General features: G+C 40.1%; 8 protein-coding genes across 8 annotated transcripts; 5 read left to right on the top strand and 3 right to left on the bottom strand.

Moving 5' to 3' along the window:
- Positions 1-3,034: 3,034 nt before the first annotated feature.
- Positions 3,035-25,318, top strand: LOC308139292 (GDNF family receptor alpha-4-like; the record flags this gene model as incomplete). Its single annotated transcript, XM_080508689.1, has 8 exons — positions 3,035-3,089; positions 13,698-13,964; positions 14,049-14,141; positions 14,231-14,600; positions 19,253-19,362; positions 19,825-19,959; positions 21,687-21,823; positions 24,809-25,318. 8 exons carry the CDS (start codon positions 3,035-3,037, stop codon positions 25,007-25,009), a joined length of 1,368 nt encoding a protein of 455 aa, XP_080364815.1. The 3' UTR covers positions 25,010-25,318.
- Positions 25,319-68,260: 42,942 nt separating this feature from the next.
- Positions 68,261-72,455, top strand: cdc23 (CDC23 (cell division cycle 23, yeast, homolog); the record flags this gene model as incomplete). Its single annotated transcript, XM_080509154.1, has 16 exons — positions 68,261-68,373; positions 68,716-68,788; positions 69,018-69,155; positions 69,236-69,278; positions 69,362-69,467; positions 69,569-69,701; positions 69,881-70,058; positions 70,178-70,275; positions 70,396-70,477; positions 70,707-70,860; positions 70,931-71,050; positions 71,140-71,215; positions 71,306-71,367; positions 71,449-71,527; positions 71,918-72,037; positions 72,122-72,455. 16 exons carry the CDS (start codon positions 68,261-68,263, stop codon positions 72,269-72,271), a joined length of 1,725 nt encoding a protein of 574 aa, XP_080365280.1. The 3' UTR covers positions 72,272-72,455.
- A 184-nt stretch (positions 72,456-72,639) lies between these two features.
- On the bottom strand, positions 72,640-79,045 carry kif20a (kinesin family member 20A; the record flags this gene model as incomplete). The annotated part of the gene is made up of 18 exons (XM_080508936.1): positions 72,640-73,266; positions 73,685-73,822; positions 73,908-73,999; positions 74,081-74,276; positions 74,455-74,557; positions 74,693-74,832; positions 74,990-75,142; positions 75,223-75,391; positions 75,582-75,722; positions 75,837-75,917; positions 75,997-76,108; positions 76,236-76,448; positions 76,632-76,731; positions 77,777-77,952; positions 78,062-78,200; positions 78,417-78,536; positions 78,630-78,740; positions 78,878-79,045. The coding sequence occupies 18 exons, from the start codon at positions 79,043-79,045 to the stop codon at positions 72,907-72,909; spliced, it is 2,712 nt and encodes a 903-aa protein (XP_080365062.1). The 3' UTR covers positions 72,640-72,906.
- Positions 79,046-81,058: 2,013 nt separating this feature from the next.
- On the bottom strand, positions 81,059-84,870 carry LOC308139543 (cationic amino acid transporter 2; the record flags this gene model as incomplete). The annotated part of the gene is made up of 11 exons (XM_080509003.1): positions 81,059-81,198; positions 81,282-81,390; positions 81,651-81,817; positions 81,912-82,045; positions 82,490-82,592; positions 82,787-82,923; positions 83,126-83,348; positions 83,552-83,685; positions 83,808-83,964; positions 84,172-84,327; positions 84,501-84,870. The coding sequence occupies 11 exons, from the start codon at positions 84,868-84,870 to the stop codon at positions 81,059-81,061; spliced, it is 1,830 nt and encodes a 609-aa protein (XP_080365129.1).
- A 3,695-nt stretch (positions 84,871-88,565) lies between these two features.
- On the top strand, positions 88,566-92,017 carry casr (calcium-sensing receptor; the record flags this gene model as incomplete). The annotated part of the gene is made up of 6 exons (XM_080508935.1): positions 88,566-88,750; positions 88,834-89,140; positions 89,224-90,063; positions 90,151-90,381; positions 90,665-90,788; positions 90,882-92,017. The coding sequence occupies 6 exons, from the start codon at positions 88,566-88,568 to the stop codon at positions 92,015-92,017; spliced, it is 2,823 nt and encodes a 940-aa protein (XP_080365061.1).
- A 3,240-nt stretch (positions 92,018-95,257) lies between these two features.
- Positions 95,258-101,633, top strand: b4galt4 (UDP-Gal:betaGlcNAc beta 1,4- galactosyltransferase, polypeptide 4). The gene is made up of 7 exons (XM_080508937.1): positions 95,258-95,313; positions 96,215-96,722; positions 97,042-97,274; positions 98,287-98,474; positions 98,943-99,065; positions 99,162-99,266; positions 99,352-101,633. The coding sequence occupies exons 2-7, from the start codon at positions 96,461-96,463 to the stop codon at positions 99,479-99,481; spliced, it is 1,041 nt and encodes a 346-aa protein (XP_080365063.1). The 5' UTR covers positions 95,258-95,313; positions 96,215-96,460; the 3' UTR covers positions 99,482-101,633.
- Positions 101,634-105,620: 3,987 nt separating this feature from the next.
- On the top strand, positions 105,621-117,363 carry arhgap31 (Rho GTPase activating protein 31). Its single transcript, XM_080508934.1, has 12 exons — positions 105,621-105,913; positions 108,345-108,447; positions 108,858-109,002; positions 110,486-110,568; positions 110,679-110,786; positions 110,932-111,074; positions 111,165-111,372; positions 111,451-111,569; positions 111,697-111,753; positions 111,924-112,568; positions 112,668-112,816; positions 113,036-117,363. The coding sequence occupies exons 1-12, from the start codon at positions 105,814-105,816 to the stop codon at positions 115,022-115,024; spliced, it is 3,849 nt and encodes a 1,282-aa protein (XP_080365060.1). The 5' UTR covers positions 105,621-105,813; the 3' UTR covers positions 115,025-117,363.
- A 5,365-nt stretch (positions 117,364-122,728) lies between these two features.
- On the bottom strand, positions 122,729-123,708 carry gsx1 (GS homeobox 1; the record flags this gene model as incomplete). Its single annotated transcript, XM_080509553.1, is given in 4 exon segments — positions 122,729-123,081; positions 123,180-123,597; positions 123,600-123,689; positions 123,691-123,708. Coding segments are annotated over 4 exon segments (879 nt in total).
- Between the last annotated feature and the right edge of the window lie 7,637 nt (positions 123,709-131,345).

Genomic DNA, 131,345 nt, shown 5'->3' with positions numbered 1-131,345 from the left:
AAAGCTTGATCTTTCTTTTACAGAGAATATTTGTGGTTTCATAATTTTACAGCCCATAACCTATAAACGATTAACAGGTGGACCTGTGAACCCCCACTTTGAATATGGCGTCCATTTACCTGTTTTATTTGGTGTTTAACGTCTGCATGCCTCTGGATGTGAGATTTGGCCTGTTCTATTCACAGCACACCAGTGGGGTTGCTCGTGCACCTGCTCTGCTTTCACGTTGAGTAACTTTCAAGCAAGCAGCAGAGGCTTGATCACAGATTTCCACCAGGGGGCAGCAAACGACTTATTGTCACCAACAAGCGCATTTGTATGGAAAGTAGTATGTCCATCTTTGATTATGCAACAACGGTTTCTATCTATCTATCTATCTATCTATCTATCTATCTATCTATCTATCTATCTATCATTGCATGGCAGCCATCTCCAGTAGTATCTGAATGTGATGAACAGTACAACTAGCTTTTTTTTTGGGGGGGGGGGGGGGGCTTCTCAAGCGTTGGAAAAGCACTATATAAGTGAAATCCATTTACCATTACCACTTTGAGCCTGACATGTCCTCACCTGCATAATACACATTTCAAGTACAGCTCAGCAGCTACTTCTCATAAAGCTGTCACTACATTTTAGTTTTACTTACAGGATCCAAAAGGTTGATGAGGCTTGACATCCACACTCAGTGGATGTTGTGCTTGGTGTGGTCCTGTGATTTGATGGATTTCAAACCTCATCAAATGGCAGTTTAAGGAAGCAAGAAGTTTGTTTTTTTCTTTTTTCTTTTTGCAAACAGATGATGCGAAGTGTTTAACATATATGTCTCCTGGGCCTGTGGACAGTCGTTTGTCTTGACTCAGAACTCACACGAGAGTATAAGCTGTTGAAAATGTTGAGTGTAAAGTAAACATTTCTCATAGTGGAAATAAACCCAACGCTCGTAGTAGTATGACGTTTTTACACCTGTGACCTTATCCGATGTGCAGTTCTGGCCACAGGGAGGAGCTGCTGTGATACCGTTAAGTAAGTGTCTCAACTGCCCTTAGACACTGGAGTAGATAACCGTGGATTTAAAATATGGCTTAATCAAGAGTACACTGGGAAATAAATTGTGAAAAAAATTATTTACTTTAATATTTGTATGTTTAATGTTGGAAGCAACTCAGTTTTGTTTAGTTTCGAAACACGTCTGATGCTGCCATGGTTACTTTTATCGACCCTTATTAAATATCTTGCTTTGTTGTTTGCGTTTGGTTGGATGTGCATTTTAATGACAACGTCCACTTGTCTTTCTTATTGCCACTTGAGCATCCAACGGGATGTGTAAATTAATCCACTAATCCCTCTGCTGTCTTTTAATTACAGTGAGGACAGCAGGTCAGTGGTGTGCACTTTGCAATTTTAAAATGCCTTTGTTCTCCGGTAGTGTGATGCAGCAGTGGGTTTGTTTAATGGGGGGTTTTGAGAGGACTATTTATTAATATACAGTTTTATTTGGTAGACTTCATTGAACCATAAGGGAATATTGTAAAAAGAAATGTGTTGTATCTTCAGTTGAGAAACATATACACACTAAAATAATCATTTACGGAGAGAAATCTAGTTGACAAGATCACTAAGGAGTTGCATTACCACAGTCTACCATAAGAGGGTGAAGTGAGTCACTGAATATACTTATTTAAAAAAAACAGTTACCTAGTTTGACATGCTGCACCGTTAAAGTAAGAAACACAGCGTTCAAAAACCCAATAATATCAAGGAGAACTGGTTGTTTTACCAAACAGAATCGAACAAAATGAACTTGAAAAGTGTATTTGTGTAAAGTTGAACTGCTCCACTTTCGCATTCTGATAAGATGGGCATAGGCACAATGGTAAAAAGAATAAATCCAAAAAAAAAAAAAGAAGAAGAAGAAGAAGGAGGAGGGAGCACCACAAGGTCACAGGAAAAGCACAAGACTATTCCTCACTCCCTTTGGACCAAATGTTTTCACCCACAGGTGCGACAGCACTGGAACAAGTAAAGATTTCACAGTCGCAGTTCTGCTGTGTGCTGATATGAATGGAAAAGACCAAGAGGCTGCAGCTTGGTCTCAAGGCAGAGCGGGGCACCTATTTAATTCAACATTTAAGCTCACCTCAGCAGAACGCACCTGTGGGGGAAAAGAGCCATGAAAATATGGTTCAAATGGAAACAGAGGACTGTCTTGTTCTGCTTCAGTTCAAAAGTAAATTGTCACTGAATACAGTTTGATACCGTATAAATACCTGCAGAAAAGGTTCAGTCTCAAACTCAAAGCCAGTCTGTTTATTCAGAGGATACTTCTTTGAAGACATGCAGCATTTACAACAAATAAGCACATTAAAAACACCCCAAAGTCGATTATCTAATTCGATGGATTATTAATGCAGTGAATATCTTGGTAATTTGCCACAGATACGATTCCCTTGAACTAATGGACTTTTGGTGTAATGCATTGGCTGCACCTTGTGCTGTCCATCAAACTGATGCCTGGACTTGGCTGTCACGACCCAGCTGGTCTCCCACAGGAAACATTTCAGCATCCCGGGGGCATATCCAGTCTTTTTTCAGGGTCCAATCACAGTGTGGCTCTATAACACAGTTGCGCCATGCAGTCTCCACAGTCTGATCTCTCCACTCCGGCTGGACAACTGTGGAGCTGCGCACGCAAATGCGACACAACTGGCGCGCCCGGAGTTTCAGTCTGACTGATGGGAAGCGCGCAGAGGCGCCGCAACTTTCTGGATAAGAGTTTGTCCATAGATCTGCCCGATGCCTCCGCGCCAGATCGAGATCACCGAGACATGCGTGGGACAACAAAAATCGCGATAAGTTGAATCGCTCCGGTTGAGTTTTGGCCAACTTTGAGCGTGAGTGCGCCGGCTCGCGCCTCAGTCCGTTGCGGGCGCAGCAGCAGAGGAGGAGCAGAGGAGCAGAGGAGGAGCACAGGGAGGCTGGATGTGGCAGGAGACGGGTCACTGAGCCGCAGCGTTTCTCAGTCCCCAACTCTCCAATGTCACCGGACAGGATGCTGATCATTGGACTCCTGCTCAATGTCTTCTCTCATGGTAAGGAGCAGCCTCCCCAGTTGGGTTTTCTCGTTTGTTTCTTGTCTCTTTTGTTAGAGATGCCTCCTTTTTGCAATACGCACAACTTGGGAACTAACTGGTGCATTCAATCTCGGTTCCTCATCCATATGGATGACATAAATTGTTGTAGTGATTCTAAATCCCAAAAGAGCAGATACACTGCATAACAACCTCAATATAAATCCTCCAAAAGTGGAACAAAGTCTTCTCTTTAACTCTCTTTAACTCAAATTAAAAGTGCTTTTAAAAGTATGAAACTTAGATGAAGACAAAAAAATGTGAATATACATTACTCATGTCCAGGTTTGTATTAAACCTGTGAGCCATAAAATATGTCCATGGAAGCAGTATAATATCCATTAGAGCAGCGGCAGTTTTATATTTTACATGTGGATGACATCATGGGTTCATGTCTGCTATTGCAGCCTTGGACTCATTCCAGAGAGAGCTGATCTGTTCTCCCAGGTATTGATATTGGTGTCCCAGATTATGGAAATATCTCACACCAACTGTTAAACTGAAAGGCTTTCTGCTCTACAGCATACATGAAAGGCACATTAAGAGTTGATGAAGGATTGAATTGAAGAGGCGACACTGATAACTTCATGACAGCAACATGAGGGAGCAGTTTCATGGTGTCAGTGTGTTATTAGTCTTTGCCGCACGTAAAATGAGAAAAGACCCATTTGTGAGATGAGTCTGGAGTCTTCTCCCACCATGAATGCACATATTAAGCTTCTGTCAAATGAATTCTGATGATTGAAGAGAATTTTCTGGCTGCAAGTAGATAAGACGCCTCCCTGTGGGGCATAAAGCTTGCTGGCTTGCTGGTCTGTGATTATTGGTATTGAGTTTTATCGGTCCTAATAATTTCTCATTTGAAGTGATCTCCAGTGTTGTGGTTGTTTACGGGTCATGTAACTTGAGCTATTGTTTACACAGGGCATATAAGATTGCCTTTACGCAATAAACAACTCCTTCACCCAAGGGTGGAAATTACACGTCATCGATGGGGGTGTACAATAAAAAGAAAAAAAATTACAGCACAGTTATTTTTGAGTCTGCCAGAGACTTGATCCCTCTACTTTATAAATATAGCTTTATAAGTCATATTGTGGATATTATGAGTACAAGTACTTTCATTAATTGTTGTTATTCAAATTGTAAAATTACATACTCTCCTTGAAATATATATTGATGGAACAGTTATTTGTTTTTCTAAGGATGAGGAAACCAACCAGACAATTTCTCACATGACATCTGGCCCCCACTACCCTCAACCTGATCATCACTGCAGAAATACATGCAAATACTGTAATTGTGATTGTGTCGGTGGTACAGAAGGTGTCGGCTCCTCCGCACCCAGGGGAATTCAGATGATAATGTCAGGTGAGGGCACCCATTAGAGATTAGTATCATGAAATGATTAACGCTTTCTTGTGAATGTCAAACCTTTCAAGCACTCAGTATAGAGGGAGGTGGGGTGGGGTGGGGGGGTGGGGGGTGGGGGTGAAACCCACCTGCCAAGCACTTTGGTGAAATCACACCAGGAAAAGCAGTTATTTTCCGGTGCTAATTAATCGAGATCTGAATCATTACACATGCAAATGAGATAGTCTGTCATGTTGTTGAGTTCTGCCATTACACCTGATTGCCAGAGAAAATATTGGGTTTAAATTTTGGTAAAGTGCATCATTAAAAAAAAAAAAAAGAAATCAGACCACGATCTGGATTTGCAGCATATTCTGGTTTTTATTCTTTTTGTTTATATAGTATTATTACCTGCCAAGGTGTATGGGTTCTGTATCAATGAAGTTGACCCCTGAACTGTATTCGACAATGTTTTTTCTACTTTGTAATATTTCTGACCTTGTACATCTCTATGACCTCCACAGTTGTGGCAGGATCGGTGGAAGTAAACAGCAGTCAGCCGAATGTGTTTTTTGTCGACGTATACAGACTACAGATGTGAAACAACGTTCCACATCTGCATCAGGACCTTCTATGTTTACACAAACTATCACGTACTATGACCTTGATAACGCATAATATTACTAAGCTGAGGAGCCATTTACCTAACCTAATATTTTGCAGGTTTATCTACATTTGTTTGTTTCCAAACTTAGAAAAATAATCTATGAAATAAGGCAATATATGTCTTTAACAGAGGAATGACAGTTTAACTCAGGTGATACATACATACATTTCAATCTGCTCTCATGGGGTCAGAGCAGAAGAGAGTATGATAGACTTAAGTAGCAGAGTGTGATAAAACCCTAGACCTTTAGTATTTATGTTTTCATCCTTTCTCCATACATTATGGATTTCATGCCAATTTATATTTCGTCAGTAACAATTCAGCAATCTTGTACTGCTCCTTACTTACCAGTCTGCCTTCTTTGTAATTAAAAAATGCATCGAATGAATTTTGGCTCATATGTTTGACAACAGCATTGTTCATTATTCACTGCTTCAAAATGTCACTGGACCATAACACAATCCCATTTTCACTTCATAAACAGTATTGAACACTACTACCGAACACAAAATGACAGCAATAAGAAGAAGCCGTAACTGTAGACCACCTTTCAGTTCAAAGTGCCCCATTAGAAATATGAATACCCAAATTAGAATGTAAGGGGAAAATTTATTAATTAAAAGGTAGAAAAAAAATCGAGAGACAACAAAATACTAAAATGAAAGAAAAAAAATGCATTGATTCCAAAAAAAGGACCATATATAAAAGCTTTTTGATACATTGGCTGGACGTATGCTTGATCTGTATGGTGCTTAGCCTCAAATATGTCACAGATCATTCATATTTTTCCCATATTTCCAAGGTAAATGCAATCTATTGAGTTGGGAGACGACGATATGCATTGCTAAAGCACAGAGGAGAAAAAAACGAACTGTTTAGGTTGCCTTGATCTGTGTCAAGCCGCGGTGCCATGCACTATTTTCCCTAATTCTAGAGATCCTGCAAAAACAGCACATATCTCAAAATGTACAACTGCTGTTTAATCATACAGCCTGTGAAATATGTGGATGTTGTAGCCACATGTCTTTTGAAGGGATCATTTGAGCATTCGGGAGTTGTTGCCAGTTATATCTATAGTAAGCAAGCTATTGCTGAATGACATTTCACCTCACTTTGACCCTTCGCTGCCAGGCCCCTGCAGATTACTGCTGAATTCCCAGTACAGACTGCAACCGCTGATTGAGTGCTGCTATTTCGGTACCTCATTTAGTGGATGTGATTGAGCCCTAAGAGTGTTGTCATAAATTTATTAGAGCTCATTTTCAGCCTGTGTGGTGCAACAGAGGGTCTTAGGAGGAGCAACATAGACATAGTTGAGCAGTTTCTGTTTGACTCTTTGACCTCACCTGCATCTCTCTCTCTCTCTCTCTCTCTCTCTCTCTCTCTCTCTCTCTCTCTCTCTCTCTCTCTCTCTCTCTCTCTCTCTCTCTCTCTCTCTCTCTCTCTCTCTCTCTCTCTCTCTCTCTCTCTCTCTCTCTCTCTCTCTCTCTCTCTCTCTCTCTCTCTCTCTCTCTCTCTCTCTCTCTCTCTCTCTCTCTCTCTCTCTCTCTCTCTCTCTCTCTCTCTCTCTCTCTCTCTCTCTCTCTCTCTCTCTCTCTCTCTCTCTCTCTCGTTTCGGAGAGTCACACACAAATACGAAATTGGAAGCACGCCCGCTGAATATTACTACAACACAAACACACTTTCTATTGAGTCATTTTATATCCAGAAAATCTTTTCATTAAAGTGATAACATCAAGAGCACTGTGGGCCCCAATGACACCTGAGTGCTCAATGTCAAGCTGAAAGTGTTCAAAAATGTTTCTTGAATGTGGATTTGCATCAGTTATGTGTCGATGCCGGTTATCCTCCTTCTGTTTGTGTGTGCTCTGCATCTTGATTGTCGCTCGCTCACTCTTGATGGCACAAACAAAAACCCGCAGCCTGATGGAAACTGTCGACACGCGTGTGTCGCTGTCTGGCCAAGAAATTATTTGAAATTGAAATTTAGGGCTGCATCGGGCAGCAGAAGGCAGAGGACCGAAAAATCCACACGGCTGTAGACACACGGACTGGCTGATGCAGCACCTGATGCGTTTTACCTGTAGTGCAGCGGAGGGATGTTGCCTGCGTGATGCGGCTGCACAATCCACAGGCACAGCTCATTAAATAAAACATCATCCCTGTACCAGAGGCGCCAAGCAAACATCGAACCAAGACATGAAGTGGTAATTCATGTACACATGTGCTGTGCTGACCTTTGGATTTGTGAAGCCTCACCACTTCCTTTTAAAACTTGTAGATTATATTCAACAATTACCTGACATGAAGCTCTGATGATGAGAACAGTTATCACCTCGGTTATTCCTGACTGTATCTCATTGGAGGCTGCCGAGCACCTGCACATCACCCGTGGCCCGACGCCGCCTGTAAGGGGTCTGCTCATAAAAGCTGTTGAAAGCAAGTGCTGCCGTGCTGGGCTTTCCAAACAACACACTCAAACAGAGATCCTATCTTGTTAGCGTGCACAACCAGCGGCTTAATCAATGACGCGACCTGCCTTGGCATGCCTGCCACTTTCGGTCAATTCTGTGAAAAGGTGCTTGAAAGTTTGATCTGCAATCAAATTTGCAGAAAGAAGTTTGCGGAGGATCAGATTTTTTTTTCTCCCTTTTTTTTTGAGATTGTGCAGTATGTGTTTTCCACACAGATGATGGTTGATGGTGTTATTGCTGCCATCTGTGTGAAAAGACCTGCGTGAGACTCTCCAAAAAGATGTGCGTACAGAGTGGAGAGTTTTGGTAAATATTGAAGGCAGAGGTTGAATAAAAAAAAAAAAAAATACATCACCAAGTGCAGCAATAAGGTGGGACTGAAGAAGACGAAGTGACAATAGTGGGAGCAGAACTGCATGAGGTTGTATAAACACGTGTAGACGAATGACAAATTCAATGGAAACCTGAATACATGAGTGGGAGTGTATTGAATGCAGATGCTTAAGCACACATGCCCCGCTCGATACCATCCAATCATACTCTGTGGCTTGTATAAAAATGTTGTTCGAACCCAGTTGAGTTTTGGATCAAGATCAAGAAAAACATGGTTCATTATTAGGAGAGAGATGTATGGCGCTTCAGTTATAAAAAATAAATGCCATCTGGCTCTTGAATCAATATTAACATAGACCAAAGTGAAATATTTTAGGCTGACGTCAATTGTTAGGGTCCGATATTGTGATTGCCTGCACACATGTCGTGCCCGTAATTATTGCTCTTGAGTGTGTGAGCCATAATTACAAACATAGGAGCCATTCCTCCTCTCCTGACTCAGATTTCAATGCATGTGAACTCGGGTGCTGTTTTCTGATCCAGGCCAAAGTTGTCACTTTTGCACAAAAATACAACAATGAGGATCACTTCTTGCACTGAGATCCAATTTTAAACCCACATCCCTGCAGATGCAAACACACACACAGACGCACATATGTTATATTCAATGTCACACATCAAGGAAACTGCTATTGTTCCTTAAAGAGTGTTTACAGCATGTAGGAAAGGCTTGCACTGTGGTGGGGCTCAGTCTGTTCTCTGAATGCCTCCAGGTGGTGCATTGAGTGAAAATCGTTGCTCGGGATTGAGTTCAGTTTCCTGAGCATCCCCCATATGCAAATTACACACAACTGAAAAATCAGTCCCCCATAAAATCCACCAGAATCAAAGTAGTACTGCTTCAACAAGAGTAACCCGCTTGACTCTGGTTGCCCAGACCTGTGCCAGCATTCTTCTCTCAATAAAGAGAATATGAACGAATTGTAAAGCACATTTCTAATCTCAATAGAAAGTTCAGTGTTAAAAGAAGGTGCACTGAGAGGTGAAACTGACAAAAATTAGAGTTCAGCAGAAATGACTGTGTCCACAAGCGGCCTTGTACACCTTAATCAGCACTGATAACTATCTCTGTCCTTCCTGTGGAAACACCTCCGTCTATTTTCACAGGAAGAGTCCTCAAATCACACTGTGGTCGGTCAAATTCAGGTGTACTCAGCAATAAGCCAGCTAGAAAAAAAAAAAAAAAAATCACTTTTTTGTTTTAAATGATTCAGTGCAATGTAATAGTACAAAATGATGCAGCTGTTGAATTGTTTTGTTTCTGTGTTTTCAGTTGCTCATTTTTGCTGGGTTATTGTTATTGTCTATTATGACTTAGAACAAGTTCTGTATTGTTCCCCATTTTCTCCCATTTAGTAGTCCCACATTTTTTTCTGGGTGGTCTCCTGAGGTTAATTAGCGTGTTAATCTTCATACTGACTCACTCACTCTGGCTGGTTTTTGTGACAATACAGACGTACTGTGTTCACATGTCATTGCTCTGTGGGAGAAAACATACAGGGAGAAGTTGCACACTTCACTCAGAATCAAAGTAGGGATATTCTCACCGAGTTGGGAGGCACAACCACCCCACCAATATGCACATTCCTGTAGGTTTGATGTGATTTTGAGTTGTTGGAAAAAATCCATTTGAACTTCACTTTATTCCATTAATTGTCTCTACCTGTTTGCTCCAAACCTCAATAGTCTGGAGGCTGGAGAGAGAAACACAAACAATGCAAGCAAGCATACAGAGAGTTCAGAGTCACAAATTAATAACCATTCCTTCTGATTATAGAAAGAAGATGGAGACTTGAAAGAAAATCTGATGACACAAAACTTAGTTTAATCACTCGTGTCATTGTTTCTGTTAATACACGTTTGCCCATTAGTGAACGAGCATGCGCACGCACGCACAGACACACACCATATTTAAGAGGGATACATCAGACCAGTATGTTCCCCATGTCCCCAAAGTCACATGTGGCGTGTGTGGTTTCATGTGCATGGCGTTAACCTTCATCAGTTTTGCCTCACAAATTCTATTAATCATCCCAGTGAGAAATCAATAGAGTGCATTATGCCTCACATATCACAGTAATTCATCTCAAATTCACTTTCCTTCCCTTTTTTTTCTCTTTAAAAACATATTCCCCATGCTCAGACCAACAACTCTCCTCACCAGGGCTTTTACTTCAGTAATTTGTTGCATAGCAAACTGCATAATGTGGGCCCAAAGCTTCTTTATCATCATGACATTAAATAATGTTCGAGTTATTTAAATATTTCTGAGCTGTCTGCTGGACAAGATTTAACAGAGCTGCTCTGTCCTGCATATAGGTTTTTGTTATCAGTGCAGGCGTAGACGCGTGTGTGGCTGTGTTTTGTGTCTGAGTGTGTGTGTATGTGTCTGTGTGTGTGTGTGCATGAGTTAGCATCGCAAAAGACTCTCGGAAACTAAAAACTGCTGATAGGCTCTCTTTATCAATGGTAGGCCTAAGGGAGCAAACACTGAGAAGAAATAATGAACAAACCGTTTGCTGCCCAAACAGGAGATTACATGATGCCTGTTTAAATTGCAGAAAAACACTGTGGGATTTAATACTTTGGTGTAATTATCAGGGTATCATGATGCACAGATAGGCAGACAGACAGGTAATCATCACCTTCATGGAGCTTGGGCGAGCTTCCACTGTGAATATGACTCATTGCCCTGTGTGTTACCATTTTTCCCAACGCTCCCCCCTGCAGAGTCCCTGCAGTGGCTTTGGAAGTATTCCTGCAGCAGCGATGAAGCGTAGCTTCTGTTTATGATATGTCTCATCCCAAAGTGAGACGCGGACCTCATGTGGCGCGTGAGATTGCAGAACATGCAGCAGCAGAATTGGATTGCAGCCGCACTTTGTGCCGCCAGTCAGCAGGGGCTTAATCGAAGTGCGAGACCATTCTAACACAATGCTGCTCGTATTTGTATACGAGCTTGTGTGATGAATAATGTACTGAAGCGTAAGTACACGTGAGAATACAATAGGTGCAGCTATTTGTTAACAGGCAGGCATTAAATTCGAACAAGAAAATCTGCTCAATTTATTCTCACCACTACTACACATTTTTTTTTTTTTTGCCTGCCCGCCTGCTGTTTTTAAAAGTAAAAAATGACAGGATATCAAAATTTAACTAGATGAAATGGGGAAAAGTGTTTATATATTGCCTACCCAAGCTATTTTCAGCATTTCTGTGGATAAAGTATAATTTGTGGGAACAATTATGAGGCACATTTGAGAAAATTAATTTTTCTGAAATGCTCCGGGGCTTTCAGTTTTCTTCTCCTCTCCCTCAGGCTGCCCCTGGCCTTCCTGCATTATATTTTTCACGGGACAGCAATCAGCAATATGAAATGATTTGTAGTTTTTCACATCCAGTTATTCCGGACCCCACGTTGACAATCAAATTTGCCTAAAAGTCTAATTATCATGGACCAACGTGGGTTGTTTTCTTGCTGTAATGTAATGTTGGGTGATGGGCGGAACATTTGGAAAGATGGAATTTTATTGGATTAATGTCTGTAGGCTGACAGCCGCTGTAAATCTTCAGTATCCTCCAGCTAGATATTTTGTAGGGGTACCATCTACTGAGGCTTTTGACAGATAAAAACTATTTTCCTTCAGACTGTATATCGAAGAGGGAAAACATCCTCACGGTGGACATTGGAGGTGACTCACTGTCTGAATTCGGTATCCAGGTTGAGTCTTTGTGTGAAAGAAATATTGGGTGCAGAAATATTGGTTGCTTCGCTGGGATGTGCCGAGTTGTGCTGAATAAATTGGTTTTTGTTTCTGGCATCACATGTGGAGACAGAGCCTGACGCTGGTGAAAAGCTTTTTTCCTAATGGAGGAGACTCTGCTGCAAAAGGTTTTGCCCCTAGCTGTTGATGTGTATTACAATAAAAACAACAGTGTTTTTATACAGGGCTTCCATGAGCATATATACATGCAGATGCTAAGTATATCTCATGGAAAAGCACCACATTTGCTTTTTTCTTTACATATTTTGTCATTCTTTTCAATAAGGTCTGCATGTTTGCTGGTTGCAATGGTTTTTGGTGTTTTGTAAAACCACAGTAGTCATGTAATGTCATGTGGTTTTTCATTCTGGAAGATTTCTCTTGCTTTCAGTTCATACACTTGTATAACCTCAGGTGTTAAACAGTATAATCTTTTGATGCATGAAAAAATAAAAAGACTGCTTGACTTTTTCTCGTCTCTTAGGCATAATGTGTTTCTCCGTTTTGTTCAGCAGCTTCTAATTGACCAATCTCCATATTTGGTGAAGCTTTTCTTCCTGCCTGGACTCTTTGCTTTTGGAAAACATCCCTTTCTCTCATTCAGATGAAAGCTATTTTGCTAATAATCTGTGAAATGGTGACCTCTTTATTCGAACATATGTTCACATACTGACAGTGTGTCCATTTCCAAACAGATTTTAACCAGGATGTAGCATAGCCTTCCATTCTCTTGTAAAACACATCTCACAACTGAACTTTGTTCTATTCAGAGAAGTTTTGACTGATCTGGATGAATATGTGGGATTTTGTTCTGTTTCACAACACATTTCATTACACATAACTGCCTCTATTGGTGTTTATTTGTTTGAAAAACAACTTCTTTTCAGCAAGGAGCTGTGAAAGCAATTTTGAGGTGTGACATTTCGTATGCGACAATCTAAAAAAGGTTTAATGTGTTCACTGTGATATTTTTGGAAAAATCTGACATTAATTAAACAGAAGACTCTGTCTTGAAATTACACATTGGAACAATGTCAGCAGTAATGTTGCCCTTAATTGTATGAATCTTGGTGTGTAGAAAGTTAATTAACGGGATGAACAATGGAAATAAATAGTCATGTCTTTCAAGTGGAAGTCCTACAGTGTAATCTTACAACATATATTAAAATGGATGTTAAAATGAAAAAAATGTTTTTATTTTTAATATTTTGTATAATGCTTTTACTTAAATGCTTAAGTGAAATCAACAATTAAACAGAGTGATTAACAACAACACCTGATTTGCAGACAAACCATGTTTGAAACGTGACAATTCGGCAACACAAAATCATAAAATGTCTCTAAAATTGTAGCAAAGCATGTGCGGAGCCAACTTACCCAGCAGCAGTGTGGTGAGCGATAAGAAAGATTAGGCCGATGGTTGGATCTGGCTCTCATTGTACCACATTGTGAGGTGATGCAGCTGGAGCATTTGTAGGAGCTGCGATGGACACGTACTGGAGCTCCCGGTGTCAGTATATACGCAGAGGCTGTGAAAAATTAAAATACAGTGCTCTGATAAAAAAATACACGCTGTCAGAGTGTGCATGAAAACATTAAGTAAAAGGTTAACTAGGACTCCCAAGGAGAAGATGAAGAAATAATTATGGAATAATCAGGACCACAGCACAACCCTGTGGTGTTGTTTAATTATTCTCGGGACTCGCTCCTTTCTTGTGGGAGCCCTGGGGTTTTGCCCACGTTGCCACTCTATTACACGCGTGTGTTTTCTATTTAATCTTCCTGGTTGGGTGTAAAAGTAACCCGCGCTGCAGCGGAGAGTCACTTTGCCCCGTTGGTTTAGTCAAAGCTTATTTATTTAGCCTGTTGAGTTGGTGGGATCATAAACGATTTACTATCCATTTGCCATTGCCTCCAGGTAGCATGCCAGCATCAGCATCCTTAGACTGCCTGGTGGCGGAGCAGGGCTGCATTCAGGAGCAGTCCTGCATGGTCATCTACCGTCTTCTGGAGTACTGCGCGGCCGAGGAGGCCGTGTCTCCGCTCGGCTCTGACGCCCGTATGGAGTGCCTGGAGGCCCAGCACTCCTTGCAGCATTATCGCCCACTTCAAGTTTGCAAATGTCAACGTGGCTCTCGCAGGGAGGAACACTGCCTCAGGGTCTACTGGACTGTACGGTTTGCAGGTAGGTTAAAGCAGAAGGATCTGTGTGTGCAGAGAGGCTTTGACTTCCCACCTTCCCAATGTGTTATTGTGCTTGTTGTTTCAGCCTACGATGAATATGACGTTTCTCCATATGAAGAACTGAAGCTCAATCTGGTCAGGAGCTTAGAAATGTCACATATGGCCTCCATCATGGCAGGTAAGCTTTAACGTCGTAAATGAAGGAAAGACCATATTTTGTGTGTTGTGGTAGACAGTACTGTTTTCATACCGAACTCTTCCACGCAGCTTCCTCGCTCTCCGTGGACGGCCAAAACCAGTGTCTGAAGGCTGCACAGGACTGTGGCCTGTATGAGAAATGTGGCTCCCTGCGGTCAGAATATGTTGTGGCCTGCACGAAGCGGGCGACAGTCTCTGACAACAGCTGTAACCGCCAGAAATGCCACAAAGCCCTGCGACGCTTCCTGGAGCGTGTGCCAGAGGAGTACAGCTTTGCTCTGCTCTTCTGTCCCTGCTCGGACACTCTGTGTGGAGAGCGCAGGAGGAAGACCATCGTCCCATCGTGCTCCTACGAAGAAAATGTGCGAGGAGAGGAAAAAGCGGGCAAGCCCAACTGCCTGAGCCTGCAGAACTACTGCTCCAGAGACGAGCTCTGTAGGTAAGGTGGCTGTTGGAGTGTATTATTGACAATTTCTGACATTTATTTATTTATTTACAATTTGTTGCTTGAATTTTAATTTACATGCAAAAGAGTGAAAGGTTCCAAGCCCACCCATCAGTACCATTTTAAATAGATAGACAGTCACACACATCGGCACCTACAAGCAATTCAGAAGCGCAAATGAACATTAAATAGGTGTTTGGGGCCTTTGTGCCTGGAGAAGTCCCATGCACAAGGAGAACATGCGACATGTCTCTTTGTAGCATAAATTCATGCTTTCATACTTTTTTTTTCTAAACAACAACGACAAACAAATATAAGTATGAAACAGGAATGCTTGCATTTAACCCTGTATATGCCGCTGGGAAATGGAGAAGTTCGACTCTGTTCAGTGTTTATTACTTTTCATGGTCAGTCTTTAAAAATACAATTAATGTTACTTATATACAATAAAAGTTATTTGTAAAACTGACCTAAATGACATTTTGATTCATAACTTACAGAAAATAAATAAATAAATATAATTTTCAATGTAATGAATATAGTAATGAATGTATTCCTATAAGCAGTAGTTGTAGTACTAGCATTAGTAGTAGTAGTAGAAAAAGGTATTTTTTTTCTGTACTTGTTATTAACCTTTAGCTGTTACTTTTAAAGAAGCAAAAAAAAAGTAGATGTGATCATTTATTGTCACTTTCCCCAAAGGAGGTTAAAAAAAAGCCCCATTGGCCCTAAAAATGCAGATTTATGTGAGTTGAAATTTTAAAGGATGAAAGTAGGTGAGTGAAATTCCAAACCTGAATACAAATTCAAAAAAGCACAAAGCCAACATTCAATTCCCTAAAAAAGTAGTAATTCCACTGTCAGTGTTTGCTACGTGTGAATTTCACCTCTGGTTAGTAATGACATCTTTCAAATAAAATGCAACTTGTTCCTTGGGATAATAACTTGCATTCGATTTAATGGGCTGTATTTGCAAAGCTTGTCACGCATTTAAAAATGTCCGCACTACTATAAAATACACTACTCACTATTTGAATGTACGCACTTCATCTAATTCATGAACTAATGATATTGAGAAGAAACAACAAATGAACAGAGATAAACAACTAACATGCATACGGGAGCAAACAGCTCTCACGAAGCTAATCTAATGTTTATTTAGGGCTGAGAATGCATCCCAGGCCTTTTGGATAATTGTAGCATTACAGGCAGTTGATTCAGTATTAATGAGGCGTTTGTGACACATGTTTCCTGCAGTGCTCATGAAGTAGGCCATGTCAACATGGCTTCCCCTACATTATCGATGAGTCCGGGATATTCGAATGATTTTAATCTGAGTATAGGATTGTACATATTCATACTTACACATTTTAAAAGCTTCAGATGTATCATAGTGTACTTTGCCATAGAATCACCTTTACTTTCATTGCTGGATCAAGTAATTCTAATCCTATTCCAGTAGTACAAAAAAGAAAGATGTGCTGGGGCGAGACTAATGAAATACATTTTCTAGTTGATTAGAGAACATTGGAAATGAACACTCGTGCTGTTCAACTGGTGGTGGTGGTGTTCCTCCTCACACTCATTGATAATGCAGCAATGCACCAGAAAAACAGTGAGGAGGACCACTCACTGATGTAAACAACTCAGATGTCAAAAATTATCATTGTAAATGAGTCATGAGCAAGGACATGTACTCAGTGCCTCCGTTAGATTTTCCAGTTTCTTTCTGCCTGATAGTGATATGTCTAAGCTCAATGATTCATCTCAGTGGAAGGACATCCAGTGAAATATAACATTCAACTTACTTGCATAACTTATGGCTTTTACTCATTTTGTTAGCTGAAAGGTCAAGTTTGGTTATAGCATGAATGTCTCCTTTCTCCAGCAAGAGTTGGGGGAATATGTTTCAAGGCTCGGTGTGGGTGAAATCTTCACATGGATAATGGATTTATGCCTGGAGTATTTTTCTTTTATTAGTTCAGAGCTGCAGCACATCTTTATAGCAGTAGCAGTTTTTTTTTTTTTAACTGGGAAGAGTTTTGTTTGTACTCCACTGATTGTTCAAAAATGTACAAAACAGTTCATCTGTAATAAAAAGAAAACATTATACATGTAATCTATGATCAACTGAAAAACACTTTAAAGAATTATTTTAAACTTACAGTAATTCAATACACACCCCAATGACTGCATTACTAGTTACAGGTTTAAAGCAACACCAGACAAATGTTTCTATTTTTCTGCATGCACGTGAACCATGCATGCAGAAGAGTGTGGGAACAGATTTAATGCATTGATTGTGTCAAAATGCACTGTTCCATGTATCTGCTTTGTGATTACAGATTAATCCTTGAATCAATTCAGCAGAAAATGAAAAAATACCTATTTTTTTTCTTCACTGAGAGGCACATGTTTAATAGATAAACACCTGAAGCTCCGGGCTATTTTTCCCAATGTAGACATGAAAAAGCAAACAGAAAAGTAGTCGGTTACAGCCCAACAGTTGAGAGAACAAATAGAACAACTCGAGGCTTTGTGGATGAGAAACACTTGAGAAAATGTTGACAAACAGCAGGTCTCTCTCTGCCCATGTCTGCAGGTTGGAGTGTGCTCTGAAAAACTATTTCAGATTGAAAATCAGCTTTAACACTTCTACGGCGAAGAGCGATTGTCGTCTAAAAACTGCCAACGACATCAAATTAAGCATTGTGTTCATACTTTTCAGACAAACTAGTAAAAGTATGAAACCTGTCCAGTTTTGATTCATCGGAGACTCAGTGTTTCAAAAAATAAAATCAGCTGAATGGGTCATTTTCCATGTGGAATTGGCATGAATTGCAGGTTTTGTTCCGATGACTCAGTTGTCAAGTCGAAAGCAGTTTAAAACTTGTGTGAGTTGGAATTTTTAGATGCCAACACCAAAGTAACTCGGGCTTCACCTCCTCCAATGCAGCGACAGTTAACAGACTGAGACAAACCACTATTTGTACTTCAGCACATTTCGTCTCAGATAAAGTTGACTAAAATGCTGTTAAGTTCCGAGTTCAAGAGGTAAATATCTTTGGATTACTTTACTAAAACAACTACTTTACAGTTGTTTTTCTTTGGACTTGGCAATACATTTAATCGATTAACAGACCTAGTTATTCGTAAAGACGTTATCCTTTTATAAACTTCATGGATTTAGAATTTTTTATGATTCAAATGGAAACGAGTCAAAGTGCTAAATAAAATTACATGTTTGGTGGCATTTTGCATTGCCTTAAATCCCATAAGTATTATATAATTGTATATGTTCAGCACTGCATATCCCATTCCCTGCTCACAACCTTTCGTATGTACTACCCTGACAACCAGGGCTATTTTTGTAGATTTAAAAAAAAAAAAAAAAAAACCTCCTGAACTAAATTTATACACTGGGTCCAGCGGTCAAAACAACTAAAGCTCCTACGATGGTTCTCGTATAAAAACTCTATAGTCAAAATGCATGTTAATTAGGACTAAGCAGATGAAAATATCTAAAAAAAAACAACATTTTGAGTCTGCCAAAGCAGTCGCTGCTTTAATGTCTGTGATGCCCTCCTAATAATGGCAGACATCCCGAATGGCTTCAAATATGGTCCGACAGTCAAGAGTTTAAACCAGGAACAATGAGTCAACTTCTCCTCAGTCATATCACGAGAAACACGGCAGCTTCGCTGAATAAATACTGATATTTGAGGAGGTAAAAGTGCTAAATCACCGCCAGAGGTTGAGGGGCAGAGGGGACGGTTCGAAGGGCCACCCCGAGTCAGATAAAAAGAACGAAGGACCCAGACAGCCATTAAAAATTCATAGTAAAAGAACCGAGAGGAAAAACTCCAGACACTGGATCTCTGTGATACCTTAAAATTTCATGCCTCTATGATTTTGCGTGTTGGAGGTTAGAGTTCCAGGGAGAGCGTTAACACCCCCCATGCTACAATGAATGGGGAGGTCTTGGAGTTTCGGTGCCACTTTATACAATTAGCTGCCAGTTCAAATAAAGCTGTGCATCGTAAACGTTCTGGATTATGCTGGAGAGGAAGAGGTTAGAGTGGCACACTAACAACCCATGCATACAAACGCAATATGAACTCAAAGGTCTCCTCAAAAGGTACATTTTTACAGCTATGGTAAATCTGTGAGAGAAATCGAAGCTCTGATCAAATCAAGTGAAGCAGTAAGTTTGAATGAAATTTCAGATTCAATGTGTTGCTGTCAATTTCTCGCTCAAAACAGACCTTAGTCATTCTTAGAGATGGTTTATTATTGTTTTTCAGTGGGAATTTTGTTGTAGGGTTTTCTAAGAAGTTGGTGAAAACCATTTGATGATTCACCCAATTTGTTGGTTTCAAAACTTCACCATATTGGCACAGTAATTATTGTTGATTAACAATTGTTATTGTTGAAACTGCATGGGCTGAAGTTCTGTAATAATACTTCTCGTTCCCTCCTTAGTGTTTTGTGCTCCTCCTACCTTGTTGTTTGTGTTGCTTTTGTTGTTTTGATTGAGTGGCAACCTGAAATGCTGTCTTAAAATTGTCAAATGAATTTATTTTCTCTTTGCTGACATGGTTTTCTCTCCTGTGCTTCCACCATGTGTGTGCATGTGTGTATTTCAGATCCCGATTTGCTGATTTTCAACACAACTGCCAGCCCTCCCCTCTGTCTGCCTCTGGCTGTATGCGCGAGAGCAGAGCCATGTGCCTGAAGGCCTACGCTGGACTCATAGGTGAGATGGAGGAAAACAAATTAAAGAGCTAAGAAAGGCTGAGGGCCACTCACAGGACCTGTTATCGGCAGGTGTCAAACAGCAAGATTCCAGCCTATACAAGGTCCATTTGGTGGTACAAAGTAACTCTGCGGGGTTTCACAAATGGTCCACTGGCAAAGTTGCCGCTCTGGGAATGTGCACAGGTACATATGACTCCGAGCCATGTTTGCAGTAGCTCCAAAAAAGAAAAAGAAAATAACACAGGGATATCGTTTAATATGATTTTCTTCAATTTCTCACACTGAAAAAGTAATTTTCCTTCACCTGTGAACTGGGGGATGGAGGATCCACAGGGCATCTGACATTGTTGGTAGAAGGACACTTTCTTGATGTCGATTTGTGTGATGAAATTAAAAACGTATTTACTTTAATGGAAGTTTCCATTTCTTTCTTTCTTTCTTTCTTTCTGTCTGTATCCAGGGACTATCATGACTCCCAACTATGTGAGCAACAGCAGTACAGAGGTGTCCCAGTGGTGCACGTGTGAGGGCAGCGGGAATGAGCTGCAGGGCTGCCAGCGCATCCTGCACATGTTTAGCACCAACACATGTCTGCGTGAGTACACTGGTGTCCAACGGTGACCACTTCAGAGCGGCTGGTTTTTTTCTTTTCTTCTTTGCACCATACAATCCACACTACTACTTCAAGTCACGACTTGAACAATTTCCATACAAAACCCTTTCATCTACATTTTTGTTCCAAAATCAATTCACTTATTTAACACACGTTAAAAGAGTCTGTCATTACATACATTTGTTCACAAAAATTTTCAGTGTTATTTTCATATTATGATCTGAAATGTAATGTAATGTCTCACACCTGTGCATCTAATGTAATGATTTCTTTCAGAAGTAAATCTTTTTGCAGTGCAGTGAAGTGCAGGTTGAAACTAACGAATGCAATTCCAGGACTATTTCAAAAAACTTGTTCTTTCTGTCTTTGTTTTTCTAAGTTAAAACGTCAGTAAATGTGTAATCAGTGCATGTGTTGTGGGGTCATTTATAGTGTATTCACTGGTGTTGAACATTTAAGTTGCAAAATAACCAAACAACATACAAATGTGTCCAAACGTTCTACCAAACTCCTCAAATTCACAGTAATTAACTTATACGCAAAAAATCTTCCTGTCAAAAAATGACAAAAGAAATATTACCTTTCGGCTGTGAAATGTGAGTATTCGCCAAAGTTACGTTGAGGTGTTGATCAAAGTGAGCATTTTATAATGTGCATTAATGCAGCATTCAAATGAGGAGAGCTGTATTGCATGATGGAGAGGGTGAAGCGTTGAACCGTAATGTTTTCTTATAAATAAATGAACGCGAGAGACATTTTCCCAGGTGTGCGGCTGGCTGCCAAATGTGAAGAGGATTTTCTAAGCTCCGCAGAGTCAATGAAATCAAATCTGATTGAAACTAAATTAATCTTGTCTTGTTAAATAAACAAGAAGGGGTGAAGGAGTCTCAAAAGCTCAATTGCTTCAATGCACAGTTACAACAAAGTGTTTTCACAAACCGATTTTTGTGTCGGAACTTTGCAGTTATTTGTCCTAATGGTTAAAGGATAATGATAAAGGGAAATTAACAGAGATTGCCTGAATAAAGCACACAAAAGTAGTAATAAATATCTGTACTTTGACTTCACTGGAAAATCATTGGTGAAGTTTTAATTCTTTTTTTCTTTTATATATAATTACCCCCCCTTAAATCTGAAAAGTAACTTAACAACATCTGGACAGGCAATCAGCCAGTTCCTGCAGCAGATGTGGTAAAAGTTTCCTCCATGTCTCAGGTGACATCCACAGCAGACTATTAACAAGCCGGATTTAACATGGATTTTACCCTTATCGCCCTGTAGTTCAGCAATATTTATTAAGTCGAAAAGACATCTTTACACTCATCCTCTGTAGCCACCAAACCCAAGTTAGAGTTGTAAATGAAAACCCCCGGCTTGATTCTAGGAATGGCTGTGGGTCCTCCTCTCCTAAGTCAGAAGATTTCAGGGGTTAATTACATTCCATCCTGTGGGAGTTAACAAAGTTTTGTTCAAATTCTATGTTCCTCCATCCAAAGTCAACCAAAGTGTGGATCAAGGTTGAAGATGTGACCTAAATACAAGTAGTGTTCTTACCAACATACTAAGACTTTCACATTTTGTCGATTCCTGCTCAGTCTCTGTGGAGTTGGTGGCTCCAGAAAGTCACAGAAAATACTTTTTGGTGAAGCTTCAAAAATGAATAATGATGTGAACCTAATGAACATGGCTCCCTGCCGTTTGTGTTTCAGGCAATGCCATCAGCTCCATGGGAGTCTCCGCACCTCCTCCGGTGGAAAACACTCCCGTGCCAGCTTCTCAGCCCACCCCGCGCGTCTTCCAGGAGAGGGTCCATGGCGCCGTTAACACGCTCCCCGAATTCAACAGTGTGAGTGTATTTGCCACTTCCACATGGTCTTACCATATGTTACATGCTTGGTACAGGTTCAGCTGAAGAAGTGGTGGACTGTGTATCAGGTTGTAACGCCTACGTTTCACCCGGGATAGCAGCAATGAGCTGTGCCCGGTAGCTCCCTGTATAACCTCAGAATATTGCCTCCCCCCCCGCCCCTCCCTGCTCCCACCACTACTTTCTCATTGTGGCTGAGGATTAGCCGTAGGTGTTTGCAACATTAAACTCAACCCTTACTGTTAATATTCATGTATGCACACCCATCTGCTCCATATTCCCCATTCTCTCACTTTAATCCCCCCTCATTTCACATTTCCTTCTTCATCCTACAGCAAAGAAGCCCTCCCAGGACATCCTCATACACAGTTAACAAACAGGATCCATCTGCACCGTGTTTGAATTATGTCAGAGAAACAGGCTTTCATGAGTAATTACCTGAACATGTAAAACAAAAACATCTATAGCTTTGCTCCGTTTGATTTTAAGTCTGAAAACTAATCCAACGTGCCAAAAAAAAAATACTGAAAAGCATTCAAAAGAAAACTGACGTACCAGGAGAAATAGGTTCTCCCTTAGTTATGATGTCAGTGAAAAGTTTGGATGGATTGCAGACAGATCTCAAATAAAGGCTACATTTGTTTTTTTCAATATGTCCTCACTGCCATCGAAGAATCAACTCGAAATATGTCCAATTTTAAACTATAGGGCAAAACTGAAAAGATTGCCTTATATTAAAGCTGGGGTGTAAACCTGTATGGAAAAATACAACTTATCATCATGTGTGGTTGAAGGTTTTAAATAGTGTTGCACCTCTGGTCACATGGTGTACGGTGGTATGATGGTGAGTGTGATTCCCTGTTTTGTTTTGTCAATATCCTCAACAATGGTGCACGAACACATCCTGCAGTGAGCTGCCCTGACCTGCTGCTGAAGGATGTACCAGTAGGAGCACGGCCACTGCTGAGACATTACTGCTTTTGGCTGTGCAAGCAATTAAAATGTTTCCCAGTCGCTCACACTGACTGGATTTTTACAGTTTTATTTTATGAGTTTTGGATGGATTTCAGCACAAACTGATAAACCCTGATCATTTGCCGTTAGGTGTTTCTTCTATGGTTCATAAATGATATATAATGAGTTGTCTGATCTGTCCCAAATTCACCCTCCTTCATGAGTAAGTGACCTCAAACATACGCCACAGTTTCAAACAACTACCCTCGGTGACAAAAGGAAGAAGGACATCAGTAAGAGTTGGTTTGGCATCCAAGAGCCTTGATCTTAACTCGAGTCAGTGTGGGACTGCAGCAGGAAGACACAGATGTCACTGATAAAAAAACAACTAAACAAACAGAGAAAAGGGTCTATAAGTTGACATGAACTACGTACCTGCCAAGTCCTGTGAAAACAGGAGTGAAAGTTTACCTCAGAGGACTGCTGCTGTTTGACTCTTTGTGGGTGTGTGAGTGTTTACTGCACTTTGCCACAACTTTCAAAGTCTGAGAGCGTCCCTTGTTCTTAAAACTTCTGCAGATTTTCCAGACACTGGTTCACCAGTTGGGTCAAAACAATTTTTTACAACCAGATACAGAAAGTTGTAGATTAATTAAGGCCCCCTTCAATATTGTTTTTTTTAAATGTCATGTTTATCTAGAATAAAAAAGCTGCTGCATTTTGGATCCGTCACAGAGCAAGTCTGTTATTATTCTCATAACCTTCACATAATATGTAATTAATGTTTCAAAGAAGAAGAATGGTTGTGTTATTGGCTTTTTTTAAAATTATTATTTAACCACTTGTAAAGTACTTACTGAGCCTTGATATATCTCAGTATTTCCATATATACAACAAAAAGTGGCTCCAGGTTTTGTTTTTGTATGTACTGGTATTTGGTTGCAGAGAAACTAATGCAACACGACATATGAACAGTTACTGAAGCTTAGTTCCCGATTATAGTTACTTGTTGCCTGAAAAGCAGACCAGTTGTTTCATTAGTTACTGAAAATGAAACTAATCTTTACTTGTGAAAGTCACAACCCCGAGTTCGGCCTGTCTCAATCAAGTTCACATTGCTGTACTAAGGTAATGCTGTGATGCATTAGCTGAGCTGTCAGCACGCTGTGGGTTGGACTAATGACCGATTCAGCTGAAGTTACATTAGTTAATGTTGTAGATGCTCTTTCAGCTGTGTTTTACTTAGAATTATAATTTTATGAATTAATAGGAATGGGAGGAAACGACAACAAAACAGCTGAGATAAACTAGCATGCCGACAGCTCTCTTGAATGTGAGTTAACGTTTCATATCGCTGCTATTATATCACAGATACTGTGGGTAGAGGCTAATATTAGAGGTTTTTTTTTTCACAGAGAGAGGTCAAACGTGTTGGTGAGCTGGGGAGTTAGTTTAGTATAAATAAATGAGGTTTTCCTCCTCCAGTGTCAGTGTCAGGTATACATAGCCTTTACACTGGATGTTTCAGCAGCATATATCTATTATTTCAGTTGAATGCATTCGTTTTGGGCCAAGCAACTATTAGATGGATGTTGGTATCGATTTGAACTTTAGCCAATGGATATTGTTCTGACAGTTACAGTTACTATAAATCCCTGTCAGTCATCACCTTCCTGTGTGGTGCTGCTATTTCCAAAGAGTTTTTTTCTATTCACCAACAATATTAAAGCCTTCATTGTATTGCATATAAGTCATTAAGAAGATTCACCTCTAAAAACGTTTTTTTTTTTCTTTTTGTCAACTTTTGATATAATCTGTGCTTTTCTTTCTGATATGAGCCTTCTGCTTGTTTTGGCTGTTGCTTCAGGATATTTTCACATGTACTTTAGAATCCTGTAGTAATGTGCACTTTCTCCCCTCTCCCTCCTGCGGATCACTCCTCCACGCTTCACCACTCCTGTTAATTGAAAGAATCACTCTTTCCATGTTTTTTTTTTCCTTCCCCTACAGATGGAGGACAGTGAGGAAGAGGAACCGGAGGAAGAAGCGAGCGACGAATTTAACGTCATCCCGCCGTATTCAGAGAAGGACTCTAACATTGAATCCGGCGCTCGGGGGAGTCAGCGGGGAGCAGCAGGCCGAGTGCTACCTGTGTTGCCATTACTGCTGCTGCCTGCATTAATTCTGGACTGGGCGTGTTGGAGTTACTGAAGCCCTCACCTCATTCTCCACTTACATTTTACACTCACCGGCGCTGTCAAATCCATCTCACTGCTCCGAACGCAACACAGAGGACAGCTGTAAAAAAAAAAAAAGTAAATGTAAATGCCCTTATTTTAAATGCTTTCATTTTTTTTTTTCCTTTTATATCCCGACTTTATTTTACCATTCTGTCTGTGCTCTCGAGCTTCAGCATGTCAGTATCCTGCACTATCGACTGTGTCTTTTGCTTGAGTCGTCTCTTATGAAAGGAGGCGAACAACGTGAGCAGATACACGAGTGCACGGGTGAATTGAGAAGTGCTGTCTGGGCAAATACTCTATCTGGAGACCGCTTCACGCTCAAAGTACACCCCCCCCCCCTTTTTAACAAGAAGCACATCGCCCAAGGCCACATACACTATACGTGCTCCCAAAAACCATAACCAGCCCACTCCACTGCAACCAGGCATGAGCACGGCTTTTGATTTCTATTTCATGACTCATGTCACATCCGTTTCTCTGCTGCCCCTTCGGCTCTTCCTCTCCTGCCTTCATTCTGTGGTCGAGTAAGATAATCCACTTTGCAACAAGCTAATAAGAAACCGCACCGCACGTAAGCTGCTTTCTGCCATTAACAAAAAAAAAAAAGAAAGAAAGAAAAGCACTGACGCTTTTTTGTTTAAGAAGTGATAAGATGCAAAGTTTTGTGTTGTCACATCATGTGTGGCTTGTTTCTCACTTTTTCTGTCCTCCCCTCGGAAAACAAGACAGCAAAAGTCATCCTGCTTATGTTAACATGCAACTTTGCATTATCCCGACCACCAGCAGCAGAAGCAGCGGAGGATTCCACCACGGGCAAAAGTAATAAGATAAAAAATTTTACAGTGCAAATGATGAGGAGAGAAAAGCAACATAAGCAATTACAGCACAATTCAAATTGCTCAGCACGCAGGGAAAAGTCTCGAGTAAGGCTCAGGGGAGGAAAAAGCCAATTTACTGCTGTCATACCCTCTCACTTTTTCCGTCCTTAGGAGATGTGTTTTTAGTGCTCCTTCCACGTCATGTACTTTAGATGTTGTGAGAGCGAGATGCAGCGATAGGGACGGACACAGGAGGCTGTAACGCCTGCTGGCTGCTCTGATCATTGAGCAACACATTGAGCCATTCTCTCTGCCTGAAATATCTTTTGCTGATGTTAATGATTTTTCCCCTCTTACGGCTCATTTTGCTGTGAAATTATACCGCTGCAGGGATGTAGGTAAAGAGAAGTATAGTCCAGTTTTTTTGTCGAGGGATTAACTCATATAATACAGTAAGATCTTGAGATCCCCACAAAAAGTTTTATACTGTTATGAAAGACAGAAAAAAAAAACCCACTATGGTGAAGGTCATTGTAAATATTATTGGTGATGCTAAATTTCAATATAACCTGGTGATGTTGTATGATCCCACAGCGTATATCCTTTGCCTCATTTCTGGACTTGTTTACATGCTGGTTTATATGATATGAAGGCTGAACTTTGGTTTTGGCTTGACACCACACAGGCAGAAATGTACTTGATGCTCTTTTCCCCTGAGCGCAGGCCCATCCTCACTTCAAAGTTTAAGAAAGTCAAACTTGGACTTTTTGACTGGATGTTGTAAGTCAACCTACAGTGACTGTTACCCACTTCAGGGTAAAATGACATCATGCAGAGTTTTTTTTTTTTTTTTTTTTTTTTATAACTACATTCTTGTTGAGAGAAGCCCAAGAAGAGGATGAGGAAAAAGGTCAGTTAGCGAAGCTGTGAAGTGTGACGACGAGCGCAGTCGGTGCAAAGAAAACATTCGGACGGAATAAGCGAAGTAACAAGTCCGAGTGGAGGACCATGTGGCATTCAGATTTATAAACCTAACCATGAAGGAGAAATGCCGGTGAATAAACACGCTAAAGAAACATGACCCATCATGGTGTGGGTGCTGTAATGGTGGTGCTGCTATTTCAAAGGTCTCAGCTGCTGTGAGGCATAAAGCATTAAATGCAGCGCGGCCGCGTGTCCAAGCGTCAACAACTGCATCCAGTGCACTCTGGCCTTAACGACGCCATGTGTGTTTTACATGTGTTTTCACATTATAGTACCTTTGTTTATATTTGTAAACTATGTAAAGAACATTTACATCAAACATGGCTTGTATTGAGGTGAAAAGTAAAAAATAACAACTGTTCTTTTATGGGTGAAAATATATGTGAATATTTCCCAGATTAGACAGTTTCGAGGTTGACCCAAGAAGGACTGAAGAGACTATGTACAGTACTGTTTCACATGCTGATGTTCTTGTAAAAACATATCAAACATGTCAATTTATTCTGACAACAATGTGTAATAACTGTGTAATTTTGTGACATAGCAGAGTGTGCCATTTTGGTAGAGGAATAAAAGTTACATGGGAAAAAGTCAAATGGAAAAATCTGTTTTTCAATGACCGGGAATTAACTGTTTTATGTGAATATATTAACATTTTCTTCTTCTTCATGCTCCTCCTTACACACAGGCAGAGCAGGAAAAGATCCTGATGGGACTGGGAGAGTTGACGGCAATTTTAATGATAATTTTAGTGCAAATTGGATAGTTAATAAGTCAAAATGTTAAAAACATGCTAAAATATACAGCTGTTTGGACCTTGATTTGGCTTTAATTAAAAATGAATGGTTTACAGACTATTAAGTGCCCCGGCTCATATATCGACTTTGGACTTACCGAGTTGGGACTCTTGTGTTTATATTTCACTTCTGAGTGACAGAGGTTATTACAGGGTCTTCAGGTTTCTACACTCAAAATGACACCGTGGTGGCATGAACAAGCAACAGTGGAGGGATTTTGAGAGGAGAAAGATTGCAACATGACCGAGCATCAGCCTGCAAGTTAATTATAAGAGTACAGGCTGAGGGGCTGTTTTTATGCCCACACTCAACCAACTGTCTGAAAAAGTTATGTTACAATCTATTCACATCAACATTTAATCAAACTAATTATTAGTACTGGGTGGCCCCTAAATGCTCAGATTCTGAGTGGTATTGCAAATAGAATAAAGCTTTATAACGCAATGTAATATAATGGAGCCATTATTTTTCTCAGTAACATGAAAGGAAGTTATTACTACTATAAAATTGGCAAAGCACTTATTGATAAGTTTCTTTATGCTTGTCATCATTCTCAAAAGTTCATAGATCAACTTTTTTTTTTTAAGAACAGCTCTTAAAAGTTCAATATTTTGCTGAAGATTGTACTCCTATTGTGGGAGTATCTGCACTTTTAAAATGCCAGACTTTGATAATGTCTGATTAACATAAACAGACCAGAATAACTACAAAAAAGGAGCTTGTAACTGTAATCAAGTATACATTTTCAGTTTCTTGCACAATAGCACGTATTGTTTTCAACCAAACCACTACAAATCAGTTCCACTATAAATCACATTATGGAAACGATTAGTGCCTCTGCAGGGGAGCTGTAGATCAGGTTAACCTTTTTAATATCTTCATCTGAAAGGACCACATAGGATTTCCGACTGTCCACAGTAACAGAAAGTTAGCATAATGATGATCAAACTGCATCTTATATAATGTGATAATTATAGCCTGGGAACACAGTTGAATTGAGGTAATTTCCCAACAAAGTTGAATTTAAAACATGACCTCGCTTCATTAAAACGAAACTTCTTCAGTGGCAGAGATAAAGCCACAGATTTCTACATGTTTTATTTAATGTCGTCTAGAAATGCGGCTCTACCATCTGACAGGGCGTACTATAGCTTCCTCAGCAAACTCACTTCCCACAGCACCGGTGATTATCCCACTATAACACTTTGGTAAACTTGACTACAATAAGACTTAATCGCCGTTTAACCTCAAGGTTACAATAATAATGTGCCAATTACAATTGTGAGGCATCAACTGGACATTTTGCTGATCTATTCATGAACCCCAACAACCTCTACACTGATTTTCTGGCCCCTTTAATGTTTGGCCTCATTTCTTCATTAATAATGATTAAAACCAATATGCAGAAATGATCTGTGCTATCATTTTTCTTTTTCTTATGCAATGTTTAAGTCTTGCAGCTCAATTTAATTCAGCCAACCATGGTTTATTAACCACAATACTTTTTTAATATATCAAATCTATGACACAGACTGGGAAATTACACCTACTCAAAGTAGATCGAAGTAATGAATTAGAAATACAGTAGTATTTTCTTGTTTTTTTTTTTAGTATATGAGTATATTTTGAAGTAGATAATAGCTCAAATAGGTCATCTATACCATGACTATTAAAACCATAAGAGACTATGATATCTGCTTTATATCTGCTTTTATTTACAATAGTGAAATGATCAATAGCTTTTAGCACATTCCTCAGACAATAAAATATAATAAAGAAATTAAATGTGGTCAAAGAGTAACTAATAGGCCACTTAAATACTTTTTTCAGGAGAGTACTTTCACAGTAGCATTACTATTACAACAAACAACAATAATTTAATAAAATTAAAGAAAATAGTATTTGTGCTTAAGTATAAAGTTTGTTGTGCTCTTCTCACTTCTGTTGATATGTAGCAATGCTATGTTGTTATTTTTATTTGGCACAACATAACATAAAAAGCTAAAAATAACTGGTAAAGTGAGATAATTATTTTGTGACCTCATCACATTTGAACTTCTGACTATTTCAGAAATCTTGCCTGGAGGAAAAAGCAGAGTGGACGTCACACATTTGGAAATCGTCAGCAAAAATGCACAGTACAAGTGATTTGTGGCTAAATTTGCAAACAGGGGTCGTCAGTTAGTGGTAACAGGAGCGCCACTTACATTTTTTTTCACAGCCGAGCCGCTGTGCTGTCCCACTTAAACAGCCTCATATCCCAGCAGTATGCTCTCGGTGTATACTGGCGATAAGCACTTATGGTAATGCCGGTATTAATTAGATAAATCAGTGCATTCATTTGCAGATAATCCTATGTCAACATACAGTACTTCTCTTTATATATTATATAAAAATGTATAAATGCAGACTCAGCCGTGAACCCGGAGTCCTAAGCCACTGAGGGAAAATTAGTTTTTATTATTAATATGATAATTTGTGCGGCAAGAAACTCGACAGCCGAATCAGATCACCCACTCAGTTTCTCTTTGGTTTTAAAGATCGCATGCTCTTATTGTGTTGGTGTTTAGTTGATTGCTTCCTCAGATTCCACTGTGTGGTGTTAATTATTACAAAATTGAAGTTGACAAAAGCACAACTTCTTGTGAAGCTAGGTTTAGTCATTTAAATCCATGAAGTACACTCAGGCTTCCTGATGAAGCCAAAATAGTGGACGGGGGGTGAGGGATCTGCTACTCCGAAGGCTCCGGCTGCTTGTTCATGAAAAGTTCAATTACCGGCTGAACTGCGATGGAGGAACAGAGGTGCTCAGATCAAATCTCACAAATGTGCTTTGATCAGCGTGACTTCTCCTGAGGTTTTAGCTTCACTCGACAAAATCGTTCTCGAACTAAGTTTGACACTGGAGGTCTGTTTTCAAACTGGTTTCACTGAACCTGACTTAAAGTCTCAACTTGGAAGTGAATGACAAGCAGCATGAAAGCCAATCTCAGTCAACCTACTCGTGTGTCTGGTGCAAATTTTTGAAGCTTTGAGAAAGGTCTTTTTATGGAGACGATCTTTTAATCGAGAAGTTTGAAAAGTAAAACATTGATGTGTTATAGATCTTGGATTATTTGACGGAAGGAGAAAGTACTGGCGTCCTGTGATGAATTGAAGCCAAACTTTCTCACACAAAGACAATTATTTTACCTCCATCTGAGCCATTTCAAACATGAGCAAGTCAGAGTGAAATGAGATTCCCGCTGCTGTCCACAACCTGTTAAATCCTCGAACAGCATAATTGCTCTCTATCAGCTTTCAGCTCGAGACAAATAGTTTTTAGTTCACAATGACTTTTTTTTTTTTTTCAACTTTGGTTGATCTCACTGTAAAAAGTTAGTTTTACCGGATATCACACCAACATCTGAACACAACACATGTGGATTTAACTTTTCTATTTTCGTATTTAGATAATAAACTGATCAGCATTCAGGAGTAGGTGCTCTGAGAGCTCCGTTAATTACCACGAGTAATTTTTACATCAAGTCATTAAGTCAATGTTTTGAATAGACAAAACTAGTTACGCACATGTCCAAGAAGGCAATCAAAATATTTAATTGACTTCACAAAAGAAAAAAAATTAAACAGGTTCTTTAAAAACCTCATGAAATTACAAATACGGTTAATTGTAAATCTGCAGGCTGACTCATTATGTATTTCTTTATTTTTGTCAAATCATTGTCAAAAGTTATCTTTGACATATTTTTTCACATCACCTGCTTTTCTTTTCCAGTAAAACTTTGATGACGTCTGATGACTCATCCTGCACATTACTGATTCTACTGAACTTAGGCTTGTTTTTAACATAACTTTTATGTTGCTCTATTCAAATGAAGTAATGAGCTTTAAAAGGTGTTGTGCATCAATAAAATAAAAACAATTTTTAACTTCACTTCTGTACTTTCACTAATAAGATTTTTTTTTTCCTTCTCCATCTGTCCAACTTCGGTAAACAACGCGAGTACTTCTGCTCTTCTCTTGAGATCTTACATCATGAAATACTCAAACTTTTCTCACGGCACTATTTTCACTACCTTCTGCAGGCGTGAAAAACAATCATCACACCTGTACACGTACAACTGAGTTTTGTCAGTAAAGACTAATGACAAGCAATCATTTTCCTAAGTGGGATGAAGATTTGATGGCAACGTGCTGTGACATTTTGTAGACAATAGGCCTGCTTACAGGTTGTTGTGATTGCGCGTGACACAGAGAGACGGTTTGCCACAGACCCGTGAGAGGAGATGAACGTGTGGGTGGAGAACAAAAAAGAAGCCTCCAAAACATCACCCATCACATACAGGTGTTATTACAGCGGGACTCTGCATATTTCAGGATAATCCTTAAATTGTGAGATATAAGCATCGAATTCTGCAGTTCATGGGGTTTCGGGTTTCGTTCAGGCTGGGGGCCGGAGACAGTAGACATAAGACGTGGGGGGGGGGGGGGGGACACTGGACAGATCAACACAGGGAGGGAAACACAACAACGCACTTTTATTTAGGTGCAACTTAGAGCTTAAATCGTCAAACAAATTCTGTAATAAACACTGATGCCGCTACTCTGTTATGACCTTTTTCCAGTAACTAGTAATCTAATGCGTTACCATTTCCAAACCAATAATCAGATTAAACTTACTTATTCAAGTCACTGTGCGTAATTAAAAGGTCGCATAGAGGTGGCGGTGCAAATAAATGAATAGACAAATAGTGCAACAGCAGACTATAACTAACACCAATACCAGTAGTAGTAAAAAATCTGATAATAAAAGCGTGAGTCAGATATAAATACAACCGAAACTGAAGGCCAAAGGTTAGACTATGTATCAGCAGGAGGCCAAGCGGGGATCAGAACTGAGTGTTTGGTCAAACTTGTTGTCATTTTTATGTTGAGATGAGTGGGGCATGCTGTTGGCAGCTGCTGGAAGTAACCAAAAAGTTACTTGTAATCTAACTGAGTTGCTTTTAATAGTTACGTTTTAAAGCAGTAACTAGTAATCCATAATGGAAATACTTTTTCAAGATAACTCTGGCAACACTGTTAATAAATCTCAAGAAAAGTTTCAGAATAACAAAATTGACACTGACAGAGTCATGAATACAGGATTTAGTGGTAATTATACTGCATATTTGGCTGCAACTACAGTAATTTAAAAACTATCTGGCTCGGATGATGTGAATGATTGTTTGATTGTATTGTCCACTTTGTAGGGTGGCAGAATAAAGAAAAATGGGCTTTCATGGTGACGGGCAGTTTCTTTGATATCCTCGGCTTTTGTAAAATAAGCAGACAGTAAACTCTCCTATTTGATAATGGCAGCATGTTGGTAGATTTTATGTTCATACAGATGTTTTAAATTAGACTTTTTTTTATTTTTATTTCATGATTTAGGAAATAAATTATAACTATGTTTTTACAATTTTTTTTTTTTTTTATGGTCTTGACTTTTAGTGCAGAGAACTTAGTTTGATGACAACGAGACTTCAGACGACCCCTGAAAAACAAAGCAGACACTAATTTTGTCACAGTAAAATCAGGTGAGAACATGAACCTTCAATTTAGATATAAAAGAAGCAAATCTTTCTTTGGTGTAAAATTCACATCAAATTATATAAAAAAGGGTCCATTTGCTGCCTTTATTCGTCTTTTCTTTTGTAGTCAGTAATTGTTCTTTGAAGATTCTTTGACAGGAAAATCTGCTTCATCTTCTTGTTTTAGATGACAGCATTTGATTCAGTGTTTGGAAAAGTGCGGTGAAATCCAAACACAATTGTCTAAAAGAAAACACAACTTTATATGGTTCCTTATCTTACTGATTGAAGAGCCACCATTTCTTCCACCTGACACGAACAAGACAGTGCCTGTAGGAACAGCTCTACCAATCAAATGCTTCAGCTCCTCACAGACTGTATTTTCCATTACGCTGTCATCCATACCAATAAAATGTGTTGATCTGATCCATTCTCTTCATTTTCTATGCTGTCCTACTGAGTTGTTGCACAACCCTTTATCTCATTACACCTGTGAATAAAGCATCTGAAGCGGTGAAGGAGCTGGACTATAATGACACGTTCAAATGATTTTTCTTGTCGGATGAAGTTATACTTGATGAGTTTAATATTGTTTGTTGGTATTGAGGCTTCCTTTATATCAGGTAGCATCTCGTGTTTACGTGACTCCTATTTTGAGTTTATTTGCTACGCTCACACACAGGAGGAGAAGCATTGATTCTAATCTGCTTTTCAGACAAAGTGTGGAAAAAAGATATCCTTCCATTGTTTAAGGTAGAGATAGTTTTCTTTGTTAAAGTAGCGTCTTTGTGAGGCCAGTTTGATTTACTACATAAGGGAAAAAAAGTTAGTTATTTTGTTGAATCTGGATTGTCTAAAACACAGACATTATTACACACTTTATATTATTTTTATGTATTTGCTCAGTCGGACTTCGAAAAGAGACCAATTACTTTGTTTATGTATTTTGATGTTCCTATCAGAAGTGTCATCATTTCCATCATGATTTATTTGAGTTATTTTGTGCCATTGATTATCACCGAGATATTATTTTACACGCAATAAAGCCTGTGTGAGTAACTTCTAAAACGCTTGTCTGTACTTATGTGGTTAAACAGAGATATTTGGCTTTTGTTATCAAACTGAATTTCATATCCATGTCGAGGAGGAATACTTTGAATACGTTAAAAGTTTATTCAAAGATACTTCATAATTTAAAGTATCTCGGTGTTGGACCAAGTGTCATCTCTTTTGTACATAAAAAATATTTCCGCTCTAAATAAATGATTTAAAATTCAGTCACAATTATTAAAGTTTCCACAAGTTCGCTTCTCGCTATTTTGTTTTGACGAAAAGTCTTTCTTGGTCCGCGTTGCACTTCCTGTTACCTTTATCTATTATCCCCGCAGTGGCTGTCCATCAATTCAACCTGCAGTTCAATGAACAATTCTTTGTATCATCCCTGCTGCATTGATTTTCTTGTATTGTGAGATGCACGGAGCTGTAGAGGTCAGCACTCTCATTTCACAACAAGAACATCCGAGCTTGGATGTCCTTATTTGCAGAGTTTGCATACATACCTTTTCTGCAGGGATTCCAGTTTCCTCCCGCACAACAAATATGAGGCTGATTTATGCCTCTATATGTCCTGTCCGTGGATATAGGAGTGAGCTTTTATGAGTATGTCAAGATCCTGGGTGCTATTTGCTTGGGGGATGTGGGGGTTCAACCACCTCATCGATATCATTATTGTTGTTGTTGTACTCCATCTTTTACAGCTTTAGTTTATAGGCTACTTCTAAACCTCCCCCCCCCCCAAAAAAAAAAATGCATGCATGAATATATGTTATATGTAAAATGTACCACACAGTTTACATTACAATTCCATACTGGTCTATGTAAATTTAGAGCTGCCGGTGTCTGGACTGTGCGTGGATTTGTGCTTGAACAACATATCCTCAGTATTTGCTTCTGTTTGAGAAATGAAATCAAGCAAACATCAAACGTAAACACATACAAACACTGGCAAACACTCGCTAAGTGAAACAGCTCAGACGGTCGCGTTAGAAAATACCTGAAGAAGTGTCACAGTTTGATTCATATAACACTTGAAGCGGTCGTTTTGAGGCAGGGCCCCACAGGAATATACATGCTTAAAGTCCAAACCATATTAAAAGACGAGTTTTCATGAACGCAGATTTTGTCTCAGAGACACAAATATGAGAACATCCAGTCCATGTGCCATTGGAGGATTATGTAACAATACCAATGAACTGGACTTTGTGATGATGATTCACTCACAAGCGAAATATTTATCATTTTATTGACCAGCAAGTTTTAGCTGCACTAACGCCGGTCACTGAGTGTGCTGGGTAGTTGATAGTTTTCAAAGATTTAAGCTTGAACTTGGCTGCTGTGTTTGGACAGCCTGGTGAAGGACCCAGGATGTTTTGGATATCTCTAAATCAAAAAATAACCGAAAGAACGGGATGACTTTCAGATCTGAGCTTCTGAGCAGATTTAAGCCTGGGAACAGTCTGATCTGGACAGCTTCTTCTCCACATCTCCATCCAGCAGAGTTTCCTCATGTGCTCCCAGGTCAGCCTGTGATCCTGCTTTTGCTGAAGAGCTCATGCTGACAAGCCTGGCTGCCTCCTCCTGTACTTGTTCCATAACCGTGTCTTTTCCCTGATGGCCCTGTGGCCCATGTTGCACCTGCCCTACAATATCCCATCACGTCTGAGCTCTGACCGTGCCTGTCAGCCTGGTTTCCTCAGATTCATTTGTATCCTGCTGAAACAGTCCTGCAGCACTGGAGGTTCAGTCTTTACACGGGGTTTCTTCTCACGTTTTACCTTCACACACTTAAAATTTTCAGTATGTTTAGGCGGACTTCATTTCCCCCAGCTGAGGTGAGTGGAAACAAATCAGAAAACAATTGCCTATTTTCTTTGAAATTTGCTCTTTTCCTGCTTTTTTATTTAATTTCAGATGCTCTTCGTTCATCTAATCATGGCACATACCACCACTACTGTCCAGAAAATGATGCCTTCAACATGCCTTTTTTTGTCCACATCACTTCAGTCATGCAAGGAGATTTATAGCCTTATGACTAAAGAAAAAAATATGGTTGAAAAGCAGTGAAGTATTCCTGTAATGAGAATTTGACTTTACATAGGTGGACCAGATCTGTCGTCTAGATATCTATCAAACCTGATATCTCAGGTGACATTTCAGACACCACAGACACTGATTTTGATGAGGGATGATGCATCGTTATATTCTGCAGTGCCCTTGTCAGGCCTAAATAATTAAAAGGTGTCCTGACACACACGCGAGTGTGCACACACCTTCTGTCATCATAATGTGTGAGCCACGCTCGTATATAATTATCGTGTCAATGTCGGGACATGATTCATTTTATTACACTTAACCCCAAACCTTGACTGTTCCAACTACGATGTTAACTGGATCGTAACATCAAAAATATATGACGTGATATGTGGTCTTGTATTTGGACACTGGAAACTTTCTAAAGAGAGACGAAAAGTTAAAACTGAAATTATATTTCTGTCTGTTTGCACAGTGACTTCATTATAGTAAATCCATCTTTATGATTATTTTTACAAAAAAATGGTCACACTTAATATGGGTAAAAATGAGGCAAAGTCATGTTTTCTTCTTTTTTATATATATAGAGCATCAAATATTGGCACACTCAGTGTCTGTGTCGTTTATTTCAAACCTTTTCGTACTTAAATGTTTCTAAAGATCACCATCAGAATTTTGAGAGAATTTACCTGTTGAAAATGTCATTTGTGTTCACAACAGATTCAAACAAATATAAACTTTAAGGTCAAACAATAATATTGTATTGGTCTTTCAGTAGCTGAAACCATTAGATGTTGGAAAAAGTGTGGTTATATTTGATACAGTTCAAAACTACTGCTAATAATGTTTCATTAGCCCTCTGCATATAGATGGGTTTTAACAGCCTACAGTATAAGACTGAGTAACAATCAGGATAGTTATCGCATATATTAATTTTGCTCTCCATAAAGCTAAAAAAAACAGCTCAAGTGTTGTAGCTTCAAGGCTGAACTGGACACGCAGTCCGTAATCACTGCTGATTTATGAGGTGATATGCATAATCATCCTTTATGAATAAAAAAACTTTAGGATGGGAATATTAATCACTCAAGCCAAAGTCAGCCAAGGTATTTGCACTGGATGGTAGAAACTTTGCATATGAAGGTATTAAAGTATTAAAAGTAAATCTAATCGAGTGTTGCCGGGAAAAAAGACATTTGGATGTGTGGTTTTTATAAAAAACACTTTAAATATTGACCTGTCGCTTCGGCTTCAGGATTGTAAACAATAGAAGCAGAAAAATGCAGCCACTCCTGCAAAACACAGCTGTTTACTGAAAAAGTGAAAGAATCTCAGAGGGCTTGAGTGATGAGAAGCAAGTCAGAGGAACAAATCCCACCGACTTCATCACAGACACAAAGCCTGAGAAAAATAACAAAAAAACAAAAACAATGCCACAACAGTGGCCTCCGCTTTTTCCTCCCGACAATACTTCATCACACAGACATCAAGAGTGAGAAGTCAATGCACACAGAGATATTGTAAAGTGCTATGTCTGAGAGGAAAAGCTCAAAGGACAAAGAGTAGCTCGTGTCTCAGTTTGTTCTCTGACAAATAACAGGCCGGCTTCAGGAGGAGGTTGTTGGTGCAGGGTGAAGGAAATGAATCTCAGAGAGAGAGAGAGAGAGAGAGAGAGAGAGAGAGAGAGAGAGAGACAGAGAGGGAGGGGGAGAGGGTGTAGTGAGAGACACGAGGCAACAGATGGAGGGGAAAGTGCCAGAGACGGCAGAGATACCTCAGAGGAGGGGCAGACCGGGTGAAGCATTACTAAATAACCACCAGGATTTATCAGTAAAAGCAAGGAGTGCTTTGAATGCAGTGAACTCTGTTGTCCCAAATAAGGTACATTTTGATTTAGTGATTTATAGTGTTTGCGAGTTTTTCATTCCGGGTGTTTTAAAGGGTGAGAGGATGAGACCCCCCCCCCCCCCCCTCACATGGCACATGCTTTGAATCACACCAAGTACTTGAGTGTCACATTCAAATATATTGGCATGCACCGGGAATCAAAATTTAAAGTTTTTCTATTACAAGTTAAAAGAACGAAGTTTCTAAATATCTAAGTGGCATTATTTTCTGTTAAAGTAATGCACTTGTAATTTTAAGTTGTCTCATTTACTCTCACAATAAGTTTTGTTCTGTATGACTCAAAAGTTAAGAAAAAAAAAAAGAAAAGAAGAAAAAAAAATCATGCTGTGAAAAGGCATCCCCCTTGACCCCCAATAATTCTTCTTCCACTGCGACCTCCAAAGCTCCGTCGTGCCCCCGGGGGAATCCCGCCCCCCACTTCGAAAACCACTGCTGTGGAGCCGTAATGTGTCTGCAGGAGGAGAGAGGAGACAGACACAGCCGCGGAGGAGGAAAATGAAGATGAAGTGTTTGATGTATGTCTTGAGAACAAGAGTGGCTTTAATGATAAAACACTGCCAATGAATAAGTCTGCCAGTGGACAGGGCAGGCCTGTCAGCGTAAGCATAAAAAGTGATGAGTGAGAGCTTTGCACTGTTAAACCTTCATGCTCCAGGATGCACAGTGTCGAAGTCACAAGACAAGGACTGTGAATATAAAACGCAGCTGTAATTAAGTATTGGTTTGAAAGTGGCGGCGCTCGCTCTGTTCAGCCACACATGAAAAAGATTTAACAAAAAGTAAAGGCTTGGAAGGATGGGAATCAGAAATTAAAAAATTAAAAAAAAAAAAAAATGTTTGCATAATTTGACGACAATCAAAGCCAGTTTCACTCAATGAAAGTCTTTCTGATATGCTCATTATCGTGCCAAACATGCATAAAAAGAGGTTTTTGTAAGCTGCCTTGAGAGGAAAAGAAATATGTTTTGAGTCTGATGAGTTGTTGTTTGTGGTTGTAATCTGTAATGTGGTTTTTCATTTCGCACAAGTCGTCCGTGATCAGCTTTATATGACGACGACATTTTCACCAACACTCATTAATAACATAATAGAGAATATTTATTAATATAAATCATATTAATCACTGTTAAGCAGTTCCCATTTCAACAGAACTTAAAAAAAAAAAATGGGTTCGATTTTAAAAAAGGAGTCATTTTCACATGGAGAGTAAAATGGTGTGTAAAATGCCACGTTACTCCAGTACAATGAAATCTGATGAAGTGCAACAAATTAGAGAGCGCTAGAAAGACATTTAGTGGCGTGCGGTTTGAAAGACGAGAGCTCACCAAAGCGCTGCAGGGCCCTCGTCATCTCTGCTTGTGACGAGCAGCTCAAGGCCGAATTAGTCACAGCCAGCTCGATTCACTCAAACTCCAGAACAAACTGGCCGTTGAATTGATTTTGCAATTCATTTGTTTCTTTTCGCCACAGTCCAAAAACTTGTAGTGGTGTCCAGGCTACGTGTGTTAAAGGTACTTTTACAGTTCAAGTAAATAAATAGTTACGGCTTAACAAAATACATAGCTTGTGCTGTACTTTTAACTGCATCTTTCAATTCGGATGTTTTAATAATGTGCATGTAGCTGTACTGTTGTTTTGCTGTGATACCGTTTTGCCGTCGGTACTGTGTGGGTCAGTCTCACTACTGGCACTGACATCTAGTTAGAGGAAGATGCACTATAATCTGGATGATAATGTTGCTAGAAAAATCTGAAGTGGGATTATAGCAGCTGAGATGAACCAAAAAACACACAAACAATTTAATAAAGATAAGATACTGTGGCTTATAATCGAAAATAATGCTATTTTCAGGATCAATGATGTTTCAATGAGATGTTAATATTGTGCCAAAGTGCTGAGTTGATTATCTCACTCGTGGCTGCCAACTTTGCTGCAGTGTGTTCAGAAAGCTGTCCAAAGTGTTGACGGAGAGCAATAAGTTATTATTAAGTGCACAGCAGCAATCTTACCTTGTGTATATGTTTATAGGTCACAATATTTTGTCACACTGAAATAAGAAGGCAGGACCTTAGTTGAGGAGCTCTGTTAGAGTTTACATGTCCAAAAAATAAAATAGACAAATGAACATTTGTCGAAGCTGCATCTTAAAATTAAATGATTCTCTAAGCAGTTTTTCTTTTTCTTTTCTTATCGCAAAGTTAAAAAAAAAAAGTTTTTGTGGTGTAAGAAGACAGGCAATAGTTGCAGTCCTGCTTGGTAAGGCTTCAGGGAGAGAATAAAAATCAATTTAATCGTCCTTACCATTAATAAAAGTGTTGGGGTTCAGTAATCTATAACAGTTTTCCTTGGCACAGAAAACTATTAACAGATCCATACTGTTCCAAGCTGCCCTGTCATAAACTGTTAAAATCACAAGCTGAACCAATGAAAATTAAGCAGCTTTAGCCTGTAATTTTATGGACCAACACAATATTTCACCCTCAAATGGTTTTTATTCTGAAGTGTTTCCTCCCATCTACAATTTATCAAAACAAGCTCAGGCAACAGGCAATTTTAGCAAATCTGAAAACCTTTTTTTTTTTTCCCTATTGGCTGATGTGCATAATGAAGTTATTGTTTCAGAAGACTAAATATGCTTTCTTGGGGAGCTTGAAGTTGCTATGCTGTGAGAACAAGAAAAACATACTTTAAAATCACTTTGAAAATGGAGATGATGAAAAGAAAAGTTTAAAGTTAATAGATTAATTTATGCTCTTTGTGTTAACGCTGCTCCATCTTTGTGCATCCTTCTTCCCTTCATCGCTCACGAGTGATTTGAAAGGCTCCTGGATTCATTAACAAAATAAGCCTTCAAAACCGGTGCCAGTGTCATCAAACAGCTTGGCGAGAAGATTTGTTTCCACTAAACCAAACACACGCTTTTAGTCGTGTTTGTATCATGCAGCCATGATAGTTTCTCTGTCTGTGATCTGCTTTATTTGATTGTCCAGCACACCGCTTAAGATGGAAACTGCTTCATACAGCTTTTTGGATGCATTCACATATCCATTTTCAATAGAAAGTATTTTTGTGTCCTGAGGTGGTTTCATGTCTCTCGCCAACGTATATTTAATATGTGTTAACTTGCCAACATTTCATGCACTGCCATCAGAAAGTTAAGGTTCTCTTCCAGAGACATCAGTGGATTCAAAAGGTTTTCCTTTGATATGAATAATTCATTATGGGCCTCTTTTGTCACTAAGGTGTAAAATACATATTGGTGGGAGAGACTATTTAAATCATGTTGGTATAATGAAGTCACTAATGTTTTCACTCGGGCTATGTATTGAAACCAGGATTGTAAATACTGTAAAACATTATGTCTTTCCATTTCCATTGTTACCATATTTCTAGTGACACACACACACACACACACACACACACACACACACACACACACACACACACACACACACACACACACACACACACACACACACACACACACACACACACACACACACACACACACACACACACACACACACACACACACACACACACACACGATATTAAAACTGATATAAAAAGTCACTTAGAAAAGCACTGGTGGACTCAAATAAGAGCTATTTGGAGATAAACCATGTTTTAATGAGTGTTACTTTTTGATTTTAAAATTAAATATTACAAGTCATCTTGAATCCTCATTGGCATTTTGAGCACAGCAGAGTCAGTGGTCAGACACTGAATGCTGCATACAGTCTGGTCGGTTGAGGTTTACAGAAAAAAAATAAAAAGCTCTTCCTTTCTATTGAAAGACACAATGGCCAGGGCTTTTTTTTTTTTTTTTCCCCAAGACGTTTGCTTTGCGGGTAAATTATGAAACCTAATGGATTCATGTCTGGTCCTCTCAGCTGTGCTATATGGGAAGGAGGGAACTCAGGAAAATGTCTGGGAATGTGGAGGATTATGGGGATGAAAGGATATAAGAAAGAAAGCAAAAGAGGGAATGGGGAAGGGGAGATGGGGTTTCTCTGAGGTGAAGATACAGCCACGGGCTTTAAAGCTGTAAATCCTTTTTTCAGAAAAAGATTTTTCTTTCAAATCAATCTCATTCACACACAAACAGAAATGCAGGAATACACTTGTCCAGACCTTCAGCTACAGTATCAATCAAATCAAGCCATTTGTTATAAGAAGTAGTCCGAATACTGAGGGAAATATCCTCTTACACTGATCACAAAGGTCTGAATGTACAGGGAATGACTTTAAATCAAGAACTTCCAGGAAATGCTTGAATTAGCAGTGAAAAAATAAATTTCTGCTGGTACACCACTCAGGTGCGACTTTAATGTGCTCCTATAGGGAAAATGTACAATAATGTAGAAATATATATACCGGTACTGTATTACCTCAAATTCAAATGAATGGAACAATTTCCATAGCTTTTAGTGTGCACTTTGGTTTCTTTATGTCATATAATTTATAAAATTATTATATGCTATGGTTTTGAGCTTTTAGAAGCAGATACCTGCAGGGTTTTCTGTACAGAACAGGCAAGAGGGGACTGGGTGTGTTTTTATCCTTCTTTGCCGTAAGAATATGTGAAAACACAAAATAAGCAAAAAACGTTGCAAATAATCCCTATTTGGTCTGTATTTAATAGCCTCTGTGTTAATTTCATTGAACTGCTAGAAGTATGTCCTTGGGCTTTCATCCATTCATCTTCCATAGCCAACCGGTGTAAAAATAAAAAAAGCCTGTAGTGCAAGTAGCAATGACTCGCTGTGGAGACCCCTGAAAGGACAGCAACCAAACTAAATCTAGAAATGAACATCGGAGAGGATGCAGTCATTTTTCGGCATGTTGCCGGGTGGACAAATTGGCAAGATTTAATCTGGCATAGACTTGGTTTGCAGTTTCTATCAAACGATGGTCATTGTCTGCAGTGATTCACTAAATTCTGTAAATCTCCAACCCACATGAATTCTCCATCTTATATTGTCCAGCAATAACTAAATATCTTGCTGCTTATTTTATTTTCACTTTCTTTATCCCAGTTTCTCATTGTCTTGTCCAAATGCATTCATAATTGTTATTGCCTCAGGAAAATAATTTCCAGTCATTCAAGTGAATTTTTTCGCTTCATAATTTGCATGCATGACATTCAAATTCCAATTCTATTCAGTACAGTATTGAAATTATGCTTCTTTTATTTAATGAAAATTTCAATATTTTTTTTCTGGTGCAAGCTGAGCAGCCATGCAACGACAACTTAATAATAAAAGCTAGTAATACAAAAAGGAAACGTGCATATTGTTATATGAAGAATGAAATGGAGACATAATACAGTAAATCGTGTATACGTTTTTTGGGGGGGTTTTTTCCCACAGCAGCGAAAAACATGTGCTTCAGGCGAATTAAGGATTCAAAATTTGCCTCCGAGTATGAAAGTGAGTGTTTGTGGTTGTGCATCTCTCTGTGTTTGATCTGTGAATGACTGGTGAGCTCTCCAGGACGTAACCTGCCTTTGCCTTTAGAAAAAGAAAAACAAAGAAATTGCAGGACAATAATATATGCGTGTGAAGAAGTAAACATCTGAAAAGAAAGTTTGTTAACACAAATTGAGTGGCTGTGTTTGTTAATAAAAATGCTGAGCGTGATGTCAACTGAACATCAGTCCTGATGAGTTGGGAGAGAAAAAAATCAAATATCTTTGATCGGAGATAAGCAATAAGGACGAGCAGCGATAGAAGACCGAGTCATCAACCGATCGTCTGTTTCTTCAAAAAAAAAAAAAGAAGAAAGAAAGGAGTATTAAATCAAGACCAAAGACGGTTAGTGAGTGCAAATAGAAGTAGTTAGAGAGGAGTGTGTACAGATTAAGAGTGGTATTAATTCTGACCCGTAATCTCGCTGACTCTGTAATTGAGGTCGCACACCAGGGGAGGCTGGGTTCGTAGGGAGACGGGCTCTCTGCTTTACTAAGCTCTGCAGAGGGAGCAAACACACACAGAAATTAACTAAGGGGACAGAATCCTCCACAGGCCTAATGACGATGGAGTTTGGAGACAAAGTGAGGGCCGAGAGATGGGGACAGACTGAGGACAGCTTCAGTAAAGTTGACTGCCAGCAACTTAAATTCATGAAAGTTAACCATCACAGGACACTCATGCAAACACTGATGAATATTCACTCTAGAGTGTTAATTAATTTCCATTATAAACATTGGAAGACTTTTTTTGTTGCTTAATGAAAATGTCATTATATTCCATTTATACATAAAATCAGCTGGAAAAAGTAACACTATCCATTATCTTTGTCATATTTCACAGCTTTACGATGAACTATGCCACAAGCATGGTGTGGGTGGAATGCGAGTAAACCTGACACCCCCCCCCAAACAAAGGCACTAGCATTAGATTAATTTGTCAAGAGCATATAAACAAATATAATCTTTTCATATAAACACGAATTCAGGTGCACTTGCAAAGGGGGAAATGTACACATAGAGGTGTCTATTATCATGATTTACGCTATTCTACAATGTCTCTGTTTAGCACAACTATTTCATTTTGTGGTTTTTATTGGAACTGCTTGTAACCAGAGGTTCATGAGTTTGAATCTCACTACTAAGGAAGCCCCCAAAAAACATAAACTGCTTAGGATTGTTCTGGAAGGGCACGTAAGATTAAAAAAAAAAAAAAGTTACTAAATGGTGCAGCAGAAATGCTCTCTCACTCTCCACTTTTGATGTATATGTGGCCAAAAGCCGACAGCTGCCAAACGCTGCAACCGATTCTTGATGTAACCTGAGATTTCCCCACAAAGTGTACGTTTCAAAACAAATTGTCGAAATCTCACGAACTGACAATCTCACGAACTGACCGTATCTAACGTCTAAATTCGATGAAGTAATGCACTGAAGTATTGCATCATACGATATATAATCGCTGGTGTTTGTGCTTGTTGAGAAAGAGGGGGGAAAAAAACAAAACGTCTTGCATAACTCAAATGTCACATCAAGGGGAATCTGAAGCTCAACTCACACAGGTGCAATGGAATGTTTTGTAAAGCAGCCATGAAATCAGAGAGCCCAGCTTAAACAAACCAAATTTGCTGTGCTTATGCAGCATTTTATACAATTTATGACGGAATTATTGAAACCTTTTCTGAATTCAAAAAGAGAAAACTACCAGTCAACATGGAGATTTTCTTCCGTTTTCCCTCCATTCCCTCTGTCATCTTCAAACTCTTCTGTTGTTTTATTTTGGTGACACTCCTGCGTCTGGGGATTGTGTCACCGCTGACTGACAGCGTTTTCATTTCAGCTCTCACTTTTTATTTTTAGCCACGTATTGTTTTACTAAATGAAGAAAAAATACTGTGCACATACGTTCATATCAACTCAAGAATGACAATAGACATCAGAAGCAATTTTTTTTTTAAATAGATTTTAGCCATTTGTCTGCAGGATAGTCAGCAGGTACATTCAATATAAGACCACAACATACAACTGACTTGAGAAGCTGTGTGACTTACAAACTATGGCAACAACAAGTAGGTGTTTCTCTTAAGTGTGACTCTTTGGAAAACTGCATATCGAGGATCCTCACTCATAAAATCCCCCCAAAATAACTCTTCTGATCAGTTGGGTGTATTTTTAACATTCTAAAAACACCCACAAGGAAGGGATCTTCTGTGACGCACACCTGCAATACAAGGACTCAAACATGGCAGTAGGTTGAGGATGATGCTCTGTATTGACGCAGTTCATAATTTAAGTAAAGAAGAGCATGAATGCCACACACGTACACTCACCATTAGTTAAGGAGCCGTAGAACGCAGCTTGATCTCGGTAAAAAACAAGTATGAGAACCTACAAATAACGACAACTCCAATTTTTGCTTTTCATATTAGTGCAAAGTAGTACAGGTACATTCTGAAAATGTTTGCATTCATTGCACTCGATTTACAAATCTGAAAATTTGAGAACTCTTCAATTCAATCCATAAACAGAGCATCTCTTTAGACTAATGTTGGTGAAGGCCTGCATCGGTTGCACGATTTCTGCAGCCTTTTGAGTGCATGCTTTTCACAAGCACACCTGCAGAGGTTGGCCATCATGCTAATGGTATTTGGCATTAACATTACTACAAGCACTCGTTCCATATGCTTCTCAATCCTGAGTCTGAGTGTTGCGTTACGACATACAATACCACCAAAACAAGTGCAAATCCCAGAGGACAAATTAGTAATCGGAGTAATGCCATTTTGACACTATGCAAGGTCGATCCTATTGTTAGCTGGGAAGATTTGACAATTAGAAGACAATCTGAGTAGAAAGAAGGGTCACATGCTTCCTGATTCTTAAAAAAAGAGCCTTTTCTTAACCTCCTGTCCCCTCCTCTGCATCTGCTCGCCACAAAGGGAAAGTCACATCAGGAGGGTTTGAAACTGAATGTTTATCTGTCAAATTATTAATTCTTTATCTGAATAAAGTTTGTGAGTGAGGATCAGCCTACTCAAGTTGTGTATTGATTAATCATATTGTATTGACAAATACCATGCATGGCTAAAAAAAAACAAACTAAACAACAAATCACCTATCAGCAGTTATGTCTTGGTGTGTTTATCAGATGTTATTGTCTTTAAATAGTTGATTTTCCATCAGTCTCATTTTTTTGTGTTTTACTGTGTAATCCAGTGTGATTTCACACTGTGTTTCAGTTTTACAGCAGATTTCATGAAAGCCTGCAGATGTCAAAAGAAGATGGATGTCTTCTGAGTTTTCATAGCATGGATTTTTTTTTTTTTTGTATCACCACAGTTTTGTTATTTTTTTGTGGGGGGGTGCCGTAAATTGAAAAAATTGCACAGCAGATGCTGTTCTCTCACAGAATATTGTTCATTCTCATGAAAGTGCAAAAAGAAAAATGTAGCTTGTATCGAAACTTTGGAACAAAAATTGAAAAGTCGGGCTGCAAATAAAGTGAGCTGGTATTAGATGGACTTGTGAGAAAGTTTGAGATCAAGAAACCAAAGAAAAACTTGAAGATAGATCTTCTTTGTTGTGTATCACCATCTCAAAAGGCTCAAAACTAAGTAAAGTAATGATAAAAAAGAAAACCCACAGAATACTTAAAGTGTTTAGATCTCTAATAGAAAAGCAGTACTTTAAGCCCGGTTTGCTCGTTTGTGTTCCCAGCACATCAATTCCTTTCACTGCCACTGCTCTTAGTTTCTCAGCCTTCAGATCTTCACTGCTCTGTTCGCTCTGTTCTTCTGCATGAGTCTGAGATCAATATTGTAATAACTGGAGAGGAGAAAGTCTCATCATAATCAATAAGAGCAATGTATGGGTAGGCCGAGGTAGACAGAGAGAAATCATTCTGCCCAACAGCGCAGCTGAATGTTTCTGGCACCTCATTCATTACACTATTGAATAATCCATTGGGATGTCATCGCCACAGAGGAACTGAATAAGCGCTGGTGCGAGCAGGTCTGCAGGTGCTCACAGCAGGAGGGGGACCTTCAGAGAGCTTCATATTTCCTTTGATTACACGGAAGTTTAAGAACGTATCAATCCTTCCACTGCAGCAAGTCTGAGCAACACTGGCAGAACGAAGTCTCCGGTCGTTCAACGCAGGTCAAGTCACAAGTTTAAACTCAAAAGCAGTGAAAAGTGCTGCTGTTGGTAAGAGCTATTCGATTCACATTTTGAATGTTATGAATACGAGTTTGCATGAATTCCTTTCAAATAGTACATACTGCTTTTTGTCTAAATGGAACTTTGAATCTAGGTTGGGGTAATCTGAATGGAATGCTGATGAAGCGTTGGAGCAATTCTGATCACAGAAGTGAAGAGAACACATTTAATGTAATTTTCCTTTATATACCCCTCAATCTCATACATTTTATCATTTTTTTAAGAGCTCTTTATAACTAAAAGCCTGATCTATAAGTATAAAAAGCGACACACACAAATATGTATGTGGAAGTTGAGCAACGACTGGGACATACTGAGGATTGTATCCAACAGATCTGAGAAATAACACACTGTGTGGAGCACATTTGGCTTCATAAATTTGGATGGTATTTGAAGGGAGGATTTTATGAGTGTCGATTAATGTGTTATTATTTGTTGATCACCCACAAATTGAGGGTACAATCTGAAAGCATGCAATCAAACATGATTGATACAGGGTCTTAATGATTCAGGCTCTAAGACTAAGGTGTGTTTCCAGAGTGTTAACATCAATTAAAGAAAAAAAAAAAAAAGACTTGGGAAAGCGAACGAGAACATCCACCATGCAGACATTTGCATTGAATATATTTCTACATTCTCCTCACAGCATGAGATGGTGACAACCTGCAGGGGTTTTGGAATTCGGGGTTTCAGGCCAGCCGTTTCATTCTTTCTGAGATTATCTATTCACAGCAACATCAGTTCACTTTAAACCTTGAGGGCTGCACAGAGCGAGAAAAAAAAAAATCCACGCACCTCTGTGGCTTATCACGCACCAACACACCATTAAAAGCTGGTTCGAGTTTCTGGGGACAAGTAGGACACTTACTGATGATGTTATCCAAAAGTGCTTTGGGAACATTTTTCCTTGATCTTCAGATCAAATTTGAGTGCGCTCGGGTCAAAAATGATTACAGCTGTTGTACACACAGTTGACATGCAGCTTCAATGAAATCATTACATTTCCAATGCAGACGCTGAGGCGGGAGGGGAAACAGACATGAGATGCAAAGTCATCAAGTCATGTTCACATGCGTCTGACAGACAGAATGAAACACTTCTTAAGAAATGCTCGTGCAGGGCCTGGAGGGTCTGTCACTTGGCTTTGGTGCGCTTTAAACTCAGGGGCTAATAAGGATGTGCTGTTGGGAATTTGTGTGCATGACAGTGAAGCAGAAAGAGAGGCTTTGATTATCTACGGGGGCCCGTGCAAAGGGAATCCTTGCACAGAAACCAACCATAAACCATTGCTGAAATGAAAAAATAAAAAGGTTCAAGTGCTGCAGAAGCCAGAGATAATTTGAGGATATGAGAGCACAGTATCGTCATGTTCTATCAGTTGACCGTGGATTCTAAGGTAAAATGCCTAAGTATCTTGTTAAACAATCATTGGCAAACAAAAAGCAGAAACGTTTTGCCATAGTGTAAATCACTCCTATTAGCAGTGCAGTCATGTCAAACACAGCTCACTGTGGACCTTTGTGACATTTCAGCCAATCACGACATGTGAAATTGATTCCTGGATGTCGAAGTGGATTGCGGCGGACGAGAAACAAGTGGTTGCTATTGTATTGTCATCTACAAACAAGCCCTGACAGTGTGGAGAAGATGTCCACACACATCAAACTGCCTCAATGTTAAATTTGAGTGTGAAGAATTAGAAAGCACTGAGTTTCCAGTGAAGAGCCAGCCTTATCTGGCGGGTGTTATTTTCACTCTATTTCACACCGAGATGAACTCATTATGATGTGCCGATTTATTTTGATTAAGAGCTGCTGAAATCACACTGTGACTACTTTGCCGAATCAACAACCAAAAAAAAAAAAATTGGAAAATGATCATTTTCAAAACAGCAACAGAATCTTGAGTTTGGAGCTGAAATCACTTCCATTAACGTCCTCTCAGACCCGCCGACCAACCGATTCAGGTAATGAACTGACAGACACCCTGTATCTGCCTCTTAAAAGGGAGCGTGTTTGTTTGTGCTCTTGTGGTAACATCTATAATTTGATTTCATGACTGAGTAAATATGTTCACATCATCTTTAATGTATGTCAAAGTGGCTAATGCAGCAATGAATGATCTCTGAAGGCTTGAAACTGTGTATGAAAGTGTGCATGGTCACTATTCATGTAGAGGAGGAGTGATATTTTCAAAATGCAGGTCATTACATTGCCAGTACGACCATGGCTTTTGGTTAAAAGCGATGCCTGTGGTTTGTTTCTTTGTCTTCCAGCTGAACTTGTTCTCCAGCCGGCAGGCCTCAGGGGAGACCGGACCACCAATCACAGTGAAGGAACTGCAGGATGGCCTCCATCATCTCACACTCGGAGGCAGGGAGTTGAGGGAGAGCAAGGCCCCGCAGGGAGGATGTGTTGACAACAACGTCTCCAGCTGGTTGCAGACCCTGCTTTCACACCAAAGGTCAGCATGCGACTGCATACCTGGATACAACAACATGGAAATCGTGTTTCCCGTACAATCAGCTAACTAATGTGAGCAACGCCGTTTGATTTGAGTACACATTTTTAAAAACACAGCAACCATTGCTGTTGGGTCGCCACATCAAGTACAACTTTTTTTCTTCTTCGTTTATCTATTAATTTTCTAATTAGTGTTGAAGGGGAAATAAATTGAACGTTATCAGAAAGTGTGTTTGAATAGCCCATTTAGGGTTTTACATTACTGCCACTTACTTGATTTCCATCTATAGTTGCAGAATTACTTTTTTCGTGTGTTAATTTGACTTACTCAAGTATGGTGGGAGAAAAAAAGACCCAAAACCACATTATTTATGGTTGGATTTTAAAAAGTCTTGTAAGGCAAAACAGCCACTATCCTTTGTGTATGGTACTTGTCATTTCATTCATTGATTCAGTTAAATTTCAACTACAAGGGTGTCCAACCAATCAGCAGTTTACTTATTGAGTGTTGAAATTGGTGAATAAGTATTTCCAAACTTTACCTTTGATTTATTTTAACTGGCAAATATCAAAGATATTTAAACACAACTTGGAGCTTTGTGCAGACACCTAAGATAAGATTAGATGCAAAAATCAATGATTTGTTGAATTCATTCATTTCCCAGTCACACCTAATTTATTACTCAGAAGCTACTCAAATTTGTCTGTTACAAACAGGTTTTTTTTTGTCCCACAATCCCACAAGAGGAAGAGAGAGAGAGAGAGAGAATTATGAAGGATGTGTTATTAAAGGGCACGGTTTGTGTTTTGATCAATAATTTGCACCTGGTTCATTGCTATTTTTTAATTCCTCCTCTTCCCGTGCCAATTAATCTTGTTAAAAGAAAAGTAATTTATTCTTTTTAAAAAATTTCTTTTTTTTTTGCCTTTTTGTGTATGCACGCTGGCTTGATTTAAGAGCTCCTGACAGACCAAGTGACAAGATGACAGTTTGAGGAAAGGGTGGAAAGGCAGTGAGAGATTCTTCTGGACAGCTCCATGTTACTTGTTATTGCTCTAATGCATAATGATTTCGAAGCTGTTTACTCCCCCCAGCTTTAATTGGCACAGCTCATGTAGCTGCGCAATGATTTACAATAAGGATCAAAAATGCAAATAAAATGAAAATGGGGACATGTTTCAAAAGCCTCCATGTTCCCCCGACTCCCCGTCACAGCTACCAACACTGAAATTTCATTACTACTAAAAGCATAGCAAGCAATTTTGAGCCTCACAGTGTTGCTTTTCTCACATAGCAGTAATACATAACTGTCTCTATTGACATGGAAATATAATGTTTTTAAGCAGCAGTCAATCACAAATTCTTTCAGCTATTCTGCTGGCCCGAGGTTTGTTACCCTTAAAATCAGCGGAGAAACTTCAACACGCCACAATGACGGAATAAGTGAGAGGAAAAGGAAAATAACAGCTGTGATTTAGCCCAACAAAAATTGTGAGATGTGCGGGGGAAAAAAACACACAAAAACAGCCAGGCCAGCACATGCAGGCTGAGGGAAGCGTCTCAAAGCCAAGCAAAAAGCAGGAAGAAATATGAGTGCAAGTACGCCAAAGAAAGATGATGCAATAAGGCACTGACACCACAGAGAAAGATGGAAGTGGAAGGAGATGGATGGATGGGGGGTGGGTGAAATAAACTGGAAATCAGTGGAAAAATTGTATTTATTTTTTTTTTAAATGCTGGATGTCATGCAGGGGCTCATAGCCACGCTTTTACAGAAGATGGAGGCAAGTGAAGAAGAAGGGTCGAGGCATACAGACGAGGGTGGGTGGCCATCAGTGCGCAAGCCGGGAGCGATGAAACATTACGGCAGGATAATGAAGATGGTTCTGCTCGGTCACACTCCACATTAGCCCAGAGTCAGACCGACCCCAAAGTGTCAACAAGTTAATAGACTGGGTATCAGTGACTCATTCACACCGCTGCTCTCCACTACAAACACCGATTATTTACAGGAATTTGGTGGATAAATAAACATAGATACCGCGACATGGAAATTAATAACATGGTCAGTCTGAGGTGCAGCCCGGGGTGTAGGCAATAATGAGTGTGTGGAATAGCATGGCATGTCAAATGATGCACCACTGGTGTGATGCTACTGGGGTATAATAGCATTTCTAATGCAGGTGAAACACAAAAATAGGGACATGATATAAGCTCTTGGGGAATTATGGTTCATTGCTGATCTTATTATTCCTTTTTAAGATGGTTCAAACACTACAACATACATTTAATATGACAATGTCAAACAAACAAAAATAAATCATCTTGTGCTTTGATTTTATCTGAAATGCCAATCAATAAATGGTGGAAATGTATTACCTCTGGGGTTTTCAAATAACAAAGATCACTGTGGTAAGAGGATTGGGTTCACCTTCTACTCCCGGTAGGAACCATTCATCCACAACAACTTTGTTTGGATGAATGGGGGCAAAAAAAAACAACCTCTCATGAGTATGAAGATCACTTTTTATGTCCACTTATCACAATCTAATTACAACCCCAGCTGCACATTTGTGAATAAACAGAAGCTGGGTAAATTATGGAGCTTTTGGCATTTCTCCTGCATTCTTTCTGGCTGAAGCAACAAAATGGTGATGTCCCTTTGCTGACTATCTGGGGTCTGCTGCTTCAACAACGGTTCACACAGTGAACGATTTCAGCCCATGTTTCCCATTCCTCAGGTTATTGTCATGTCCATAATGGTACGGAGCCCAAGCTGGCCCAACCGAGGGTCTGATCTGACGTATGGGGCAGCAATACATAGTGTCAAATTTACAAAGACGTTTCTCTGTCAAGGAATTGCATGTGGACCCAAACGCAGGCTCACAGAGCTCTATAAAACTAGGATTATTGAGGAAAAGTCCAGGGAACACAACACACAGGAGCAACATGATGACAAGAGGTGAGACATGTTGAAAAGATGAACCGAGGGAGAGGGGTTTAAATACACAGGTAAGGGAAGCACACAGGTGGAACTCAACGATGGGTTGACTCAGAGGGAGAAGGACATTGGTTAATAGGAAACACGAGGTGAGACACACAAGGGCAGACACAGAGACCTGATATTATAGGTAGATTCATCAATATTTACTTAATTGCAGTGTGTTAATAAGGTGTCACTTAACATGGAGACCATGATGTTATCAGTGATGCAGCATTGACAAGCATTAGCAATAAAATCATAACAAGGGGAGAATTTGTAATTGGGTTCTTGCTGAAGGCTGCGAAATGCTACAAATGGAACACTTTTTGTCTTGTATGAGGAGCTTCGACTAAATTGAGTTTGACACCCCTGGTTGAGAGGAATTATTTCATAGTTGTTGAAAAAGAAGAGAAGTGGATTGCTTGGTTGAGGGTTGGGCTGACAGTTCACGCAACATGAGCTCCAATCTGAGGTAAAGATTTTACAGGCTAAATCTTACTTGGATTTTTATTGATAAAAAAAAAACCCACAAAAAAAAAAAAACCGAAGTGGATATAATGTTTAGGTTTTTTATGTCAAACAACAAAACTATAATGTGATGAAAAAGGCATTTTCAGAGTTTTTGTGGTACTTCTCCCTTATTGATTTTTAGTTTCAATTTTCCAGCCTTCGATTCAGGCAGAGTGCTTCGCAATAAGCTGAAGGGCAGTGACAGACAAGAAAACCAATGTAAAACAGAGCAGACCACTCAGGAGCACACAGTGTAAAATTAACAAATACCATATTTGTTCATTCATTTCTAAACCTATGAAGGTCTTTCTTTTGACTTTAGGACTTCATTCACCCCCCAAAAAATACTAGTAGTTTACTTCCCAGTCTACTGAAAAATCACCATGAAAGGTTCCTACCGTGCAGATTTTTATTTTAATACCTTCCTACAGTCAACGAGCAGTACTTATGCACAGTGGGGTCTGAGTTTAATGCAAAGGTCACAATGTGAACAAACTGTTTAGCACATCATGATTGCTACCACCCTCTTAATGCAGAGCATTAGTTTGGACCCGACACAGAATGAGACCCAAAGTGAAAAATAATGAGATAAGATCTTTATTCATCCCACTCTGGAGAAATGTACTTTACTGCAGCTCAAACATTCATAAATACAAAACAATGTTTTAAAAATATAGAAAGATTGAGAGAAAGTGCGAGATTTTAACGACTATTTGCATTTACCTTCCCTTATCATGTGTGGCTAAGTTATCCGACAGTGCACAATATTATGCAGGCACATATCCTACATACTCATTTTAGCACTGTCATAGGTTTATTACCTGTTTTACATAGAAACATGGATTTCATTAACATGATTACAAGGCAAATGTCAACAAGAGAGAGAAAAAAGAAGCTAATCAAACAGGAGAGGTGCTGTTCCTGTTTACGTACAGGGAAAGAGCTTTGTAGACAAGCAGAGAGACTGTCCAGTTACTGTGCAGTCATATACAACAACATTACAGTATTGTCCAGTATTGTAATTGTATTTCAATTTCACCAGGTTATTCGTTTTATGCTATATTAGAGTAATTATGTCATTGTAAATTACATTGCGCGATAAATCAAAATATCAGAGGGGACAACTGTATGACCTGAGAGTGGTGCTGAGCACAAAGGCAAGAGTTATTATATATAGTTGATCTTAATGGCGCTTTTAAAATTCACAGGGCATTTCATTCAATCATTATCAATATTTTACTCTAAATGACAAACGTCAGCCTCATGGCCATGCATCAACAGATCACCAGCATTTTATAGTCTGATGGGAACAAAAAGGGAGAAAATGTCAAAGTAATCCATCCAATAGTTGCAAAGATCGTGCCATTTGGGACAAATCCAAGGACAAACATTGTCATCTTAAGGCAAGTATAATTTTTTTTTCTGTGTGATTTTTGACCTGGTGTGCAATTGTGACTAAATATCTTTTCTCGTGGCTTTATAAAAGGATGATCTGAGATCATATTCACACAATGCAGTCGACTCCAAGGCAGCTGTGGCTACATACGTAGCTTACCACCATCGAGTGAATGAATAATGCAATGTACAGCGGCTTTGAGTGTCCAGAAAACTGCAAAAAATACCTATGCATTATTATTACTATTACTATTGTTTTTGTTGTTGTTAAAATACAACTGTTGGTATGAACTGCAGCTAAAAATGGGCTAACCAGTGGAAACACAACAGAATCAAGTGTAGCACGGACTTACAGCTAAAACATGCGACCAGATCAACAAACTGTCAACTTCAATATCTTAAACTCAAAATTGTGTTAAAATGACCTAAAGGAGCGATGCTTCAGCCTCGGTAATACATACGTAAAAGTAACATTAAAAACTGCTTTCTCCATGTCCGACGCTTCACCCACTCCTTTATAGATCCTTTGATCTTTGAGTTATGGTCTCGATGAGCAGTGCTTTCCCACAAATTTCCCATGATTCCTCGTTGTTCACAAAGAGTGCCATTTTATCGTGAAACATTCCAGTGATGTCATGATTAAGACTTTAAAGCACATTCAACCCAAAACCTCAAAGCTGTGGATTTGAATTCAACTCCCTGATGAAACATGCCATTCCATCTCAGGAAACACGGGAGCAATGTGTCATCTTGAACAGAGATGGGAACTAAAAGCTGAATGGCTTATTATGAAATCTTGGAGTGATCAACTCGCTTGCTCCGGGTGTGTTTCTATGATAGCAACACGGTCCAATGGTGAGATATTGTATTCTGTCATGAAATGCTATAAAACATCTGACTTTCCTCAAACAAAAAGCTGCTTAGAAATCCAAGAGGCTGCAAACTCTGCTGTTTATTTTGATTCCGCCGCAATAAATATGCAAAGAAGGCAGCGATAAACAAACCAAGCATCTCAAACTTTTTATTGAGGCAAATCAGATAGAGTGGGAGCTCTTTAAGACAATTTGCAGCTCTCTATCTCAAGCAATTAGGTGAAGAGAGGATTGACAGCAGCAGAGAGCAGATGCAGAGATGTGACAGGCAGCCAGGCGCTCTCTGGTGTAAACCCGGTGCTCCTAATGCTCTGGCTTGTAGATAACTTTACAGATCAGCTATGATTATGTTGCTTATTAATTCAATCAGTCAGCTCTGGCTGGCTGCTCTTTTATTAGTGCAGTCTTTTACTAATTCACTCTACAAAGGAAGATGCGAGTGATGCAAGCAAAGGCAAAGAAAAGAAGCGGGAGACAGAGAGAAGACATAAGAGACCTTTGGCAAACTGCAGTAATTGCCTCGAGTCCTTTAAAAAAAAGAGAGAGTTTTGAGGATGAAAAATTGATCCATAGATCTATTTAATCAAGAGCCGACTCAAGAGTTGTCCTTCACCTTTGCTTGCAGACAAGACTGAAATAGAAAATGAGACTTTAAGGTTTTTCACTTTACACTTTTGACATTCAGCGTAGTGTCACATTAATTGACCACATCAGAGATCTCAGTCTCTCTTGGTGGGTTTCTAAGGATTCTGGATCACACTGTCTTGAGCAAACCAAAGGTAACATCTGAAAACTGCCAGAGAGAAAGCTCAGCATTCAAATTTAGACTTTGGTTTACCATTTTCAGAACAATATATATAATAAGTGAGCACCACATGGTGTTTATCGGAGCCTTATCAAACGTTGTGCCTTGCTGGCAGGGCCGTCAAACTCTTTTTTTTCATTCAAGGGCAATGTACAGTCAGATTTGATCTTGAGCCGACCAACCAATGAAATTATCTACATTTATATTAGCACGTTTAAACATTTGAACAAAGTATGATTTGTGACTCTCTCTTTCTTTTTATATTTTTTCATCAAAGATTCAACAATTTATTTTGAACTTTCTTGTGAAGATCTGCCTAAAGGTCATGAGTCATGTCCTCCGCAGTATTTCTCTTTATACTAACGTTTATGTTTTTCAAACATAATTTCTGAATCCTTCGTGCACATTTTACATATCTCTCTTCGCTTGCTGTCCAGCGAACGCAACTTCACTGGCAAATAGACGGGTAGCTGTCAATGTGGCATCAGATTGCACCGTTCTCATGTGCTCTGATTTAAGTGATCAAATTGATTGAGTCTGTATGCCCCAAGAATGTCATTTGATTAGACAGAGGATCAATACCCAGAATGCTTTGCACTGTTATACCATTGCGGACAACCAGTATTGGAGATGGATTAAAAACTAAAGAAATAGTTTCTCCTCCTTGAGTCTCTGATCAGGAAGAAACAATTGTTTCAGAGCCACGTTATCTTCTGAATCCACCAACTATGCTTTGCAACCACTATTTTTCAGAAGCATCATGTGGTGACGTTACATAACAGACTTGAGTATAGTCTGGATAATTTGACCCCAACTGGTGAAGCATGATCATAACAAGTGTGTAGAGCGAGTCTGTTCAGAGTAATGATCTGAATACTACTGATGAGTCTGCTTCTCTCGCTAAAACAGTGAAATTGCCAGAGAATATATATTATTAGCTTGCAGCTATTTTTATTCAAGCTTTTAATCCAATGTCTGTCACTTTTTACACTTTTCAATGTGATCCCAGGGTATTTTGTTTATTACCCACTCCTGGTTCAGGGGTTAAAACAAGCGTATAATATTCGTCTGCTGTAGTTGTGTCAAGTTTGCATCTGAGAAATGTAATGTAACCACTCAATGTGTCAAAAACCTTGCAGTACCATAATTATATCCTGTATAATAATGCATTGGGATGTGCTTCTGCTGTGAGAAACTTCACGGTGTTTGTCATCCGTAATAGTCCCCTCGTGTGTGATGAACTGAAAGTTTTTGATGTTTTAAATAATTTTCCTAACATCCTCTGTAGTGATGCCCAGGAACATCAACTCATTTAAACGACAGGCGCTATACAAATAGTGTTCAATTAAATTCAACACCCCCCCCCCCCCCCCCCCCGCCCCCCCCTCTTTTTCTCTGCACACACACAAGAGCCTGGAAGTCATTAATGTACAATAATTAAATCAGGATTTCAACAAAAGCTCAGTAGCATGCAGTCGATTTAGCTTCAATAACAATAACACATTGTGCAGCCACAAAAACCCTCCCAAAAAAACAGAAACATCAGATAACAAAATTCTTTCTCTGGTGGTTAAACGTGAGCATCTTTGTGTCAGAACTTAATAATTATAGGAGCTGTGGCTGTTGCTACTTTTAGCCTACCTAATATGTGTGGGATGTCAATCAAAATGATAACTTGATGTGCCGTGGTGGATCAAATGATTTCTGAAAACCAAAAACACTATGCAGTAGGTCTTCTTTTTTTTTCTTTTCTTTTTTACATCACCGGTCTAGTCATCTTAATGATTCTTTTGTCCTTATCCGCATCAGTTTTTAATTATTCTGCTCAGTTTTTAATTAATTTGTTTCAAGGCTACTGTGTGTTTTTGAGAGCATGAAATGAAGAGAGAGAGAGAGAGAGAGACAGAGAGAGAGAGAGAGAGAGAGAGAGAGAGAGAGAGAGAGAGAGAGAGGCCTCGGTTGTCTAAATGAATTGTGCTTCCTCAGCATTTAAGGGCTTCAAGTATTTTACCAAACCCACATTAAAGCAATCAGAATCAGGGACAGAATATTGGCATAATGAAGACTTGATGTCTCGTCTGTCAATGTTTCTTCTTTGTCTGACTCCAGCATGCAGCTTGTTCAAGAGCTTGACCTTCACTACATCTCCATCCAGGGGAGACATGGACATTGTGGAGGATTAGAGATATTTGGGGGTCCACATTAATAATAAACTGGACTGGGTGAGGAACACTGAAATCCTTTACAAGAAGGGTCAAAGCCGCCGCTATCTTTTGAGAAGACTGAGGTCCTTCAACATCTGCTGCACTATGCTGAAGGTGTTCTGTGAGTGGTGGCGAGCGCTATCCTCTATGCTGTTGCATGCTGCGGCAGCAGGCTGAGGGTGGCCGACACAACTCGGTTCAAGAACCTCAGAAAGGCCAGTGATGTGGTGGTGGTGGTGGTTGGAGATGAACTCTGCACACTTGGCCTCAGAGTGGAGGAACCCGTCCACACTGAGGTCCATGCTGAACAATTATTCTCACCGCTTCCAAAGTTAAGTTAAGCTCACTCTGCTCTGCAACTCCATCACTGCTGAGCTTAACTTTGTATAACTTTGAATATATGGGCAGTTAAATTCACATTTCTTAACTTTGCTTTGAATTAAATCAATGTTCCTTGTTCAACTTTACTTTAAAATATTTTCATTCTGTATGGAGCTATGTCAGAGAATCTCTGACAGGGATTAACAAAGTGATCTGATTCTGATTCTGATTCTGATTCTGATTCTGATTCTGATTCAGATTCAGACCAGTTCACGAGCAACATTTCCAGTGCTGCATATATTGATGGAACAACTGCAGCTGTCTTGTCAGGGAGTTCATCAAAGTGTCCAAAGCAAGCCGAAGTGAACATAATCCACTTAGAAACAGTCCCTGAGCTGAGCTGCGTGACATGGTCCAGCAGTCCCTACAGGGTCTGGACGAGCAGGCGCTGAGCATGAGTGAAACGTGAAGCTTTGCTCCAGTGTTTAGTCCACAGGGTCGTGTTATCCTCTGCTGGTCATTAAGGTCAATTGGTGTGGTTCATGTTGCCAAATATGGTGACAGTGCAAAGTGTGGGAACACCTCATTATGGATTTATTCAAAGAAAATGAGCCATCTGCGACAAGAAAATCGACTGTGTGTTGGTCTTTAGTGAGGTGAACAATGTTTTATTCTATGTCGCGATATGGCTGCAGCAGTGCATAACCATGAAGCAAATAATCTCACCTTTAAATTTAAAGGGCACTTCAGTTCATCTGGCAGCATGAGAAATGGTGTAGCCTACAGGGCTCATTTCCTGCACCAGTACAGGTGTTCTCAGCCTACATAGTTTGAGAGTTCATTTTAAACCCCTCTTAAGTAACCTTTAAAGAAGCTATACGTTTTTGCTCTCGTAATGTAATTAGACTAAAAGTATAGTGTAGACACACTATACTTCCTGTAACAACTCACCAACCTTACAACAAAAAAGCCCAAAAGGGGGGGGAAATCGTATGTATGTATGTATCAGACTTTTGCATGTTGATAATGACACAGAGGACCAGGTTATTGCAAACCCCGAAGACCCATGTTGTGTACTTTTGATGCATGACTGATTTCACATAGTTTTTCTTGCACAGCCATCATGTGTTTGCTAATTGATGCGCTGTGTGCCAAAATTGATTCACTACGTTTGACTGTCTGAATAGCCAGCAGATTGTGATTGATTTCTTTTTCTTTTTTTTAAATGACTGCTAATTGTAATGTAATTGTCCGAACTATTAAAACTAATGTCATCGCTTCAATCCATCCAATAACTTGCTGCGTTATTTCTGCAGTGGCAAGTTCCCAACTCTGTCCAAGGGTTTTCTGGTGTGTTTAAGTCGTGACTCATTGCTGGCTTTTTTGAAGCAGTCCAATTTAATAATAACTTTTTTTTTTTTATAAGATTTTTGACACATTCAGTATCTCCAGTACCTGAGGCAGCTCAGGGTCCCTTCAGCATGATGATACCTCCTCCATGTTTTACTGTAAACACATTGTACATGTCTTTCTTAGTTTCATATTTTCTGGCCTGCCAAAGAAATCTTTTCGTGTTTCATTTCATAACATTATCTCAGAAATATTGCGCTACATCTCACTTTTTTTGTCTTTTTTTTCTACTTGCAATGCCTTCGTTCAATCAGCAATGTCTTCATTTATTCATCAAGTCAAACTCGGTATATGTTGTAGACTGGGAGCAGCACTCCTCATCATCCCAGCTCAGCCTCAAGCTCTTTACATGTCCTGTGTGCCATTTTTAACCTTCGTACTCTAATCCCACTAATGTCTTCTCAGCTGCATGTCCAGGAAGAATTAACAGTTCACAACCACTGAAACATGGATTTAAGATATTTGCTGACTTGACTTACATCAGTTGTTTTCTTGGATGCATGCAAGCAAAAGTTAAGCAGGATTGTTAATCAACTCTCATGATTAATTAATTAATAGGGGGGGGGGGGGGGGGTTCCTTCTTCCAATTTATACATTTCCTGTTGCACTAATTCCACTTCCTGTTTGCCCACCTGCCACCAGAGGTTCAAAAAATTAGGTACTTTATGACAATTATAGCAGACGATAGAAATAATTATGGTGGACTTGGACTTCATTGACTTCATTATCTTGTCCAGTTTTGAAATAGTGATACTGATGTATTATTTTTTAAGTTGTCATATACATTTTTGCTGAAATATTGTTTGCTGAAGGTGTGTTTTGGGAGGATGTAACAGCTAAAGAATGTACACATTATTAAGTATTTTTAATGATTAAATGCACTCAGAGCACCATTCAGTGGAGGGTACAAAAAGTAAATTGTTTCATATAACTTACTTATATCTTTTTTTGGTTTAAAGGAGAAACAAGAACTTTTGTGAGGATTCATGTATGAAGCCATGAATCATGAAATATTAAATAATGTATTTACACAGCCTTGGGTGAAGCGACCCTTCATCTCCATCTAGGTTCTCTGCTGCCATTTTTGACCTGAGTTACATCTGAAGATAATTATATTTAAGTGGCTTATTACATGTCTATTTTCATCCGTGCAACATAACTCCTGTAGTTGACCAGGGACCCGGTGATATGAAATTATTAAAATATGAAAATGTAAAACCTCTACTCAGTGAAACCTGAGAGATGGCTCTTTTTCTGTCACTTAAAATGTGATGCAGTGTCTGTTAAATCCAGGGTGACTCACACTAACTTAGCGGAATTTGATGGTTGCATCAGTGCAACCCTCCAAAGTCCATGTTGTTCAAAGACCAGGAGTGCAAATTGTATCGTGTTACAGGATGTAATAACAGTGGTGCAAAAGCACACCGCTGACAGAAATTTTCCATATGAATGAGTTACATGGTCACAGTGTCCCGAAGACTTCTGACGGTCGGGGTTAGAAGGAGGTTTTGCATGTAACATTAGAGTTATTGTGTCTGCCCCCTCCTCCTCTCAGCACCTGTCCCAAAAGGGAAATTAATTCCAGGACCAAAACAAATCCCTGTCTCCCGCCTTCTGTGCACAGACATGACACATCTGTCTCAGTCATTATCCATGGCCCGATGTGCTACTGGGATTCATCACAATGCTCCTTGACATGGAGGAGGATGAAGGTACTGCAGCATTCGGCTGAACTGACGAGGAAAACACCTTATACAGTATGCGATGACTCCTATTATCCCTCCACCCACTCCATTCCTCTCATATAACCTCAGTCAAAACACATTTTCTTGGCAAGAAAATGTGAGAATACAACCTGTCTGTGCACTTTGAGGTGGAAATAAAAAAGGATTAAGACCTTGAATCTGGATTGGTATCTGATGAACTCGGGAGCTTCACATCTTCTGTTTGTATTTTCACTGTTTCATAATGATAAAAAAAAATTATAAATCAGCGGAAACCATTGCATGCCTATGTCCGTGAAAAAGGCAATGTGGTGCAGTGCCCAGTGCTCAGGTGGTGGCTGCCCTGATGAGACATGGCCGTTTGCTGTTTTCAGTCCAACTAAACAACATCATCAGTGGCCAATCACAAGGTCCTGCACAGGGCCCAGAAGATCAAAACCACAGGGACCGGGCCTGCCTGTGAAGCCTCTTTTCACGCTTACTTACACAAACAAAACAGATGTACATACTTTGCTTTGAGAGCAAAATATTCCCTTTTTTGCTCAAAAGTGTGGGTTCTTTTCCGTCAGACACTTTGGTTGATAGAATCTTCAAGTTCTTTGTTTCTGTTTCACGAGTTGTACCACTGGAGACATATCTCCTCCACCATCTAATGCTACTTTGATATGCAGCTACATAGAAGAGAACAAAAAGAACAAACTTTATGGTACTTTTCTGAGGCTAAGTAGGTTCTTTTTTGTTTGGAGAGCAAATCAAACACGTGTTTTAACTTTGAAGACATAAAGCGAGCCATGCTTCTTTTTTATGGTTTATAATTGTGGACAATCTTATATTTATCACCATTTTTTCATAAAACAACAAAATTTGGTTTGGGGTGGCGGAACATTATGTGATTAGCAGCCTTGTCGCACAAAGTTTTAGTCTCAGCTTGGCTGTACAGTTTGCATGTTAATCCCGATGCATGAGTGGGCATGTTTTGGGCATGTGTGTCCAGGTACTCCCACAGCCATAAAACATACGTTTGAGATAGATTGGTGACTCTAAAATGACCTCAGTGTGAATCTAAGCATGTCTGCCTTTCTGTGGCCTGTCAAGGGTTTACCTGCCTTTGCTTGTATTCAGCTGGGAGCAACATTAGTACCCTGCATCCCCAAGTCGGATAAAACAGCATCAGAAATGGATGCATCGATAGTCTCATGGTACAAATCAGGGGAATCGTGATTTTTTATTTTTTCTATTTGCTCAGTGGTCTCAAAACTTTCCTTTGACAACTCCATCTTACAATTCGCTGCGACATACCTGCAAGTGGACTGTGCAACGTTTAAGTGAAGTGTGTGTGTGTGTGTGTGTGTGTGTGTGTGTGTGTGTGTGTGTGTGTGTGTGTGTGTGTGTGTGTGTGTGTGTGTGTGTGTGTGTGTGTGTGTGTGTGTGTGTGTGTGTGTGTGTGTGTGTGTGTGTGTGTGTGTGTTGTATTGAAGGGCTGAGAGGAGGGATGGGCTGTACAGCCTGTCGCTGCACCTTTTTCAACCTGCTCAGTGAGCCATGTGCCTGGCCTTGTAAACCGCAGTGCAACTTGATTACTTTGTCAGTCTTCTTAAGTGGCTTTTGCTCTGCGGAGAATATCGGGAGACATGTCCGACAGAGGTTGTCCAACAAAGAAATGCAGGGAAATAACTGGGGAGGCCACAACTAAATGAAGGGAAATTATATTTTTGCTGTCTTGTGAGTGAATAATCTAGTGCAGTCAGTCATTTCAAGTTATTTTTGTAATATAATGGCAGTGTTATATCAAACCAAAGATCAGAATCTGACTATCAGGCAGGACCTTTATGGTGAACTTGGTCTCAGTTGACTTTCTACATACTTACATCAACCCATCAAACACTTAAGGACTCCTGTGGAACAAGAAACAATGTATTCCTCATACCGAATCCCAGTTCAGTACTTTGGATTGGATTCAAGCAATTACTGGAGACATTTCAAACACACTCATGCTGAAGTACCTTTCAAAAGATAGTGAAATACTGAGAAGACACTGGTCTTCTTTCATGTCTGTTTTGCAGAACAACTACACTGGTACTGGCAAGGTGCTTCAGTCCAGCATTTTCTGAGGCACACATGATCAAAATAAACAATCATTTGATCTCTACTGTGATCACAAAGAGTCAAGATTAGTTTTTCAGTCTGCTAATGCAACACTTAAGAAGCGATTAATCAGGGCAGACAGTGCCACCTCATGGTAAAATTAAGTATTCAGCATTCATACTACCCATCCAACTAAAAACAATTTCTCTTCACAGGGAAGTTATTCTCTGTTATAATGTGAAGTATATTATGCAGACATTTAAAATATAAGACTTCACATTCATATTCATGAAATCCACAGGTTTCTGGCACCATAATATCCTTTATGGCAGGGACACTGCCTGATTGCTCTCAACACTCACTGTATTTGAAGGAATGACACAGAGGAATGCATACAATTGTTTATTAATGATTGGTGTCTCATGCAAGAACAGAACAATTTGATCCGCATGGCACAAGTTTTATGCCTTCCTGATCCAATCTGTGTCGATGGAGATTGAGGGCCTTGCTCATGAGCCCGAAGGGGCAGGGCCATATGTTTTAATTATCAGGCATTTATTGTTAGACACTCAGCATTGTGGGTTATTAAAAAAAAAAATGTGTATATAAGACTCTTGTATGAAATATGCTGTCATTCATAATGCCCTCATTTATCTAATGTTTAGGTTATAGTAAAGGTTGAAGAGGTACACATGAAGATGGCAAGCCTGCTTTCCTCTCCACTGCTGCTGCATGATGTCTGCACACTCAATCTGTGATCATGTGTGTCGTGTGCGCTCTTTGTCGCAATTAGAATTTTCTTTTATTCAAAACTTCCCATGAAATTGTCTGTGCTAAACGATGCTTGAAGCACGAGCCTTCTCTGTGATCAAAGCGCATTTGAAGGTTGTCATGAGGGTTTAAGTAGCAGCTCAGACTGTGAACACCTGTTGGCCTACTGTTTCAAGAGCGCATGCTGATTGTGGATTTATTGATTGTGCTCAGCACTTTGCCGTTGAGTACATTTGACTCTCTGGAAGAGGTTGATTTAAAGGACCTCTCAATTCAGTAGAACTTTTGCATCAGTCAACGATTGTCACATCAGCCTTTATGTCACAGAACTTCAATTTCTTCACATTTTTCAGTATGTGTGACATAAGGGAAAATAAATCACTCAGCCGTACTCACTAACTACTTCAATGGGTCCACTTGTGTAAACCAATGTTATACAAACAGTAATATTTTAGCTTATCGTGTTTATATTGAATGAGGAAAGAAAATGAGGATTTGCATATTATTCTTAAAGCAGCTGTGCTTTCTACCACACTGCACACAAGTACCAAGTTGAGTGCAGTGGGGTGGAAATCACAAAGTCTGTGTGACTGCAGATTCTGACAGACAAGGACATGACAAACTATGTCAGCGCTGCACCAGTGAAGCAAACAGGGTCGAGTACAGAGGCTAATGACAGGACCTGGGCAGGCAATCAATTCAAACTCATTATTGGAACACGAAGAAGTTTGCTCAAAACTCACTATAAACTTTGATATTGTATTTGCTGCTGCTTTGGTGCAAGAAGCTGCAGGCAACCGTCTGAATTCAGCTTAGTAAAGAGGTTTACGCTTTATAATAATATCTCTATGGAAGCCTCCAAACCTGGAGCCGATTAAATTATGATAAACTGATTTAAATCTCCATTCATTAAAAACAGGATTCTCTTTTGACAGAGAAACCTCAGTATGTCCTTGAGTTATGCAACAAGGTTTGTTGTCTCAATACTCAACAGTATAGCATCTGCAAAGCTCCATTTCAAAATATGATTCAGGCTTGGATTTATGTATTTCGCAGGAATACAAAAGGAGACACTCGCAGGCACTTTAAAACTGAAGGTCATACAAGTGACATTAAGGGAAAACTGAAATGGGAAAGATCTTCAAGTTGGTGTATTTTTAGTACCTGCTCCAAAAATACCGAAGCAAAGAGTTTCCACTCTGGGACGAGCTTTACTGTACAGCTACAGCCTTTTCTAGTAAGCCCGAGTTTGTGCATTCATGTTTAAAAATCTGGGCACATTGTATACATCTTTCACACCGAGACACTGAACATTAGATTGCTTCGCTGTAACTTTGGTTCACATCAGTGACTTTAAACTTGATCCTATGAGCATACTACCCTCAAACACTCATGGTCATGGATAAGACAGATTTGCAGCAGGGTTAAACTGTGGCTGATGGAGCACATTTGTATTTATTTTAATTTTTTATTTGAAGCTCTGAGTGTGAAATGAAGGAAAGTCCTGGGCTCACAGAGCCATGAGCCCTGAGATAACAGGGATCTAATTCAAACGTTGAATATAGAGTGAATGATGTATATAAGTATATGATTGAAGAACCAATTTGTTGTTGTTGTTGATGTTGTTGTTGTGGTGGTGGTGATGGGGGTGTTTCAATTGACTCTTTTTTAGAAAAGAAAGGAGAATGAAGCTGATCTTAGTCTGTCTGCAAGAGTCAAACAGTGTGGGAGCTGCTAGATGTCAGAGAGCTGTAAAACACTGGTATGGGGACTACAAGTTCCTGTGTCAAAAATAAACAGCAGTGCTGCTCTGACATGTTGAGGTGACCTTGTGTGTAACACAATACACATATATGTTTTGTGTGAATCCGAACATGACTCTGGTTCATTGAGAGAACTGTGATGGTAGATTTATCATTTAGGTGGATTCAAACATTGTTGGAATACTTTGTGTATTAATCACTTATGATATTAATTTGATCAAACCTGAACTACGATGACAGTTGTTCACACAACTTTCAGTTCCAAGTCAATCTATTTCTGTTTCCTAGTAAACTTATCATTGTTTAATTTGCTTTTACAACCTATATTTTTGGTGTGACTTAATAAAGAATGACGCACCATCAACTTCATGAAGTATTGTAGGACGGGAACTGTTCTGCTTCATTAATATGGCAATTATTACCAACTACTACAAGACTGTAACTTTGGAGTTTTTCCCTCCAGGTGCTGGAGTTGATCCCAGATATGATTGATGGCAGGATTAACCCTTACCTTCCATCACTGGACAACCACACACACATACATACTCACATTCACATTTTGGGGTAATTTAGGGTCACCAGTCGACCTAAAATGTATGTTTTTGGACTCTGTGAGAAAACTAGAGTTCATGGAAGAAACCCATGTACACGTGGGCAGAACATGCAAACGCCACACAGAGCAGCCCAGTTGGTATTTGAACCCAGCCAGTCACTAACCACTGTTTCAATGATTTGGAAGTTATATTTAGACTAAATAGTAAATATTCTAAGCATCAGATATTCTATATGTGGTTTAGCTTTTGGAAAATAATGTTTGACTAGTTCAGGAGTATGACCCTCTGTCAAATATTCTTTATGGTGGCCTATTTCTAAAATACACAATTGTACATCAAACATTTATTGGTCTAAATGTTTAATTTTCGGATTAAACCTTAGCAGCGAAACATGTATATGAAGCTCAAGAATAAAATAAAATAAAACAATTAAAAAAACCTGGAAGAGTAACCGGAAGTTGTATATATCACTTCCACCAATGAGCGTCCTGCAGGTCAAATATGAAAATGGCGGCTCTGTGTGGAGAGTTTGGGGACCTGGTGCAGATCAAGAAACAGCTCATATCTGTGATTTCTCTCTCTAAAGAAAGAGGACTCCTGCACAGCGCCAAGTGGTGAGAGCTTCACTTCTCAACACCCCGTTAGCAGGAACACTTCACCGCTCCGGAAGCCTCCGGTAATGGCGGGTTAGCGCGGAGTTGCCTGCTAGCAACGTTAGCATCACTAACAACAAATAACGTGACAGTCGCACGTTTATTAGAAGGTCAATTTAGCGTTACACTTAATAACACGAAACTAATCCATAAACAGTAACGAGAGATACCGAATTTAACGAGGTTCATGAATGCCATGCCTCGTTTAAAAGTTGAGGATAACCCCCCGTTCAAGGAAGTTCAAGCTAGGCTATGAACAAAATCTGACTCAGAGTTTGTTTACTAAATATGTTTACGTTTCAGGGCTTCTGAACTCGCATTCGCTTTGGATCCTCTTCCCAAGGATGAGTTGCCACCATCACCGCCTTTCACAGAGGTCTGTAAAATTCATATAAGTGATCCAATCATAAAAACTGACAGTCAAGACAAGCAAAAATATAGTCACAGTACTTAAAACATTTGTTTGTTGTCTTTTGACACTGTGGCTATTTTTTTTCACATTGTCAGTTGTGTGTATGAGTGTAAAAACTATCACTGTAATGAAAGTGACTGGTTGTATGAAGTGAAGCCAGACGACATTTCTTATTTTCTTTCTCCAAACACAGGAGGATGCACACGATTTGGATGCACTTACATTGGCTAAATCCTACTTTGACTTGAAGGAGTACGACCGTGCCGCTTACTTTTTAAAAGGCTGCTGCAGTCAGAAGGCTTATTTCCTCTATATGTATTCACGCTATCTGGTAAGAGTTTAAGATGCCAGATCCGCCCACCTTCTCTCACATTCGCAAATATTTGGAAAAGTGTCCTTGTTTCTTTTCAGTCGGGTGAGAAGAAGAAGGATGACGAGACTGTGGACAGCCTGGGTGAGGACTTGTCTGACGAAGACGCACCAAAAAAAGTTTCATTACGATTTGCCACTGGATTTTCATGTTTCGTGTAATTGCAGGTCCTCTGGAGAAGGGGCAGGTTCGTAACGAGGCTTTGCGGGAACTGAGGGTGGAGCTCAGTAAGAAGCACATGGCAGGAGAGTTGGACGGCTTCACTCTTTACCTGTAAGAGCATTTCTCTCAGCGTGAACACACACTTGCATTTCTGTATCCGGAGGTATCGAATAAATCTTCAATCGTATCTTATTGGTGTGTGAAAAACACAGGTATGGAGTGGTTCTGCGAAAGCTGGATCTACTGAAGGAGGCGGTGGACGTGTTTGTTGAAGCAATTCATGCACTTCCTCTTCACTGGGGCGCTTGGCTGGAGCTCAGTAACCTTGTCACCAGTATTGAAATGGTAACAATCGTTCGATTACACAAAGAAGTGGTTGATATTGTTGAGCGAAGGTGATTTACAAGTACTCGACAGTCTATAAAATTCAGATTCAAGTTCATTTTTGTGTGTTTTGGAACAGATCTAAGAATGTCCGTGTGTTAAAACGTATTCTGTTGTTTTCTTCTTTTTTTTTTCCTCAGCTAAAGTCACTGTCTCTTCCAGACTGCTGGATTAAAGACTTCTTTAAGGCCCACATGTACACAGAGCTGCAGATGATCAAAGAAGCACTGCAGAAATATCAGAACCTCATCGAGGCCGGCTTTTCCAAGAGCACATACATCATTTCACAGATTGCTGTGGCTTACCACAATATCAGAGGTGCGTGTTTTTTATTTATTTAACATTTCCTAAAGTGTTCATATGTTGATTGGGTCTTATGTCAGCTTGATCAGGCTCATACCACCTCTTCTTCTTTTTTTTTTTTTAATGTATTTCAGATATTGACCAAGCACTAGCTTTGTTTAATGAACTGAGAGACCAGGATCCGTATCGTATCGACAACATGGACACGTTCTCAAACCTGTTGTATGTCAAAGTAAGTTTACCACATCCATACGAGTTCGGGGAGAAAAAAAAAAAGAATTGTTGATTTTACTTGTCTTTTTAAAAATATATATTTTTCATGAACTCTGCATTGTTGATTGTGTTTTTCCAGAGCATGAAACCAGAATTGAGCTACTTGGCCCACAACCTGGTAGAGATTGACAAATACAGAGTGGAGACCTGCTGTGTCATTGGTAAGGTTTGGCGAACCGCGTATAATTCGACTGTGCATAAAAGAAGTCAGTGATGTTTATATGTATAGAGTCACCTGGGGGGGCTTCCATACAAATTTTAGGGAAAAGCAGTCACCTATTTTAATCAGGGTTCATAATGTCTTCTGTGCCTCTTGTGTCTTTACTGATGGTCAGTGCCTTGGATATTGTGAACCAAACCTCTGGCCTAAATTTCTGTCCTCATCCACAGGCAACTATTACAGCTTACGCTCTCAACATGAGAAAGCAGCGCTGTACTTCCAGCGGGCTCTCAAACTGAACCCTCGTTGCCTCGGCGCCTGGACCCTCATGGGCCACGAGTACATGGAAATGAAAAACACTTCAGCTGCCATCCAGGCCTACAGGTCAGAGGTCTGTCCCCAGCTATTTCCTGCGTGTGTTTCTGTATGTTCTTATTCCTCTTCTGTCCTTCAGGCACGCCATCGAGGTGAACAAGCGAGACTACCGTGCCTGGTACGGTCTGGGTCAGACTTATGAAATCCTTAAGATGCCCTTTTACTGTTTGTACTATTATCGAAAGGCTCACCAGCTCAGGTATTGCTTTCACTTGTGAATTTTTATTTTTTTTTTTTAAGGGGGCGGGTCTTCTAAAGTTTTAATTGGTTATTTGTTTTTATTTCCAGACCCAATGACTCACGCATGTTAGTTGCACTGGGTGAAAGCTACGAAAAACTGTCACAGCAAGTCGAGGCCAAAAAGGTGCGCATGTTTACAGCATCTGTGATCACGTCTCAAAGATTTCTGGCTTGACTTTTGCTTTACACCTCCTCATATTGTATTTTCACGTAGTGTTACTGGAGGGCCTACTCGGTGGGAGATGTGGAAAAGATGGCCCTACTGAAACTGGCAAAGTGAGGATTCATCACAACACACTCACTTCGCCTTTTTCTTCTTCCCAGAAAGGTTAAAAGTGAAATGTTTTCCTTTGACAGGCTTCATGAGCAGCTGAATGAGTCTGATGATGCAGCGCAGTGTTACATGCTTTACATTCAAGACATTTTCTCCTGTGGGGTAAGATTTTACTGAGAACACACACAAAATATAGAGATGGGTTTAATGTTCGTAGATACTAAACACAACAAATGTTGAAACTTAGTAGTTGGTAACACAAAATGAGTTCTTGTCTTCAATTAAAGATCTGAATTGATGACAAAGTGGTTACTATATTGACTCACTGACTTTAATTGTCAAGTCACCCGACTTACTCTGCACAGAAGCTTTATAGTCATTGTCTGAGAATACAAGACTTTTGTGGATGTTTAATGCTCCTCCCTCTGCACACTTGCTGAGGACTCCCATTCACACAAACAGCAGCACTGGCTTCAAATACTGGCTCCAATTGGCACAAAAAAATTTTTTTAAATAATTTTGGGCATGCTTTGTTTGTCTTCTGCTTGTCAGGAACAACTGGAGCACGCCGAGGTGAGCACAGCCCTGCGGTACCTGGGTCAGTACTATTTCAAGAACAAACTGTACGACGAAGCGTCCCTCTGCGCTCAGCGCTGTTGTGACTACAACGACGTAAGCGTCTGTTTATTATTCAAACACTGTTCAAGCAGCTGTACTACTCACTGGAGGAACTAATTGGCGTCTGTCTCGCCGCAGGCTCGTGAGGAAGGAAAAGCTCTGCTGAGGCAGATCTCACAGGTCCGAGATCAGATTGAGACGCCTTCAGCCGACCTGTTCGCGCCGCTCTCCAACAACACACCAGTGAGGAGAGTTTCTCCGCTCAACCTCATCTCCTTCACACCCTGAATGTCTGCTCTCCCTGGCCTTAAAAAGGACAATTTCTATTGTGAAATTTCACATGTTGGGTGGATTTCCACTAAATGGTGAAAGATCAACATGACAAAATGTGGCATTAAGCCAAGTTCATTATTATGATAAGACAAGTTGTACGTTTCAAAGCTTTTGTAATAAAAGGGAAGTCTCATTTACATGCAGCAGTATAGCATTGGATTCATTTCACTCACTCAGTTTTGTGGGATCAGTGTAAAAAGCAAGCAAATGCGCAGGACACCTTTCACCATGAAGTCACTGATGTATAGATGTAAATACTTGTAATAAAACAAGTCTTTTTGAAGTTTTTGATATTGTGTGGCACAGTAATTACAAACAGAGAATTCAAGTTCAAACAGGCTGTATTTGGATAATCTCAGGTCAGACTTTGTGTGAAAAGCATTTACAGTAAAGGCCTGTAGAGGAATAGCAGATAGTTGATTACATACATGCAATAACTCAAACACACTTAACTGTTTCACTGGCTTAAACATAACTGGCACAGCAGCAAAGAAAAACAGGAAAAAATGTAGAAAAGATAAAAATACTATAAAGCTCCCAGCAGTGTAATCTTTGTCTTGCATAATATCACCGTCTCACTCAAGAGCAGCTCAGCGTTTCCCCCGGAGACTGCGAGGGGTGGTCACTGGCGTGCGAGGTGGAGACTGCTGCCGAGACCGTAAGATCCGCGAGTATGGCGTGAGATTGGCCTCTTTAGCGGCGCGCGTGCCGTATTTCTGTGTCGGGGTACGAGTCGTGAATAGGGACTGGAAAAAGGGGCGCTTGTTTGGGGGCCGGTTTTCAGTGTTGCACGACTTCACTGCCCCACAGTCCCTCTTCTTGCAGGAACCTGGTGCGGGAGAGTAGATTACCCCAGAGTGGCCCGGCGTCTGGGCCAGGGTCTCAGCTTTTCGCCGCAAGTCAGCTTTGACCAGCGCGAAGCCGTTCTGGAGCTCCATCAGGATCTGGTCCTGAGAAGAAGTGAGTGGACAGGGTTAGAACGGCAGAGCGTGGGGGTGAGGGATGAGCTGGAGAGAGTGAAGCCGAGTGCTCGAGCGGAAGTGATCACATTCGGTGGTTAGAAACCCGGATTGAGTTTAAAAGCTGGCTGTGCATCGAGAATGTTAAGAGCAGAGAGTTAAGGAGGAGAAAACAGAATTATTACACACAAGACTTATTTGAATTGATCAAATTTTATTAAATTTAGCAGCTAACGTTGCAGAAAGAATCTCTACATCACAGTAGACGAAACCCTCAGGGAGCCCTCACTCTAGGTTGGGAACTACTGCATTAAATAATTTAGGAAAGGGCCCAAGCTTTAAAAAAAAATATATATATATTTTGAAACCGGTTATAGTTTCCAGTGTATATACATATATATGACTGTACCTGTTTTGCGAGTGTCTCATCTGCAGTAGATAAAGCTTGACGCAGCCTCTCCGCTCCTGTGTTGCGACAGCAGGCCCGTTCACCGGACTGCAGGTCGACCCCGAGCCTCTGCAGGTCGAGACGCAGCTGACGCAGGTTCTGTTTGAAAAGCAGGAAATATCAGCGTGATTTTTGTGGAACGACTTGGACCCCGGCGCCTTGCTGGTAGTGCATGGTCACTGACCCGCTGACCCTCCTCCAGCTTGCGGTCGGCAGCACCGGCGATCGTGCCGGAGGAACCTGGGACCTCCAGCTGCACCTTCAGCTTCATCAGCTCTGCAGAACCAAACGGGAGAGGGTGAACTTCCAACTCGCGTGTACAGATTTTTGCGAGAAGTTCCCACGGTGAAACCGTACCCCGTGTCTTGGTGAACAACTCGGTACGGCACTCCTCCAAGTCGCCACGCAGTCTGCCGAGTTCAGTTTGAGAAGTGACACGTCGCGAGCGGCGAGGGGCCTCTGAGACGTCCAGTGGTGCGGTAAGAGGGGCGGCCTCGCCTTGCTTCCTTTTTTCGAGTTCGGCAGCTAAAGCCTCAATCTGCTGATCTCGCTCCTGAGCGAAAGTATAAAACGAGACCACTTTGAGAATTCGTAGCACATATATCTAAATGTCTCGGTACAAAATCAAGACCACTGTGGATACAGAACTTATTTTGGGATTGATGTGATTAAAACTGAGCAAGAGATGTGCCCCATCACTCTTTCAGTGAAAAAACTCGGCCGACTCTGACCTCCAGCTCCTCGCTGTAGAATTTCTTCAGATGCTTTTGCAGATTAGATATCTTGTCCTCGCACCGTTCTTCGATCAGAGCCCGCTCAGACTCCAAGGTCTCACTGCAGAGTGAGAAAACATCAGGGTTTAGGATCTGTACTCGAGTGCAGCAATGTAAGGTGAGCAGAACCTTTTCTCCTCGCTTCATTAAAAATACGCAAATCAAGTCGAGGATCGTAAACAAAACACATACACACCTGAAGTCATCTTGCATTCTATTGATGACCTCCATCATCTCGGAGACCACCTGCTCTCTCACATTCGCCTCAAGGACCTCTTTCTCTTCCCTCTGGCGCTGCACTTCTCTCTTCAGCACATCGATGGCCTGGAGCAAAGCCTGAAATCAAAGTATATTAGAACAAATGGTGCACAACTCATTAATTAATACTTTACCAGGTTTTGCTCATCCATCTGTTCATTTCAAATCTCATTGTAAATGTTATCTCTGACACTGTGACGTGGTTGAGATGTAAGAACAAACATACCTCAGCTACATCCTTGTTTAACATTGTGCCGTCTCCATCTTCAGCGTCACTCTCGTCCTCGTCTTCCTCCATCACTGTACTCTCATTACCGTGAGCTGCAGGCTCGTGGAGCAGAGACAGGATGTACGCCACTCTGGTCTTTGTGGACGGGCCGTGAACAAGCTTAAAGCGACAAATGATATTTTAAATTCTCCAAGTTGGCCTCTCTCAAACCTTATAAGCAGCACGTGATAGTCTCTTACTTGTGTCGCAATAGCAGAGAATTTGAGGGCCTGGAGGGTCTCGTCATAGATCGAGGCACAGGGATTGATGTTGACCACCATGCAGGAGATTCCTCGTCCACAGAAGAAGCCCTGCAGCACACGCGTCAATTTGCTGTCCCTGAAAGGCACCACCTGGCTGGGACGTGTTCTGTGGATTTATTGACAAAACTGTTTAATAGGTATGTTTGACAAAGTGCTCAGTTCTCTCGCCTAAAACTGAAACGTATGACGTCGTATAAATTCATTGCTTGTACACAGGGAAAAGATTTCAAAAGGAATTGAGCAAAATAAATTACTGATGTTGGAAACTGAAGAAAAAAAAAAAAGGTTAAACGCACTTGTTCTGGTTGTTCCTCAGAGCAGCAATACAGCGTCCCAGGGTGAGGAGGGAGGTGTTTATGTTGGTGGCCTCTCTCATCCTTTCACCACTGCGCTGCTCCTTACAGCGTTCAGATCCGGCCAGATCGCACACAGTCAGTCTGAGAAACAAAAACGGTGCCGTCATTTATCACTTTTGTGAAGTCGGGTTACTGCAATGCACTCCAAAACTGGCCAAGGAATAAGGGCCGTCATGACATAACGGAGGAACTTACTCGCTGATGTCCGCGCCTTGGGCTTTTCCCGAATTTGCATCGGGGCGAACGTGAAGGACGCGGATGGAGAATATGCTGTGGCTGAGTAGGAAACACATTCTCGATGAGTTTTTCATTCTCAATAAGGTTGAAAAGGAGAAAGACGTAACTGCCTCTATACCTGCGGCTGGAGTTTTGGTTGAGGTGGGTGCTGGCAAAGCTTTGGTTTCGATGTCCCACCCTCAGAATCCGCCAAGCTTCTTCTGCACTACGGACCTGGATCCAGCAGAGGTCTGTAAAAACAGACAAGAGCAAGAATGACACACAATAACATTTCAATGCTCCATATTCCAACATCATTACTCTCGAAATGACAATTACTGTACTGTGGCGATTCTGTCTTCAAACAATGAGAATTACCTTTCACATACGGGTTGCCCTGCTTGTCGTCACTAAGTCGCAGTGTGACTCTTTTGCGTGGCTGCAGGGAGGGCGAAGCATCGAGGAGGTCGTACAGGAACTCGTTGTAGATCTCGTAAAAAGACACCCAGATTGAAAACTGCACGCCCTCCTCCAGCTCGTCTCCTCGGCTGTGCGACAGGCTGTCCGGCTCCAAACAAACACTGTCGGCACCTACAGGTGGGCAAGACGTTCATGGTTAATGACATTTCACTGATACAGCGCTTTCCCACTAAAACTCCTTACTCCGTTAAGTCACATTCACATATGGATTGTGTGTGTGTGTGCATCAAGGCTCTCATTTATCAGGCAGTTGATTTGAACACAAAAATTTGGACAGTTTGCAAGATTCCTCACCTTCAAGCTGAGTGGCGGTGTGACTTGTAGTCGAGAGACCACCAACGCCACTGTCCCAGATCGAAGTGGCTCCTGCATGTCGAGAAGTCATACTTTCATCCTGTAACACACACACACACACACACACACACACACACACACACACACACACACACACACACACACACACACACACACACACACACACACACACACACACACACACACACACACACACACACACACACACACACACACACACACACACACACACACACACACACACACACACACACACACACACACACACACACCATCAGTTCAGCTTCTCGAATACCTGGACTTTTTGCTTAGTGTGGCTTGATTATTCAAATCCACACTTCAAAACACTTGCAATTGTTTTAACAGATTAGTAGTCAGTAAGGCTGCAAAACAGAGAGAGTATAATTGACGAAAAGTAGAAAAGTTATCCGTTAAATATTTACATATTTTACACTCATTGTTATTCGGGGCAAACTGAGCTTCTAGCGACCTTCTGGCAAGCGTTTAATATTCAGTCGCTCAGTTTTTCTTCTTCTTTAACTTAAACTCCAACCAACTTCAGCGAAATACTAAATCTTCAATCTGCAAAGTGTTGCTGCTGCCGTCAAGCAAATCCATTTCAGCGGGATTTCAAAAACTCATCATTGTCTGCTGCCACTGAAATAAGGCTACAAGAACAGTAACTTAGCATTTCGTGATGCAGTATAAATCGTCAATAAATGGGCTATAAGTACCTGTGCAAATTCAGGGATATTTTAAAGCTGCGTGCAAATGTAATTTCTAATCTTCAGAACTCAAGATGTAGTAATTTGTTAGATTAAGAAAATGTGTAAGTTTCACACTTTCAAATGTATCTAATGTTGCATCAAATCTGAGGATTCCATGTAACACTGAGACACGCAGTCACATCGTTTCCTCCTTCACCTCATCTGTATTGTAGGACTTGTCATGATTGTGTCTGCTGTGCTTTCATGTCTGTGATAAAAGTGCATTAAGATTAAATTACTCCCATTGTGTTTTTTTTTTTTTTTTTTTTTTTTACACATTTGCAAAAACATTGCAGTACTAAAAAAATGCACTTTTCAATGTCAAAAGAATTAATAAATACAAGTTGTTTTGTTTACCTCTTTGAGTAGAGAGTTTCTGCGGATTTCCTCTGCTTTGATCTCACCGGGCTGCAGATGCCTCACATCCCGATACAGGACGGGCTTCAGATCCAAAGCATCGTACAGACGACCCTGCAGTTTCCTAAACATCGACGACAAAGCCCGAGGAAGGAGCCCTGCCTCTCGACCACAGCCTGCAAATCAAAGTTTAAACAGTTTTTGTTTTTTCCCCCCTTTTCAAATAACAAAATCAAACCCAAGCTGATGCGTTCAAGTGTCACTGCTGGAGAAGGCAAACCTTACCTTGGATGGTGTAAGTCTTTCCAGAATTGGTGACACCGTAAGTGTAGAGGAGTCGGTTTTCTCCTTGAAGCACATCATTTACCATTTTCTTCATTGTGTTCTCATAAAACAATTGTTGTGTGGTTTCAGGTCCAAAAATCTATGAAAGATAAAAATGTTTTTTTTTTTTTCCCTAAGTCTCTCAGAGACTAAATGAATTGCAGAAAATAATAACAATACTTTGGTAAGTATTGGACAAAATATTAGACTAACCACATAGAATAACAAACAGTATTTCCCCCACAATAGCAGTGTAGTCTTAATTTGGCTACTACTTAAACATGTAAACTAACCAGTAAACAATAGACTCATGTACCTTTGAAAAACTGAACTTGTGAATGCTTTGGGTGATGCCTTTCTCTGCTGTCCTCATGTTCTGAGACTCTTTTGGAGCTTTGAGCAGCAGAGTCTCCTCATTTTGAACAGCCACACATCCCTAAAAAGAAAACAAGTGTTGATGTTCAGTACATATATGCTCAAACTATTGAAAACGCACACGATGGCTTCAGCATTGATCTCACTGGCCCACCTGCTCTTCTCCCTTCTCTCTCTCCGTGTCAGTAAGTGGACGGATCCGCAGAAAGACCATCACCTTCTCCATCGCTCCATCATCAGAGCTTCCAGATTTAACATCACGTTTCTACAGAAGAATTACAAGCGTCACAAACATCAGTGACACATGATGCTCTATGATTAAAAACTTCTTCTTTTTTCTAACAGTGAGAATGAACTCTAGAGGTGTACACAGCAGTGCAATAAAGTAATGTTTGCTCTCACTGGTTCAGTAACGGAGGGCTGCGTGTTCAGGCCAGGGGAAATAACAGAGATCTCTGGCAGACGTGGTCTGGTCATGAGTCCATACTCGGCTGCCGTGGACTCAAACACACCCATTTCCTCCTCTTCATCGTAAGGGCAGCCGCCGGGGGACAACAAAGACAGTGCCATGCTTACCTGTTTCAAAGAAGACAGGTTTTGATCAGTATGAAGCAATCACAGCATATTAAAAAAACGTTGTCAAGTTTGTCAAGTCAGAAAATACATGCGAATGCAATTTTGGTTTCAATATTTAAAAAAAAAAGTTTTAATGAAAACTGTCATCTCATTGTTAAAATTGGATTTGGTCAAATGAAGGTGTGTCTTAAGACAATCCAAGATAGGATAGAAACGGTCTGAGGAGTCAAACAGGAAAAACTGGACTGGGTTACCTGGCTGTCCAAATAAGTGGATATGATTGGGTCAGAACAGTTACATGATTTAAATCAATAAACGTTCAGATGTAATTCACTGCACTGGTCGCGTGTAGTAACTTTTGTAGCAAACACGGCAATTATTTTTTGACAATTATTTGAAATTCTTTAATTTTGAATGCTTTACACAATAAGTATATAAATGCGACCGATTTTTACTTATTTTATTACATTTAGCCTAAGAAAGAGTTTACTTTATGTAGTCTCTTTCTTATACTGTTTTAATCACTTTATTATAAAGTATTTCTTTGTAAAGCTGAAACTATTTGTGTGCCGCCCCGTCGAACATGTAAAAAAACAAGTGCTTCATTGATTCAAATAGCTTCGTAAAAACAATCAGTTTAATCGCGAATAAACCGAGTGACTTTATCTGTTGTGTTACGAGCTTTAATGGCGAACAGCTTTATCGTGAATAGCGAGTTCAGTTTCGAGTTGACCGACTAGAAAAAAGATTAAATTTAACTTACCTGTAAACTGCGAGGCGCTCACGGTCCACTGGCTAATATTCACTGCAAGACACCAAAACAATAAACTGAGCAAACTCCAGTTGTTGTCCAGAATCCAGCGTGCAGTGAAGCAGCTCTGAACATCAGCTGATGTTTCCAACTACCTAGTCCCGACTTGATTTTTTGAACAATGCGCCTCTCCAGCAGAGCGAGCCGCTGATTGGTTGGAACACGCAGCTCTCTACGTCCTGATTGGCCAGTATGGTTCTACATGGTGCACCAAGTAAACTGAGCCGACTCAAACAACGGCGGCGTTGAGAGGTTCCTGTCTTATCACATCTTGTATTTGTCTTTGACAGTCAGTAGGGAAAGAGAGAAAGAAAGAAAGAAAGAAAGAAAGAAAGAAAGAAAGAAAGAAAGAAAGAAAGAAAGAAAGAAAGAAAGAAAGAAAGAAAGAAAGAAAGAAAGAAAACACATTTTCCAACTCAAAGTTATATTTATTCAAGGGGATGGCTGTCCAAATATTATTTACAGTTACTCTATTAAAAAAAAAAAAAACGAAACAGAAAAAACTACAGATGGGAATACAGCACAACAACAAGACAGTTGGGTAGACTGAAAAGCTCATATAAATACACTTAGCTAGACCCACTTGAAGGGTGATCAGAGAGTTGGCACAAAATTACAGCATCACAACATGCAGGGAATGATGGGAAAGAACAAAAACACACCACATGAACTGCAACAAAATATATCATATAAATATATAAGTCACATTGAATTCAACACTGAAATTGTCTTGACATGACAAGAAACAAGAACGATAAACAAATCTATATAACATGACTTACTGGAAACATAACGAACCGTGAAGGGAACCACATAAGGGAAATACAAATAACAAATGAGAAACATATAAAATACAATAAGGTGCTGCCCTCCAGGCCAGGCCTCCTTTGGAGGATTTGGCCTTTCGCGCTCAGCCCCTAATGAAGGTCCAAAAAGGAATACAAGTCTAGGGACAAAGGAAAACTAAAATTATGATTCACTGCTGCTGCAGTTGTGAAGATATACAAACAATGGCCATTTTGCCAGTCAACATGTGTAAAAGAAAACAACAATGACTGCAGTTTTAGACTGCAACATATGTCTTAATACTGTGAATTTATGAGAAATTAATGTTTTGAGCTCTTGAAACATATGTATTCAGTTAAAAATATTATGTTTACAAGGTTTGCATGATTCATTCAACTGCGTCACAGAACTTATCCATTCAAATCTTCAAGTTCATCTTTTTGATCCATAGTAGTATTGATGGTGTGAATGCTGACTCGATTGTTTGAATTTTCAAGTCTTTGTTTCTGCACACTGTGCTGGATACCATAGCCGAAATAGATGATTAAACCTGAAAGAATTGTTGGTGTTATATCACATCTTTTGTTGTTATCGCACATTTTCATCAACAATGCAGCAAAAATGCTCACATACCTACTGCCATCCACACTGCATAGCGGATCCAAGTGTCTGATCCAAGTTGAACCATAAGGTAGACGTTGACAAGGGTGCTGACAATCGGAAGCAAGGGCACAAATGGAACCTAACGATAAGAAGCAGAGTAAAAACATCTTGTCAGACATATTACATCAAAGGAAAAGTAAGCTTAATTTTAAAGTTGCATTTAATAGATGAAATACATCTTGGTGCTATGTCATGCTTTCCTACACTAAATATGATATGCAATTCATTCTGAATATGATCAAATCCATAATTTGTACATACATTGTCTTTACAAAACTAAAAAAAACATATATTGCACTTTCTCAGAGAAAATCAGCACATAAGACAGCTGTGAAGTACCATAAAAGCAGCCGTGGTCGTACTTTGGGGTTGTTTCCAGATGATCAGAGCAATGGCGACAAATGTCAGTGTTGTTACAGACACACAAAGCAAACTCCACCACTGAAGTGCCTGAAGAGAGTCTATGCCCTTAGATATGAAGAGACTTAGGAGGATCGCTACAAAGACTGGGGAGAAATCAAATAATAATTTTCAATAAACATTAACAATTATAAACATCTGTATAGATCACATTATATAGGGCTTGGACTAATCCCTTACTCATAGAAACAGTTAAAAGAGACACATTGTTAGTTGTCCTTATGGTGGCTTGGGATGGAGGAAATAATAATCCACCAACTGTGAAGGGTTCAGCTTTGCTTAAACTTGAATCATCACTCTGGTCAGCTTGGTATCTGTGGAAGCAAGAAAGCATGTACATGTATTTGTATAACAACCCTTTTTTTTTTTTTTTTTAATCTTTCTATGTTTTAATATATTTTTGACTCAGAACTGGAGATCACAAGTTCAATCCTTATCATTTTCCCAATATATCTATCCAACATTGCAGTCTTGTTCCTCAGATCAATTTACTGTGGTCTCAGTTGGAAACAGAATTAATTTTTAACGTTTCAATTTGGTCACTGCAATCATATTTGGTAATTATCTGCAGCTGAGTAAAGTACAAACAATTTACATTCTGAAATTGCAGAGCACAGGCGGTTGTTATATTCTCAACAGCTAATTTACAACAGAGCTGTGTAAATTGGTGATTCAGGGATTTTTATACAAACAACTACAGGGTCCCTAAATCCTTTTTTTAATAGATTTAAATGTTGTTGCATATTTATAACTCGTACCTTAATATGAGAATACATATGGCCACAAGTGTGTAGGCAAAGAGGGTTCCAATTGACATCATGTCCACCAGTGCTTTCAGGTCAAACAACAGGGCCATAATAGCTGCAAAGACAACATTCACATCATATCCTTGGTACATTGCTTTCGTGGATTTTACCTCGCAGTTGACACTGCCATGAAAAAGATCAAATATATTCTTTTAACAAAACCACAACTAAAACAGTATGAAATTATAAATTTGTACCAGGAATTTATGAAAAGGACACTGTTAATGTGACTGGCTTCCCTGGTTTTACCTGCCACAACTCCTGAAACCAGTGTAGCGATGACAGGACTCTGCCTGTCACTCATTTTACTGAGAGCTCTGAAGAGCAGTCCATCTCTGGCCATGGCAAAGAGAACACGAGGCATCGGGAACATTGATCCGAGCAGGCTGTGGGAAAAGTTTAAATAGCTCATCTCATCTCATACCATAGACGTTTCTCATCTCATACTATAGATGTTACATAAAGGCAATGAGAGGCATCTGCTTATAAAACAATACAACATTCCTAGTGATTTAAAGTATAATAAAGTAATTCTAAGTTAATTTGTAGGCTGTGTTGGATTCGTAAAAACTTTGCTGTGTTTCATACCTCGTTGAAAGTGCACACAGGGATCCCACAGCCACTACATACTTTGCAGGGCCCCAACCAATGTATGTAAAAGCCACAGGCAGTGGACTGTGAACACTGAGCAAATAGTAAGGCATCATAAGAGTGAGAGCAGCAGAAACACCAAAATAAGCCAGGAAGCAGATGAGTAGTGATGCCACAATCCCAAGTGGGATCGACTTCTGGGGGTTCTGAACCTCTTCTCCTGAAAAAGGATATAACACACTGTGGTGTTTGCATTGTGCAGTACTATGTGTACAGAAACAGACATATACAGTCATACATTATAGAAATCATTAAAAAAATTATAGGATACTTGGTAATATTCATGATCTGTCTAAACATAATGAGTCACTCAGAGTCACTTTTTCTCTGTCCTTTTGCAAACTTTCCAGATCGATAACTTACCTGTTGTGGCAATACAGTCAAATCCAACAAATGCATAAAAGCACGTAGCTGCTCCAGCTAATGTTCCCTCGAGGCCGAAGGGGAAAAATCCCCCGGTTCCATATTGGTTGGTGCCATTCAAAGATGTAAAGTTTCTGTTGTAAAAATAAAACAAAAACAAACAAAAGAACAATGCACTCTGTGTTTATCTTAAATAGCTTGAAAAACACAAAAATTGCATAAAAAACAAAAACAAAGAACAAATAGGAATCCATACTCATATTCATTTTGTAGAGTGTCTTCATCTATGTGCCAGTTGTTAATGTCCCCTTTTATGAAGCCAGAGAGAACAACAAAGAGCAATACCAGGATGTTAACAGCTGTAAAAACCTTGTTTACTATGGCCGACTCTTTAGCGCCAAATGCAAGAATCCCTGTGAAGAAATACAGAAAAGATGATGTTTAGCGTGACAATACATCCACAGTTAACTGAATTTATTTATTTATTTATTTTTACAATTGATTAGACATTTGTGACGTTTATCAACTTTTATCTTCAGGGAAACATTGTGATCTTTGACATTTTGACCCAAATGAAAGTAATGCAACCCATTCATTGATGTTAAAGTCATAAAACGTGCCTGCCAATAGCATTATGAGGCCAGCTGCAAAGAAGTCTGGGTAGGGAGCTAATCCAGGTAAATCCATGGCAGCCTGTTTGCCCAAAGAGTTGGCAATGACATTTCCAATCAGATCATCGAAGGTCCCACTCCATGCTCGGGCCACACTTGATGTCCCTTTAAAACAGAGACATGTAGCAAAAGCATCGTCAAAATCAAAACGCTGAAGTTACAGCTGAAGATAAGAAATGTACAGGGTAAGATGACATTATCAGCTGTCCTGTTACTTAGTAAAACATTCCATGGACAGAAAGAGGAAGTGCATGCATGCAGAGTGACAGTATTATCACCTATAACATAAGACAGCAGCAGGTTCCAGCCAGTGATGAAAGCCCATATCTCCCCCACGGTCACATAGCTGTAGAGATAGGCAGAGCCAGTTTTGGGAACACGAGCTCCAAATTCAGCATAGCACAGTCCTGCAAAGATGGAGGCCACGGCTGCTATCAGGAAAGAGATTATGATGCTCGGCCCGGCCACAGCTCGAGCCACTTCTCCCGAGAGCACATACACGCCGGCCCCCAGCGTGCTGCCCACCCCAAGAGCCACCAGGTCCAGGGTAGTCAGGCATCGCCGAAAGTTTGACACTTCGCCTTCAGGCTCCAGAGGTTTCCTCCGAGACAGGCTCTGCAGGAGCAGCAGTACTTTTGCACCAGACATCTGTTGATGGAGAAATCGTCTGTCAATTTTGTGGATCATACATGACAAAGCTGCATAAGGTCAAAAACCAACAGAAGTAATTAAATAGAAGCTTTCACTATTCCAATACATGACACAATCTGTTATTGAAAAAAATCTTGATGGTTGAAAAATATCTTATATGTTAGGAACACTATTAAATCAGAATAAGAAAAGAAGTTAAGATAACTTATCTAAAGTTCTTGCTTGTAATTGCAAATAACAAACCATGAAATAATCTGTCTTTTTTCTGTTAAGTAACGCTGAAACATTAATTCCATTTTTACAGTTTAAATGTTTATCATTTAACAGTTTGTACCATAATTCTTTGAATCTTTGACGCTGTCGGCACTAAACTGGAAACAATCCCATATGTGATATGACATAGGATCAGCTAAAATATATAGCCTCACACACACACACACACTGGCTCTCCATATATTCATTATCTATTTCATAAAGTGTACTTCTTTTTACGCCTTGATAACTACATACATAACTCAAAAATGTACTGCACGTACAAGTACAATATATTCATCATTTTGCTTTATTCGTTGTTTATAATACTCTATTGACTCAGACCATGTTGTTCATTTTAAGATTATGAGCACAAGAATTTGTATCCTAACTAAGATTATACATGAAATATCTTACAAATCCTTACCTTTTTAGTGGAATACTGCAGAGCGTGTCGCTGTGTTTTGATCCGTCCCGGTGGACACGATGTGTGAGTATAAATCCATTCGCTGTGAACTCCTCGCTGCCCAACATTTTTGACACTTTATGTTACATTTCAGACGTATGTGCCATTTCTGAAAAAGGCCGTATCAGAATGATTTGTTCGAAGACACTTTTGACACGGCAAACCATAAATTGCACTTATCTGAATTCATTTATGAGGGGGATGTGGATCAATGTTTTCCAATCTTAAGGTTAGTGGTTTGATCCTCCTTACATTTTCCATATCAGAGTGTATTTGGGAAAGACACTTAACCCTAAATTTCTCCCAATGGAGATTGACCACCTTGCATTGCGTCCATCACCATTGTGAGAATCTGAGTGAAATTCCTTTGTAATTCACAATAGAGGGTATACCAGTTTAGATTTGATAAGTTTGCCTTTAAAATCTTGGTGATTTCTGATGAATGGCTTCTGCCTGACTTTTCACAAGGATATGAAAAATACTAGGCAATTCATAATTTACAGAAAACAAAATATTGTGATTGATTTTCTATAAAGTATAAAGCATTATATATTTTAATGGTATTTAAAGGACAGAACGGTGAGAATGCTTACTTGATCCTGCACATGAGGGCAGTGTTAATGTTGAGAAACAGGGTTAGGGTTAGGTCGATCGAGGCCAAAAATATGAAAACATTCCACATTGTTTCTGTGGCGTCTGTCCTCCCTGTGGATCTCTTACAGGTATACTAATGTGTCCTCATGCAGTCCAGAGACATGTGAGGTTAATTGTTGACCCCAATTGGCCCATCGGTGTGACTGGGAGTATGTGTGTTTGTCTCTTTGTGAATGCCGTTTGATGGACTGGCGACCCATCCAAGGTGTCCTCGACTTCACCCACAGTCCGCCTTGATCAGCTACGGGTTAGAGCGGTGTCAAACATGGATGAACAAATTACTGAACTAACAATATAGTCACATCTACATGCCACAATCATTTTGTGTCTTTTCATGTTAATGAGTTTACCGGAGTAAATAGCACATTGATATAAAACATTATATATGCTTTGTTGCCTTCGTCCTTCCAGGGTCTTCTTCGTGCCTGATGAAATGGTTGGTTGAGACACAGATAAGTCAACATGTTGTAAACTAAAATGGAGACATCTGCTCAGGTAACTCGTTCATTAGAGCATGAGGAGTTGTTGTTTGAGGAACATAATGGTGCAATCCATTGCTTCCAGGGGTTTCTGGTATCATGATGCAGCTGGAATTAAATGAAACTTTAAACCTGTCTGAAAACATTGAATGTTGAGTGTGAAGCACAAGCAAATATAAAGGTTTTTGAATAAAACACACATTATTGTGCAATTCTGGTTTTGTCATTGGAAAAATTATATAGCTTATGTTCATGATGCATTTGAAATTCAATTCCAGGTCCAGATTTGTTTTAAATTAGTTTTGGTTTTTTTACGGTTTTGTATAACAGCACTGGCTGAACTACCTCTAATATGAAAAAGTCCAATGGGAATAAGATTTTCTTTTATATATTTTACATTTTTATACACAGAAACATCCAGGTACATACACAACTCAATGAAGAACAGTGACCACCCTCATGACCTGAGTTTTCTACATTAGTTGTTAACTGAGTGTAGTTCACATTGCCTTTAATTAAAAAGTGTGAGGTTAATAACAAAAGAGAACTTCTCAGCTCTTTCCCTGCTCCTTTAGGTTATGGTCACTTCAGTTGGGAGGAGTGAACTGTGAGTAGACTTCATTAGCTGAAGGAAATGGACAATCCCTCCCTCTGTTAATGATTCATCTGCAGAAAACAGTTCGGAGACCAGCCGCATTGCCTTGTGAATTCATTCAGCAATCCGTTCAGGCTTTTAGAAAAAAGTCCTTAAAACCAGCATATAACAGCAAACTAAAACTTTCAGCTATATTTAGAAAACACTCTGGACTTCAAGTGGTAAGTTTGATTTTGTTACATTCCACAGTCTGGTGTTTTAATTAGATTAATTGGAAGTTTAAAAGGCATGTGATTGTTTTGTGTGTTATCGCTATTATTCTTTTGTGTTCGAGGTTTTCAGTGATTCAAAGCACCAGATAATTGTTGAAGCGCTTCTGTGTTGAATTTGCTTCACTTAAAGTCCTTGATGCATTTATAATCTATTTAAAATTTTTGTTCAAGAAAATAGCATTCTGCCAGTTAAAATACCATTTTTTGTCTTTCGCAATTGCTTTTCATATAAAAACATAAAGAGGAAAACGGGAGTGGACAAAGAATCAGTTCAAGGCTATTTTTCTTCTCCTTGTAATGAGTCAGTCTGCTTTACTCGAATGTGGCAATCAGTGGCAGCTCTTAAGGGCATTAGTTACTTCATTATCACAGCTCTGCTCCAGCATTTTTCCAGCAGTATTAGCCAAATACAGCAGCGCTGCTATGGCTTTTCTCCATGGTGACTTGGTTCGCTGGCCACAGCATGAAACCGAACATTTGCAGGAAGGTGGGTCATTAGAGGGTGACAACGCTGTCGGCTCATGTAAATCCTGTGTCTATTTTGGTTCAAATTAGTATTTCCAGCAGCACAATGACCCTGTTAGTGAAGTGTGAAATATCAAAATCTATCTTTTTTCGACAACTATTACTGACGAACTTATTTAAATGAATCCAAACTCTTTGAAAAAGAAATGGAGAAAAACTACCAGAGTAATTGTGCTGAAACGGACAATTACAGCATTAGGTTGAATAACCTCCTTCTGCCTCTCCTACATTGGGAATATGAACATATTGTTTCTTACTTTTAGCTAATGTATCTGCTGCTAAGGTGAGATATAATGTTTTCTTTCTTTTTCAACAGGTAGTTATTCCCAATAGCGCAAACATGAAAAACACAAAACATCACAGCATTCAGATGGATGGAACAGGCAAATATTGAAGATTTCTTTGCCTTGGGAAGTGACCAAATATATCCTACCAGATATCGATGAAACATGAAACTGTTTCTGTATTATTTGATGCTTTTGGGGTCCAGTTATGTGATTTCAACTTATGGGCCCCACCAGAGAGCACAGATGACTGGAGATATTTTACTTGGGGGTCTTTTCCCTATGCACTTTGGTGTTGCTTCCAAAGATCAAGACCTCGCAGCCCGACCAGAATCCACACAGTGTGTCAGGTACGATTTATGGCCAGTTTTACAAGTTGGCTTACAAAAGTGAATGTGTTTGAGTGAAATGCATATTTTTGTGGACTTTTCAGGTTCAATTTCCGTGGTTTCCGTTGGCTCCAGGCCATGATATTTGCCATTGATGAGATTAACAACAGCAGCACACTCCTGCCCAACATCACGCTGGGCTACAGGATCTTTGACACATGCAACACTGTGTCGAAAGCCTTGGAAGCGACCCTCAGTTTTGTGGCCCAAAATAAGATAGATTCCCTGAATTTAGATGAGTTTTGCAACTGCACTGATCACATCCCATCAACCATTGCTGTTGTCGGAGCTGCTGGATCTGCAGTCTCCACCGCAGTTGCAAACCTGCTGGGTCTTTTTTACATTCCTCAGGTGAGTCAGAACCACATCACTACAATAAGAATCTTAAAAATTGACAGAGCCATTATAAACGTCAAAATGATTTCTTGTTTCAGATCAGCTATGCTTCTTCTAGTCGCCTACTGAGCAACAAGAATCAGTACAAATCCTTCATGAGAACCATTCCTACAGATGAGTACCAGGCCACAGCCATGGCAGACATCATTGAGCACTTTGAGTGGAACTGGGTCATTGCAATTGCCTCTGACGACGACTATGGGCGCCCGGGGGTAGAAAAGTTTGAAAAGGAGACCGAAGAGCGAGACATCTGCATTCATCTGAACGAGCTCATTTCTCAGTACTTCGAAGATCATGAAATCAAAGCTCTCGCTGACAGGATCGAGAACTCCACAGCTAAAGTAATTGTTGTGTTTGCTAGCGGCCCTGACATTGAGCCTCTAATTAAAGAGATGGTCAGGAGGAACATCACAGATCGCATCTGGCTAGCCAGCGAAGCCTGGGCAAGCTCTTCTCTTCTTGCTAAACCAGAATATCTTGATGTTGTGGCAGGAACTATTGGCTTTGCTCTGAAAGCAGGGCATATTCCCGGCTTCAGAGAGTTTTTACAGCAAGTACAACCAAAGAAAGACAGTCACAATGAATTTGTCAGAGAGTTTTGGGAAGAAACCTTTAACTGTTACCTGGAAGATAGCCCCAGACTCCAAGAAAGTGATAATGGCAGCACTAGTTTCAGGCCTTTGTGCACTGGTGAGGAGGACATCACAAATGTTGAGACCCCATACCTGGACTACACACACCTTCGGATCTCCTATAATGTTTATGTTGCAGTCTATTCCATTGCACAGGCGCTGCAGGACATTCTCACCTGCACACCTGGACGTGGACTTTTTGCAAACAATTCATGTGCAGACATAAGGAAAATGGAAGCATGGCAGGTAACTGGCAGGTCCTTTCAGATTCATGTAGCTGATTAATGCATGAATGTACCTATGAATCATCTATGTACTTCATTCTGCCCATAGGTCCTGAAACAGCTAAGACATTTGAACTATACCAACAGCATGGGCGAAAAGATCTACTTTGATGAGAACGCAGACATGGCAGCAAACTACACGATCATAAACTGGCAGAGGTCTACTGAGGACGGCTCCGTGGTGTTTGAGGAAGTCGGGTACTACAATATACATGCCAAGAGAGGAGCCAAACTCCTGCTTGACAAGACAAAGATTCTCTGGAATGGATTCAGTTCAGAGGTCTGTTGAGCGAGGATATTCCCAGAAATATGTCTGGATCCTTCCTATGTTTATAGCATGTGTGCTATAAATGTATTATGATTGTTATTAATTTGAATTCGATAAATACTTAGGTGATCATTTTTACTATTATAAGTCCTTTTCACATTCATTTAATTTCTCACACTGGTAATTTCCCCCCCTTCCCTTTTCTACAATAGATTCATGTGAAAACAAGGTACATTTGTTGCTTTGTATTTGTGAGATCTCACATGTAACATTCTGGTTGTTTCATTTCCTGTAGGTGCCCTTCTCAAATTGCAGTGAGGACTGTGAACCTGGCACAAGAAAGGGGATTATAGAGAGTATGCCCACCTGCTGTTTTGAATGCACTGAGTGTTCAGATGGGGAATACAGTAATCATAAAGGTATGGAGACTCAAACATTTACAGCCTCAATGTTACCTCTGCTAACATTCTTCTTAATGCACATTTCTAAAAAGAATAAATTAATTCTTACAGATGCCAGTGTGTGCAACAAGTGCCCAAATAACTCCTGGTCCAATGGGAACCACACATCCTGTTTCCTGAAAGAAATCGAGTTCCTCTCCTGGATGGAGCCGTTTGGGATTGCTTTGGCCATTTGTGCGGTGTTGGGTGTCGTCCTGACAGCCTTTGTGATGGGAGTCTTTGTCAAATTCCGCAACACCCCGATTGTGAAGGCCACAAACCGAGAGCTGTCCTACGTGCTCCTGTTCTCTCTCATCTGTTGCTTCTCCAGCTCCCTCATCTTTATTGGGGAGCCACAGGACTGGACATGCCGCTTGCGTCAGCCCGCCTTTGGGATCAGTTTTGTTCTCTGTATATCCTGCATCCTTGTGAAAACCAACAGGGTGCTTTTGGTGTTTGAGGCCAAGATCCCAACCAGTCTCCACCGTAAATGGTGGGGATTAAACCTGCAGTTTCTCTTGGTGTTTTTGTGCACATTTGTCCAAGTCATGATTTGTGTGGTGTGGCTTTACAATGCCCCTCCTTCCAGCTCCAAGAATCATGACATTGATGAGATTATTTTCATCACATGCAACGAGGGCTCTGTGATGGCTCTTGGGTTTCTTATCGGTTACACGTGCCTCTTGGCAGCGATTTGCTTCTTCTTTGCATTCAAGTCTCGTAAACTTCCTGAAAACTTTACAGAGGCTAAATTCATAACTTTTAGCATGCTTATATTCTTTATTGTTTGGATCTCTTTTATACCTGCATACTTTAGCACCTATGGCAAATTTGTTTCAGCTGTCGAGGTCATTGCTATATTGGCATCCAGCTTCGGGATGCTGGCCTGTATCTTCTTCAACAAGCTCTACATCATCCTCTTCAAACCTTCCAGGAACACCATCGAGGAGGTCCGATGCAGCACGGCGGCACACGCTTTCAAAGTGGCTGCCAAAGCTACACTGAAACATAGCACAGCTTCAAGAAGAAAGTCCGACAGCATAGGGGGTTCCTCAGCCTCGACTCCATCGTCATCAATTAGCCTCAAGACCAACAGCAACGACTGCGACACGACTTCAGGAAAACATAGGCCGAGGGTCAGCTTTGGCAGTGGAACAGTTACTCTGTCTTTGAGCTTTGAGGAGTCGAGGAGGAGTTCAATCATGTGATACTGTGCGTGTGTGTTGATAGGTGGTGGGTGTCAAACTTCAGCTTCGTCAATCCCAAATAATCTATTCATCTATCGATAGGATGTGTTTTGGACTGTGTTTGAATCGTAGTTACAAGTAGATCTTCATGCTAACACTTACCTCTTTAAATTCTTGGAAAGAAGTCACCACTGACTTGTGTTGTTGTCAGAATAAACATTAGATGCATGACTGCAGACGGTGGTTAAATATTTTGTACAATTGAATAAAAATACTTTGTATGTTAAACTTTGTTGTTTGTTGGAAATGTTCCATCTCATATTGAAATTATTATGAAAAAGTCTTCAGCACAAAGCAGACAACATGAACACAAGAGGCACATTTAGATGACAATGTTGTACAATAGGATTAGTCATAAAATAGCTTTCAGGCAATTAATGTGCCCCTTTCTTGTTCTTGTTATGTTATTTTTGTCAGAAATGTTCTGCTCCCTCCAGAAAATAAACTAATTGTAGCATCCGATCTGAATAGAAATGGCTACGAATCAGTTTCATATATCTTAATATAACACAGCATGAAAAATACCAAAATCCTCCTATGAATACAACAAAATACTTGAAAAGTCATAAAAACATTGGTGGTGGGCGTAGAGGGTATTTCACTATAGATGTTTCGGAGAACTTTGACTGGCTTCAGCTTGCACATCACAAGTTCCTGACAACTGCAAACAGTCCAGACCTTTCTCACATGTTAATGTCATGCTTTGCGATTCTCGCATGGCTTACACTACTCAGTGATGCACCTCCAGCATGTAGGCGGTAAAGGAAATAAGGAGAATCAGCTATTTCAATGCCAACTGTGAAAATTCTCTGTAACAATCTCTTCCCCTTTTCAGATAATAGACCAACAGAATAGAGATTTAGCCTCACAGCATGAGAGGGAATTTCTGTGAAGAATATTACCATTTACTTTGTGCGCTTAAACTTTATACAACTTGTTTAATACAGCTTGGAGGAAGAGCTAAATGTTTAATTAAAATACAGAAGATAGTTAACCTCTTGTAATGGATCCAGTATACACTAATCAAGGGACGTGGCTGCATCTTCAATGGAAGGAAATAATGGGAAGCTTTAAAAAAAAAGAAAAGAAAACTGTTTGCTCCTCAGTTGAAATTCACCAGATCACACAGGGATGCTACAACAACACTGAAGAATGTTTGTCAATTGGTCAGGAGGAGTGTGCAGCATTGTTCATTTCTAAATATGCTAGAAATAATTTGCATTGTCTTGCAAATGTGCACACGATTAACAACAATGACTAATGTCAGCCTGTTGCAAACCAGACAAAGACATAAAAAATGTGCCATTCAATACTCATCGTTGGAGCTTTTTTTAATGAATCTTGCATGATTACCTCATTCACAAGTGTCTCAGTCATTAATGTGCCATGCTGAGATAGTGACACAACGTGCCCTGCTACCTTCTCAGAAAAAAAGGTATTTCAGTTCAATGTTATGAAACTAAAGAATTACTTGGTATGTTATTGTGCCCTTTCTCTTGAGTTTTCTGCAAGTCTGGTCTGCAGCTCCCAGTTATTCAAATTAATGGCTCATCACATATTAGATTTTAACTGTTCATGTAGTGTTGGCTTTAGTGTATTGGGCATGTCTATGCTTGTGTCTTAAATTAAGATCATGTTTTCTGAGGGGTTAGTCTAACAGAGAGGTATCAGACAGTGTCATCATTAAAGCAAAAGTTGGTTTATTTTTAGCTCAACAACGCCTCCTAGGAATGCAGCAAAGGCAGTATTCTCCAGGAGAAATGTGTGACGTGGTTAGAACCATCCTTGCAATATCCTGCAAAGGGGGAATATATTTGTTTTATTCTAAACCCGCTAGTAATGTAACAACAATTTATGAAATTATAATTGAACAAAAGGAAAGTTAAGAAGTTAATGAACCACAGAGCTTGATCCCTTCAGGTGCAAAATCTGAATGGCAGGAAAGAAATCTGGCTGTAATAGGGAGTTTAATATCCCACTGCAAGGCTGTTTGTCCCAAAGGAAGCTGTCAGCAGGTCAGGAGAAATGCCAAAGATAGTACAGAAAAGTAGGTTAAAGGGCATGTATTGGATGTAGGACCGCCCACATCACTTAACAAGAAGTGACATGCTCAGATGCAGAATTGTGGCTGACATGATGCAGGCCGACGAGCAGCTGGACAACCACCTCCTCAGTGCAGGAAGAAACAAACTCACAGACACAAATACAGCCCAGCAGCAGGATCAGCATGCAGCCTGTGTCTGATCTGCAGGGTGGAATTAGAGAGATATTGCATGAAATGACCAGAAAGCTTTGCATGCTGGGAACATCTGGCGCTGTCCAGACTAGAGAAGAATAGAGGACCAAGCTTATAACAGCCTTTTGCAATTACAACAACAAAAAAACAAAAACTTTTCTGATTGTTCTTGAAACAATACTTTTATTATTGAACACATTGAAAGTCAGACAGAACATCTGCAGCACACCAGGGTTTTTTTTTCAGCGGTCTTAAAAATGCTTTTTTGCCTCAGTCTTACCATTTGAAAAAAATTCTTATTTGTTAAGGACAACATTTTATATTTAGGTGGCATGGTGAGCTACAGCTTCCCATCAGCAATATAATTATTATTGTTAATTTATGAAGTCATTTTTTCCAACTTATTTCTGTGTTGTGAAGAACGTGGGGGGTATAGAGTGGAGCAGAGAAGATTTTCACCCGAGTTGTATTGTAATATTATAGTATATTATAATCTTATACTATATAATATAGTTTATTGTATTCTGTACCTGAATGCATCTTTGTAAACAACATTTCTTAAAGAATTTGTTCAGGCTCTTGTAAAAAAGCAACAAAAAACAATTAAATACTTAAATTATTCATACCTTATTGAAAACAAAAAGAAAAAAGAAACTGTCATGACATATAAGTCTTTTTTATGACGTGTGTGTGTGTGTGTGTGTGTGTGTGTGTGTGTGTGTGTGTGTGTGTGTGTGTGTGTGTGTGTGTGTGTGTGTGTTTACTTTGTTTACCTGGAGTACGAACACTAACATTGAAATGACACGTGCCGGCCTGGCTCTATCGACGTCATGGACAGCGTCGCGTGGTCGCGTCGCACGGCGGAGCCGTTTACTTCCGCCTTCGTCAGCCAGCTCGCGAGTAGGCGAGTCCTGCTGCTTGACTCATCTGAATACCGCTACGGTTAACGGAACCGACGTGAACAACACGCCTCCTGAAACACGGACTTTAAACAGAAGCCGAACCGCTCCGCGATGTGAAGGTAGAACCAACACTGCATTGGTTATGGAGTTTATTGTGAACGGAAGCTAGTCAACGGTAGCCTGTGTGTGAATGTGACGGCAGCGTCAACCAACATGCGCTGCTGTGGTGAGGCTGGAAGAAAACGATAACAAAAACAGACTTTTAGCATTAAACATGTTTTCCTGCTGCGAGCGACGTAGAATGCGTTAAATTGCTAACAACAGGGTAGCTCCATGAACATGTAGCTTTATTGTCGGTTTGTTTGTGGCTTGTCGCGTTGTATCTGGACCTAATATTATATTACCCACTGTGTCTGCGAACAAATAACCCCACATTGACAAGATTCCCTGCACTAACCCTTTATTATGCCTATAATTATATTGTAAGGATCGGTTTTCTAATACTGTTCCATTTTATTTCAATGCATAATTTTCTGTATCCTACTTCTTCCAGACTGATCAGAGTACAAACTAAATGCTTATCCTTGTTAACGGTGGTCTAGAAAGCAGGGTACAGCCTGTACAGATAACGCAGTCACACCCACTAACAGTTTATGTGGAGTATTTCGGGGGGGTGGGGGGGGGGGGGGGGGGGGGGAGTCCTAGCTTGAAGTAATTGTGTGTACAGCTGAAGAGAAGGAAGAGGCGCTAACAACCTGGTGTCCAGTTACTAGATATAATGATACCACTCACAAAGCCTGTGCAGTATTGTAAACGAGAACATTTGACTCCAAACACAGCCTTGACAGAGAAAACAAGAAACGTCTGTTATTCAGTGTTCATGGCTCTTAAGTTGTTTCCTTGTAAAGCATCACATCCAGTTATAATATGTAATCGAGACGCATGGATATATTTCCACAGTCTTGTGTGTTGCATGATAAGATTGTGTGGCTTATTATTTTTCTCAAATTTTCTTTACAGCTGTTGGCGAGTTCAAACCTTTTTGGTTTCACTTCCGCAAAAATGGACTCCCAGGATTCAGCAAAGGAATTTCGCCACCAAGTACTCCTCACTTCACAGTTTTTTAATCGTCTTGCAACAGGTTTTGTCGCCATGGGATGACCGTTCAGTGAATCCTTGGCCGTTGCTGTTTTTTGCTGAGATGCCCAGCACAAAGGAAATATCTTGAACAATAATTAACAGCTTGTACTATAAAGGGGCACAGCCATGGGCTTCTGTTCACCTGCCTGCAAGATTTTGCGCAGAACAAAGTACTTTGTGCTGCTCATCCTCTCGCTATCGGTCCTCGCATGGATAACAACCTTTTCAGGTGAAACTGTGAAATCAATCCTGGTTTCTTCTGCCACGACACAAAGTCTTATCAAAGGAGATGGTCTGAGGGATAAACTCCATTCATTGACTGAAGCACCCGATGTCTTAAATACTCCATCACAAAAGGTCGACTGCCCCCAGGATTCACCTCTGCTACGTAAGTAGTACACACTGAAGGTCACAAATGTACAATTTACATACAAATTTGCTTTAACGGCGATTTTAATTTTTTTGCTCATTGATGGCAAAGGCTCAAAATGTCAGAAGTCAGTTTGTTTAAATAGTTTGCTGCTCGAGTCCTTCGTTAACTTGAATGAAAGATGGCGAAGTCATAAAAATGTGTCGTCATCAATTTGACAGCACATTATTATACTTTGCTCAGAGCTTCATCGGCCCACTCTGTGCTCCTTGGTCACAGAAGCAGAATTCGGTTGGCTCCAGCTTTTTGCTCAAAATTGCAAATAACTCTTCCACAGAGGGAGCGGTGGAGCTGTCCTTTGAATCCTCTCTGACACTGAAAGATGTGGTGACTGACAATAAGGATGTGGGAGAGGGCGAGTACGAGCCCTCCGACTGCGCAGCGAGGCAGAGCGTGGCGATCCTCATCCCCCACCGCAGCCGGGAACGACACCTCCTCTACCTCCTGCATCACTTACACCCGTTTCTGCAGAGGCAGCAACTACACTATGCCATTTATGTCATCCAGCAGGTATTTTAAAAAAAAATTCTTTTTTTTTACATCACAGACAAGTTTTGAAGTAAATCTGTTTTGAAATCACTTTAATAGTTAATTTTTCTGAAATGTATTTGCCTTAATTTCCTTATTATATGAACATTTCCAGTTGCTGTTGGTAAAATGACATGCTATTTATTTTCTACTTCACTCACAATTGTGCGTACGTAGTGCCAATATACCTCCACTACTGGACTGTCAAGTAATTCAATGCAACAACACTTTATGAAAATAAAGATGAATACAGACATTGGGATCAGACCTTTTCCCTGAACTGGATTATTTCTAGCATCCAGCCAAGTTTACATGGGTGTTTCTTTATATCACTTAAAAAAAGAAAAGAAAAAAAGGGCAGCATTATTTGTTCATTGATGAAATATTACAGTTGTTCACCCAATTGAAGCTGTTTGGATTGAAACGGAATGTTTTTAGCTAAAAATAAAAGGTAAAGCTACATCTAAAGGACAAACTGGGGAGTTAAATCTATCCAGATTTCTTTTATGATTTACTTGGTGAGAATACACTGCACACATGTGTACAACATGTGGATGATTGCATTCCTACCCACATTAGTTTCTCTAGTCTGGGGCTTTGGTTGAAACTTTTTGGTTGATGCACATAATAGTTGTGCATTGAGGCAGTGTTTTGATTACAGAAGTTGTCTGTAAGTTAATCAAATGAATTGAGATATAGTGTTGCTTATATAGTGCAGTTTTCTTTTCGCTCTAGCAGTTTCTATACACTTTACATAATCACCCATTTACACACACACACATACACACACGATAACAGCATCAGGGGTAAGTTTCATTTTAGTGTCTTGTCCAAGGAAACGTCAATACCGAGAAGGGCTGAGCAAAAAAATAAATTTAATCAATTTATTGAATTTATATACCTAAAAACTATTTTTTTTTTCCCAAAATTTTTTTAATGCATTTTTCGAATTACGCTCTAGCATTCCTTCTGATTTTGTTGTTTTCTTTGACAGGCTGGCGATGCAACTTTTAACCGTGCCAAGTTACTGAATGTCGGCTATTTGGAGGCATTAAAGGACTACAGTTGGGAGTGCTTCATATTCCATGATGTGGACCTCGTTCCTGAAAACGATCATAACTTGTACATCTGCGACAACCAGCCCAAACACTTGGTGGTCGGCCGGAATGCTACCGGATATAAGTAAGTACACGACAAACACTAATTCCCGGAAGTCCTTAGTCTCTGGTTAATAAACACATGGCACTCCCCTCAGGCCTCAGATCGACTTGAAAGATCTAAAAGCAAACTGCACAATAAAAGTCTTTATCTGCGGTCTACGCCAAGTTCCAACATCAAAATGGCTCATAAAAGCATGTAAAGAAAACAGTACAATCTTTTCAAACTGTGTACAATGTGTAGACAGAGGGTATTGCAACATTGCGTAAAGGAGTTTTATATTCAAAAGGCCAACAGGAGTAATCAGAGCAGCATGAATCGTGTTCAATCAACCGTGTACCAGTGAGCTGCTGTGACTCCTGATAAGCCGTGAGGGAGGAGGGCATTTTAAATCTTAACGTCCTGCATTTCATGTTTCTTCACCTCCGTTCTGACGGCAGAAGCCTATTAATGCGTCTTACTATTCATTTGCCTTCCTGATTGCTCTGTCAGGTTGCGTTACAAAGGTTACTTTGGAGGAGTCACTGCTTTGACCAGAGAACAGTTTCTTCAAGTGAATGGATTCTCCAACACATACTGGGGCTGGGGCGGAGAAGACGATGACCTTCGTATCAGGTGAGACGGAGTTAAAGTACAATTAAAGATCCTTAGTGTTGTTTTGCAGCTGTAGGTGTTCTTAATATTTCTTTAATGTGACGCTGTCTCACTTAGAGTCGAGCTGCAAAAAATGAAGATTGTGCGGCCTCCTGCAGATATTGCTCGATATACCATGGTGTTTCACAAACGGGACAGTGGCAATGAAATAAACAAAGACAGGTGAGTAGAGGTGAAGGCTGGAATAACATGTCATTGAATGAAAGGCATTGTGATTTGTGGTGAAAATGCCTTGTTTCCTTTCCAGGATGAAGTTGTTGGGACGAACGCCACAGGTATGGAGGAAGGACGGATTGAACAGCTGCTCCTATAAGACTCTGTCGATAGACAGGCTTCCTCTTTATGTCAACGTCACTGTGGACATCGGCAAACCGTAGAGCTTACGTCTGAAACTGAAAAATCTTGCTGCGACCAAAAAAACCCCCCCACAGAGTGAGGTCTTTTCCACTGTGTTCAGAAAAGGTACAAAACGTGTGGAAGATTACATTTCAAGAACACCAAATGCGTATTAGTTTGATTATTCTACGTCAAAACTCAACGTGGCTCTCGACCTGACTGCATTTCGAGCGAGCTGACACACTTGTCCATATCACGCCGCCGTCATCTTTTAATATTGACATAAGCCTTCAGATATTTTCTTTTTCTCATGAAGAATGATTAGCTCGATTTGACAGTTTGGCATTTACTCCTTCCTTGTTCCTTGTCAGACTTTCAGTAACCACTTATGCCTTATTTTCCTTGACAAGTTGCGTGCTTCTTTAAGTCAATATGTTAATGTCCATCATTTCCATACAACCTGTTCATGGTCGCTGGAGCAACTCCCAGCTGACTCAATATTTTTGCGTTTTACTCTGCTGCTACCTGCACCGACAGGTGTGCCGTGACACTAAAAATACAGATCCTGTGTGATTTTCACTGTTGCAGATTTAATTCAGATGACCTGAGCCGTGCAAGTTGTATCTGGAAAAGAGAGTTCATGGTTCCTCGGTTCTTGAGCCACTTGCCAATTTGTAGTATTTGGATGGTGCTTTGACACAAATATGGTAAACTGCAGAGAATCTGATCGTCAATGAAGCGGAGAGTAACGTGCAATAATACGGATGACAGACACAAGACGGCCATTTAAATTTCAGAATCCAAACACATTTGTAAACCCTCTACATTGAACTTTACCCCCAATCATCTCATCACTCTGTTTTACCAGTTCGTCCTTCATTACTCAGTTTTGTGGTTCAAAAAGATGTGAAGTGACGATCCAACAGACAGACCTTGTGTGTGCAATACACGCCTAAGCAATAACTATATATATAGAGCTCATTGTTTATTTAATCTATCACAGTATGTAGTTTTGAAGATGGAGTTTATGTAAATGTTAAGAGATCAATTTTATAGCAGTTTTTTACCTGTTTAGAGTGACATTTATGCTTGGGCTCAGTTCAATTGGCTCATTAATGTCACTAATGTCTTTGCTGTTAAAGGGGGTAAAAAATAAATAAATAATCTAATTTTGGATTTGGGCTTTAGTAGGTACTGAAAACCTGAATTATTACTGTCTTCAGTAATATGAAACTAAAATATTTTTCATCATGTGGAACTTGAGAACCTTGACCCCTATGGATGTTATTGTTCTGAAAAGTACATTTCTGAGCCATAATAACAAGATAAAGTCTCTACTACTTTTGAAAGGCCTTGCATGTAAGATTTATAAATTGGAATCGACTGGAGCTGCATTATCACTTCGATTTTTTTTTTTGTTTGTTTGTTTTTTGATTGTTCAAGTTCTTTCAAGACCAATTGTAGGATGTCTGACTATAAGTGACACAAAATGTTCTTCTAGCATGTTTTGATTATTGCATGCTCCTTAGAAATGTCACTGAAACACATATCCACTTTACTACATAAGAGTTACTTTCATAGCTGTTGCTATGTTGCAAACACTAATTCCTTCAGAACTGAGCAATATGACTAACAACACTGACAAATGTTTACCTTTCCTCACTCATTATATATTCCTGGCTGCCATACTAGAGTTGCACACTAGTTAGAAGCTGTTGTGAATCGGAGTGAGGTGCGTCGTTACGCTGTCGGTGAGCTGAACGACTCCATAAAACTGAAGTATGCTGTCGCCCACATGACTATTTGGGGTTTGTATTTTTTTTTTCAATGGTGGCCTGACCGTGTCATCTCCATTCCTTAATGAATGTTTTGTTTTTCTATTTTTGTGCTCAAAACTTTTATATGTGAATATATTTAAGGAGGCAGGTGAGATTGCAACTTATCTGCACGATTTCATAAACTGATCCAACTCCAAGTAAATCGCGTGATCATATTGTAGCATCAAGACATTGACTGACTTGTTTCGAGTTTGTACTTCGACATTTCTGTGAGTTATGTTATGGGTTTGTTTTGAATGGGTTTCTCTTTTCTTCTTTAGGAGACCTGTCATGTTTGTTAATGCGAACAGACTGCTCATGGCATTACTTTCTCTTTAGACCAAATGTGTAATAAATAAATTGTATTTTTTTCTTATCAACCATCTCATTCTTTTACGTAACTGTTTCAACAGATGATGCTGTATCTGCACCTGAATCTAATGCGGGAGGGGAAAAAAAACTAAATCCCAATGAAAATATTGTCAAGGGACATTTGTAGAAGCAAAGAAAATATGTTTTAACTACATCCACTCTTCACGGAGGATCATGTCTATAAATCAAACAACACATGCAGTAAATAGAGCAGTTTCATATGTCGGACAATCCATATATTTAAATGACCTTCATCAAGGGCTACACGTAAGCAAAGAAATACCTTAAGTTCAGTTACGTTTGTGATTCTATTCAAATTAATTTAGACTTAATAAAATAGAAACGTGAGGACAATTTCTACAGTTCTCTTCCAGTGGTTCGACTTCGGTGAACCACTGCAGTTTATAATTCTCACCACTGGGGGTCAGTGATCACACAGCACCCTCATGGAAAACGTGGAGGTACAGTATTATGTTTCCTGTTTATAATTTACTAAAAACGCACTGATTTCACAGGCAGGTAATTTGAATGAATTACAAACTGGAAACCTTTTTGAATATTTGCGGGGGTTAACACTACATGAGCATTAATCACGGAAATGACACATAATGCATCCAAATAGATTTATGATCTGTCAACAGAAGTTATTTAAAAAAAAAAGTTGATTCATTCGGATTCTCAAAGATTTAAGCTATCATTTCTACTTTTAGAAGTTACGTAGGGTTACTTGGCTTCAAACACTGAACATTACTTTATTAGATAGGGTTAAGGCATCATATCAAGGCAGCCATTGTTTGTTTGTTTTTTTATTAGATTAAAGAAGAATGGGTTAACATTTTGGCACCCAACACGTGAATGGGTCACTATCTGAGGGCAAATGGAATCACAAAGGAGCTGATCTGTGCCGTAATTCAAGGCTTTGTGTCATTCAGACCTTGCACAGTTATTGTATTGTTGGTTGACTAAACAGGTTACACTGTTATACTCTAACTGTTTGTAAGGATATGATTGAAGGATTTTATCTAAAATCAATGTGCACCATTGCAGTAAAAGCCAGAAAAAACCCTCACTAAATTGCAATGGACCTTACTTATCCGGCTCATTTGACCACTCCAGCATGTTTTAATCATACTTGATATGCACTTAAACAACAATGATGATAGCTGCCCTGTGAAGCGCTCACACACCACTGAGGACACTTTAACATCACTCTTTGCAGGTAGCTCTGCAAAATGTATAAACTAATGCATTTTTCCTCTGTGAATGATAGGATTACATTTTAATCAATTATGTCTGATTTCCATATTTGAGTAGTGTTGGCTTGGTCATTTAAAAACTTCTATGTCGGCATGAAGAACACCAACGTTACAATATCTTCACCTCAGATCAGCAGTTTATTAAGAATAGAAATGCAATTTTTCTTCCTCATTGCATCACTCCCATTCTGTTCTATAAGCTGAAGCTGAATTATGCTGCAGATCTTTAAAGACATTGCATCACTCTGAGGACACAGGCGACATTAGAAGCAACAACAAGAATAACTCTTCATTATTCACACACACACAATGACATGTCTTCTTTGCACATGCATTTTCTTTTTCTTTTTTGCATTAACTGGTGCAAAGAAAGAGCGGGATGTCTGAAGCTTTGTATGAACAGAATGATGTCATCTCCTCTTCCTATGGTGCAGAAAGAAAGCTTTGTCTCCCTGAGCCTCGGCTCGGTCATCGAACACACATGTGACATTCACAGAGCACAAAAATATCAACTCCATGAATCTGAACACTGAGAGTTACTCTACAAATCTCGCCATTCAGATAGTTTAGAGGAATGCCAGAGTTTCGTTACACTGTGTGCTTTTTAACATTATACCCCCTAATTGTGAGAATCCACAAGTGGGATGTATTTTAAATCATGCTTGATGTTTGTGTTTGTGGATTTAGTTGGCTCGGTTTCCTCGATTCGGGCCCAGTCTGGACTTGGTGACCTGCTCACCACCTCCAGATCAGACGAGCCTATGTACTGTTTTTCTGCACCCTTTTTTAAAAGTTACATGTGGGCGTGCACACAGTCGTGTGTGTTTTTCATGGGTATAATTGCACAAGGTTGCAATGACCTGACTCCTGTCACTGCAGAAGCAAGGTTCCTCTGGTTCAGTGCTTTGTAAAGTCTGGGGGCGAGATTCCCCTGGGGGGGTATCAACGAGCTTTGGGGTGCGGAGCAACAGAAAACATCTGGGGGTCAGACAGATGCCCTTTCTTAGCACCATTCTTTTGCTTCTAATTTTTGGAGATGAAGTCATTATAAAAACAAAAATGGAAAAAAATAATAACTATTTAATTAAACTGGTAATTTTTGGAACTGGATTTATTTGCATACATTTTATGAAGACTTTATATTATTAGCATGTTTGTTATTTATAATAATATCACTGAGAATAATAACAAATATAAAATGGAAGGTAACAAAGAGCATTGATGGATGATTTTTTTTTTCATATTTTAAAATTGGAAAATATAAAGTAAATGGTGTATTTAAAGCAATATTTTAAAAAAAGGTGTTAAAAAAAAAAAGACCAGTAACTTCTGCAAACAGCAGCATTCATGGAGCTGCATGTACAGGTGTGGTGAACCTTTTCTGCCTGCTCCACTGACAGTTGCTGCTCCAGTCGGCTCATTGTCTTGATCTTCCTGTCTGTTACTTCAGTTTGCTTCGCTCACACTGTGCATGTTTGCGCTTAAGCAAGCTGCTGTGTCTGATAAAATAAATAAATAAACACAACCTGACCTGTATTGAACAGGTAAGAGCTGACATTTGTGAGTGGCTGGTGAACACAGGTAAGCATGTCGCAGCTATTAAAAGAATAAGATGATTTCTCTGGGATTTCAATGTCTAAAAGTGCACCTAAATTTATTATGAAAACACCAGGTGGCCAGTTAAGTGATATTACATGTATGCTTGTGTCTGTAGGTCTGCAAAGTAGCTTCACTCCAGAATCGAATTCATTTCACAGTAATTAGTTGAATTGGCGTCTCTAAATGGATTTTTTTTTGTATCAAAATGTTGGAAAACAAATCTCAGAGAAGAGCTTTTATAACAGAGATTGCATTACATAACTGAAAACAAGGAGGGCGACTTGAGATGAATGTTCCCACATTATCATCAATAGAATCGATTCCATACGTTTTTTTGTGTGTTTTTTTTTTTAGATGTTTCATCAAAGTTGCAGATCAAAGTAAAAAGCCTGACATTAAATATGTAACAGCGAGTAACAAGAACCATGTGTTGTCCATCTCGTCACACCACCCCCCCTCCACCTCCCCCCATTTCCCATCTGTGCCCTTCAGGCCCTTGCTTTAGTCGCCTCCCACTTCCCTCTTCCTTCAGAACCCGTCTGTTTTTGTTTTCCAGCCCGGGCGCTTTGCACAGGAAACTGTATACATTGGGAGCATTCAGGAAGGCAGAGCACAGCTTTCCCGTTAGCCCCAAGTTTGGGCACACATGGAAAAAAAAAAAAGTTGGATAAAAGAGGCCAGTAATTCCTAAACCAGGAGAGAAACACAAGTCAGCTGTTCTCCTCCTTCCCTAACTTCATTTAGCAACTCTTACATAGACTCAACCTTTTAAAAAATCTCTGACACAGCACTGCTAGAACTTCATCTTTAAACACAATATTTACATAATCTTATTTGAGAAAAACTAATGTGCCTCTCTTGATGTATGTACGCCTCAGCCACAGGGAAGCCAGTGAGAAGGGGGGACTGGAATGAAGGAAAAGAGGAGGAGATAAAAAAAGGAACAGAGAGAGACTGGCTGGGGGTGAAAAAACAACAGGAAGCCGACCAGTTCTAATGCTGTTTCTGCAAATCCTTCACAGATAAAGCGGCAGACCGCCACGTCCTTCAGTCTGCAGGCGCACCATGTCTTTAGTTTGGTCATCTCCAGAAGTAATAACAATCTAAGGGACTTTAAGTTTAAACAGTGACGTCACTTCTGCTCAGCCTCCAACGGTGTGGTTAGTCAGAATGTGAGCGGATGCAGACGTTTGGGAGCTGTTTGCTGGGATCTCGATGTGGCTGCTTTTTTGACCTACAGCTTCAACCTTCCTCAGGGTCATATGGATCAGTTGCCGCACTTTCCAGGAACTTTTTGTTTTAATCACCTGGACCAATAACTGGAGCCACATGAAGAATAAAGGGACGAAGGTGAAGTCCAAAAAGAAAGGGAGTGAAAATGCGTTCGGCTGTGACCTGACAGAACATCTCCAGAATTCAGGACAAGATGGTAAACTCCATTTTTTTATGGTTCTTTTGAAATGTACATTCTCCCTTACAAGTAGATGATCAAACTACACTTTATTTCCTTCACTGATTTACATGACTGAGACATAAAGGGTAACATTTATAATGGAAAATTAGCTTTATTAGAGTTATAATTACTCAATAGATTATTAATCAACTACCTAGACATTATATGTGATAAAACTACAACCACAAAGACAAAAAAGTGTATTTACCTTCAGTCTGGTTCAAGAGTCACACAAATGCAGTGTACATGTGTGTCACATTAAGAAAGCCCATTCATTTATCAATTGGCAGCAATAAATTGTCATCTGTGGCTTAGGGTGTGGCTCTAGCATTTCTTGTGACAATGTCCTATGATGACTATAGTTCCTATGACTAGTTTAGTGTCTGACAAAAGACTGGGCGGTGCTGCTGGGAGAAAATAGCCCCTTTTCTCTCTATGCCTTACTCTTTTTTTAGAGACATAATTTGTTGTTGTTTGCCTTGGTGTGTCAAAAGAAAAGAGTGAACAGAAGTCTCCCACGTGCATATGAATAGCTGTGTTGAGGATAACTTTACTTAAAGGAAGACCTGTTGGGAGTCGGCACACTTGGAGGCGGGGCATGCAGTGCAGGAAGTGAGGCAGGAGGAGGTATGGGCTGTACCCCTATGTCATGGAAGCAGCAAACAGCCTTTAGACTGTCTGTGCCTTTTAATGAAGTGGGGTTTAGGGTATCAGGTGAAAAGTACCAGCAGACCAAGGCAAATGTTAATGTTGCAATGTTAGTATCATCCATCCATTTTAGTGTGCCACATGGATGCACGTTTACAGCAAAGCTCTAATTAGACATGTTGAGAGTGGAAATAGCTCCAGTTTTACCATCCCGGGTTCCCCACAAAAATCCAAAACAATTGTCTTTGATCAAGTTAGAACAATGCAAAAGCTGCACACTCACAGATGCAAAATAAAGCAATGTGTGGCGACTCCCCTCGCCTTTTATATTTTAAGATTAAGAGCTGAAATAAAGTTAAAAAAAGAAAAAAAAATCACGAATGATGAATGAACAAATCTACACTGGGCACAATAATGTTATGCAACCATGCATCCATTATCTAAACCACCACTAAGATGACCAGGATCTAAAAATTCATAGTTTTAGAGTGGGAAGAGCAAAACTCACAGAGAGAGAGAACAAGCAAACCCTAAACAGAGAGGCCACCAAATGTGCAGCGCAATAATGTTATGAAGCTAATATTTCCTGTATCACATGTATTAGTAAGATTTGTAGTCTACAAGGAAGTAGGACTGTTTCTCATTGCAGAAACCGAGAGCCACCAAATGACAACTTGGGAATTATTCATCATCCAGATTTCCCCCACAGACTTTGAATATCCAATAAATTCAATTAGTCCAAATGAAATTATCAGACTTCTGGTATCTTTAATGAAGACTGAGAACTCAACATCTGCCAGAAATAACCACACGCTCATTTTGAGGGACAGATTTTCGATTTTTTTTTTTTCTGTGCTTGCAAAAGATAATGGTTTTGTTGACTATCAAATGTGATGGAAATAAAACATGGAAGTTAACAAAAAAAAAAAAAATGAACAATGACAAGATCAATAGTGTTTTAAACAAAAACACTTATATTGATTGTGTCATAGCAACTACTTATTTCCACAAGAAAATTAGATCCATGACAAATCAATATTTTAGTTAAATTAAGGAGCCTTCCACCAGAAACACTATCAAACTATTTCAATATGATTCTATATTTCTTTGAACATGTAAAAACATAAAAATAAAAACAATTCTGCAATAGTTTTACGCTGGATTTGAGATGAATTGGCTATTTTATTTCCACATATGCGTATGTCAAATACAGAAGAACAAAATTCAAGATAAGATGATTTTCTCAGAATATTAATTCCCGAGCCGTTGATATTTTCTAAGTGTTAAAATGGAGTCAGCACCTGGCTGCAACCCCACAGGTAAAATACACGGAGGCTTTCAGAGCATGATGCCAAACACATCTCTGTGCTGAGCGTGATGTTTTCTAGTTGAGAAAGTGGTGTAGGTCAGTGGTCACATTTCAAAAGCCATTTTCTATTAGAGGAAATGTCGTAAGTAATACCAGCTACAAGGACTGGGTGTGTCAACTTTCCTCTGAAACAAACAAACCATTTTTAACTTCCTGTCAAAGTCCACCTACAATCACCGGCCCCAAGGAGCACAAAACAACCACGGTGGAACAAACTGCAAACGATGATGTTAACCTTACGTGCATTGTTACCAATGAAATGATACATTTACAAGCATTTCCTTTCCCTGCTGGTTCCATTATTGTGACAATCAAGTCAGATAAAAGAGAAGAACACAAACGTGTTAATGTTCCTCTCAGAGTGTATAACCAAGAGTTTTTTTCTTGAAGTTCCTCAGGTTCTGAAGAAATGCGCCGAGTTTATTGAAAAGCATGGGATTGTGGACGGGATCTACAGACTGTCGGGGGTCACCTCAAACATCCAACGTCTCAGGTAGCCATTGTATTTTCTACAAAGAGCTTCTTTAACCTTGTGATCTTTCAGAAATGACAGCTGACAGGACAAAAAAACCTTTTTATGAAATCTGTAATCATTCTTTACAAATGTTTTTGGGTTGTTTTTTGTTTTTTTTAATCTCTTACACAACGCGGAATAAATCATGTATCAAAAATAGGTGGATTTTTATTTACTTCAGTGTTTATATTTTGCTTGTTTAGCGTCTTTGTTGTAGTTTTTTCCCCTCACAACAACAACAACAGCTAACTGGGAAGACTTTCACTCTAACGAGCCACATGCTGCAGGAGTGTGAAACAATCCCTGCATTCAGCTCAATCTGTGTGTGCGTGTGTGTGTGTGTGTGTGTGTGTGTGTGTGTGTGTGTGTGTGTGTGTGTGTGTGTGTAGGCAGGAATTCTGCTCCGAGGCGTGCCCTGACCTTACAAAGGAAGTGTACCTCCAGGACATCCACTGTGTGGGTTCCTTATGTAAGCTGTACTTCAGGGAGCTTCCCAATCCGCTGCTCACATATGAGCTATACAGCAAATTCACCGTGAGTACATCCAATCATTCAATCACATCTACGCTGCATGACGATAAAGGAGGGAAATCCTGTGTGACTTGCAAGTGGGCTGACGGCAGATTTGTTCTAAATTTCTACTTTACAACGAGTGATGGACAAAATGGCAACTTCGCACATTAGTGGGGTTTACAGCATTTCAGTGTACTTGTCTCAGCTTTAGAAACACTAAATCTGATAGTTTTTACAACTTGTCTTTTTGGTTGGGTTTTTTGGGGGGGTTTTTTTCCCAGAAAAACCTTAAAGCATATAGAAATGCTCCACTTTATGAAAAACAGCCATTTCAAGATGAGGGATTGTGCAGAGAGAAAGTGCAAATGCAAACCTGCCTGCCTTACTATATTAGTCGTTTTTGTCTGTGTGGTATTCTGTTGTGAGGTTATCCTGTCAAATAAGAATTTGTTCTCATGCAACATGCCGTATTAACCACCTGATTTAAAGAGGAAAACATTCGGTTTACGACTCTTTCAAATCACAAAGGAGCTTTAACTGTGTAATCAAACAAAAAATGTTCATATTTATTCAATAAAATAACACTTAGATTTAAACAGCATGAGAACAATAAGTTGCCTGCACAATGTCTACATTTAGAGAATATTTCATGGCAGCATTTTCTGGAAGAAATAAACACACGAAAGAGAGTGTACCCATCTGAAATCTGGCTTTCTGGTCTGTGTACCTTGACTGCCCGTTTGCATAACTTGGCATCTGCGCGTCTCCTGCGGCTTGTTCCTGAGGATTGCAGCTCAACAGTATTTTTGGAAAAATTTGCCTTGCAGACAAAGTGCAGAAATAACATAACAGATCCCCATTTTTTTCCCTTTTCGATAGAAAAAGGAAAAAATAGCCTTTATCTTTTTAGATGTGCTCATTTCACGAGATCACTTCATTCTGACATTGTGTTTTGGATTGTGGTTCTGTCTGGATTCAACATGACATGCTGAATTACCTTTTATGCCTTGGCTATAACACCTGATTGCACATGTTTAACTCTTTTGTTTGTGATATTGCACAACAAGTGTAGCTATTGTCCTCGGTTATTTGGACTAGTCACGCTACTTTTGTTTTGTGCCCTCCAGTAACCTGTTTACATTTATTCAGCATGGTTCACTGAGCTGAGAGGCGAGGAAGTAACTTTAAAGACAATGCAGTTGGATCTATTTCTCCAAAAGACTTTGTTCACTTGCAATGTAGAAGAAATTGTTCAATCAGATTCTGGGATATGCGTGCAGATTCTGCATAAACTCAGTCTCTTTTATTTAAAGTACAGACATTCACTGCATGAGTACGTTTTAAGTCGATGTTAAAAATAAAAACTTTTTTTAGTCATAAATCACAAACATGATCAAAAGTATTAACAGTGCTGGCAAGGCATGGAAAACAAGCACCTTGATGTTTAAAAAACAACAACAACAACAACCTTGAATGTGATTTGAGCTGTTTGTTTCACATGCAGGAAGTCGTCTCAGTCCAGGGGGAGCATGAGAGACTATTACACCTTCAGAGGGTCATCAAGGAGCTGCCGACCTCTCACTTCAGGTGAATTGAAATCCTTTTTCATGCTCTGATGTTTCGACAAACATCCAGCTGGTGAACTGAGTCGCTGTTAAATGGGCTTCGCTTAAAATGCTTTCACTGACTCTCCTCAGGACCCTGGAGTACCTTACCAAGCACTTGGCCCACCTCGCCACCTTAAGCACTCAGACAAACATGCACACACGTAACCTGGCTTTGGTGTGGGCGCCAAATCTCTTGAGGTGAGATAACCTTCAAGGTCTACTTGAAATACTATCTGTTTGTCTTTGTGTCTACAATTAAAACCTTCTCGGGAATCCTTTAGTTGATTTAAGAAATATGCTTGGTGAACTTTTATTTATTGAATTCCAACACTTATTTCTTTAGGTCGAAAGACATTGAGGCTCCCTCGGCGAATGGAGACATGGTTTTCCAAGAGGTGCGGATACAGCAGTCAGTGGTTGAGTTTATTTTAAACCACACAGATCAGCTCTTCAGTGGCGATTTGGCACAAATTAAACCTAAAGAAGGTATGGCATTCCTAAAACAAAAACACATTCTTTTTGTTGGAGAACTTTGAGCTAATTTGTCTAAACCGAGTTGCTATCCTGCCACTCCAGGACCGAGTTTGATGTGTGGGGAAAAGTATGCCACCCTGCCCATCAGTGGTCAGTGCGGGCCGATGAAACTGATGAGCCTGGAAGAAGCTCAGGCTCGCTCCCTGAGTCCAAACCACCCTGTGCATCGAGAACGTCAGCGAGAGAACAGCCTGCCTGACACGAGCACCGCCACCCTCTATCACACTGTCATAGACATATCAGACAACAAGTGAGTCACTGCGAATACAATTCGCAACTTTTAGACACTGTGTGTTTGTTTACTTGATCTCAACTTGTCTCCGAGAAGAAAGCTCTCTGGGAAGTCAAAGAGATGGAAGTCCATCTTCAATCTTGGGCGGTCTGTGGACTCAAAGGGAAAACTGAGCCGGAACGGTAGCGTGTTCATAAGAGCACAGGGGATAACAGGTAAAGCCCCCGATGGGAACATTAGCAATCTAATCTCTATCTCTAACACTTCTACAAATTTAAAAAAGACAATCTTCTGTCTGTGTTTTATATTTAAGTTGCAATCCCTGTTGTCTTTTTTCCTTAGAAAAGGCAGCTCTGCGTCCATCCAGGAGCATGGAGTCCTTGTGCTCCTTACCAACAGGTGAGACTAATGGTTTATGTGTAATATATAACAGTGCAGTATTTTCAAACACGGCGCAAAATGAGATTGTAATTCACAAAAATTCAAACCTTCACTGCCTCCTTATGAAATGGAGCCCTTGTGTCTATTATTAGTCATTTGTGATCACTTGTGTAATTTCTTCTGCACAGACGATGACAGAACAGGAAACAACAGCACACCCGGTGGAGCCGACAGCCTTTTTATTCCGGATGTAAAGTCCAGAACACTGGGATCTGACTCACTCTATGACCTCAGCGAACATGACCAGAACTGGGAGTTTAAAGGGACCAAATCTGGGGGCGCCACGGGTGGCTGGACCTCCAGTCTGAACCAGAAGGGGTCGCCAGGTGCTTCTTCGCCCCCGACCAAATCACTGCCAGAGCAGCTTAAAGTGTTTAAAGGCGATGACCTCGGAGGCTACAAGCCCACCTCTCCAAAGAACAGGAGGATGCTTTACTCGGGCTCCTCCCACAACAGCTCCTCCAGGCCCTCTTTTCCAGGGAGCTTCTTCCCACTGGAGTCCTCGCCAAGGCATCAGCGCCGGGCCGTTAACATATCTGAGCCCTTTGCTGTGTCCGTACCCCTGCGGGTGTCGGCAGTGATCAGCTCCAACAGCACACCATGCAGGGCCCACGCCAAAGACAAAGCGGCTACCCTGAAACCCTCCAAGGAGACTTTAGAGCCGAGCAGCAGCAGTGGAAAGAGCAACACTTTCCCTCAGCTGGAACCAAAGAAACAGGAAGGAGCAGAGAGGAAAGATAAAGACGACCTGACCTCAAGAGCATTGCTGCCGGGTGAGAACATCTTCCATTATCACATTTTAAAATGGACTATTGTGATTTTAGGTTTATACATGAGTAACAGGATGAAAAAAACAATCACGTTTGTTTCAGATACCAGCAAAGAAGTGACAGCAGAGGCCCAGGTGGGGAGGAATCTCTCTGAACTGGAATCTCTGTCCTCTGCAAGTTCAAATGAAGGCAAAAACTCAGCGCCATCTCCTGGGAAAGAATCACACAGTGAACACAAAGACGAAGAACTGGTAAATTTAAAACTAAAGCTTATATTTGTTTCATATAGGATAGACAAGTTAGATGTACATTCAGATTTATAGTGTAAGCCAGTAAAAAAAACCAGTATGAAGCCAACAACCATTTTTGTGATGATCAAAACTTGACCAACACTTTGTATTTTTACCAACACATTGAAAGGTGATGTCACTTCACCGATATATAACCGGGACTGTTTTTCTGATTCTCAGGACAAAGGAACAGAGTTGTGGTCTGGCCATGAGCTGAAGATAACCGAACCAGAGATGGACTTGCGAGATGACAAGTTTAAAGCTGCTAATAGTGCGGGGGCCTGTGAGAACACTAAGTTAACGATGGACGTCAAGTCGAAGCGAAGCCGCAGCTCTCCATCTCTGACCTTGCTGTGCATGGAGCCAACTCCAAATACCTCGACGGCTCATGCGGCCAGCGCTGGATTCAACTCTGCAAGGAAACAACCCTCAGAATCCGATATCTTATTTTCCCTTCACAAAACATTTGATACTTCCAAAGAAAAAACACCCAAAGTGTGGCCCGCTGACCCCGTGGATAAAAAAGAAAAAATGTTACGCGTCAACAAAGATGAGCCAGTTTTCACCAAGCCGTTACGGCTTCCGCTGAAGGAGACCAACTTAGATCGCATCATCACAAGTCCTTTGACGATCAAGGATGTTCCAGTGGTCACAAGCTTTTTGGGAGCAGACAACGCAGACACGAAATCTCAAAGACGTGAAGCTCGTCAAGAGCATCATAAGAGAAGTGTGCTTGCTGCGGAGGAGCTTATCAAGAAGCTTTCTTTGAGTTTGGAGGAGAGGCACAACACGCTGGAGCTGCCGAACCTCGACGATGACGAAGGATGTGGAGGGAACTCCGAGGAGCTGGAGTTGATGGAGTCATGGGAGGATCTTACCTCCTCTAAGCAGTGGGTTACAAGCCCTCTCCATTCACCTGATGTGGAGACGTTATTCAACCAGCTCTCGCCCTTCAGCTCGCTTGGGGAGACGGCGAGTTCGGAGGCAGGGCAGTTTTCATCTCCTTCAGATGATAATACCAAACGATCCATCACCGAGAGCGCCGAGAACTTCTCCGGAAACATTCCTCAGACTGCAAACAGTAAACCGGATGCCAAATTGACACATGTGCCATCAGCGCCTGCACGGATGAGCAGCAATTACACAATGCAACCTCAAGTGGGAAAGTGCAGCACAACTAAACAGAAGAATACAGCATCATCTCACAGATTTAACAGGCAGTTGTCTTATGAGTCAACAACCACTGTTAAACGGGAGGAAAACTGCTTCTCTAAGCACCGACCTTATTCTCTTAATTTAGACCTGGGCCATCGATACATCAGAGATATCTCTAATCAACAAAATCCAAATTCATCGGAGCTTCCCTCCTGTCAGAGAGGATTTCTGAGCTCATCTGGGACTGTAAACAATGGGCTTCCCTCAGATCTGGAGCTGTTTCTCAGCGATCAGCAGGCGCCTCTACGAAGAAACTCGGCGCCGGTCAGCGTGGCGTCCGTGCGTACCGCGTTCATGATCAAAACATGCCAGGCCAAGGCTGTGCCGGTGGTCCCTCCGAAGGTGCAGTACAGTCAGATACCTCACTCCAGACAGGAGAATGACGTCCATGTGGTGAAGGAACAGGAAAAGGAATACACTAAAATGAGCGCAGAGAAAAATAATTCTGTTCCTCCGATGATGTCGGATCTGAAGGAGGAGTTGGAGAATAAAGAGCCTCATGCGACTCATGAGAAAACTGCTGAGAGTGGGAAGGCCCCATCCACCCCTGAACTGCCAGTCATCACCAGGAGACACGCCCCCAGTCTGGAGGTGTTTGTAGACTGTCCCAGGCCCAACAGGGGAAACCTCCTGCAAAGACCGTCCTTTCGGAACAGACAGAGACCTCAGAGTCTCATCCTGCTCAGCCCTCCGTTCCCCTTCATGGACTATCCGTCGTCAGGGGACGACGGGAAGCTCCTTTCAACCATCAAGAGCCTGAACGACCCATCAGCTGTGAATGTGTTCTCCAATGAAGGGACAGAAAACTTAAGAACGGCTGATGGGATCGCTCTTCAAAACAAAATGACTATTCCAAAAAGTGGACAGAGACTGGAAACATCCACCAGCTGCTTTTATCAGCCACAGAGGAGATCCATGATATTTGACAGCAGGAGCCACAGGCAGATCGAATGACTGGAGGTGCTTTCATTGACTGTTCAGCTCTTGTCTATGTAAACGGATACACTACATAAAGAATCACACTGTGGAAAATGAGAGGAGGATAACTAGATGACAAGTAGATGATGGGATTTTCATTTGTTCAGATTGAATCATAGTATCTAAGATACATGAAGCCATTAAAGCCCAACTAAAATGCTTCAAACAAGTACTTTCTTTTACACTGAACTGCTTTTTTTTTTCCACATCTGGGCAATTATAGTTTTGCATGATGCATTACTAGATAATGGAACTAATCTGGTGACATGAATTGGGCCAGTTTAACTCATTGGGAGTTTCATTGGCGACATCACAAGACACTTCACAGATAAATCAAATCTTGAGGAAAACCCCAACAATTCCATATGAGTAAGCATTTGCAACAAGCACAAAGAAGCCTGTGGGAGATTTCTACTGCGATTCTTAAAAATCATATTAAAACTTAAGAACGTCAACGTACACAGACTATATTTGGCACAACAAATCCAATTTGTCTAACATACTGCCAGAATTCCTCGACTGATTAATAATGCAGTCATTGTGATGGACACTTTTCAGAAGTTAAAATCTGAATTTCAGTCCAACATATTTTGTGAGGTAATAGTTTATTGTTAAAGACATGCTGGCAAGCATTATAGTACATTTTAAGACATTTCAGAAACATTAATTTGTCCAAGGCCCACTAATCAGTTTTATCCAGAAGTTTCTGTCAGTTTTGGAAAAACATTCAGAAAAATTATGTTAAAATGTTCAATGACGATTAAGGCCTCCATCAAAACCTTCCTTATGTATAAACTGTGGTGTTTTATGCAAAGATATATTTTAGATCATAGGAGCTTATTGTGCAGTAAGAGGCTCAGGTGAGTAAGAGGTGCACCCCTTTAAAGAAACCCAAGATTCATCAGAGGGCTTATGAGATGATGAGTAGGGTAGCAATCAAAGAATTTATGACAAAGTATGCATAATTGTTCCTCATAAATAGTTTTAGCCTTATCCAAGTGCTCAAAAAGACAAAGTTCAATATGTGGAGGAAGCTGGGAACGTGGTATTATATTGCGAGGGTGCGGTTTAGGCTTGGAAGACTATTAAGTTTAAATAAAATGTTTACCTTTTTCATAAAGCACTCGTGATGTTTCACAAACTTTAAAATGTGTTTTTCTAAGGCTCACTGAAGAAGAATCTCATCTGAAAGTATTTGCTGCTCACATACAATCTGAACCTGAGGCAGTTTTGGGAACTTCATATTTCTTTGGTATCCACAGTATTAATCATATTCAGAACTCGTTTGAGCTCCTTCTCTAGCCCAGATGAGTCAGGTTATTATGAGTTTAAAGAAAACACAGACATCCCACGGCCCTCAATATGAAGCCAGATTGAAAATTCTTCACACACATGGACTAAAATCATTCTTCATTAACACTAAATAATTGTAAATGTGCCATAAGAGTTCGTTAAAAAAAACACACAACTGTTAAACAGTGTATTAGTCATGAATCTCAGTTATTTATTCTTTATCTACTCATACATGATGTACACGTGATATTTTTACATTATACTATATGAATGGCTCTGTAATAAGCTGATGCCAATGTGATTTTACGTGGGTAATATTTAAAAGGAGTTTTTTTATTTCTTATTTGAATACATCAGAAGTTTTATTCATAGTATTTAGCCACAGAAGAATTTATATTAATGAGTAACTTGTTGTTGTAGATTTTTTTTGTTACGATTTTGAGAGTAAAAACCTGCTTTATAGAAAATACGTTGTTTTTTTTTAACCATTTGGTGTTAACAACAGGTGAAATTCTGCAGCTGCTCGTCACAGGATAAACTGGATGCTGACTGTGTGCATGCTGACTGTATTCACCGTGTTTGAACTTTGCTTTGCGTCAAAGTCAGATGCTGCCATGTGCTGATTTTCGTCTCTTTTATTTGATGCCATTACCTTTTTGTGAGCGAAACCCTTTAAATGCAACAGTCGTGGTGTTACATTGTATTTAAGATACTCTGGATGTTGTGTCGCTTGCAGTGTGTTGACACTGCGGTTTGGTTGGACTGAGTGAATGAATACATTCTTTTATTCCCCAGTGTTAATGAAGATTTCAGTGGGATTCTTTTTTTTTTTTACATATATATTTTGTAACTCTTGTGAACTTGTTCTTACTGAAAGTGATTGGAGTGTGTGTGTGTGTATTTGTAAGAAGAACACCTGAGTTGATAATTGTGAGATGAGTGCTTTGTGTTGATCATTCTGAAATAAAGTGATCTGCATAAGATGTGTGATGAGATTTGTTACAAAAGAGTTATGACAATAAAATTATGACATCAAACTGAGGTTGTGTGTTGATATCTAACTCTGAGGTGTTCGATGAATCAGCTCAAAAATATATTTTATTTGGTGAAATGTTAAGCCGAGAGCATTCTTTAACATCACATTTTAGATGCACCACATGGCTATATTTCACACTGTGAATTAGTTACTGAATACCAGAGAAAATTATTACATAATTCTATATAATTAGTGACTCAGTGAAATGTGTTTGTTGCTTTTATTGCTCACGTGAAGTGAAGATTAAGACATTTTATTCACCATCACAAAAACTACAAAAATTATTACTTATCATCTGTAAAATCCAACTTTTTTTTCTATCTAAATCTTTGCTTTATCACTTTTTTAAATTGCCCTTTAAAATATTTAATCTAACTGGTCAAAGGCACAAGTTCTACATAGTGAAATAACCATAGTTACTATAAATGACTGTGTGGTTTAGTAATCCACTGGGTAATAATAAGGTTCACACCGTCTCATTGAATGTGCATTCTTTTGGTTTTTCTTGGGAGTCTTGAACATTTCATAACTTTCTTTCCTTCACAAAGAAGCACAGTGAAAGCATGAAAACAGAGATTGGGGTGCTGCTTCTGCCTGAATGAGGAGTATTTAAGGGGCCCCCAACATGTATGAGGCCCTATGGGATGTGATTCTTAGACCCAGCTGCATGCATTATAGGAGACAGAGATGTTTTACTTCACATGATTAGCGGTGAATGGTGACAAAATAGTAAATTATAGTTGAAAAAGAGGATTAAAGTGTTATGAAAAAATGTTTCGAATCGCGGGTGTACACATCCTCCAACGAGCCGAGAAGCTCCGTGTTTTTGCCACCAGATGACGCTCCTGCTCCACACGCGCCTCCGGTTAAACAGGCGTCGGGGCTGAACACTGGGAGGGAAAGTGTTTGCGTCAGGTACGTGGAGGACACATCTCAGTGCACACACACTCACTGAGGTGGAGCAGTAGCAGGTGGCCTCTCATTCGCTCCACAAAAAAACAAAACAAAAACGCAATCCCCCGGGGGGACATCGGCAGTGGGTACGTGTACGCGCGCTTCCCCTGTGCGTTATTTTGGCCAACTTGGACCACCTGTTATCAAATAAACGTTGTACGTTTTGAATTGCGTCCTCGTGTTAAAACTGAACCAAAAATCCAGGCACTGGACACAAAAATCATCGTAGTTCATAAATTACCAAACTATATTTCGTCACCACATGGACAGCAACGTAACGCGTGATGGTGTACTATATGCCTCATACAACATTGTGTGTTTTTCAAATACTTGATATCAGACCTCACTCATACGTTTTACCACCTACTACAGCCTTTTATTTACATTTTATATTTCAAATAGGAGATCACAGCCCGTTACGCTGCTTACAGCATTCAGATCATTACGCAGGACTTTCTGATCCCAACATCCATGCTCACACACATGGAACAACTGCACATGTGCACATGGCACAATCAAACGCTGGCAGAAAAACTGCACTGTAGTTTTGTCATAATGCCACATCAAATATTTGGTCCATAGTCACACGCAGAGGCATTCATTCTGCACCCGCGGCAACGCTGGCAGAGGTCTCTTCCATGTCTGCGCAGTTCATTATTTCCCGACCTTTGACACTCCTTGTGTATGGGCCGAGAATTAAAAAGGCGTATTCTCAGCACACTGAAAAAGGCACGCAGGGCACGGTGCGCGCGTTGAATATTCAATTAGCGCGGGGGGGACTGAGGAGAAGTGGAGCTGCGTGCCAGTCCTTCATCTTACATTACTGATTAGCTGTTGAACAGATTATATACAGCTGGATGGGTTCAAATGTTGCAGCAGAAAACAGTTGGAGTTCAAAGCATTGACGAGAGGTTTCCTTCCTTGGCACTTCAGCTCAACACACACATCAACAAGAGCTCCAAAGATGAGACACGAGCTGCTGTTCCGTTTTATAAGACTGGCCAAAACCTGAACCCAATTTGACTCTTTAAGTGTAGATTAAGCTGTTAAAATGAAACTGTAATAGAATACATGTGATAGTTAACATGCACCAGACAACGAACACGTGCTCTTTTCTATTTTACCATTCCAAATAACTTTTATTAGATTGTTTATTTCTGTATTTCTAAACCAAGTCGTGCCTGACTGTGCGTTTAAACGGTAAATGCAGCTACAAGCAAAAATATAAAGTCATAAAACATAGCATAAAGTAGTATACTGTAAACACAAAATACCATTTAATCATTAAATACTTGTTTAAAAACTTAGACAAAGATATCCTTGCTCAATTTATCATTAACTGTGTTTTCACGGTGAAGTTGGAAGTCTGGAACAGCTCGCGATTGTGTATTTAAAACGTGTAAATAAACACGTTATAAACGCATTAAAGTGTTTAAAAGTTTATAAAGTGTTGCATTTAAGTTTGCATGTTAACTTGTTAAAGTTTAGTCCGAACTTTTGTTAAGCTGGATAAGTTTAAAGTTGTTGAATGTGCAGTGCCACAGCAAGCCACGCGGGTCCAAAAGAGCTCTCATTGAGAAGCCACGTGTCCGTTTCCAAAGCCTCTCCAACTTAACCACCTCCTTTGTACGACTAACCCACATCGGCAGCGTCCCTCCACATAAAGGGATTTGCAATTTCAAGATATTTCAGCTTAAATGTTTTTGACAGTTCCCTCGCTTTTACCTCGGCTTGGTTATTTTAACTGTGCCAAATGGGTCACCTTGGGTTGCTGTCTGCGCGCAAAGGGCTTTTGCGCGCATTCAGTCTGAATTTTTTCCAACTTTCCTTGACGGGGAAACCAGCTGCTGGTCGTGAAAAGACGGCTTATTAATTGTCCTTTGTCATGCAGAATTGCTTGATTTCTAAAGAAACGTACAAAGGCTCTTTTTCAGGATTCAAGTATTTTGTTTCGTGCGTATTTTCAAACCATCGAATCAGCTGCAGCGCCGCGCCGTCTACCAGACTCTCAGGTACTGACTGCCTGCTCCCTTTGTCCCCTTTTAATGCTGTTGTAAATCGTGCAGACTGATTTGTTACAAGCTGTTCTTTTAATCTGATAGATAAGAGACATGTCAAAGAAAAGCCGTAAATAAAAAATTAGCCGGGATAAAGACAAGGGCGAGTCTGCTAGATGGGCGCCTGTTGACTCAAGCGGCTCTCCAGCGTCAGGGGAGCCCTCTCCTCAGCTCCGTCAAGGTTACGTCCACAATTCCCTTTTCTTCTTTTTTAAAAAGACACCGTAGTCCTTTTTGCTTCAATGAATTGATCGGCACAAAATTAAGAATAAATAAATTGAGCATTTGGAGCACCGAGCGTATAAGCTCCCCCAGGGCGCATACCCCCGGGCTATTGAATGGATAAAGGGCGCTTTGCAGAGGACGTTGTGAGCAAAATGGGGCTCTATGGTGCAATTAACAAAATAGTCTAATCCCATATCTTAACAAATGCAAATATTGGAGTTTTGTTAAAATGGTTAAGTGAACAATTAAATGAAAGTTTACAAGTGAAACTTCACATCCAAAAGGCACACCGACGCAGATAAGGTGCTGTACGCAATTTAAAAACAGTTTTTACTCTCTTTTAAAAAGTACATAATACGTTTATATACAGGCAAATATCATTTAAAGCCTATTCAGCATGTGAAATATATTTCTGACAGCCAAAGCTTCAGCCAGAGAGCAGCTGCAGCGGTGCGTAAAACCCAGAACTGAAACTAGACGCCAAACCCCCGGTTTGGTTTTTACCAGTATACTTCATCGTGAAGTCAGTATATTATAAATGGTCATTTTAAATAATGCACATGCACTGTTTTTGACACATTTTTACTTTGAATAGCATTTTAAAAAAATGTCCTCAAGGCAAAAAATATGTTCGAGCTTGCTGCGCATTACCTATTTCACTTGAAATATTTCTTCTTTGTGCTTTAAATTATCATAGCAAAAAAGAAAATTGCATAGACATTTAAAAATATGAGTTTGTACTTGAATAATAATAATATTGGCCGACTGTGAGGAGGGTTAAAACACACCTGGAGCTCATAAAACCGACAATAAACTTGACCACTGCTGCGTTAACAATAAGGACAATATGGGTCATGGCGCCAAACTGGGTCCTTACCCCGTTTATTTTCATGTTAGATCAACATCTTAAGATATGCGCACTCCTGATGCACCATTATGCACCCACAGTGATTATTAACTCAGTCACACGAGACGGATCATTTCAGGGATGAAACTTCAAAAGAGCTCCAAAGGGCCGGGTAGTGATATCTGGGATGAGTGTCCCCCGGGGAAAGCACTTAAGAGGACCCCATAATAATGCCTTTATCACTTGTTGGTAATAAAGATTATGAGGTGTTTGATTTACTTCTTAAGCTCACACCCTCCAATGTGCTCCAGAGTCACACAAAAACACTTCGCTCTTTTACAAATCAAAGGCCGGTGCGCAGATCCAAATAAGATAATATTTATATTCACCCCGAGATCTGATTAACCACTATAATCGCAGTTTGAATTATGTTGAGCACATTGTGTACACGATAGCTTCAGCGTAAAGCAAAAGAACATAGAAATATATCGTTTTAATTCAGAGAAAGAGTGAATGTTGCGCCTGAAAAGGCCGAGTACATTCTGCACATCCGCGCGTTTCCACATACGCACGGCCAACGACAGTTAGTGTAAATTATGGTTTCTACTTTGACCACAGACTCTAACTCTATGTTGGAAATTATCTTAGGGTCTTCACATTGCGCTTTTTCTTTTTCTTGAACTTGTTTCCCAACTAATAAAACCATACTGGGTTCATGTGCGTCTTTGCGCGCACAGAGTTGTGCGCAAAAACAATATTCAACACGACAACATACCGCTCAGAAATATTTTTATTTAAGTATCAACATTTTTAAATAAATAAATACTTTTCAAATACACTGAAGATATATTTTCAGAGTGGTCTCAGCCATGTGACGGAGGGGTTATTAATTTCTCTCCAAATTTCCATATCACAGTTCCATCCACAGAATGAATCTAACCAGTATTCATCCAGTGTAGTACAAAATATTGTCTACCCCAAAATACTAAAAAAAACAAACAATGGTGCTCTTTCTTTTGGGGTTTGTCTTTACAAATATGCCTACCATACTTATCGGATTGGCAACAACAATTGACTGTTTTCAGAAAAAAACTACATACAAAACGTACAACAGGTATACATCTATACAATAATTCAGGGCAATTCCCTGATTAAATATTCTCTGTTTATGTACAGACGACTGAACGTAAGTGGAACAGTCACTTTTTTTTTGGCAGTATTCAAAATCATTAGGAGCAAACTTTTTCAGATGGACTGAAAAGGAGAGTTCAGGGGGAGACAGACAGATCCACATCCTCCTTTTCGGATGAGGATGGAGATATGGGAACGTCATCATCCTCTTCCTCCGAGCATCTTGCGGTTGACAGGGATGAGCACTTGCAGTTGTGTGATCCAGTCCTTTGGCTGCTGCTCTTTCCCTCCTTTTTGTGCTTCACTCTGCGGTTCTGGAACCAGATTTTCACCTGTTTCTCAGACAAGTTCAGATACGTGGCGATCTCGATGCGCCGCAGTCTGGAGAGGTACATGTTGGAAGTGAACTCTCTCTCCAGCTCCAAAAGTTGCGTGCTGGTGAAGGCGGTGCGCATGCGCTTGCTGCTCTGAAGTTTGCCGTTGCTGTTTTCTGTGAAAATATGAGGGACTGTCAGCCAGGGTGATAAAATTGAAATGCATGAAATGTAATGTTGACTTCATCCAAAAGTTAATCAATGCTGTACTCACCGATAGAAATGCAGTGGAACTGCCGCGGGTCTGGTACTGTGTACGCAGCCTGGTATATCCCGGGTGCGTGGCTGAGGTTGACGCTGTTGGATGAAGAGTGTTGCCTGGACAGAGCTGAGTGGCAGTACTGTGAGCTGAAGGGGGGAAAAGACGCCTTCAGGAGCGGCAGTGTCGGTGGGGACGGGTGGAGCTGAGAGGCGGTCATGCACAGCGGGCAGAAGCACAGCAGCCCGGCTTTCCTGGAGTGGCAGGAGCCCGGGAGCCCGTGTGGGTGGTGCGGCGAGTGCACGGCGTACGGGAATAACGGCGGGTTGTTCTCGTTCCCCTTGTCATTCGTCTCCCTTAGAATCAAGGAATCCACAAGAAAAGACCTCGGCATGTCTGCGAACTTGTTGCTCAGCTTGTTTGGAGTCGGAGCTGATGCGCGGTCGGTGGTGTCAGTGCTCTCCTCTGGACGGTGGACAGCGAAGTGGTGCTGAAGGCGCACAGCCTCGCCTTAAATAGCTGCCGGTGGACTCGGTTCGGCCATGTGACGGTTACGCTGTAAGCGGCCAAGAGCTCTCAATAGGGTTTTGTGCCTTTCTCTCGGCATTCCCACTGCACGCTTCCCCATTATTTCACTTGTTAACTAAATGAACTGCATAATGTAGTCTATTCTTGTCAGCCCCACCCACGCCGCAAGAGGCGGCACTGCCCATTCTCCCTTTTATCATCTCTCTCATTTTATCATAGAGAAGAGCTTAAATTTGAGATAGAAAACGTTTCTGTCGCATTTGGAAAGCCAGAGTGAATTCAAGTTTTGTCTTAGAGTTGAAACAAGCATGCGGCTAAAGGTTGTGCCCGAAATCGTGTCATAATATCAAAGGAAAGAAAAAAAAACAAAACTGCTGTAAGTATACATTTAAATGTTTCACTTTTTAGTATTACAACTATGAAAATCACAGGGTCAGTTTGGTGAGACTATATACAAGAAAGTGTCAAATGTACCGTCACAAATTCCAAGATGACACATGCATACACAAAATTCTCGCACTACTTTTCATCTGATGCGCATAATTATTTTTACGCATCCTGACAAGTCTCCTGTACTTGTGTGGCTTCTTTACCGACAGCGTGGAGCGCAAACATAAACGCAACAGCTGAATGTAAAGTTTATGCATACCCATTTTAGGGTTAATGTGTCATTTCTGGGCACAAAAAAGGGACAAGTCATTGCCTGAAGGCAGTGCTGTTAAAGAGCAGTGATTAATTCCTTTGCTCGGGCCCCTGCCGAGTCGGGGGAAAGAATATGTAAAAATAACCAGGTTTTCACTCTGCGGCCCTTATTGAATGTCATTGTGGAGGGTTTTCAATGAGAGAGAAAGAGAGTCGAATTAAAGTGTGTGACAGCGGCGGATAGACGCAACAAAGGCGACTCTGTCATAGAGGAGCCCAATGCTCTGCGCGTCAAGCCCCCGCCTCGCACTCTGATTGAATTAAGTAATAGGAAAACATTTTCTTTCACTTTAAGGCTTTCTGAACAAGACCTTCAAAGAACTCGGCCCCGTAATATGTGAGTAAATACTGGAATGTGATGCCTCTTCTTCCGAGCTCACTTGTATATTCTTCCTTTCGCAAAATGTGTAAAATAACCTTTAAAAAACCAAGAATAAATCTTGCACAAACAAACCCATAGATTTCAAGTAAAGGACATTTAGAGTTTGAAACATCTGTTTGGATCTTCCTTTCATAATTGACATGTAATTCCTTTTTTAAATATTACAGTGAAAAAGTAACACCTTCTCCCTGGTCTATGGTGTTTTACGCAAAATCTTTCACATATTGTCACGTCCTGCGCATCAAGCCCAGCTCCAACACATACCCACATGACGGTGTGATGCTATCTCACCGTCTCTCCCTATGAAAGAGGCTTAATGTGCTCAGCTTCACACTAATCTTCCATAAAAAAGCCAGACCTGTAATTAGGTTGCACCATTAAAGTAGGTACAAATTAGGAGCGGTTAAACCCTTTAACGAGATATAGTCATTAGGACAAAAACCTGTAATATCTGCGAGAGCCATTTTCATTTTTTGTATTAGTGTCTCCTTTCATTCCATGCCAGGAATTAGCCATTAACTTGTCTGTCAATCTTGCCTCAATCTCTGAAACCTGTAAATACAATTTTGTCGCTTTTATTCCGATTCCTAATTAGGTAATAAGTTAATGACATGTTTTCATCAAACACTATTCTTCTCATGAAAAGCTTACCGGGTTGTGCTGGGAGGGACGACAAATGTGTCTATTTTGCATCCCTGTGCGTAAATGCTTCAGATTTAAAATGAATTATGTTCGGATGCGTCTCTTTTTTTTTTTCCCTGCCGGGCAGAGCCTGTACTCGGTGGCAGGTTGATGCATTGCTCAACATAAAGATGTTATCAAAGGCCCTAATTTTCAAATTATGTACAGCAGCCATCCCGTGGATAGGAATAGAGGTTCCATGGGTCGTCACGCAGGGAGGCTCATCCTAATTTGCAATCCCAACTGGAGACTGACAAATAGTTTTGACCTCCCTCTGGAGGCGCGGGCCAGAAGTGCAAAGAATCTCATTCTCCATAATCACTTGTTACTGAGATAAATAATCGAGGAAAATAGCCCACTCACATTATAACAACCCTGTTGCATTTCTGCAAAAGCTCCAAGCTAAAAACAAAAAAAAAGACATGTATAGCCACTTATGACAAGGTCCGTGCATCATTATATCCATCTCTGTGTGGCTTTGTTTCTATTGTTTTTTTCTAGTGTACAAACCAATGAGCCAGACTAATTCAGCATAGCTTCATGTGTTCAGTAACTAGCATACAGCTGTGAGTTGGTAAAGCTTCTTAACGTTAATGTTTGATAGGAGGGGGAAAGCAATGCCCCTGAAATAGTAAATTATTTATAAGATATTAAGTTGGAACAATTGCCATCACTCAAATCCATCCCTGATGATAACACTGACCAGTGCCTGCTGTGCAGTGGGAGAAGCACATTTTCAGGGGCTTTTACGCAATTATACCCAAAGATCTCGTGCCTGATGACATAAAGAGAGCAGTCTGTTTATGGAGATGTAGTCAATATCTCCTTTTCTTTTTGGTATGAATAATTCATAGTTTAAGACACTATCCCCCCTCACTTAATATGTACACACACTTAAACACCCACACATCTCTAATACAAATGATGGTTTTAGCTGACAGTGTAACAGGATTTAAGGTCCCAGTGGGGTTTGGCCCAGCCGCGGATGGGCGCTGTGACTGTCGACGTGACACAGAGGGCCGGCTGCCCCTCCTAATCTCCCCCTGAGGCAACATCACAGACTGCAGATCTCGCTGCACCTCTATGAACACACAAAGGCCTGATTATCATTCATACGCTCACCAGAAACACCAGTCCAATAGATAACAGATGACACGTAAGTACCAGCTGAATGGTGCAATATGTTGAGGCTGCTGGAGTCTATAGGGACTAATGAATCCTTAAGAGAGAAGGGGACGGACAAAAGAGATGCTGGCAGTTGAGGCGCCGTGATGTGACAGATATAAGGCTCTACAGGTGAATTTGAACTTGACTGAAGCAGAGCAGACACATACTGAACTTTTTCTCTCAACGGGTAAGACGCCAACGTGTCTGCCTCACATCTGTCTTGTCTCAAACCGAGTGACGACAGGCGGTATCAAGAAAGGGGAGATTATTTTGATTTGAGGAGACGATCAAGTGGACTTTTCAAGATGATAATTATGTATGAGTACAGCTTAACTCGGCCTGGCCTCAAAATTAAACAGGTTCAAAGAGTTTTTCGTCACAAAATCCCAAGAAGCATGTGACATCCAGTAAATTATCAATTATTTGAGATTTCCTAGGAGATAAAAAAGTCATTTTTTTTACATGTTCATGGATTCTTTTCTCAACATCATATCATTTATAGCCTTTTAAATGTGTTTCATTAACATCCAAATTAATACTTGTTACTTAAGTGGGTTTTGTTGTAGTCTGTATTGATGATTTAACTTTGACAAACTATCACATTGAAGCACAGAGTAATTATTACTTCTTGCTCAATAAACAATTTAAATTCCCGAACATAACTGCTACAACTCTATTAATGCATGGATTAATCTCACAGTTGCAATCACAGCTGTTAATGAAATATTATTTTCATTGCTGTTGTTCCTGCTGCAAAATGTACAACAGTAAATCTGGAGTTGAAAGTCACATCTGTCCAAACAGGAGAGACTCTCAATAAAATCATTCAGAGGAAACTGGTTAATCCAATCCCCAAAATAAGATTGTTTTGAGTAGATTCATCTGATTTGAGGAGCCATTTTCAAAAGATTGAATTAAGTCATTAAGATGTTCTACCAAAGCGAAGCCGTTACTTTGTCACAGTATGGAAATATTGTGGGGACACAGACTATTTCTATCAACACAATTTAAATATTTCAGCATTAAAATAAATATTTGCAAATTAATATTATAAATTATTGTATTCCTAGATGCTTTTGCAATTTTGTCTTCGATGCATATTTCAATTGTTTGTGTGTTCAATTAATGGAACAGTGATGATATAATTAGTGAAAGCAGTGAAAAGCGTGCATGGAGGTTAAATGCTGAACAAGTAAACTCAATACTTCAACATTGTCGAAATTTCTTTTTTGTAGTTTAAACAATTTTGTGTGATTCCCAAACATGTCAAGTATGTTTTACATTAAGATCCGACCTCTTGAAATGTGACAAGAGTAATCCTTGTTTATAAAAGTAAAATGTCCTTATATTTTCAAATCATTAGTTACCACAACATCATCCATCTTATCCAAATTAGAGTGAGATTACACGTATTATGTTTATACTACAATTCAAAATATCTCAAACACAGGATAAATAAAGCTCTCCTGTTTTAGACATTGGAATACTTATTGTTCAATTATTCTGATGAGAAAATTAAGGGACATTCGTTAGACACACAACCGTCTTCAAGTCGAAAGCCATTCTAATAAAAGGCAAGTACTTCCCACTGAAACATGTCTGTGGCGTGTGTGTGTGTGTGTGTGTGTGTGTGTGTGTGTGTGTGTGTGTGTGTGTGTGTGTGTGTGTGTGTGTGTGTGTGTGTGTGTGTGTGTGTGTGTGTGTGTGTGTGTGTGTGTGTGTGAATATGCCAAATAGCCCATCGTACGTCATGCTGACACAAGTCTGAGCTGCTTTTATTCACCGAGGTGGATCCTCACAGCGTCTTCTCGGAGGTCACGCAAAGCAATTAGCTCCAAGTCCAACAGTGAGGACAGATCAAACCTGTATGTGGGAGCATGGAAAGTTAAAAACAAAATGTTTCTGAGATGAATTCAAATATTCACTTGTTGAATTCAAATATGAATTTGTTAAATTACTTGTTATGATGATATAAATTATATTATTTGTGAGTAAAATGTAAAGTAAAGTGACCTCAGGTGGTGACTTAGATAAACATCGCAGCAGCATTTACGAAGCATAAATGTCACAATCTGACCATTTTCCAACGGGCCCTCTTCAGTGAAAGTGTTTGTGTTGATCAATCTGACACCTCAAAGTTCACTTCATTCAGATGCCCCCCCCCCTTTTCTTTTTTTTTTTTTATTAGCATCATACTGAATCCCCTGCTGGTAAATCTGTTTGGCGAATTTGTGCCTCAGTCTGTGGTGTCGAGCCTCTCTGATGTGGCAGAGTCCAGGTCAAGTGCTGTTGCTAGGTGCGTGCTCGCAGCTATGCCAGTCTCCACACAGCTGGCCACACAGACGGTCTCAGTGGGCCCAACAACCAGAGTGCAGTTACTGAACATCCACTGAAAAACACTGGAAAAGAAAAAGCACTATGATGTGGACGGAGGATCCGTCGGAAATGGTACAAATTTTAAGAGCCGTAGAGGAAAGATGATCATAAATGATGATCAGCTCGGTGTTTAACGCTTGTTTGAGATTTGAAGCAATTTACCAGTAAATAAAAAAATATATATGTTAACGCTTGTTTAAGCAGTGAAAAAGAACTGACTTTGAGCACAGTTGAGATGGACTATGCATTTTTCTTTCATTAATGTCTTCATCTTAACTCTGAATGACTGGACCAAATACAAAACAATGCTGTAATAAAAATAAGTCATGAGAATAAGAAAAAGAGGATAATTTACACTGAGGGTGTATTTGTAAAATTGTTAAAAGGTAATTAATTAAATGCATTCAAATGTTTAAAAATAAAAAAAGAAACATATACAAAATAATCGTGATTTCTTCCATGTTTGCAGTTTTTTCCAATGAAAAAGTATTAATGTTCACCTTTTTATCTGGATTATTTAATTGACTAATTATTTTCTGCTTTTAAATAAAAATTTGGTAACCTCTAATGCTCACTGATCTGAAAATATAAGCAATCCTTTTTAGTATTTCTCATTAAAGTTGAGATGATCACAGTAATAAATTAAACACAATTTCCCCATTTACCTGTGGTGTTTCCCAAACAAAATCCTCATTGTGGTCCGCGGGCTGTTTCTGACAAGAATAAATGAGAAAATGATGCACTTCTGACAGTCTGTTCCCTCTAATGAGCCCATTTACATCTTAATGTGACAACGTTATGGGAACTAAAACATTCACATCTACTTCTTCCTTGGACCCCTTTGACTTTTTTCCCACCTTCCCTTTCAGGCTCCACACAGGCCATCCGTTAATTCTTGAATCGCCCCGCTGTCAAAGTGCCATCAATCTTCACTCTTTCCTCACCTTCCAAAATAACTGAAATATTATTGGAGGAACTATTAGAGGTCTAAAGATCTTTGAATGATTTCAAATTCCCTTTTGATGTAAATCCATTAGTTCTGCCATAGCGATGTCTCAAACTTTCCCTTTGACCCTATTCATAAAAAAAAAGCCTTGAAATGCTCTTCAAAAGGGGTTTGTTATCCTGCGGAGGTCAGTAGGCTATTACGTATGGCTGACTCACATTTTTCCAAATCAGCCGACTTTTGGCCGAGAAATAACAGGTCAAACCAATGAATTTAATGAACTCTCCCAGACACAATGAATGCCTCTTGCCATTTGAACCCCAATAAAGGGATATGGGCAGGTCAGCAAGCCCTTTCAAGGAGTTTGTACACAAATGTGACAGAAAGCAGTTGCTTCAGTGTCCGCACTGACAAGTTGTTCAAAGTGCCGGGGATGTCAGCGATAGTGGCTTCACACACACTGCTCCCATTGTTTCCCATTTTGTGTCTGTCGCTCTTTCATGAGTCCCTCAAGTACAAAAGCCAAGGGCTCCAAAGCGGCTTTTGCGACGTTGCGTTTGGCTCATTTCTCCCCGCCGAATGTTATGCTGCAAGCCAACTTGCAGGGGACTTCATTGTAGAGAAAACAAAGTCGAATCAAGGCGCAGGACGACTTCTGATGGCGACTCGCTGCTCCTCCCTCCTTTTCACAGCTTCACTTCTCTGATCCTCCCATCTATCCCTCCCTTCATTCTCAGTTTTTGTTTTTGGTCTTCTGAGGTCCATTTCTTCAAAAGTCAATTCACAAACGTAGACGATGGTGAATTGAAATGGTGGGGGGGCGAAAAAAAAGCTACATCTCCAGCAAAACTTTTCATTTTAACTTCACAAAAAGTGTTTTTCTCTGTGCAGCTGCCGAGCTGTTTTGTGGTGGGCCGAGAAAAAAAACATCTTTGAGCATATGGTATTTGTGTGTTCACTTAATTGAATCAATTGGGAAACCATGGGAAATCACAGAGGGGGGTAAGTGTTGAGGAGGAGGGAGGTCAGAGAGTTAGAGCAGGAGGGAGAGAAGGAGATGAAGCCTCCCTCTAAAAAAAACACAAAAAAACCCCCAAAACAACTACTCTGTAACTACTCATTTTCAGCTTAGCACGTAATGATAAGCTTGTCACAGGGTGTTTTTCTGAGGCGCAGGATGAGGATGAGCTGCAGGAAAACCCATCCAAGGTCTTTAAAGGACGCAGTGACTAAAGCCACTGTGGGTCTTTTAAAGTTTATGGTTCTCTCATTAATGACCTCCTGCGGTTTGGCCCATTTCCTCTCCATTCATGTCACATTAGCCTCCTTTCAAGAGCCACTTTTGTTTTGGGATTGTTTTCATTTTTTACTTTTTTTTTCAGTTACAAAGGTTTAGCTG

Source organism: Blennius ocellaris (assembly GCF_963422515.1).
Source record: "Blennius ocellaris genome assembly, chromosome: 14".
Classification (NCBI taxonomy): domain Eukaryota; kingdom Metazoa; phylum Chordata; class Actinopteri; order Blenniiformes; family Blenniidae; genus Blennius; species Blennius ocellaris.
Note: the sequence above shows the minus strand (reverse complement) of the source record. Positions and strands in the feature narration are given on the sequence as shown.

Coding starts and splice junctions, on each gene's coding strand:
- b4galt4 (XM_080508937.1), top strand. CDS start 96,461: ATGGGCTTCTGTTCACCTGCCTGCAAGATTTTGCGCAGAACAAAGTAC. Junction 99,066..99,161: donor GACGATGACCTTCGTATCAG/GTGAGACGGAGT, acceptor TGTCTCACTTAG/AGTCGAGCTGCAAAAAATGA. Junction 99,267..99,351: donor AATGAAATAAACAAAGACAG/GTGAGTAGAGGT, acceptor TTTCCTTTCCAG/GATGAAGTTGTTGGGACGAA.
- arhgap31 (XM_080508934.1), top strand. CDS start 105,814: ATGAAGAATAAAGGGACGAAGGTGAAGTCCAAAAAGAAAGGGAGTGAA. Junction 108,448..108,857: donor TCAAACATCCAACGTCTCAG/GTAGCCATTGTA, acceptor GTGTGTGTGTAG/GCAGGAATTCTGCTCCGAGG. Junction 111,075..111,164: donor ACAAATTAAACCTAAAGAAG/GTATGGCATTCC, acceptor CTGCCACTCCAG/GACCGAGTTTGATGTGTGGG.